General features: G+C 43.7%; 1 protein-coding gene and 1 non-coding gene across 2 annotated transcripts; one reads left to right on the top strand and one right to left on the bottom strand.

Moving 5' to 3' along the window:
- Nucleotides 1-19,933: 19,933 nt before the first annotated feature.
- Nucleotides 19,934-20,039, bottom strand: LOC118677864. Its single transcript, XR_004974587.1, has one exon. It is a non-coding gene; the product is annotated as a U6 spliceosomal RNA (small nuclear RNA).
- Nucleotides 20,040-74,302: 54,263 nt separating this feature from the next.
- DRD3 (dopamine receptor D3) lies at nt 74,303-116,927 on the top strand. Its single transcript, XM_036351051.1, has 7 exons — nt 74,303-74,408; nt 81,479-81,782; nt 96,359-96,471; nt 104,256-104,398; nt 111,660-111,856; nt 115,280-115,562; nt 116,720-116,927. The coding sequence occupies exons 1-7, from the start codon at nt 74,329-74,331 to the stop codon at nt 116,914-116,916; spliced, it is 1,317 nt and encodes a 438-aa protein (XP_036206944.1). The 5' UTR covers nt 74,303-74,328; the 3' UTR covers nt 116,917-116,927.
- Nucleotides 116,928-132,277: the final 15,350 nt, after the last annotated feature.

Here is a 132,277-nt window from a genome sequence, read left to right as displayed (position 1 = left end):
TGGGTGCGAGCGGCAGCTGCTGCCCCAATTGCCCCTCAGGAGCAGGGGGACATGGAGAAGCCTTCAGGGGCAATTGGGGCCTGTGCCAGGCACCAGCAGCAGGTGCGAGCAGCAGGTGGGAGCAAAGAATTTTCAGTAACCACCAAAGGCTGGCCCTGATGACAGTGATCAGCACCCCACCTTGGTCTAGCACCCCCACTCACCTGCTCCACCATCCCGCCACGGGGGATGCCTGTCATGTTCCGCATGCACCCCCTGGTGGTCAGCGCACATCATAGCAACAGGTTGTTCGGTTGTTCCCCCTTTCAGTCTATTTGCACATTAGGGTTTTATATATAGATAGATAACATAATCACACAGAGAAGATAATCATTTCAACTGAATTTAAAACTTACATCTTTTATTTTTTGGTGGGATATATTTTAGGATAAGAAATATATTTTATTCATTCAATGGTATTATTATTTTGAAATACCAAAACAACAAATAAGTAACAACATTAAAGTTGTTTAAAACCAAGCTCTTCAGACTAAGAGAAAAATAGAAGTATAAATTAAAATAAGTAAAACCTTGTAATGCTAAATTTGAATTATCAATGCAGAACCATGATTTAATAGAATATACATATTGTCTAGCTAAGCCCATTGAAAGAACTGAAAAACAACAATCCTCCAGGAGCCTGAACACAGTTGAGAAACCAGAGTTTCTGAGGGAAATGGCTGACTCCAGGTTTGGGGCAAGGAATATACAAGGCAAGTGTGGGGTATCTCATTCTCGTAGGAAATAAATATCTTTCAAAGATTAATGGGATCATGTCAGAAAGACCAGACTAATTTGTAGGGGCCACAATTGGGCCAGAGTTGGGCCAATTAAACTGTGAAAAAGAAAAATAGCTATAAGAATATATTAAAGGCCATAAATCTATAAGTGACACTCTCAAGACAGAAAACTCCCCCCAAAAAAACCAAGCCTCATTTGTCACTATTGGAGATAGTTGCTACATCAACTGCTTGTTCTGAAAATTGGTAATTAAAGTTAAAAGCATTTATTTTGTCTTTCCGTTTGGAACTGTATATAAGGGTAATTAAATAGTCCCAGTTGCTGAGGGAAACGGCTCCTTTGCACAATAATTCCAGCTAATAAATGTAGAATAAATTTGGTAAACGGGAATGGAATAGTTGATTTAGTTACCAATCACCAATAGAAACCAAAACCATTACATGAAATGTGATGGCAATGCTGATGTTTTCAAGGTGCCAAGGCTACACTCAGGGATCGCCTGCTGCCACAAAGCGGCCATGTAACTGCTCAAAAGAAGGATCAAGCTGTCCCCACTCTATCCAGGGACTAAACCTAAACATCACTTAAATTGCTATGTATGTATATATTTAAGTTCATTTCAGAGAGGAAGTGTGGGGGAGAAAGAGATAGAAACATCAATAATGAGAGAGAATAATTGATCAGCTGCCTCCTACACGTCCCCTGCTGGGGATCCAGCCTACAACTTGGGCATATGGCCTGGCTTAGAATCAAATCATGACCTCCTGGTTCTTAAATCAATATACAACCACTGAGCCACACTGGCTGGCCAAACATCACTTGTATTTGAACAACCAGACACACTATGTTGTGCAATGGGACCCAATATGAAGTGCACAATATTATCTATGAAATCTTCTAGCCTAAAATGTATAACCTGAATCTAATCAGGCCTTGAGGCCTAATTTCTAGTTAATAGGAAACCCCATACAACACATAGGTAAACAAGTTAAATTATTCCACTACAAAGCAGAGAAAAATGCAAAATGTGGGGTAATTGCTTCAACAAGACAATGTGGGGGGAAAAAGAGGGGAGGAAGAGTGTTTTAGATCAGTGGTTCTCAACCTGTGGGTCGAGACCCCTTTAACGGTCGAACGACCCTTTCACAGGGGTCGCCTAAGACCATCCTGCATATCAGATATTTACATTATGATTCATAACAGTAGCAACATTACAGTTATGAGTAGCAACGAAAATAATTTTATGGTTGGGTCACAACATGAGGAACTGTATTTAAAGGGCCAGAAGGTTGAGAACCACTGTTTTAGATTAACATAAATTTAGGAGATATAACAGCCAAATGCAGTTCATGGTCCTTGATTGACCTTTGGTTTAAACCAGTGGTTCTCAACCTTGGCTGCACATTAGAATCACCTGGGAATCTTTTTAAAATCCTGATTTCTGGGCCTCATCCTCCAGAAAGTGTTTTTTTGTTATGGGGTGAGGCCACAACATTAGTGACAAAGAAACAGAATTTCTGGAGGATGAGGCCCAGAAATCAGGATTTTAAAAAGATTCCCAGGTGATTCTAATGTGCAGCCAAGGTTGAGAACCACTGGTTTAAACAAAGACGTTTTGGGAACAGCTGTAAGAAATCAAACATGAATTGAGCATGAGTTATATGAATAAACTATTACTAGTTTGGTGAAGTGTGTGTTATGAACTGAATTGTGTACCTCCCCTCCCCAAACTCACATGTTGAAGTTCTAATTCCTAGTACCTCAGAATGTAACTGTAATTACAGATAAGATCTTTGAAGGGATGATTAAGTTAAAAATGAGATCTTTACCGTGGGTCCTAATCCAGTATGATTGCTGTCCTTATAAAAAGAGGAAATTTGGACAGAGATATTGGCATATGGGCAGAGGGACAAGCAAGGAAGAGACCGTGAGAAGGTGGCCATCTGCAAGCCAAGGAGAGAGGCCTCAGAAGCAGTCAACCCTGCTGACACCTTGATCTGATTTCCAGCCTCCACAGAAACAATAAAGTTGCTATTGAAGCCACCCAGCGTGTGGTATTTTGTTATGGCAGCCCTAGAAAACTTATACAGGGGGAAAATCATAATTTGTGTAGTAAAAAATGTTTTAGAGATTTCTACTGAAATTTTTAAGTGTAAAATGTCATAACGTCTATAATTTTTAAGTCCTTAAAAAAAATAGTGAGGAAAAGGTGGCAACATGATTGGTAAATTTGGGCGATGGGAATGTGGGTATTAATTATCTTTCTACCTCAAAATTCAAAGAAAAAGTTAAAGTTAAAAGAAAGGAAATGTTCAAATGCAGCTGGGAGAAGGAAGGCACCAGGCAGGATGGGGGAGCAGGAGGACAGAAAACCAAGGGGAAACCCCTGCCTGTTGCAGGACTGAACTCAGCACCCCCATCTTTCAACACATCTCAGCTGACAGAGGGAGATTAGAGTGAAAGTGCACATTGCACCTGAGAAATTGCCAGCAGCAAGGCTGTGAGAAGGGAACAATTAAAAATGAATTTCGTTTGGCTGTAAAACATTACTAATTTCAGTCGCTTACATGAACTACTAAACATTTAAGTATAAATACTGTTTAGTGTAATAATAATTATGCATGCAACTGAAAAATACAGTTGGAAGTATATAATTAATTTAAATGTCATCATAATTAATGGAGCTTTTCAGTACGTAGCCAGCTTCCTCGTATCGGACAGGCACTTCTAGTCTGAGCTCAGGCTGCTTGATTCTCTGTCATAACAAGCCTAGCAGCTGACACATTTCTCCATGTCAGTCAGTCAACAAATATTGAGCACTTAACGTTGCAAAACTGCTGTGCGAGGCACCAGGGTCGAGATGAAGAAGAGAAAGTTTACTCAAGGGGTTTACAATCTAATTAGGAAGTTTAATACCCAAACAAAAATGTTGTAAAATGTAGAGTAAGGTCTCAGCGCCAATGACTGGTAGAGACGAGCAGAGGACGGCTTATAGGAGAGTTACTTACTCCAGGTAAAAGGTGAGAGAGGTAGCTGTGTGGATGAAGCAAGGATGTCTAATCTCGGAGCAAGGAGATGACGCCCGAATAACACAAGGTCCCATGTGGGAGCAGCAACCTGCAGTGCAGCCAGGGCCCCGCCAGAGCCGCGGGGCGGTGTTAACCCACCCGCGCAGGCCCCCGGCTCCCGGGCGACAGCTCAGAGGCAGGACGGGACCCGCGGGCAGCTCACGCTGGATGCTTGCAAGCCTGTATTATGAAGCACAAGGCATATGATGGCTGCGGATGGTTGTGGCTCCAGGGAAGGTGTGAACAAAGTCTCAGGGAAAAGGGGTGACTGATTCCTAAGGCCGCTGGTCTCACGGGGGTTCCCGGGCATTGGGAGCTCCTTTGGTCAAGCAGGTCCAGTGCTAACAAGTGCTCGGTGCTCCTCTGAAAGCAGCGGGGGGTCCATGCCTCCTGGGGCGGCAGGGCCCGTGGAAGGGACAGATGGTGCCCACAGTCATCCCGGCTCAGCCTTAAGGAATTGAAGCTGCCCTTCAGGAGTCTGAGGAAAAACTTCAAAAGAGCTGAGACGTGACCCGAGGTCTGACTAGCATCTGCCAGGGGGGGGAAAGGGTCAAAACTGAGCTGCAGCCTTCCGACCTCTGTGTGGGTCTCAGTAAGGCCTTGCACCCTGGCCCACCCGCCAGCCAAACCACCCCCGCGCCCCCGCTGCAATCTGCAGTGAAGAGCTCTGCCAAGGGAAGGTTTCATGCAGGGCTAAGCCCCGCGTGGCTTAGCTTCCTCCACGTCAACCAGCTTCAGAATCCAAGCCTCCAAGGTCAGCGCTGGCCACTGGGTTCCTCTTCCTTTCAGGCCTGCTCTGGGGGAGGGAGGGATGGAGTGGGGCGGGAACGTGGGCCCCAAGGTCTCCTAAGGTCCGTGAAATCATTCTGTCTGGCCCTGCCAAGGGGTGAGTTAATTAAATGTTTGACCAAATATAGCAGGCTAATTTTTAAGTTCAGAATTTTGAATGGCCCTCAACTGATGTTACAAATATCCAAATGGAGACGGACATGCCTCAATGTGAGGTTGGGGGGAACAAGAAGAGATAAACCAAAGAACTTATATACTTATATGCATAGTCCACGGACATAGGCAGTAGGGTAGTGAAGACCTGGGGTGGGGTCGGTAGGGGTTGGGAGGAGGGGAGAAAGAGGGAGGATATGGGAGATATCTGTAATACTATCAACAATAACAAAATATGTAATGGCTCTTGGCAGAAAAAGAGCCCCCCACCCCTGCTTCTGACCCAGTTTCCCACCCTTACTGCCCCCCCCCCCCACTCCAAACTCTCCCATTCTGCCCTTGATTCTCATCAGCAATATTGTCTTTTTTAAATCACTGGTTTTCAAAGGGTGCACCTGGCTAGGAGCATCACATTATTTAAAAACTTAGGAAAAAATGCCAATTCCCAGGCCCCCTCCCTGGAGAGGGGACAGGGGACAGGGGACAGGAGACAGTGGGGGGGTGGAGGATCGGGGTGGGGAGAGGTTGGGGGAGGGGATAGGAGGGTCAGAAGTCTACACTGTAAGGAGCCCTCCAGGTGATGGGTCAGTTGCTGAAGTCCATCTCCCTCCAGGTCTTGAGGAGCAGCCTGGCACTGCCTCAGCCACCGCAGTGGCCCACCTCCCTTCCTGCATAATAATTGAAGTATCCCAGGCCCTGGCCAGTGTGGCTCAGTTGGGTGGGTGTCTCCCGTTCAAAAGAGGTCGCCAGTTAGATTCTGGGTAAAGGCACAAATAATTTTCGGGAGGCAGCCAATCATGTTTCCCTCTCACATCAGTGTTTCTTCCTCTCTCCCTCTCTCTCTCTAAAAAAAAAAAGGTAATAACTATCCTAAAAAAAAAACTAAAAAAAAAACCAAAAAACTATTCTTTAAATAATATATCCCAGCCTGAATCAGCAATGAAGCCTCCTTTTTACCTTTATCCTCACCTCTAACTTCTAATGTCACTGCCCCACCCCCATCCACACACACTGCTCCTGATTCATCCCATCTGGATTTCTTAGCAATAGTTATCTTTTCTTTTACCCTAAGAACGGTGGTCTCCACATTTTCTCCTTTTTATTTCATACACCATCATCTAAAAAGAATTTAAGCAGCGACCTCCCAAGTGTGTATATTTATATAAAGTATGCACACCGATGGCTGTAGTTATATTTTGCACATTATAAAACTCAAACTGAGAATCGGAAAAATTAGAGATTAGGTAAAATATTTAAACAACAAGTGTGAGGTCTTCATGACTCACCCCAGTGACTCATCGTGTGCAGATTACTTCAGCGATATCAGCTTCGAAGAAATCGAGACGTTCATTGCACGGACCCCGATTCCACTGCAGGTTTCCACACCAGAGCCACGTGGGCCCGCTGACCAGGAGCACATGTTAGATTTTTGCAGCTGTGTGACAGTCAATGGTTAACGACAGATCTCAGAGAAGAAGAAAAAAGTGCCAGGTTTGTAGCCTTTGTCAATGTCAGTGGCGGAAATATTCCCACCGTGGTGATTTCAAGCTACCAACATGACCGTGAAGTTGGGGGATGCACGATGGTCTGGAGCAAGCCAGCTCCGGCCAGCTCCGGCTCTGGGTTTTGTGCCCAAAGCTTCTTGTCAGGTCTATTTTTCAGGTAATTCCCTTTCTTCTAGGGCAGTGGTCGGCAAACTGAGGCTCCAGAGCTACATGCGGCTCTTTGGCCCCTTGAGTGTGGCCACAAAGTTTCAATCGCACTGTATGTGCACGCCCACACGTGGTATTTTGTGGAAGAGCCACACTCAAGGGGCCACAGTTTGCCGACCACTGTTCCAGGGAACTGGTTTCCTAATTAAGCTTGTTCTAATTAACTTGCTCCCTTTCAATGTCTCAAAGCCCCTGCTACAGTTGGGATAATTCTTTTTTTAAAAAAAATATATTTTATTGATTTTTTACAGAGAGGAAGGGAGAGGAATAGAAAGCTAGAAACATTGATGAGAGAGAAACATCGATCAGCTGCCTCCTGCACACCCCCTACTGGGGATGTGCCCGCAACCAAGGTACATGCCCTTGACCGGAATCAAACCTTCAGTCCGCAGGCTGACACTCTATCCACAGAGCCAAACCGGTTAGGGCAAGTTGGGGTAATTCTTTAGTCCTTCTGGCTTCAGTGGGGGCCTGCAGGTCTGATACAGGAGCCAGAGGATCACCTGGGATTTGTCCACTTGGGAGAGAGAGTAGAGGGAGAGAGAAACAGGGACAGCCGGGCCTTGGAAGTTCCTACCACCAGGCTCTATGTTGAAGATGTGGGTTTAGCCTGGCCAGTGTGCCCCAGTGGTTGAGCATCAACCTATGAACCAGAAGGTCACGGTTCGATTCCTGGTCAGGGCACATGCCTGGGTTGCAGGCTCAATCCCCAGTACGGGGCGTGCAGGAGGCAGCCAATCAAGGATTCTCTCTCATCATGGATGTTTCTATCTCTTTCTCCCTTTCCCTTCCTTTCTGAATTCAGTAAAAATATATTTTAAATAAAAATGTGGGTTTATGCAAATTCACCACCTATATAGGGTGACGCTGGGAATCAGACCCCTTATATAGGGGACGCTGGGATTTAGACCTCTCCAAGATCCATGCTCCTTAACTCCAATAGCTTTTGCCGCCTGCTGCCCCTTCCCCACATGAAAACCCCAAACCTGACATTTGAACTTTTAGAGTCAAACGAAAGTAAAAAGTGTTTATTAATGTGAGTATCATTAATGCGGATGGAGGATGTACTAGGTGCCAGGCACAGTTGCAACCGCTTTCTATGGTAGGTACTGGTAGTAGTCCCATCTTGCAGATCAGGAAACAGGTTTGGGGAGGTTAGACAACTGCCCAAGGTCACACAAATAATAAGAAGTAAGACTTGGATTTGAACCCACTCAGGCTGTCCTGCTTACAGTGACTCACGCTCTCCTGCTGACCTCTGCGGTCCGACGTCCTCGAGGTGGCTGGCGGGGGGTAGAAAACCCAGAGAAGTATGGCCCTGTCCTCAAGATGCATTCGGAAAGCTCACAGGCTCCTCAGGAAAGCAAGACTAAGGAAAGTGAAGTAATTAGACCATCTTAGCAGACAGCCTGTAATTAGCTGTAATGTAGTATCCCCCACGGCGTGGAAAAGTGCTGCCTGGTGGAGGTGGAGACCTAACCTCTGCCCCCGGAGCTATAATCACTCTTTTAAAAACCCAGAATCTAGGTCAGACGGGCCCTCAGCCTGCAGTCGGGTACTGCATTCTCTCCCCCAAGGAATCCCACCTGACCAAACGACATAGCCATAAAGCTACATAAAGCTGCATTGTGTGCACAGTTTTCCCAGTTTTCTCAGACTAATGAGAAAATATTTTTAAACCTCTTTTTAAAAGGTCTTGGTTCTCATTAGCCACAAAACTCCTAAGTCAGCTCTGGCCCTTCACCAGCCTCTCCCTCTGCTCGTATCAATTCTCCAAAGTCACCCACAGGGCTCCATCCTAGATGGACAAGGTGGATAGAAAATTAGATACACCTAGAGAGAGAGGAACGTTAGAAGTCCAGGCTTGTTCCTGTTCCCATTGCTGTGGAACAAACTACCCCCAAACTCAGTGACTTAGAACAGCAGCCATTTCTTACCTTCACAATGTCTTGGCTGGGTGAGTGTGTTAGTGTGCTACGGCTGCCATAACAAAGGACCACAGACTGGGTGGTTTAAACAACAGAAATCTACATTGTCCCACAGTTTTGGAAGCTAGAAGTCTAAGACCAAGGTGTTAGCAGGAAGAGTTGATCTCTTCTGAGGCCCAAGACGAAGCCGCTCATGCTAAGACCCACATCAGCAAACCAAATCTCATTTCAGTTTCTGTGCTCATCTCTCCCAGAAAAGGAAGCCCTGGGTCAACTCATCAGGCCTTGGCTGCTTAGTACAGGTTGCCTGGCCTGGCTCTCCTCCAAATAAGCAAAGTAACCCAACCAGGAAATGCCCAGTATAACGTCTGTGTCCTCCTCTTTAAAATCCCTCTTGCTTTGTACAATTCTTTGGAGCCCCTTTCTATCTGCTAGATTGGATGCTGCCTGATTCATGTATCATTAAATAAAAACCTACCAGATCAGTAAATGGCCCGGGGAAGTTTTTCTTTAACAGGCTTGTATATATTCTCCACATATCTTCACACGGTCTTCCCTCTGTGTGTCTATGTCCTCATCTCTTCCTGTAAGGACACCAGTCACATTGGTGTAAGGCCCCCCTCTATAACCTCATTTTACCTGAATCACCTCTCTACACGCTCCATCTCCAAATGCACTCACATTCTGTGGTACTGGGAGTGTGGGGTGGGGGTGTTACAATTTCAACATGTGCATTTGAGGGGATATAATTTAGGCTATAACAGTAAGGTTTTTTGTTCCTTGTGCAAGTACTGCTGCCACTGAGTGGGACTCAGTTGGCAGATGGGCTGATCGGGAGCCTCCAGAATGGCTTCAGTCACAAGTCTGGTGCCACGGGAAGGGTGCTGGGAAGCTGGGCCCGGCTGTGCCGGTTCACAGCGGAGCCTGCACACGGCCTCTCCGTCTGGCTGTCTTTGGATAATCAGATATTCTACCTTTAAAAATCTAGCCTCAAAAGTCACATGGCACCACCTCTGTCATGCTCTATTGGTCAGATCAATCACAAATCTGCCCTGATTTGAGGGGAGATAACATGGGCCATTCACATGGACCCCTCACCTCTCAATGGGAGGAGTCTCAAATAATTTGGGGCCATTGTTTTAAACTGCACGATTGTTTACAGTTCAGGCACATTATCCACAAAACTTCATCTTGTCCCAGATGAAAGGAGTTTAATAAACACCACAGTTATTCTCCACCCTCTGGGTTCCTCTCTGCTTCTCGAGGAATGGTGGGGGTGGCTCAGGGTTATAAGAACCAACGGTCCGTCTCCGGTCCTGATCTGCCATATGACCTCATTAATCCTTCAGACGCTTTTCTAATGGTCCAAACCCTAGGACCTGGGGGTCCTTCTTCACTAACTTGGCTGCTATGCCGTCTCCATCTCACCCCATCTCTTCTTTGTGACCCCTTCATTGTCCTTTGTGAGCTATTTTCTGGGCTCAGATCTCTCACTCCTGCACCTCAGAGCTACCGTTTAGTATCTTGCATTCCACTTGCTCTCTTTCCGTCTTTTTGTTATAAAAATTGGAATTCGGGTATGTCTGACCCAGACAGGACAGGCCTGCAAGAAAACTACTTTCTGAAGAGACTGGAAATCCCAGGGGGAAGCTTCCCTAAGAGAACACAGTGGGCGGGCGCTGGCAGACTGACTGAGGAGCAGTGCCTCGGTTCTCAGAACCTCTGTCGTCAGAGCCTGTCAGACCCTGAATGACAGCGTCTCTCGGATACATCCCAGCTCGCATCGCTTAGACACAATCTGAACCCTGGATCCTGGTGAGACACGGGGCTTGAAATAAAAACTGGAAGGTCTGTTCCCCTCCCTGATTTAAGACTCCTTGTAACCGAGGGTATCACTGAGAAAGGGGCTATTCTTCCCTGTTTCTGGGGAAGAGGGGTTCCCAGGCACCCTGTGAGATGCCTGTTTTCAGGGGCATAAAGACTCCACCAAAGAGTGAACCAAATGGGGGGATTCCAAGAAGTCACCAGAAGAGAATGTTCCAGGGGCAGGGAGCCCACACCAATGGTTAGGGGCACCAGGGAGTGACACACATTTGTTTCTACAGCGGAAGCCTGGGAAACTCAAGTAGAGAAAAATCACCACTCTGCTCCTTCTTCTGCCCTGGCTCCCTTTTCCGTACCCTGGTGGCCAGTGTGTCCTGGCCCGGTGGTCTCCCTCACATTCTACCAGCAAGCTCCTTCCATGAAGCAAGCCAGTTCTACCTCTTGAAACCTCATGCACTGGGAGTTGTCTGAACTCTGTTTCTGTAAATTGTGAGTTACACCACCTGCACATTAACTTCACAGGGCTGCTTTAAGAAGCAACATTTTTAAAATGAATCACTGTGTAAATATAAGCATCCTAACTAACCTGTCTTTGAACATCTCCTTTGTGACTTCAAAGGGCAAAGAACAATTTTAACAGCAACTTGTAGACTTCACCTTCACCTATGTATATCACTCTTTCCCCGCCACAGTGTAGACCAGTGATGGCAAACCTATGACACGTGTGTCAGAGGTGACACGCGAACTCATTTTTTTGGTTGATTTTTCTTTGTTAAATGGCATTTAAATATATAAAATAAATATCAAAAATATAAGTCTTTGTTTTACTATGGTTGCAAATATAAAAAAATTTCTATATGTGACACGGCACCAGAGTTAAGTTAGGGTTTTTCAAAATGCCAACATGCCAAGCTCAAAAGGTTTGCCATCACTGGTGTAGACCTTTTGAATGCAGCGACGAGGTTTTATGTATCTTCATATTCCCTCATGCACCAACTGCAGAGCTTAGCAAACCACTTGGACTTAACAAATCATTAATAACTAACTTAATTTTAAAGCCAACCCACCCTGTTCTTCCTCAGCATGAGGCATCTCTTTAATTCATAGCCAACCACCTTTATCTCTTTTCTGGATTAAGGCATAGCATTAATGACCAATGATTAAGTTTCGCTATCACCTCTGTGGGACCATGGGGCTGCAATCGTTTCTTTCCCTAGTGACTGATCGTTCTGATTCTTCTGATCAGAGGCTGTGAGTGTGAATCACACACTCCCTGCTCCTGCGCACAGAGCAGTTTCTGCGGGGCCTGGGAGCGGCACGCCGGAGCTGCTCACTTGACGTCAGCGCATCCGCAGATCTGGCTGCTGCTGGCGGCCTCTGCAGAGGCCTCTCAGTCCACGGGGACTAAGGCTGGCTGGGTCTTCAGAGAAAGGCACATGGTCAGGTCTGCTTCTGGCTGTCTTCCCAGGGGGTGATAGCAGTGGGGGCTTAGGAAGTGAGCACGGGGCCGAGTGCTGCCATTTTCCTTCATAGGCAAACATTCCCTTCTTCCTTCAACACAACTAAAACGAAAGTCCTCTCCAGCTCTCATTTTAGATGTCTACCATCGCAGCAGTGACTCATTCTTCCCCTCTCCTGGCAGATGTCTGAGGGGTATTTTCGGTGGGAGGGTGGGGGGTGGGGAGGTAATGTGGGGGAGGAGTTGTCGGGGTGCTCCCATTTGAATGGTCTTAAAAAAAAATTCTTACTTCTGTTCAAAGATCTTGAGTTAAAACAGGAGCTACCTGAGAGTTTAATTTAATCTAATTAAATGTACTACATAGACACTGGGCACCCAGGTCTTAAAAAAAACCTGGCGGGGGAGGGGGAAGGGGGAGGGGGGCGGGCATGCAGGAGGCAGCTGATCAGTGATTCTTTCTCATCATTGATGTTTCTATCTTTCTCTCTCCCTTCCACTCTGAAATCAATAAAAAATATTTTTTAAAAATCCTGGGCTCCTCCTTAGGTGTGTAGTACCATGGAAAGAAAATGACAGCAAGGCCCTGGTTGAACTTGAACAGGATAACTCTGCTCCAGTTATAACCACGCACCCCAGACTCATTTGCATAGATGAGTCATTATGGGTGAGTCTGGACCATGTACCCCCGGCTCATTTGCATAGGACAAGGAGTCCCGGGTTGTCAGTGACATGCTAATTGGGTACTAATCTACTTTTTCCACGCAGACAGATCCCTTCGGGCCTGTACAATTGATGATGTGGGGGAGATTCTCTATGTGGGTGACCCACAGGCACTTCAAACTCACCATGTTCAAAGCTGAACTCAGCATTTCCACCCCAAACCTGCTCATTCCCTTGTGCTTTCTATTTCAGTTGGTGGCACCCCATCTACACAGTCATCCAAGTTAGAAACCTGGAAGTCGTTCTTAATGCCTAGTTTTTCTCCGCCACTGCACTGAACATCCAATTGCCAAGTTCTTAAACTTTTGGAACCTTTCCCACTTCCACATCCCCAAAGCCCCCGCCCAGATGCAAGCTCTCATCATCTCTCACTTGGAATACTGCCATTGCCTCCCCAGGAGTCCTTGGAATGATCCACCTAAAACTCACATCTGTACCTGTTGTTATTTCCTTAAGTCATGTCTGTAGTTCCCCTAAATTTATAAAGGAGAGTCCGAAGATTTTTAACAGTGGTGCTTCATCTGGCACTCAAGATCCTCCACCTGCATAGGGCCTGCCTACATCTTCAGTCATGTGTCTCTTCATTCACTTTTGTACTTTATGCATCTGCCACCGCAAATTGATCATTGTTTTTCCTTTGGTACTTGGCTGGAGTATACCTGGTATTATCTAAATTAAGATTTTCTATTCTACTTAGGATACTCTTTTCCTGGTCTTTCACTAGAGAGAGAAGAATTGGGGGAGGTGGGTTTTCTTGGTCTTTGCCTCTGGGGGTTTCCAGGTTGATGGTGTCTCCACCACCCTGCAATTTGGGACACAGGAAAAAGGAAAACCCAGGGAACTCACCATGGTGTTGTTCGCCAAGTCCTGAGGTTCAAGGCAGTACACCTTTGTCCTCCCACCTTTCAGCATCTTCCTGTGTTTGTTGTGTTACATCTGGGAAGTTCTTCATTATAAGAGAAGGGCTACTGAGAAATGCAGCTATTCTATCTTGGCCGGGACAAAAGTCCACCAATTAAGCTATAATGAATAAATCAAAGGGGCTGCTTGAGAAAGTTATAGCCCAGCTGGGTAGTTTGAAGGATGTATTATCCTCTATTTTGGAGAATATTGAAGAGAAAAGCCCTGCTCTGGGGTTTTGGGATATACTCTGAATATGATGAAGAGTTATTCTCTAGCAAATTCCAGAGAGGAGTTTATCGGAGAAAAACCTATAAAACTGAACACTGTTTTATGAAGAGTCTGGGAAGAGAGAGTGGGCTGGGATTAATCAGACTGTCTTCATAAGGGTAACCAGAGACCCTCACCACAGTCCTATCTCTACTGGAGGTCAAAAAAAAAAACCTCTAAGGCAGCGGTTCTCAACCTGTGGGTCGCGACCCCTTTGGGGGTCTAACGACCCTTTCACAAGGGTGGCCTAAATACATCCTGCATATCAGATATTTACATTACAATTCATAACAGTAGCAAAATTACAGTTATGAAGTAGCAACGAAAATAATTTTATGGTTGGGGGTTACCACAACATGAGGAACTTGGCATTAGGAAGGTTGAGAACCACTGCTCTAAGGCATCCCCAGATGAGCTTCATTAACTCCCCTTGTGGAAGGGAGGCCGAAAATCTACATAGGGACAGTTTAAGTTCTCATATAGTAACAGCCACACATGTCCAGCCACTAATAAAAGAGACTTCAAGTTGACAACTTTGGGCAACAGTATGCAGCAGCCTTTAAGTGGACAAGAAAACAAGAAGCTATGGGCAAGGACTGTGTAGTCCAGAAGGAAGGCATAGTTTGGGAAGTCCCCTACTTAGACTCTAGTATGGACTGAATTCAGGATCCCTCCTTCTTCCCCTCTGCCCATGTCCTGTGGCTAGGAATGGCTTGTTAGGAAGGATAGAAGAGGGAGAAGTTAGTGACTTCTTAGAGGTGACATGATCACCCCTGTCCAGGCACTGAAAGAGTGCCAAGACTGCACCCCACTCTTTGGCAAGGACTTTGAGAGTTTTGAAGTAGGGAATCCTGAAATATATTGAATTAAAATGGAACACAGTGGTCCATCTGATATTTTCCCCCTTTAAATCCCAAATTGGAGTTACAAATGTAATTATGATTCTATGAATTAATGAATTCTGCACTGAAAGCATTTTCTCTTTCATATTCCCTTCCCACCTGGAAACTTATTATTGGTTCACTCTTGGACTTATATGTCCCATATCCTACTGTCTCACTGCAGACTTAGCCTAAAAGTGGTAAAAGGCAAGTTCATAGATCTGGATAATCTGATCTACTCCCTCATTTTCCAGGTAACGAAACTGAAGTATAAGGTGAATTTCTCAAGGTTGTTTAACAAGTCAGTCCTATCTCAAAACTAGGCCGCCCTACTTTGAATTACCAAACCCTCCTAGCCCAAGAAACAGTGAAACTTTCTCTTTCCTATTCATGAATCTTCTTAGTGGCATATTACACAGGGAGACTTTGACATATCCTAACAACCTCTGAAGCATCTGCTGTTGGCCTGGTGATGGGAAACATGCCAGGAAATAAACGTTTATTTATTTGTATATGAATAATTGAGGAGTCGGGCAATCTGTCAGCAAATGGTAGACAAGTAGAACAGACAAAAAGCACATGGGAACCCTCCAGTCAGAAAGAATATTTCCTGAGAAATACGGAAACTCACTCTCCCCACCGCAGCCACCATGGGGAGGGGCTTCAGAGCCCACTGGGCATCGGAGAGACAGGTGTTAGCTCACCGCCGCAGCGCCAGGGCCCAAAGGCAACTCCCACAAGCAGAAAAGGAGGAACTGGTCCTAAAACTGAGGCAGAAGCAGTGATTTGCTTTTGTGTTCAGAGTGAAGGGCTCTCATGAGGCAGAGGCAGAGCTGTCCCACACAAAGGGAAGAAGTGTTTGGGGGTGGGGGGGTGTTGTTTGTTGTTCATTAGCCTTTATATTTTTTGAAGCAGTAAGTGGTGGTGAAAGACCTCTACATAGGCAGGTCATTCTCATCTTTGGGCCACACTTCTCTTAGTCAAAGGGTATAAAACACCTTTTTCTGACGTATAAGAATAATCAAATTAGACATGTGCTTGCTCATGGACCACACGCAAGGCACATGCAAGTGTTTCTCATTCTGGGAAATAAAGATGAATTCAACAGGAGCTTAGCATCTGGAGAGGGTCAAGCTGCACACACCATTAGCCTTATCTCCAGGCAGGAGGTGAAAAGTGATGCTATGAGATAAAGGATGAAGGACAGGAGAAATTCAAAGGAGAGTTCACTCCTAACATGGACAATGAAGGAGCATCCACGTTTTCCGAGGAAATGACATTTCTTGGACATTTAGAGAAGGAATAAAACATCCCAGGTAGGGGCAGGCATGCTGAGCCTGGGAAGGGAAGATACTGCAAGAGATTCATTCCACAGGGGAAAGAAAGAAACTGAGTTTAAAAAAAAAAAAAAAGTTTCTAGAATCTGGCTCGTGCCACAGGGCTTGGGGAGATTTAGTTGTTTATTTGTTTCCTTTTGCTTTAAATAAGCTCCCATTGGTCCCCTCTTCCCTGGAGCCTGGGATGGATGGGGCCGGGGCGGGGGGGGGGGAGCGGGCAATCAAAAGACCACCAGCACTTAAAGCTGTTTGAACTCACCTCTAAAAATATTTCGGGACAGAAAGTGTGCCAGCATTGAAATTCATCCACCATGTCCGTCTCTTTAAAAGTCACTATTTTGATTTCCATTTTCTTGCCTGCATGCCATGGGACCCTGTTGCTAAGAGCCCAGGGCCCATCAGTTTTTTCAGTTTCCCTTCCACTATCTCCTTCCAGAGCATTTAAAGGGCCAGCTGCACAGACTTGCTGTGGTGGAAGGAGTGGGGCTTGCTGCATGGAAAATACCTGTGCGATGTGACTGGGGCGAGGAATGGCTGCCCACTGGGCAGTTGGGTGAAGGGGTTGGCAGCAGCAGGAACAAAGTGTCTGAGCAGGACCAGGTGCCACCTACTTCTCTGCCATTTTCCAGACCTGCCCCTGGCCCCTCGCCTCCCCTCCTCTCAACCAGCACCAGTGAAAAGGGAGAGAGGGGTGTGGCTCCACAATAGGGCCCTGGATGTGCTCACTCTGGGAGTTCCTCTTCCTCCTCCTCATCTGTGCTTCACCCAGATTCATGGTAGACGGATCCCATGCTGAGGGAGGATCTCTCTGAGCGTGTGTGTGGGATAAATTTGGAGAAGGCTCTAGGCCTGTCAGCTCAGATGAACCCAGGAAGGGCCCACTGCTAAGTGGGAGAGACATCCAAAGGCACCCAGCCATGCTCAGGGGCCTCCGGGGGAAATGGCCTGCTCCAGGTCTCCTCAGTGACAGAGCTGGGATTCTTCGCTGCTGTACAGTGGGAAACATGGACCAGATTCTAAGACATAGAGATGGAAATACTTTGTTTCTACCAACTGGCAACAGAACAGATCTAGAAAATAAAATGCACACTGAAGCACAGAGCTCACCAGTTAACCAGATTGAAACACCTCCGAAAAGAGGAGGGGACCACAGAGAAGTGGAGGTGATAGAGCAGCTGTGGTTCCAAGAAGCTGAATTTCCTGTGTGACCCTGTGGCTTGTAGACAGAAAGACCTTCACCTCTCTCAGGGCTTCTGCAGGGAGAGCCCCACAGGGCTTGTGGAAGCAGCCTGGATTTCACGGTGGATATCCTACACAAGGTGCTCTTCAAAACTGAGCAAACCAGCCTTTGGAAAAGTTAAAAATAAAAGGAGTAATATTAATATAAATATTATACCCTATATAATAACAGCCTAGATGGCATCACGTGACATCATCATAAGATGGCCACCACAAGATGGCCGCCCTCATGTCATCACAAGATGGCCATCAGGGGAGGGCATTTGTGGGTGATCAGGCTGGCAGGGGAGGGCAGTTGGGGGCAATTGGGCTGGCAGGGGAGGGCAGTTGGGGGGGACCAGGCCTGCAGGGGAGGGCAGTTGGGGATGAGATCAGGCCTGCAGGGGAGCACAGTTAGGGGTAATCAGGCTGGCATGGGAGCGCAGTTAGGGGTACTCAGACAGACAGGCAGGAGAGTGGTTAGGAGCCAGCTGTCCCGGATTATGAGAGGGATGTCCGACTGCTGGTTTAGGCCCAATCCCACAGGGATCCCAGATAGGAGAGGGTGCAAGCTGGGCTGAGGGGCACCACCCCCCTCCTTGCATGAATTTCATGCACCAGGCCTCTAGTATTGTTTATAAATAAAAACACGTTTTTATATATACACTAGGGCAGGGCCGATGGGGAGGTTATGGCTCTACCCCGTCACACACAGAGCAGGGCCCGGGGGGGGGAGGGGTGGTGGTTGAGGCGCTGCACCCTGTCACACACAGAGCCGCAGGGCAACCAGGGGGTTGGGGAGCTCCCCCCTATCAGGCACAGAATAGGGCTGATCAGGGGGTTGGGGCACCTTCCCCTGTCCCGAACAGAGCAGGGCAGATAGGGAGGTTGTGGCCCCGCCCCCTGTCACACACAGAGCCGCAGAATGATCAGCGGGTTTGGGCGCTGCCCCCTGTCATACTGATCCCGGTGCCAGGAGGCCTCGCGGCTCCGCTGATCCCGGTGCTGGGAGGCATATTACCCTTTTACTATATAGGATAGAGGCCTGGTGCACAGGTGGGGGCCGCCTGGTTTGCCCTGAAGGATATCCTGGATCAGCGTGGGGGTCCCCACTGGGGTGCCTGGCCAGCCTGGGTGAGGGAATGATGGCTGTTTGCAGCTGGTCACACACCCTTCAGGGTGGGGGTCCCGCTTGGGTGCCTGGCCAGTCTGGGTGAGGGGCTGAGGGCTGTTTTCAGGCTGGCGGGTGACTGAAGCTCCCAACCGCTCCTTTTTTTCTTTTTCTTTTTTTTATTCTGGGCCAGCTTTAGCTCTGAGGCTTGGCTCCAGCTCTTAGGCCTTGGCTTCTGAGAGCAGGTATCTGGTTTGTTTGGGTTCTATAATCGAAACATTGTATCAACTCCAGCTCTGCGATCCCGGCTGGCTGAAGCAGGTTTCTGGGCTTTTGTTTAGCTTCTATATTTGTAACAATGTTTCAAACTGCAAGCTCAGAGGCTGGCAGCGGCAGGCGGGGAACGTTGGAGTCCTCCGTCACTGAAGCAAGCAAGCCTCATGTTTGCTTCAAGCTGCCTGGCTGCCGGCCGCCATCTTGGCTGGCAGTTAATTTGCATATCGCCCTGATTAGCTAATGGGAAGGGTAGCAGACATATGGCTAATTACCATGTTTCTCTTTTATTAGATAGAATATCTAAATACAAATATAGCAAATGTATAAAATATTCAAGAAATGATAAATATCAAGTTTACCTCTAGTAAAAAACATAGTTACTTCCAGTGGTGGCATAAGGTTAATTGAATCAAGAAGAAATACACAAGAGGTTTCCATGACATCTGTAGGATTTTCTTTATTAAACAGCATGGTAAGTATATGGGTGCTCATTATATTATTGTGTATACTGGAGGCCCGATGCATGAAATTCATGCAAGAACAGGCCTTCCTTCTGCTGGCTGCTTGCACCGGCTTCCCTCTGGCACCCGAGACCTGGGCTTCCCTCCCAGCTCTGGCTTCATCTGGAAGGTCGTCCAGAAGGATGTCCAATCTAATTAGCATGTTATGCTTTCATTATTATAGATGTTTGAAATGAAATGTTTTTAGAACATTTGAATATGGTTCATTTAAAATAATTTGAGGTATAGTTCTCATACTAAAATTCAGCCATTTAAAGTGTATAATTTAATGGTTTTTAGTATATTCACAGAGCTGTACAACCATCACCACAATCTAATTTTATAACAGATTTCTCACCACCAGAAGAAACACCATACCCACTAGCAGTGAATCACCATGCCTTCCTCCCAACCACCACCCTACTTCCTGTCTCTATAAATGTACCTATTCTAGATAACTCATATAGATTCATCCATATTGTAGCAAGTATCAATATGTCACTCCAGGTGGCTGAATAATATTATACTGTACAGATTAACCACATTCTGCTTATCCTTTTATCAATTGATATATATTTGGGTTGTTTCCTCTTTTCCTATTAGGAATCATGCTGTTATAAACACTCATGTACAGATTTTTGTGTGGACATAATTTCAAATTTCTTTTGGGTAGCTACCTAGGAGTAAAATTTTTGAGCCCTACGATAACCCTATGTTTAAATTTTTGAGGCACTACCAGATTGCTTCTGAAAATGGCTGTATCATTGTACATTCCCGCCAGCAATGAGGTTTCCAGTTTCTCCACATTCTTACCAATACTTGTTATTGTCTTTTCAATTTTAGTCATTTCACTGGGTGTGAAGCGATATCTCATTGTGGGTTTGATTTTCACTTCCCGAATGGCTAATAACATTGAGCACCTTTTCATGTGCCATTGGCCATTTGTATGTCCTTTATGTAGAAATATCTATTCAAATTCTTTGCCTATTTTAATTGGGCTTTTTGTCTTCTTTTTTTTTTTTTCCACGAATTTGCGTGTCATCCTTGCACAGGGACATGCTAATCTTCTCTGTATCATTCCAATTTTAGTATATGTGCTGCCGAAGGGAGCAACAGGGCGTTTTGACTTTTGAGTACTGAGTTGTAAGACTTATTTATATATTCTGGATACAAATCCTTTTTCAAATATATAATTTACAAATATTTTCCCTATTCCATAGGTTGTCTTTTCACTTTATCAGTGGTGTTCTTTGAAGCACAAAACTTTGTAATTTTAGTGAAGCCAAATTTATTTATTTGTTTTTGCTGCTCATGCTCTTACTGCCATGTCTAAAAAATGATTACCTAACCCAATATCACAGAAATTTACTCCTATGTTTTCCACTGAGTTTTATAGATTTATCTCTTACATTTGGGTCTATGGCCCATTTTGAGTTAATTTTTCGTGTCTAGTGTAAGGTAAGACTCCACCTATCTTTTGCATGTGGATTTGGTTAACCCAGCACCATTTGTTGAAAATATTATTTTTAATATTATTTATTCCCAGCATAATTATTCTTTTTAATGAAAGAAGCTTTCATTGTTTTTCTAAAACTTGTTTATAAGGACACAGTCGTACTAGAGTAGGGCCCACCTTAATGACCTCATTTTAACTTGATCTTCTTCTGAGACAATATTCCCAAATACAGTCATAGTCACAGGAACTGGAGGTTAGGACTTCAACAGGAAGAGCAAAGACTGGTGGAGGACCCAGCACTCAGAGAGTCAATGGCCATCAATCCTCTTCTTCCCACTGCTTCCCAGAACCTTCAAATTGGCCTCTCCTTCTCTAGTCCCCAGACCCCCTCTTCACGTTCATAACCAGCTCTGGCTTGGGCAAGGGAGGGCAGTGGTCAGGTCCTGCTCAAACTGCTGTCACCATCCTCCACATGATGGTCTCCCCTCCTCACCGGGTCCAGGGGGTCTTGGCACAGCTGGGCCCTTAGTTCTGGAAGATTCTGCAACGTAAGTTGTGAGCCTTCTGATTATCCGACCAGAGCACCCTCAGGCTGCTGAACAATGGTCCAGTCTGTGGAGAAGCTGTTCACTCATCCTCTTTCCTGGACTCTGGCTGTTTGCTGTTGTGAAGGAGAATGCTGTAGAAAAGGAGAAGAGGGGAGGGGAGAGGAGGGGAGGGGAGGGGAGGGAAAAAGAATTCATGCACAGCTTCTTTCACACTTTACTGAAAGCCAAGCCTATGGAAATTTGAATGCATTTCTCTATTTGGAGACATCTGAAGTACAAGGGCCTTGTCCCTTTATTGGCATATCTGTCACTTCTGTCTAGTGGCAGGAGAGTTTGGCAATTGAGGGCAGAGTTATTGAAAGCACTCACTCTTTGTTTCAAAACATTGTCTCTAATCTTGGGGAACATAGTCTTTGTGAGAAATATACAGGTTTAAGTCATGAAATACTTGAAACTTGTAAGAAATTTGAATATTAAAAATACTGCCAAATGCGATTATTGTATATTTAGGCGCTAAAGATCCACATATGAATGGCACATTCTACCTGCATCATTTAAGACTAAGGCTTTAATTTTTTTTTAATCTTTCCTCATGTGGTTTTGAACACTCAGCACTCACTTTTTTTCGTGTTCACTTTGATATACTTGTTTCTTTTGATTCGTTTTCCTCGGGACGTTGGGATGATTGTGTAGCTGTGTGGCTTTCCCAGGTGAGCCTTAATTCTTTTCTCGGTGGTTTCTCAGCTTATTTAGTCCTCTATAGAGGGGCTTCTCCAACCCATGCCAGCAGTCACCTGAAAGTTTAACCAGAGCTAAAATAAACTAAATAAGATACAGCTACCTTAGACTAATGAAAAACTCAGGACGTTTTTTAAATTTAAAAAAAATGAACATAATATATTAACATGTAAAAATGTTTTATATTTGAAATATTAATCCAAGTTCTAGAAATCTAGTTCAGAGAAATTGTCTAACAAATATGCAGAGAGGTATGTATACAAAAAATAATCACTGGAAACTGAAAACAAAATTTCGATCAACAAGCAAATAAATTATGGCACATCTGTTCTATGAAATACTATGAAGCAATAAGGCATCTCTGTATGCACTGAGGTTAAGACACCTCCCAGATATGGTGTTGGTAAAGAGCAAGTTGAATGTAATAAACCTAGATCTGGAAAGATGAACATAGCATTGTCAACAGCAGCTCTCTGTGGGGACTGGGATGGACCAGGACTGTAGGGAACTTCCAATTTTTACCTTATATGCTTCAGTATTGTTTGCATTTTTTTAATAAAGAGCATGCATTATTTTGACAATAATTGTTTCAAACCATTTAATTAAAATGGCATCTTGGAATAAAAGTGACTCCTATTATTTCTTAAAAAGCATGAATTTTACAGGATTTTTAAAGTCCTGGTGTTACTATGTCATCCCCAACTGCCCTCCCCTGCAGGCCTGGTCCCCCCCCCCCCCAGCTGCCCTGGTCACCCCTAACTGCCCTCCCCTGTAGGCCTGGGTCCCCCCCCCAACTGCCCTCCCTTACAGGCCTGGTCCCTACCAACTGCCCTCCCCTGCTGTCCATCTTGTGTCCACATGGGGGCAGCCATCTTGTGTGTTGGAGTGATGGTCAATTTGCATATTACCTCTTTATTATATAGGATGTATTTTGTGATTTTTATTTATGAGCTAATGTTAATTGAAGTTATATCTATGGGAATTCTTGGAGGCCTAAAATCAAGGTGCATGCCTTCAGAGAAAATTTATGTGTCCTCCTACCAGGCACCTGGAGGCACTACCCAACTCAGACTATTTTGAATTCTCAACTTGGGATTTTTCAGCTCATATTAGTAATGAGAATTCCAGTCTTAAGTCCTATGACAGTGACTCATGGTTATGAATTTCTCAGGAGAAATTTATTCTTCCTAGTATCCCAGGGCTAAGATAGGCAGTTGGACTTACTGGGCTTTCTTTGATAGGCACTTTTTTTCCTATTCTCTCTTTTCACGAGGATGCCATCTTTGGGGAGCACTAGCTTTAAGCAAGAGTCTTTGATCCTTCTTTCCACCTTGCTCACACCTTGAGATTTGTCTTCTTTCTCCCAAATGTCACTTTCTTTAACTTGTGCTTTCTCGTCATTTTTGTCCTCTAGGAATTTTCCTTTCTTGCCAATGCAACTATGCATTTTTCTAAGTATATAATTTTTCCAACTTTACATTCTTTTTTAGGTGCATGGCATCAGAAGGATTTTTTAAATATATAGTATTCCATATTGTCAGAAACAGAACTTGTATTTTTCATTTAGTTTCCTATATCAGGTTTCCCAAGCCTTCAGAATTTACCAAAGAGTAAGATAGGCTTGCAAACTTTTCATTGTATAAAACAACATTTTAAAACAATAAACAAGCAAATAAAAACTTAACTACCTCCTACTAACACTATCATTTCATAGTAGAATGTTGGAAAGACAATTATAACTTAAATTCACTTTATTTTGTATTTTTCTGAAATTGGTGACAACTTTGTTGTACACCATCATTGGTCCATGGAATAGCATTTGGAAAGCGCTAAGCTATGTAACATGTCATGAAGATTAGTCTACTTGTGCTCACTGTAAAATTATTAGCCAGAAATTTCAACTACCAACATCAAGTCAACTTCCGACTGGGCAAATGCCATTAAGTTATGTTTACAATTGAGCAAATAACGCCCAATTTATACAAGAAAGAAAGCATGAGGTATCAAGTCAAAATCTTGAGTCCCACCTCTATTATCCTCTTAGCCTCAGTTTCTTCCTCTGTGACAACACCAGATACATTAATCTTATGGGTACCTTGAGGACTAGTAGGAGGAGGCTTCACTGGGGTTATTAACTTCTCTATTATTCCCCTCCCTTACAAAATACAAACTGAATTCTCCCCAAAAGGAGTAAGCGCCAAACTTCAAACAATAGGACTTTCTTTTCAATATGGATCTAGAACAGGCAATGTGTCCCATTGGTTCTTTTTATTCCTATCAAAGGAAGAAGTTAGGGCCAACTCAGACTTCCAGGAGAATAAAATTTGCTGGCAAGAGAGATTAGCCTGTCAAAATTTAAGCTCCACAGAAGCTGGGACTTTGTTCATGGCTGTATCCCAGTACCTGTAACAGTGCTTGGCACATGATAAATGTTCAGTAACTGAATGAATAATAAAACAAATCAGAGCCCTGCAACAAAATGAGCCAAAACAAAATGACTATCAAAATCACCCAACAGGACAGAAATCTTGTGTTCTACTTCTCAGTCAGATCGATCCTTATCCCCCGCTCTGCTCCCCATCCTCCCACCATGCAGTGCTTCTCCAACAAGTTCTGACAGTCCCAGAGGCAGAACCTGGCTTTGAGAGAAAACAGGCAAAATTAAAATCAACATGTTGAACCACCTATTCAGAGTCCTTGCAATCTGTGCAAGAGTCTGGCATACAGAGACTGCCTGTACTATGCTCGGTGCTGGCTCTGAAGGCCCCCATGAGCATCCATCAGTGACGTAGAGGATGGCCAGCTAAACACAATGAAAAATAATGCTAGTTAACATTCATTTAGCATTTTCATTATGCCAGACTCTATACTAATGGGCTTACATGGATTATCTCACGTAATTGTCAGAGCAGCCCACCCAGTTAGGTATTATTTTTATTCCCATTTTATAGAAGCTTAGGAAGGTGAAATAGCTGGTCAGGGGTAACATAGCTCATACTCTTATCTGCAAAAGCTATGCTCTTATGGCACTATGCCTGATACAGATTTTATATCACTTCAAAGTCTTTGGCATGGGCCATATGTAAGCATATCCATATTGTGATGTGACTTTGTTTAAATGAATCTATTCCCTTTGATTTTCTTATCCTCAGATAGAAGTTGAAAAGATAAATAAGGGAAAAGAAAGCCAAGTTTAAAAGTGAAAATAGAGTTTGAAGTGACTTGGAGTAGAGAGAAAAGAACAAAACTGGTCTCCTTTCTCATCTTGTCTTTGTCCGCCTCTAAATATCTTTGTCCTGTCCCTTTCTCTTCTTTACCCCTAACCCCACCCTCTGTCTGACTTATTGTTTCTTACCTCCACCACTGCTGCAAAGGTTTCTCAACTGCTCTCCCTATATCTACTTTGTCCCTCCCCATCCTAGTGATCCTTCAAGAAAGAAATAAATCATGGAGTGTTTTTAAAATTGTAGAGCAATTTTTTAAAAAATATGTTTTTATTGATTTTACAGAGAGAGAGGAAGGGAGAGAGAGAGAGAGATAGAAACATTGATGAGAGAAACTTCGATCTGAGAAACATTCATTGGCTGCCTCCTACACACACCCCTTCCAGGAGATCGAGCCCACAACCTGGGCATGTGCCCTGGCCAGGAATCACACCTGCCACTTCTTGGTGCATGGGATGACACTCAACCAATTGAGCCACACCAGCCAGGCTGTAGAGCAACTTTCAAATGCTGATCTGATCCTGTTCATTCTCCCACTTAAAACCCTTTTCAATGGCTTCCCTTTTCCCTTAGGAAAAAGCAAAAATCCCTAATGGGGCCCTTAGGGCCCTGCTTGTTCTGCCCTTACCCATCCCCCAGCCATGCTGCCTCTGGATTCTTCCACTTCAGCTACAGTGCTCCGCACTTTCCGTTCACTCGCCTGATTCGCTCTTCCACAACTTCTCTAAGGGAGTCTGACTCATATTTCAGACTGCTCACCTTGTGTCACTACGCAGGGCACACAGGTGTCTGCTGCACATGGAGATGTGGTTGAGTGAGTGAGTAAAGGCATGAATCCATGGTGGTCCACATACCAGGCCTGTCAGCATCTGGTTTTCATTTTGAATCCTCCTAAATGAGAGGCTGGAGTTCTTTCACCTCCTGCCTCTGCCATGATTGGCTCCAGTCTGGATCAGACTGGGCCTGCAGGTGGGTCTCATGGCTTAGGTTTGTATGACTTCAGCAGCTAGGAGTATTCTTGGAAGCTCATCCTAGAGCCAGTTCAAATAATTTTGTAGCCACTTAGTATCTGGTAATATTTCTGCTTACCCTCATCAGAGTGGTTTCTGTTATGTGAAGCTTTATCCACCAATATGAGGCTCAAGGAGTAAACTGTAAGCCTCTGGGGCACTGGGCATAGACTTGTTCAGTCTACCTGGAGGCCTTGTTCCAGGCCCGGGCCAATTCACATCTGTGAGAATTTGCAGCACCTTTAAGACACAGCAAACCCATGTCCAGCCTTTAGGGACACCAGACTAAAGGATCATCCCCAAGAATTATCACCCAGAGGCTAGTCCTTAAATTGATTCCTCTATTGTCTTTTTTGCTATCCCTTGTCTGTCCCATGAGTCAGTTCATGGACTTTCCTAAAGAACTCATTACCTCTACTTCTTAGGCCATAAAAAAAAGGGGGGGCTGGTGCTACTTCTATCAATCACTTCAAGTGTAAATAGCTACCCCTCTTATATGCCTCATACACTCTGTGTACTATACTTCAATATAGTTTCCCACATTGTATTAGACTTACCTGTTTACTTTTCCATAATTCCCACTAGACTGTATCTACATCAGAGTGAGGTCAGAGAGAGCCTATTTTGTGGAGTATTGACTCCTGGTGCTTAACACCATGCTTGGCATGTAGCAGATGCTCAACAAATAGTTCTATAATTTGTTAATGAATACTTAAATGTCTGATGTAAATGTGGTGTTTCTTTCTAAATCCCAGGGACTTTGCCCAACTCCTTTGACTAAACTGAACAAAACACTGCTAGAGGGGGAGAGAGAATTGCTAAAAGTCCACTGCTTGAATAAATAGACTCTTCTAGATTTTGTCACTCATATAAAAATTGCATAATTTTACACTTCCTTCAGGGAATGTAAAAATTCTATAAAGGTAAGTTATTGTGTAGCCTCTGCAAAGCCTTTTATTCAGGTTATGGTTTTCTTTGGGTTGGAATTGAATATATCTCAATATTGTCTATTAAGGTATAATCGTGATGAGAATTCTGAAATGCAAAATAAAATTCTTTGACCACATCACAGTCCTCCTTGGCAGCTCCTTGTCTTAAAGATTGGCATTCACAGATCTTCTGTTATACTCATGTTTCTGCTCTAGCAAGCAACACACAAATGAAGAGCAAATGGTGTAAAAAAAAAAAAAAATCTCAAACACCTGTGTGTGTGTGTGTGTTTGCTTTTGGCATTTCATTCAACTGCTAGCTATAAATTAATTCTCCGAGTCCAAATTAATTTCTCCTTCTTCCTGCCCAATACTACTTCCTGTATTCTGCAATAATAGCACCTAACACCTTTTCTCATGTATTGCAGAATCAAGTTCCCCAGTATACTTGCTTAGGAACCGCTACACCATTTATTCAAAGACTGGAGGAGAACAACCAACTACCATTAAAATGAGTGTCCTTGATGGTTAATTAGCTTCGCTCACTAGCCACATGACTGGTTCTCACACACCAGGCTCAAAGCACTTGCATTCACATTAATACTACAGCAGTATTATAAATGATATTCATTACATTCATATAAGGTATAAGTCTACTCAATGAGTGTGTCTCTGACCACTGGAATCAGAATTGCCCATTGTTATGATTTAGGTTGTAATGAATTAATACACACTGGTTCTCGGGCTCCATGGTAGAGCTACTGAACAAGAGATCCCACCTGGAAGAGAGGACTCAACAACATAAAGTGCTGCCAGGACCCCATCGATTTGGTATCCCACTATTCTTCCAGTCCTAGGCCTGCACATCATAGGTGCTCAATTGAGTGTTGTTACCGCTGCTGCTTTTAAATTATTCTGCCCACTGAAGTTTAGCTATATAACACATTACAATAGAAGAAATAAGTATAGATAATAAAATCAGATAATAAATTAAATATTAGTGAAATAAAAAATAAAATAAGAGAGATAAGTATGAACAAAATATTAGCACCAAGGTAGAGATAATCAATTCTGCACAGAAGGCTCTAGAACAGTGGTTCTCTACCTTCCTAATGCCACGACTCTTTAATACACTTCCTTATGCTGTGGTGACCCCCAACCATAAAATTATTTTCATTGCTACTTCATAACTGTAATTTTGCTACTGTTATGAATCGTAATGTAAATATCTGATATGCAGGATGTATTTTCATTGTTACAAATTGAACATAATTAAAGCATAGTGATTAATCACAAAAACAATATGTAATTATATATGTGTTTTCCGATGGTCTTAGGCAACCCCTGTGAAAGGGTCGTTCGATCCCCAAAGGGGTCGCAACCCACAGTTTGAAAACCGCTGCTCTAGAAAGACATAGAGCAGATTTTCTTTGAACTGGGTCACTCAGAAAGCACTGGAAATATCCAATCAGAGAAGCAACACAAAAACTCTATAAATGGGCAAGCTTGAGCTGGTTTGGAGAGCCAAACAGGTCTTGTGTGGCAGAAATGGGCGAGTCTATCATGATAGCTAAGAGGGATGGGGCAGAGAGCAGAGATGGGGCCAGGGAAATTGGTAGACGTGAAACTGGATGTAGTGTCTGGGGCCAGACTGTGCGACCCCTAGGCCATATGTGCTTCCCCTGTATTCTCAGAGCTGTGAGCGATCTCAAAAGGCAAACTGGCATAGCTGCGGCCTAACCTAGTAAGAGAATGGGTTGCCCTCAGACATGGAGCTTCCACACGCTCCATTGATTTGAAGTGTGTACTTGTTCGTCGATGGCCCCCAGGTGACCATTTCCAGTTACTTAGAGGCCTTTCTGTTACATTAACCAGTCAAGTCAAAGAGCCAAGCACACTGGACTTGTCTGGCTTATGATTTATCTGAAAATAAATCCTAAATGGGGCCATGAGTTGTTTTCAGCAACCACAGCTTTCGAGCCCAGCAGTAAATTGGTCAGAACCCAGTTCCTGGTGTTCACTGCGGGCAGGACCCAGCTCCTGATGTCTGATCATTTGTTCAAGCTTCAGAATGAGGGAAGTTGGGGAAAGACTGGGTGGCAGGTTCAGCCTGACCTGATTTGCTCAGGGGATTGCAGATCTTAGAGAAGAGGTTCCCTTGTCCCTGCCTCTCAGGGGAGTAGGGTGAGGGCAGGCTTTCTACTGAAACATCCAGACTTCACTCCCAGATAATAAGGCAAGAGTGAGCCCGGCAGGAGGGAGGAAAGCCTTGCTGGACCACAAGAAAGGTGGGCAGGAACCCAAACCAAAGGGTTATTCTGTACCTTTCCCTGTGGTTCTACTGAGAGAGGAAAAGCACCCTGGGCGAGGTCCCACCACTACTCTACTCTCATCATATCGACCTGTTTCTGCCTCCAGCCAGGTCCTGTCCCTCCAGGGTCTGATGAAGACAGCCAGCATCAGCCCGTACTCCTTTGCTCAGCATCAGCCTGTACCCCTGAGCTTGATCTTCGCTGTAAGGAGGCCACACTCAACAGCAATGACCAATGCCTCCCAAATCCTGACCACATCCTTTACATAAAGGGTCTCACTTATCCTCCCAGCACCTCATGGAGTATGTACTGTTACTATCTCCACGTTTTCTTGTTTTGTTTTGTTTTGTTTTTAAATTTTTATTGTTGAAAGTATTACATATATTCCCCTTTCCCCCCATTAACTCCTCCTAGTCCGCCCCTGTCCCCCACCCCAGGCCTTCACCACCCTATGGTCTGCATCAATGGGTTATACATTTATGCATACAAGGTCTTTGGTTGATTACCTCCCACCCACCCCCACTCTGTCCTATGCTTCTATGTCTCTGGCTCTATCTTGGAAATAGTAGCACAGAGAGGTGAAGCGGCACCTACCGCAGAGCATCAGGCTGGGATATGGACCCAGACAGTCCAGCTCCAGGCCATAGGCTTGGCCTCGACTCCACCCTGCTTCTCCAGCAGAAATGACGCTTGATCAGAGAAGCAACACAGGTCCATTCTAGGAAATTTGAAAAAAATATAAGAAAGCCACAAAAAGGAAAAAGGAAATCACCTAATCCCACCACTTTCACCTTTTGGGAAAAGGTAAAAATAAAGGAAAACTGAAAATCCCTTCTTATTTCTAACGTTAGCTCTCAAAGGTATCCACTGTCCTTCCAGACTTTTTTCCTTTCATGTTTACACAAAGATGGGTAGGCATATAATGTCTGTTGGCACATTGCACAATAAGATTACTTGTGTATGCCTTGCTTTTTCACTTAATATGACATCTATTTTAATGATTGCATAGTTACCCACTATCTTCTGGACCACAATTTACTCGACCAGAGTTATAATAAATATCTTTGTCCACATATCTTTATGTACTCATGCTAGTAATTCCAAAAGATACATTTCAACAACTCGCAGCGCATGTGCATTTTTCATTTTGCCAATTGTTAAATAACCCAGTGGATTTTAACTCTTTATGATGTGATGGCAAAACTGGGGTTGTTGATAATGAATCTGCATTATGTAATGAAAATCACACATAACTTATTTAAGCATAATTATATACAGCACTGAATAAGTGATATAAAAGGGGTTTCTCTTGCACATTTCACTTTCTCCCTAGATAACTGGAGAAATACCTTCGTTTGTTGTGGGTAAGAAACTGTGTCTCCTGTTGGCCCTGCAAAACTTTTCCTAATCTTGCCCCCATATAAGTCCACATTGGGGTGTAACTTTCTTGTATATGTGACTTCATTTATGATTTTCTGAAAATGTTCATTCTCGATACCTTTACTAGTTCAAAATGAGGGTTTTTTTCCATTCACACATTTTATATGTTTATTCTTAGCAACAGTGAAAGAGTCTTAATTTACTAGAAACAAGCAACACTGAGCACAATTTTTTACTCTTCTTGAAATAGATCCTTGTACTTTATTAAAGAACACTACTCAGAATGGAGTTCAAATACCAGATCTTCACCGATAACTCTCCTCAAATGGCTGCACCCTCCAACACCCTCCACAGAATGCTTGCTGTGGATTTTTCTGTCTGATTGCCTGGCCTGCTCCTCTGTTCCAGAGCTGGTGACCCTGAGGGCTCCGTGTACTCTGGTCATCGAGGGGAGGGCAATGGCATTGTTTTGTTTTCACAAAGAGTAACTTGCAGATTGAGTTGAATCTGGTCATAATCTTCATCTTCCCTCCTGTCAGCTCCCCCCACCATTGCTCCTCTCAGCCAGCTTCCACTCACTGCCCTTCCAGCCAAATGCTCATCTCCTTAGGGACCCTCTGCTGTCAGCCAAGCCCAGGACGCCCACTTTCGGATCAGCACAAACCCCTCTCCTTGACCCACACCTCCTTGCATTAGTTACTCTCCCTGCCTGAGAGACAGTGTAGCCAAATGCAGAGCTCATGGGGCTTTGGAATCAGAAACTTGGGGATGGGAATCCTGACTCTGAACCCTGTGGGCTGTGTGATCTTAGGCAAGGCATTGAGCCTCTCTGTACCGCAATTTCTTCAACTATAAAATGGGGTCAGGAAAACAGGAAACTCACAGAACTGCTGAAAGAAACTGGCACACTCACAGACGTAATAATTTATAACTATTCCTGATACTACTCCACAGTCAAACTTCTCAAATGAGGCGTTAGTGGTCATGTCACATAAAATTTTAGAATTGTTTCAAATTTGGGGATTTTATCAAGTTTCTTTCATGCAAGCTCTGGAAGAGGCTCTGGCTCTTCAGCTTCATTAGCCTTCGTGTCAACCCCCCCCTGCTGGTGGCATGTGAGGGAATGGGACATTTACACTCGGTCCTTTCAGAGAGGGTCAGGTCCCCAAGGAGGGGCCAGTCGGGATCTGCAATCCTTAAACACTTATTCACGTATGAGAGCTCTCTCTGCCAGCCTCCTCCATTCAAGACTGGCATCAGGCAGTGACCCATCTGAGCCAGGTGGCTGGCCGGCTGGCTGATAGGCAGGCAGTTTTACGAAGGACATTCCAGACATGTTGCCCCTCATGCAGTGAGGAGGTTCAGAAATGTGTGGGATCTTTCTGGTTATTGCAGCACCTGTGAGATGTGAGGCTCTACTGACATTGAGTGGGCAGAGGCCCCAGGGGCCATATATCCTGCATTGCTTGAGACAACCCCACCCAGTGCAGAATGGTCCCTCCCAAAATGCCAACAGCGCTCCTTCTGAGAATCATCTGTGGGGCTTAGACCTCAACACGTTATTATTGTTGTTTCCCATCCTGGTGAACTGCTTGGAGCATGAGGTGAGCTGTCGGGCTCCCGTCACCCCTCTGCATGGAGGCTGGGTTATAATTATGGATGCCCCACCCCATGCCTCCTTCCCCGAGCCCACATCGGAGCTCACTCAGCTGCCAGCACAGAAGGGGCAGGAGGCAAATGCATATTGCCTGATCAATAAAGCTTTGACTTCAACCCTCTAGGGCAGTGATGACGAACCTATGACACGCGTGTCAGAGGTGACACGCGAACTCATTTTTTTGGTTGATTTTTCTTTGTTAAATGGCATTTAAATATATAAAATAAATATCAAAAAAATAAGTCTTTGTTTTACTATGGTTGCAAATATCAAAAAATTTCTTTATGTGACACGGCACCAGAGTTAAGTTAGGGTTTTTCAAAATGCTGACACGCCGAGCTCAAAAGGTTCGCCATCACTGCCCTAGGTAGTACCCTTGCTGGTAAACTCTCTTTTGGCTTATTCCCAATGAAAAGGCAACTCAAGGTAAAAACCATTCCCCTGAACCCTGGGCCTCCCAAGGGGAACACAACCCACTAGCCCCATAATGGCACTGATCTCCGCCAACTCGACTCCCGTCCTCAGTGCTGGGAGTGTGCCAAATATGGGCAGCCTCTACATCTCATCAAAAGAACCCAAGGAAATAATAATTAATGATCAACACTTTCTAAGGGCTTGCTATGTGCTGGCTCTGTGCCAAGCACTTTATATACATTATCTCACTTAATACCAAATGACATAAAATAAAGCTCACATGAGAAAAAGGCAATGCCACTCATTCATGCTAATCCAGTTCCTCGGCCTCTGTGGGTGACTCGCTCTTGGACGGAAGCTGTGTTCTGGGGCCTGCTGCACTCCCAGAATCCCTAAGTGTCTCAGCGGCTCAGGGTGCGCAGCTGGGGCCCACATGGGGAGGATTTATCGCTCATAGGCCTTCTGTCATTAACAGAGATAAATCCAGGTATTGTCATTACGGTAATGGCCTCTGTGACTAAGAGGAGTTAAGTAGAAAGTCAGCGAATGTCAGATTATCTTGAAAAATCTATTCGCCATGAAGTCACCTTCTAATGTGTTTGGTGGAAACAATAACATCCATTTTCACTCCAGATACTGCTCTCTGTGGTAAATAATGTCACGAGGTGCCTCTATCCTGTAAGTCCCCAGAAACTGTTTCTAATTATTGTCAGAGGCATGTCAATTACCAACAGAGCCTCCAGGCAGCCCTCGATGTGGCTCTGATTAGAAACATGTTTTACTTCCATTTCTTCAGTCAAGCCCCTCAGCCCCTACATATTAATTGCTCTCTCTTGGCTGTGGGCCTGTTTCCCTCACCCTCCTCTGAACCGCATCTCTCATGGCTAAGTCCATATCTTTGTCTGGTCTCGGCCCTGCACCTCACCCTCTTTGACAAGCAACTCAGGACCTGTCAATGGGCTCAATCTGTTTCTTCAAAAATACTGGGGCTCTGGTAATCCAGAGAGCTGATAAACCTGCTTCAATTAAAAAAAAAAAAAGAAAAAAAAAAAAGCGGGGCCAGGTACTATAATAAGCATAGGGCACCACTGTATCTCATTGAGTCTTCCAGAAAGACCCTGAGAGGGAGGTACAATTATTGTCTCCATTTTACATTTAGGAAAACTGAGGCATAGGGAGGTTAAATAATTCTCCCAGCGTCACATAACTAGCAAACAGAGAACCTACAACTGCCCAAATGGAGCCTGTCTTCACTTCCACTTCTTCTTGAACCCCTGACCCAGGGATAAGTTAGTTGGGCTTTCTCTTCATTCTCCGTCCCCTTTCTTATCATGACCTCTGTGTTCCTCCCACTCATTCCTTGAAGATTTTGGGTTAGCTGGACTCTTTCCAAACCTCACACGGGCCCTCTACTGGCATTACAACTATTGATTCTTTCAACGTCTAACTAGACTTCATGGAGTTGGGCTCTAGGGGCACCAATCTTGTCAACTACAACAGAAAGGGTGGTCCTGGAACTTTGTGCTGGCCCCCAATTATTTCACCTCCTCTCTTCTGTTCTACCCTACCTCAGCATGCCCTCCCCATGACGGTGCCCCTGCCTAGACATCACCAACAACTACAATGGCAGCTGCACCGTTTCAATGTCTCCCGCTCCGACCATTGCCTCCTCTCTTTGCAGCTCTCCTTTTCTACTCTTCCAGCTCCAACCATCCTTGGGCCGTCCCAGGACCTTCAAACGATTGTACTTGGCACCTTTCTATTGTCCCTCACCCTTGCCTTGCCTCCTACTCTCCTTACCCAACTGAGACTTGTGGGCCATCATTGTATTACCCCCTCTGTATGCCTTCAGCTGACTCAGCCTACTCTCCTTTCATTATACTAAGCTGGCAAAACCCTACACCTACTTCAAACCAGCACTTCCCTTAACTACATGCCTGCAGCTGAGCAGTTAAGCAAGACTGAAGAAAACAGCCATGCTGACTAGTCTCAATTCTGTGTTACCACAAACCTCACACGTGCCCTCAGTGCTGCCTGGTAGCCTATGGCATTTCCCTAGTCCACACACTTGCCCAAGACTATGTCTCCTGTTCCTCTCTCTCTTCAAGCCTCCAACTCTTAGCTGAGAACTTCGCTTCCCATTTGACTGAGAAAATTGGAGCAAGTTTCTACCATCACACCTACCATCTTCCTGCATTTCTGTCTGTCTGTGTACTTTACCTTCCCTCCTGTTGCTGTGGATGAACTGTCTGTCTTCTAGCCAAAGCCAACCTTGCCGGTTTGCACAAAATCTCATCCCCTCATGCTTTAGTATCAGTTTTCCTCCTCTACTGAATCAGTACACAAACATGATGTTATTTCTCCAGTCAGAAACACAGCTTCCTATGACCCCACATCTAAATCAAACTCCTATTCTATTTCTGTCCCCTTTAAAATAACACTCCTTAGAATGGTTGCTTTTACTCACATCAGTTTTTCTCATCTGTCTTTTCTTGAACACATCCAAGGAGACTTTTGTTCCCTCCACTATGAAACATCTCTTATTAAAACCACCAATGATCTCCCATTGCTAAATACAGTGGTAAATTCTGAGTCTAACTTGAATTGCCAGTACTATTTGACTCAGGTGCTCAGCCCTTCCTTCTTAAAATATTTTCTTCCCTTCTGGGTCACCACTTTCTCACCAGGTGATCAACTCCATTTCCTCTACTTGTTCCTCCTCATCTCCCTCAAGATTTATATGTCGGAATCCCCTAAGGTTTTAGTCTTCAGATTTTTCTCTTCTCTAGCTGTAGTCATTCCTTGGGTGACAGCTCCAGCCTAGACTTCTCCTTTGGCATCCAGATGCATGTAGTCAACCGGCCTCCTTGCTGTTCCTGGGACCTGCTCCTGCCACGCTGGCTTTGTGCCTGCTTCTCTCTCTTTGATTCTTCCCCCAAAATAGTTTGTTCCATTCAGTCTTCACTAAACTATCACCTCAAAAATAAGCTCGTCACTGCCAGATTGATGAAAGATTAAAAAACTGTTATCTTCACCACCCTTTCTCCCTATCCCCACCCAACGTGTTTTTCCCATTGTGTCTATCTCTATCTGGAATATTATAAATGTAGTTGTTTATTTATTTGTATTTGTCTCCCTTCAGTGGAACCTAAATCACATGAGAGCTTGAACTGCTCCTTCCTCAACGTCTAGAATAGTGTTGGGTTTACAGTGGGCACTCCTTTTAAATGTACTTTGAATAAATGAATTTGTTATTTGAACCCATGCAGTGTGACTCCAATGGCCTTGAGTCAGAGCAGTGGAAGAGGGACATCCCTGTCATGGGGGACTCCAAGAACTATTTGAGAATTTGAAGAATTGGAGGCCCCACCTAGTAAGGGCAGAGTCAGAAAAACAACAGTTGTTTATCATAACCTTATTTTTGTCTCCTCTCTAGTGGGCTGAGAAACCCAATTTGCACATCTGTGTTACTAAGAGATGCAAAGCACCCTGTGTCCTGAGAACATGTGATCTGACCTGGCATGTAACTGCATCCACAGACCACTAAGGGTTTTGTGTGAGGTGTTTTGTGTGTGTTTTTTAACTCACCAATTTCTATATTAACTGCCATGTTTTTGCCCCATCTCCTACCTTTTCCCTGTGGGATTTTCCCTATCCAAGCACACCTGTGCCCGGGCACGGGTAAATCTGTGCCCATGCAGACAGTGCCATCTTGCCCTGCTTAGTTGAGAAACATGTCCGTAGCACTATAACCACAGCTGCCATCTGAGCAGAGCTGAGTGGAATCAGCCCTCACAGGTCTACTGAAGTATGGATGGGCTTTCAGCCCTGCTCTCTCTGTTTAAAAAAAAAAAAAAAAAAAAAAAAGATAACTTTTTTTTTTTTTGCATTCACCTAGATATTGGTGCCAGGACTTGCATGAGAAAAACACTTCTTTCTGACCCCTGTAGTGAGCAACTGATGCCTTGAAGCAGGAAATTTGATTGCCCTCGTCTCAGGCTGCGTCTCTGTTTTACCAATCACACAATGACTCAACTCCTTTTCAAAAGCCAGCTGTGACCATGGACCCTGTGACCTCCTGTGGTGGTGAATTCGGGTTAAAAAATAACAATGATAAAATAACCAAGGTTATCGATGCTATTAATGCTTCAATTATCAACTTGTTGGCTGCTGGAGAAAATAAAGCAGGTTGGCTGGTCCGGAGAAGTTGGTGATACACATTTCCCTCCTGGAGAAGCATCTAAGGGGTCCCACCCCAGCAGTGACCTCCCAGGACGGCTTTCTCCCTACTATTCCCATCAGCAAGAGCATGCTGACACAGGCTGATGAGCAGCAAGAAACTCATCGAGTGTGTCCTTCCTGCTTCCAGCCTCAGAGCCTGCCCTCCCCTGCTGTCACAGGGCGCTTGCTCATTCACTCACCGCTCACACTGATCTAGGAGATCAAAGAAAACTCCACCGACTCACCCCTGTCTACACCAGTGCGGGGGCTGGTCCAGGGTGTTCGTTAAATATTACTAGATTCGCATCTATTCTTCTCACCCAGCTCGCTGACTCGCTCGCACGCTGTCTTTTCCTTGCTCTCGTTTTTCAAAATATAAATAAATGGATTCTGGGTTGGCTGAGATTTCAGCAGTGTGACTGCTGTGCAGATGGATCCTGCTGGAGCTGGTGCTGGCTCTCTAGGGAGCAGCATGAAATGCTGGTTTTCAAAACCTGAGCAGCGTGTAAATGGCAGCTGAAAAGGAAATGCAGATCGGCGCTGAGTGTTAATTGTCTCTTCCTCTCTTCTTCACGCACTTCAGAGCGGGTGGCGGCGCCGACAGGAAAGCAGGCCTGCCCCCTCCTCCTGAGGTGGGCTTTCTTTCCTTCAAGCTGGACTGAGAGAATAACACCTAGCGTCCAAGTCAAAACATGGAACAGGATTTTGTTTTCCTTCTCTCTCTCTCTCTCTCTTTTTTTTTTTTTTCAAGTTCTCATCTGATGAAAGTCAGAGAGGTGGCACCGAGCTTGTAATGAAAGTAAGATTCTGCTGAGAATGAGTCGATGAGATGTGACACATAAAGGGGAAGCAGGATGTCTTTGTTTTGAAATGACAGGCGATAAGCTACAGGGGGTGCCTGGTGAGATTTTAGTCCATAACTAGGTAGCAACCTGTCAAATACAGGCCCCTTAAATGCATCACAAGAATTCTCACTTGAGATGATTTCAATTCCAGCTCTGCCTGGGTGAGGGTATGAGTGTGGGAATGCATGCATAGCAAACAATCAAATGCCCAAGAAACACCGCCATGTCCTGTTACAGGTGCAACAGTAATCACACAGGGACGAGGGCTCGAATGCCCTTCATTGCCTCCCTTGCTTAGGCAGTGATAGGTCTTATGACCACACCCCAGGCTCTGAGCCATTTATTCTCTTCCCTGAAGACTCGTGTTAGCTTTCTCCCAAGACGGTCATCAAGCAGAATCTTGATGGACTGTCTTTTCTCTTTATGTGTTTTGTCTGAATGAAGTGGGGTTATTTGAATTTGTGCAGATTTGAATAAAATGGGGGCGATAGAGAAGCAACGGATACAATTGACTATCAGTTGGCAAGGAGAAAAGAAGAATCTAGAACTTTTTTTTAATCATAAAATCCTGGCTCCCTGGACCTGTGGGTGCCCCGTTTCTCCACACATCTATGAAAAGGCTGACTCCCTGCTGCTGTTGCCAAGTGACGACTCCGTTCTAGCTTGCCAGTTTGGAGGCAAAGATGAGCAATCACAAATGACAACAGCTATTGTCTGGATCCATTCTCTCCTCCATGACCCGGAAATGTGCAGGCGAACTGGTCCCCAACCTGCACTTCACCGACATGACCAAGAAGAGTTTGTGGGGACACTTTCCAAAGAAATGGTTCCCTCCCGCGGCTGCTCCAGCTCAGCTGGGTGGTGTGCTCCTCGCTGCAGCCTCTCCTTGCGCCTCCCCTGACCACAGCAGAAAGTGAGCTCAGCTGAGGATGGGAAAACCATCCACTGACCTTCCTGCTAATACAAAGTGGACTCACTCAAGCTGTGTGTGTGAAGTAAGAAGCGGACAGACAAGGAATGTCCTTTGAAGGCATTGGAAAGAAGGTAGCTGTGGGAGTGGGCGGGGGCTCATCTTGGCTGGCCCACCCCTGAAAGAGCCTCCCTGGCTCTAATGGGGCCCAGGCACGGGAGAGTATACTGGGCTGCCAGGCCTCTCTCATTAGAAGCACCTCCTGAATCTGAGTCCAGTCACTTACCTGCCACCTTCTGGTTACAGTCTGATTTCCCAAATCTATTTTCCTCCCCAAAAGAGAATGGCCCCCACTTGCAGGTCACCTAGACAGAATGAGCACAGAGTCACCACCGGCTGTGAAGTGTGACTTAGTCCTCCCAGCCCTGTGTGCACGGGGAGAGTCTGTCCCTCGAGAGAGACCCCAGAGCAGATGTCTGTGAGCTCATAACCCACTCTCTGCAGAGGTGGGATAGAATGGGGCTGACGTTTTGTCTCACCATTAACTTAATTCCAGTGGTATGTTATGTGTAAGCCAACAAGAGCCTCAGGCAAAGTCTTAAAGCTGCTTAAATGTCACTTGCTGCTTAGTGAATGCAGAAGGGAGCTGTTGTCAGAGACACCACCTCTCTTTAGTCACATAAGCTGGCAGACCTTGCAAAGTGGCTCACCTGTAGCCTGGTTTCAAGTTGACCCTGGCAACCAAAAGAGATGACACAGTCACTGCTGCCAGTCCAGCCCTTCCCACAGGTGATACGGTGGAGCCTTGACTTATGAGTGTCCCGACTAACGAGTTTTGCGAGATACGAGCCATCTCTCGGATGATTTTTTGCTTTGAATTGAGTTGCGAGCTAAAATTCGGGTTACGAGCCAGCTTCAGATACCCCATCGCTAGTTGGCGCAGCGAACGTCACAGTGAACACCACATCAGCCCAGCATCACATGTCTCACTGGTTCACTTTATGATTTGACATACGAGTGATTTGAGTTACGAGCTCCGCCACGGAACGAATTAAACTCATAAGTCAAGGCCCCACTGTATTTTAAAATATCTTTGGGAAAAATTGCATTGGCTTATAACCCAGTAAGCCTTGATAAGATTTAGCTTGTAAGTGAGTAGAAATTGCCAAGTGGTTGCTTTGTGCAGAGCATGGAACTGTGTGCTCTGTTTTTGATGTGGAATTTTTAAAAAAATAAATTTAAAAAAATAAAATATCTTTGCCTAGCATCTAAGCCAATTTGAGGTTCTTACCAAAAGAGCAGTAAACATGGTGTTAGTTATAAGTTGTTGTATAACAAATTACCCCCCAAATTAGCAACTTAAAACAGTAAACAGATCACAGTTTTTGTGGATTGAGAATTGGTACAGCTCACCCAGAAGCCTGTATCTCAAGGTCTCTCACAGGCTGCAATCAAGGTGTTGGCTAGGGCTGCAGCCTCATCCAAAGGCTTGACTGAGGGAGTATCCACTTCTAGGTTTTTACATAGTTGTTGGCAGAAATCAATTCCTCACTGTCTTCTGGACTGAAGGCCTCACGTCCTCGCTGGCTGCTGGCCAGAGGCCTCCCTCAGTTTTTTGCCACATTTTTCCCCCTCAGTTTTCTTCACCACATAGGTCACAACATGGCAACTGGCTTCCCTCAAGCCAGAGGATAAAAAAGAGCAAACAAGATGGAAGTCGCATTTTTTTGCAACCTAATCTCAGACGTGGCATCCCATCTCTTTTGCTGCATTCTATTTATTATAAACGCGTCGTTGACATTAGCCCACACTCAAGGGAGAGGATTATATAAAGGTGTGAATACCCTGAGCAAGGCATCACAGACACTTCCCACCACACATGGGCTCAAATTATGGCTCTGCCACTTATTGCAGGACCTCAAGCAAGTGACCCAACCTCTCCCAGGCTTGGTGTTCTCCTCAGTGAAGTTAGGGTAATAATGCCTAATTTGCAGGGTTGTGATGGAGATGAAAAATAATGAATGTGACTCCTATACCTCAAAACAAAAGGACAGCAACGCAATTAAAAAATGGGCAAAGCACTTGAATAGGCATTTCTCCGAGGAAGATATACAGTGGACAATAAACACATAAAAAAGATGCTTACTATTATTAGGCATTAGGGAAATGCAAATCAAAACCAAAATGAGATGCCACTTCATACTTAGTAATATGGCTATCATTTAAGAAAAATGAGGAAGCAAGTGTTGGTAAGGATATGGAGTTATTGGAACCTTTATATGTTGCTTGTAGGAATGTAAATGGTACAATGGCTGTAGAGTTTTACTGTTCCTCAAAAGTTTAAACAGAATTATCATAAGACCAAGCAATTCTACCCCTAGATAAACATTCAAAAGAATTGAAAAAATGGGACTCAAACAAATATTTGTATGCAATGTTCATAACAGCATTATTCACAATAGTCGAAGGTAGAAATAACCCAAGTGTCCATCAACAGATGAACAGATAAACAAATTGTGATACACATACAATGCTCTTCATATATATACATACACAGAGTAGAATCATGGAATATTTTTCAATCATAAAAAAGAGCAAGGTTCTGAAATATGCTATAAAATGGGTGAACCTTGAAAATAATGTAAGTGAAGTGATCCAGACACAAAAAGACAAATATTGTATGCAATATCCACTTATATGCAATATCTAAAATAGTCAAATTAGCTGGTTGGTGTGGTTCAGTGTCGACCTATGAACCAGGAGGTCAAGGTTTGATTCCTGGTCTGGGCATATGCCCAGGTTGTGGGCTCGATCCCCAATAGGAGGCAGTGGAATAATGATTCTCTCTCATCATTGTTTCTATCTCTCTCTCCTTCTCCCTTCCTCTCTGAAATAAATAAAAATATATTTAAAAATAAAATAATATAGGCAAATTCATAGAGACAGAAAGCATATTAGAGATTACCAGGGACTGGGGAAAGGGAGAAATGGGGAATTATTGCTTAAGGGGTACAGAGTTTCTCTATAGGATGATGAAAGGGTTTTGGAAACAGAATAGTTATATTCATCATTATGAATGTAATTGATGCAATTGAATTGTGTACCTAAAAATAATCTAGGCCCAGCCGGTGTGCCTCAGCAGTTGAGCATTGACCCAGGAACCAAGAGGTTGCATGGTTAGATTCCCAGTCAGGGCACATGCCTGCGTTGTGGGCTCAATTCCCAGTAGAGGATGTGCTGGAGGCAGCCGATAGATGATGTTTTTCCCTCATCAATGTTTCTATTCCCCTATCTTCCTCTCTCTGTAAGAATCAATAAAAACATATTAAAATGTATAATAATAATAATAATAATAATAATTTGAATGGCGAATTTTATGTGACATATATTTGACCACACCTTTATTAAAGATAATGAATATAGTATAGTAGCTGCTCAACAAATTGTAGACTTAAGTACTTAACCATCAGCAGAGATCACGCAGGCAACAGCTTTGAATGCTTGGACTATGGCCCTGCCAAATCTGGGATGTAAAAGAGGTTGTGGAGAAGGGAGTGGGGGACGAATATGCTTCCACCAACAGCTGCTTCCTTGGTTGTCTTTTCTGGGCGCTGCACATTTTTCAGAAATTCTAAACTCTAGTAATCTGAGAGGAATGAGGGGAGAGATTACTATATTCCCTGTGAAAGTCTGGGGGACAGACAAATGCTCATGGTCTCAGGTAAAACTTAAACAAAAGCAAATTTGCCTTTATTAGATCGTCCTCTTTTTACCTCCATTCCCCTCAGGACTTGAAGTGATTTCACGAAGTGCTCTAGCGTGGCCCAGCTGTCCTTCTGTAATGGCTGCTTTCCCAGGGCAACCTGGACCAGGGGTTAAGGGCTCAGGCTTGAAGCCAAGTGTCCTGGGGTTTGAATCCCAACTCTGCCACTCTTGAAAGAGTGATCGTGAGCTGGCTACCCAATCTCTCTACTGCTTCAGTCTCTTCCTCTGTAAAATGGTGATAGCAATGCCTAGCTTGGAAGGTATTATAAAGCGTAAATGAAATAATGCATATAAATAATTCAGAAGGGAGCCTGGCACAAATCACAGTCAAAGTGGCAATAAGTGGCAGCCAATGTTACTTTAGAGCACTGTTACTTTCCCACTGAAGCTTATAAACATCTGTCTGTGCAACTTTGAGTGAGGAAAGGGTTATTTACCTAGCTTCCAGGTATCTGATGAATAAATAGACCATTGATTTCTCCATTCAATTATTTAGTGGACATTTATTATGTGAATGGTATTCTATTGTACCTTGTTATGCAATCTTGCTTCACTCAATGAAGATGTGGGAGCCAGGAAGGGAGGTGTAAATTGGATAATAGTCATGGAAGTAGTCACTGTAGGAATTAGATGAAATACCTAGAGCAATTACTATCTTCCAGGTAGATTCTAGTGTCCAGATCACCTGTGTTACGAATGGTTTTGAAAAGTCAATGTGACTGTGCAGACTGCTTCCTGAGTATGGCTACTTATGAAGAACAAGTCTATCCTAACCCTCCCTAGTAGGAAATAAGACTCATTTTTGGTACTGCTTATGATGATTACTTGATAGATAGAGCAGAAGGCAAAGGAACACTTGTCTGAGTTCAAATTGTGTAACACTCCATCAGACAGCTTTCCCTTTAAGAACATCTATAATAATAATAAAAGCGCAATATGCTAATGAGACCAGATGTCCTTCCAGATGTCCTTCCTTTCGGACAAAGCTGAAGCGGGTGGGGGCTGAGGCAGAAACGGTAGAGGCACCTGGCCACAGTGTTGGCAGGTGGGGGCCAGGACCAAGGCCCTTGCTACTAAATAAAAAACAAGAGAAAGATGCAGCATTGAACCTATGAACCTTTCCGGGTACTAGGGGCATGTCATGAACCATCCTATTCTGGTTTAAATTTCTCCTCCAGGATATTTTTATATTATTTTAAAACAGGTATTATAGTAGCCAATTTCATATGCTGATTGTTCTGTATAACTGATTGTAATCAAATGAAACAGACTGACATATCTCAGAGGGTATAGGAAGAGATTAACCAAAGAACTCATGCTTGGTACTGCTTATACATATATGTATAACCAATGGACACAGACAATAGTATCGTGAAGGCCTGGGGTGGGGCAGGGGTAGAGAGAAGAGGTAAAGGGAGGGGGGAGTTGGGGGACATTTGTAATACTGTAAACAATAAAATAAAATTTAATTTTAAAAAAATAATTGATTTTATTTTCAAATATTTTTATACCCTATCCATGCCTCCTTACATCAAAATATTTTAAATTAAACATATTAGACAATTTTACCCTAGTCTTCAATTCCTGCTCTTCACATACTGAGCTGAGTATAGGTGAGGCTTAGCTCCAACGTAACATCTGGCATAGGTTGCCCTGCCAGGCAAAAATTAGAGACACTGCCCAGGCTATTCCATACCAAATACAGAAAAGATATCCTTTGGCACAGAGAAAAAAATTGTCTACAGAGTTTTCTTCTTGCTCCAGCTACTTCTTCACTCCCTCAAGCCTTCAGCATCTCTACACTAGTAACACAGACTTATAAAATACGTAAACATTCACTTTATACTTTTTCCTTCATTTTCAACTTGGAAGTTGAGAAACTAACCACCTTAATCTCTTTAAAGAACCCATTTTAACTAGTATTTTACAGTAAGTTAATAATTGTTGAGCATAACTTGACTTCCTAAAGATGAGTAAGCAGAAGAAAATTATTGGATCTTTATAAAGGTTCTGGGATTCAAAAGAAAAAAAATTTGGTTCCTATTCCGGTATGGCAAAGTGAGATCCAACTAGACTGATTCTCCTACATGTAAACAGCTATAAACTTTGCACAAACTACAAAAGGTCATCTGAAGGCACTGAAGAATGAACAAAACCAGGTAGATTCTAGAGGAGTATTGGAACTTGTAAAAGTGAATGAGCACATGGTGAGTTTCCGTGTTTTATTATGGTGCTTATCTTGAAGGAAGGCTGCAGTCAGTAACTACTCAGAGCAGCTAAAACTCCACTAAAAATTGGAACCAACCTGGTTGGAAAAAGCATAAGACAGAGTTGGAGGAACCACAGCCACTGGAAATTGAGAGGTGAATTCCAGAGGAGAAGGAACCCCAGTGGATGAACCCTAAATTCTGTGTATAAATTCTGTGTAAACCTCTGGTTAAGTCCTGAATCACACATCTGTGGGGAAAACTCCAACTAAAAGACAAAGTCTACATTTTGAATGCAATCAAGTCAATTATCTAATAAAACAACAAAAGCAAAACAAATCATTGGAAGAATATGGCAGAATCCATACCTACCATTCACAATGTCAGGATAAGATGAAAAACTACTCACCATACAGAGAACCAGGAAAATATGACACTTCAGGAGAAAAAGAAATTAATGGAGAATAACTCCAAGATGATCCAAATGTTGGATTAGCAACTATTGTAACTATAATTGATGCGTTAAAGAAAATTATGCTTTTAGTGAATTAAATGTTAGGAAATCTCAGCAGAAGAGTATAAACTATATTTTTTAAATGTTAATTCAAGAACTAAAAAATTACACACTTTTAAAAATTACTGCATGGACATACAATGTGTTGGAGATGGTAAAGGAAAGATCAGTTATTTTAAAGATAAGTCAATAGAAATTATCCAATTTGCAGAAGAGAAAAATAATTAGAAGAAAAAAATGGAGCTTTCAGAGACCAATGGGAGCATATCAAAAGATCAAACATTTATATAATTAGTCTCTGAAGGAGAAAAGTGTGAAAAGGGGCTATAAAAATATTTGAAAAAAACAGCCAAACTTTTCCTCATTTTGGTGAAAACCATAAATTTACAGACTTAATTACAGGCAAAATAAATACTAAAAAGCATCATAGTCAAATAGTTACAGAATAATTAGCAGCAGCAGAGTCAAACTGCTGATTATCAAAAATAAAGAGAAAATCACTTTAATGTACTGAAAGAAAAAAGACAATTCTGGATTTTATATATAGAAAAAAATATTTCTCAAAAATGAAGGCATAATAAAGAAAATGAAAGAATTTATTATCAGTAGATATGCAATATCAGAAGTTATAAAGGAAGTTCTTCAAGCTAAAGGAAAATGAAGCCAAATGGAAATGAAATCTTCAGCAAGTAATGAAGAGCACCAGGGGGTAGGGAGTGGCCAAAGGAGGAAGAGGGCATAGAGGGGATAAATGGTGATAGAAAAATCAAATAAGGAATGAAGAGCATCAGAAATGGTTAAATACCTGTTAAATACAGGGTGTCCCCCCAAAAATGAATACATACTTTAACAGCTCATAGCTCGATTTTGAAAATGTATTTTAGTAAACACTGCCTTTATAATTATTTAAAGTGTGTATATACATTTTTGGTACACCCTATATATAGAACTACTTATTCTGTTAATTTTCATAAAATACACACAATTGTCTAAAGTAAAAACAATAATATTACCTTTTTAGAGTTTATAATGTATGTAGATGAAATACATACAACCACTATAGCATAGAAGAGAGGTAGAGGTAAATGGACCTTATGGTTGGAAGATGTCTACGTTTCATGTGAAGTGGGGCAATATGAGCTATAAGAAGAATCTGAAACGTTAAAATGCACATTATAAACCCTATAGCAACCAATAAAATGTAATATAAATAGGCATAGCTAAAAAAAAATAAACAAATTAAAATGTAATTAAAATATATGTATAAATAATCCCAAAGAAAAGGATCACTCTATCACAGGCAAAAATGTCTTCTTCAGGGGAGAAGTTTCTCCGCAATACTCTTGCTTCTTTCATAATTCTCAAGAAAGAACATTTTTCTATATGAAGCTAGAACCAATAATTAAAGAGAAAGCAATATAGAAGAAAGACTTCATGAAGAATTAAAACAAGCAGATCATTGTGATAATTGAAAATACTCATAAAACAAATAAATAGCAGATTGAATATTGAAGAGAAAAAACACCAAAACCTAAAGAACAAAATTAAAAACATTGCAATTAGAGGAGACAGGAATGGAGTGGCATTTTGGGGAGAAGTATAAGAGTGCAGGTCTAGGAAATCCCACCTGGGAACAATAAGTGCTATAGAGAGCAAGAGTGGACAGACGGATAAGTTGAACTGTGTTGTGTCTCCATTTCTGCTTCCAATGGAAGACTGCCTATAATAACTTATAATGAAAAATAATTTCTATTCACTGTTTTAATAATAATAACAACAATAATAATAATAATAATAATAATAATGCCAAGTATAATTCTCTAGTCAGAAAGATGATGAATAATCTAAAAGATAATAATAAAAATAATCTGGATAGAACATCTCCAATTTTTTTAATAAAATCTGGGACTTGGGAGAAGAGACAGGAAAGAAGTAAATGAGTAATAATGTTTTTACCCATCCCAGAGATTATCAATATACATTTCTTTCCTATTTAAATTAAAGCTATGAGATGTCATTTTATATAAATACTAGAGGTCTGGTGCACAACATTTGTGCACTGGGGGGGGGGGGTGTTCCTTAGCCTGGCCTGCTCCCTTTTGTAGTCCAGGAGCCCTTGGGGGATGTCCTACTGACTGCTTAGGCCACGGAGCAGGCCTAAGCCACAGTTGGACATCCTTGGACATCCTTACCGCTGCTGGGGAGGCAGGCTGCTGTGCTCACATGCCAGCCGTCCACCCGGTTTCTGGCTAGCAGCGCTCCCCCTGTGGGAGCACACTGACCACCAGGGGGCAGCTCCTGTGTAGAGTGTCTGCCCCCTGACGGTCAGTGCGCATCACAGCGACCGGTTGTCTCCCCCCGACCATTTGGTCTATTTGCATATTACCCTTTTATTATATAGGATGACAGGAAAAAGAAAGTAAAAGGAAACCTTAGCATCACTGAACTTCAGATATTTATTTATTCAAAACAAGAAATATTCTATCCAAAAGTTTTTCTTTGAGGTTAAAAGAAAAAATTAAGAAAATAACATTAAGAGGGTTAAATGGGTGTGTACGTTTTTCAATGTTTCCTTAAACATCAGTTTAAGTTTCTAAAGAAGATGTTCATAAACTATCCTTTAAGCATCTGAAGATACCACCAAGGCTAAATGAAAAGAAAAAAAATGTTTTTTAATGTAAAAAAAAAGTTTGAAACTTTGGAGAAAATTAATACGAACAAGCTGCTCTGAAAGGAAAAATAACCTATAAAAAAGACAAATTAGTTTCAAGAGGGGAAAACTAAATACATCACAGGAATATGATTAAATCTAGTGATTATGACAAGCCCAAAGAAACTACACATGAATACAAAATAGTTGGTCCTCTCCATCTTCCTGAAATATCTAAAATTTCACTTCATTATTTCATAAAATGTTGCTTTTTCATTTCCATCAATTGCTCAAAACAGAATAATTTACTTCGGTTTTATAATGTGACTTTCTCACATGCACTTAGTTTTCCCTGAATTTCTAATTGTATTTCTTTGTTGTTGCTGCTGCTGTGACTTTTCGTTCATAGAGATATTTTTTTACCTTCCTCTTATCAGTAACATACTTCATACCTCCAGGTTCTTAATGATCAATTCATAATATTAATTCCTCTCTTTGGAGACATTTTTCATGGATCTTCTGATTTTATATTATAATTTGGACTGTTTAATTTTGGCCTGCTAATCAGTTGCTAAACTAAAAAATTTTTAAATTTCATTTTGAGGTTAGTTTCAATAGTTATTAACTCCTCATAATGGGGGCAGGGAAATCAATCAAAAATAACCTACAACTGATATAGGCATTAGATTTAGCAGATAAGGACATTAAAACAATTATGACAACTGCATTCTTCATATTCAAAAATTTAAGAAGAGGCATGCAAAAAAGAACCAATTGAATTTCTAGACACAAAAGCTACTATATGGGAGATAAAATATTTGTTGGATGGAATTAATGTCAGGTTAGACATCGCAGAAGAAAAGATTAATGAAGCTGGCATAAAACAGAAACTATCAAAAATGAAACAGTAAGAATTTTTAAATATAAGAGGCAGAGAGAAATAAAAGTCAGCCAAATTAGACAGAAATAAAACTGTCATTTTTCAAGTGACATGATCATCTATGTATAAAATTCAGAAGAACCTAAAAAACAGCTACTAGAATTAATAAGTGTAAATAAATACTAGAATTAATAAATACAAGATTGTAGGATACCACATAAATATATAAAAAGCAATTGAATTTTAACATACTAGCAACAAACAATTGGAAATTAAAATTATAGAATAATATTATTTACAATAGCATTAAGAATATGCCTTGGAGATATATCTGACAGAGTGAAAGAACTGTACACTAAAAACTACAAAATATTGCTGGGAAAGAAACTAAAGAAGACCTAAATAAATGAAGAACTATACTTTTGTTCACGTGTTAAAAGATTCAATATTGACTTATAAGGCCCACCCTAACTTGAGCTATAGAATAAATACAATCCCCACCAAAATCCCTGCAGACTTTTTGGGTAGAAAGTAATAAGCTAATTTTAAAGTTCCCATGAAAATGTAAACATATCCACACAAAGATTTTTAGGTGCATGGTTATAGATGCTTTATTTGTAGTAATCAACAACTGGAAATGGATAAATAATGGAATACTACGCAACATTAAAAAGAAATGAAATTATTCACACACACACACACACACACAAATACCAAATAACTATGCCAAGTGAAAGGCAGAAAAGAGTACATTTTGTATAATTCTATTTAAATGAAATTCTTAACAATGCAAACTAATTTATAGTGACGGCAAGCAGAACAGTGGTTGCCTGGAGATGGATTGGATACAGAAAGAGATAGCTTGGAGAGGTCACAAATGGGCACAGGGGAATTTTGGGGGGGCGATGAATACCCTCACTATCTTGACCATAGTGAAGTTTTCAAGGGTGTCAAACTTATGTTAAAATTTATCAAGTTCCGTACTTTAAATACAGGCATGCCTCATTTTATTGTGCTTTGCTATAGTGTGCTTCACAGATGCTGCGTTTTGTACAATGTGAAGGCAAGACCCTCCACCAGCAAAAAGATTAAAACTTGCCTCTTCATGATACATTATTGAGATGGCCTGGAAAAGCACCCACAATATCTTCGAGGTATGCCTCTATGTGAAGCTTGTCGATTATGCTCCAGTTTTAATGAAAACTTTAGGGGTGCTTCTGAAGCATAGTTTACATAAGAGACACTGCATCGGACCTCCATCGTGGGTACCAATCCCTCCAGTAACAGTCATCCTGCTCAAAATGTGCCCTCGGTCCACACCGACCTTCCAAGGACCTGGAGCTTTGGCAGCACTGAGGGAATACTCCCTTCCTGGTTTGTAAACTTTTGTTTATAAAGCCTACGGTTGCACAGTTTTGACGTTTTGTGAATGTTTCCTTTCTTTTCATCAGACTGGTAAATATTTTTTAAACTTATAATGCAATCAACCATTTCCCCAACAGTCTTAGTCCCATAAGTACAAGTGAGTCAGATCTCTCTATCCTCTACTTACATCATGGTTATTTTATATGCAGTGAATATATTTTTATCATTTTAAACTGTCATGCTAAAATCTTTTATAATATTAAAAATACGAATGCTCTCTATTTAATCCTTTTGGATCCTAATTGCACTAACATTGTAATATATTAGCTACCCCTCCCCCACTTTGCATTAACTTCAAACTGGAAAGTAAAATAATCTGGGTTTTTGGCCACAAGGCCAAAACTTTTAAGAGTCATTCCATTCTTAACTGTCTCTCTTTGCCAGTCTCTGTTACTACTAGTAATAAAGACTGCTGTGGAACTTAGTTATTGTGCTTAGTTAACTTGTGAATAATTGAAATATTTGTATAATGTTTATTGACTGTGATTGCTGGCATTTAACCTGGCCTCATTTAGATGCTCACACTTTTGCTAGGGTGTGTCACCATCCTTGGGCGTGCCTGGTGAGCCAGCACCATGTCAGCTTGCATCTCCTAACCGACCAAGGCTGCACATACTTGGTCTTCATTTCACAGAGCTTTCTGAAAGTATTTCCCAGTTACTGCAAATAAGAAAAAAATGAACTAAAGTTACTTACATGAAATAAAATTCTCCCTTTAGAATTCAGGGTCTTCCTCTAGACAAGGTTTAGCTGGTATTTAGTAGCAGATTCATAAGCTCCCCCAGATCTCCCCTTCTTCACCCACCCTCCTCGTCTCTCCCCAGCTCCCCACAAGGCCAAAAGCACTTGACAAGCTTCTGGCTCAGCCTCCAGTGGTTCCTTTTGAAAGAAAATCATTGATGAGTACATGAGGGTTGATTGGAGATACCTGCCTGGGGGAATTGCCTAAGAATTGAGCACAGACAAGCTTTCTCCTGTCTTGGGAAAATTGTCCCTCCTTCACTGTAGATGACTAGAGAAGCAGGTTTTGCTCTAAACATTAGTGACAAATGATTTGAAAGCAAGAGGAGACTTTGTTTTACTTGAGTGATTTCAAAAGAAAAAAAAAAATCTTTGCAGTATGATCCAAGACTATGTCAGCCTTTCCTGTGGAGGAAGGTAAGGTAGGAAGTGACTTTTGTGAGACATGACAGCATGTCAAAGGAACAGAGAAAAGTGGGGAGGAAGTCCAAGTTCATCACATGGGAAACTGCAGGCAGGATGCACCATGGTTTTGCAAAATCAGAAACACTAGCATTCCCGACACATCTTTAAAGATCATGGAGGACAGAAAGTATGACGGATTCAGGACTCAGGTGTGCCTTCTGAAACACAACTAGACAGGAAGGCCTTCATCTGGATGGAAACAGAACAAGGAGACTGAGTTGGTGCCCTGGCTGAGCAGCTGGGTTAAAGCATCTTCCCAATACACCAAGGTTGCAGGTTTGATCCCCAGTCAGGACAGACACAAAAAACAACTTGTGAATACATTAAGTGGAACAACAAATTGATGTTTTTCTCTCTCTCAAATCAATAAATAAAATAAGAAAAAACACTAACTTGAAGGAAGACAAAAGTCACGTTGGCTGTGTCATTTTGAGATATCCTTTAGCAGTGGTTCTCAACCTCTGGCCCTTTAAATACAGTTCCTCATGTTGTGATCCAACCATAAAATTATTTTTGTTGCTACTTCATAACTGTAATGTTGCTACTGTAATGAATCATAATGTAAATATCTGATATGCAGGATGGTCTTAGGCGACCCCTGTGAAAGGGTCGTTCGACCGCCAAAGGGGTCACGACCCACAGGTTGAGAGCCGCTGCTTTAGAGTGAGCTATCCCACTCACTACGGTGAAAGAGAATAGACGCTGATTGACACCTTGACCATATTTTATGAATCAAAAATCAGAACACATGACCTGTCAGCTATGAATTTACTGTTAGGACAGAATATTTTAAATTAAAATTGACCAGGAGACTCTCCAAATGTATGTTGGCAAAGGGATAGGGCAATAAGACAACCTAATTTGTGTCTACTCATAGAACTCCTCAAACGAGCTAACTGAAATGGGCTTACACAATCAGACTATACGTGCGTATTTATTTATACCCAGAAAAAACTGAATAAATAACATTTAAGATGCTTAAGATTTTCTTTTCTAGACTTTGATATTGTACCCCTCTGTGTCTTTAATGAAGGAAGCCAAGATTTAGATACACATAAGCCCCAATAAGGGGAGGTGAGAGTGTTTGAGAAAAGTTCCAGTTAGGATACAAGGAAGGTGTGCTCCTCAGCTCCCTCCTCCTCACCCCACTTCTGCCCATCAAACCAAAAAAGGCTCTCATATGCAACAGAGATGTTCTGGGTCAGCAAACCTTGTGAAATAAAAGCCTGGAGTAGACTCTACTGACTAGGGAAACCCTCTGAGAGGCAGGCAGAGGGGGCCTTTCAGGCTAGGTAAGCAGACCTTCTTCAGTCCAGTCAGACACAGGTCTCTGACCACACACATAAGCGCTACTTGTTATTCTCTTACTTCCTCTTCTCATCATAGTTATTCAAGTGCTAACCACTGTAAAGAATCTAGCCTAGTTCTTCTCAAACTATCTATAATAATAAAAGCATAATATGCTAATTAGACCAAACATCCGAACGTCCTTCTGGATGAAGCTGCAGTAGCAGGGGCTGAAGCAGAGGGGGTTAGGGGCGATCAGGAAGGCAGAGGTGTTAGGGGCGATCAGGCAGGCAGACAGAGGTGGGTAGGGGCAATAAGGCAGGCAGGAGAGCAATTAGGAGCAATCAGGTAGGCAGAGGTGGTTAGTGGCGATCAGGCAGGCAGGTGAGCAGTTAGGGGCAATCAGGCAGGCAGGCGAGTGGTTAGGGGTGATCAGGCAGGCAAGCAGTTAAGGGTGATCAGGCTGGCAGGCAGAGGTGGTTAGGGGTGATCAGGCAGGCAGGCACGCAGTTAGAGGCAATCAGGCAGCCAGGCGAGTGGTTAAGGGCAATCAGGCAGGCAGGCGAGCAGTTAGGGGCATCAGGCAGGCAGGCAAAGTGGTTAGGGGCAATGAGACCGGCGAGTGGTTAGGAGCCAGTGGTCCTGGATTGTGAGAGGGATGTCCAACTGCCAGTGCGGGATCGGGCCTAAATCGGCAGCAGACATTCCCCGATGGGTCCTGGATTTCAAGAGGGTACAGGCCGGGCTGAGGGACGCCCTCTCCCCCCCCCCCCCCGCACCCCGCATCAATTTCATGCACTGGGCCTCTAGTCTGTTATAAAAGTCCAGGCTTTTTTTCTTTTAATTTACAATCCACACATTTAATTGATGAAATGGGGAGGGAGGGAAGCACAGAAGCCTAACATTTAAATATTAAGTTCAACAGATATAAAATTATTTAGTCAAATTATTATAAATGTTTCTGAATGCTTACTCTCAATTTCTGTATTTATTCTGTCTCCAACCAGTAACCTTTGCCTGCCAGCACCATTTGGGAAACCACACTTTAAACTCTAGAGCAGTCGTGGGCAAACTACGGCCCGTGGGCCGGATCCGGCCCGTTTGAAATGAATAAAACTATTGAAAAAAAAGACCGTACCCTTTTATGTAATGATGTTTACTTTGAATTTATATTAGTTCACACAAACACTCCATCCATGCTTTTGTTCCGGCCCTCCGGTCCAGTTTAAGAACCCATTGTGGCCCTCGAGACAAAAAGTTTGCCCACCCCTGCTCTAGAGGATATTCTTTTGACCATTGGAATAGGTGAACATTAGGTGAACAAGTATCATTAGGGCCCTGGCCAGGTGGCTCAGTTAGTTGAAACATCATCCCGTACAAGAAAAGATTTTGGGTTCAATCCCTGGTCGGGGAGCATATGGGAGGCAACCAATCAAGGTTTCTTTCTCACATTGATGTTTTCCTCTCTCTCTCTTTCTCCCTTCCCTTCTCTCTAAAAATCAATGAAAACATGTACTCAGGTGAGGATTAATTTAAAAAATAACCCCCCAAAAAATGTCACTAGATAACCCCAGATCTTAGGATTGGAAGCTCAACTAATATCTGTCATAAAATAATCACCCAGTGTCAGAAGGATAGTAGGCTTATCAGGGTGATCATTTCATAAGGTATATAAATGTCTAAACACTATGTTGTACACCTGAAACTAATATAATATTGTATGTCAATTGTAATTGAAAATTTTTCAATTATTAAATAAATAAATAAGTCACCTGAGAACGGTGAGCGCTGTATGAATTACTGAAGGACAGTCTAGTTTCCAATGGAAAACTGAGGTATACACAGGGAACAATGAAGACATGAGGAGATATAAAACTTGCAGGAGCTTGAAGAAATACATAGAAATTTATAACCTGCTTTGAAATAAAAACAAGTATATCAAGACATTGAGAGACTGAAAACACAATCATAAGGTGGCCAGGCCAGACCATATATAAAAATAGAACTTAGTCCCACAATATACCGCAACCTGCCCTAGAATCCAACCCCTTATCTGCAAACAAACAACCCAGGCAGCCAGTTTCGTCCAAGTCAGACTTTCAAAAGCAAAGATTGCTGTCTCTCGTGACAATCAGGAAGCTAAAAAACAGCTTATGTAATATCGGCCCCAAATAACCAGGGCTTGATTAATAACTGACAGCTTCCCTAATTTTTGTCCCCACTTCCAACTCAGGGCCAATCAAAGAAAGCCAGACAAGTACCCTTAACCATCACATATTTGCCCCACTTCAAGGGGCACATCTACAGTTCCCCATGCCAACTCCCATTGGGCCATGCCTAAAGCCTCTTTTTGCCACCATAGGCTGCCCGCTCTTGAACCTCTGCCTAACTCTAAGGCTCTGCCAAAAACCAAGAGACAGAAGCTGACTCCTCTGATACAGCAAGCTCCTTCGGTTTTCTTATTGCGTCGTTCTTCACTTATTTCCACAACGTGCTTATTTTTGTTTGGCGAGCTCAGTGCTGTGATGAAGGTTCCATAAGCATTTCAGAGAAACCAGCGCATTCTCAATAAATGAGTCCATTTCTGTCACTGTTTTAGCAACTCCATTTTCCTCATGCCCATATCTAATCTACTGGTAAGTCCTATCAACTCAATATCTAAAATGTAATCCAAACGTAGCCACTTCTCCCCCACCTCCAGCACCACCACTAGATTCCAGAGAATCATGTGCTCCTCGTTTGCCACAGTGGCCTCTGTACTGGTCGCTGCTTCCTCTCTCACTCCTGTTGTGGCCCATTCTCCTGCAGCAGCCAGAGGAACCTGCATATCAGACATAGCATTTCTCTTCTTAAGCCTCAAAATGCTTCCATCCCACTTAGAATAAAATACAAACTCCTACGCCACCTGGCATATTGCCTCCACAGCCTCACCTTGTTGCACCCCTCACGTCATCCACTACATTCCAACGACACTGGCCTTCTCAAATGTGCCAAACATGTTCCCGTCCCGGGGAACATGCACCAGCTGTTCCCTCTGCGGGGAATGCTCTTCCCTGACCTTTGCATGCTTGGCTGCTTTTTGCTGTTCAGATATGAGCTTAGCCATCACCTCTTCAGAAAAGCAAAGAAAGCATCTACCCTACTGTTGAAACCCAATCACTGTCACATCACCCAATTCTACCTCCCTGCAGAATGCTCACCACCACCTGAGACTTTCCTTTGTTAGTTGGTTTTATCCTCCACCTCTTTCTATCAGAGCGGAGATCTGTGTGCCATGATTATGCACTGTGTCCTAGGGCCTACAACAGGCCTGGAATAGAATCAATGCTCAATGACTTCGTTGAATGAACAGGACGAATGGATGAATGAAGGAATGAAGTGTTTGAGGCTTTGGACTCTGGTAGGTGAACTGGTCTCCCTTACCACACCCTAGCTCAGGCCTCGCTCCTATGCACTGTAGGCCCCAAATCAATTCCCAGCTTCTCTGGAAAGTCTTCCTGTTCCACTCGAATGCTGTGCCTTTACCTTCTCCCCACACACAGCTCTGTCTGAAGGTTCATTTGTGTTTGATCATATCTGACCTTGAAGCTATTCTCTTGCAGCCTGCTGCCCAGTCCTGTTAAACTCTTCCTTGCTTCCTAGTTTAGCACAGGTGCATTTTCTACTCACCCAAACACACTTCTTTGTCCCTTCCATAAAACAGTGCAGTAAACATGGTGGGCACTCAATAACTAGTTGCTGAATAATTTTTGAATGTATGTCAGGTAAAATTAAGGTAGCATAAAAGTTGTGCGGGATAGAGCCCACATGAAATGAGGTCAAAACTGAAAACTCAGAGCACTTCCCCATGGAGTCCCTGCTGTTATAAATGGCCCAGGTTTCCCACGGCCCATTCATTGGTTTGCTCTGTACAAAGCCTAGTTCATCTCTTTTTTTCCTCTCCAGGATACATTCTGTGCTGCAACAGTGATGCTCTGCATGGACTGGGGTAGCATTTACTGAGGACAGGCTTATATGCCCAGTGGGCAGCCAGCCAGGAATTGCAGCTTGGATGACATTTTTTTATTGTTTGGCAAAGAGAGAGTTGCTTCACCACCCCAGAGCTTAAGCACCAGTTCACCTGGTTTGATGAAGGCTCCTTGCTAATTTATTGAAGTTACACTCCTAACAACTCGGTACTCACTCCCCTAGAGTCTGGTTTGTGATACTGGCTCTTTCTAAAGTACGTAAAAAAGCTAAAATAATGTTTTCAGGAGTGAATTTTCAAAAAGGATCAGCAATTCCACAGGTTATTCCCGACTTTTCTCCCCATCTGCTGTGACAGCAGGTGTGATTTCACAAGCCCACTCCCATCAATCATCCTCTCCAACCTGTCTCTGGTGCCTGACAAGGTGTTTATGTGCATAACAGGGAAAGCATCGCTGGATCTTGCGAAGGACTGAGGCTGCCTTTCACAATGCTCTGAAAGAAGACTTCCATGGAAACCTGGGTGCTGTGTTCAGGTGAGTGATTCATTTCATTGTCACAGTCTCATCTCTTCCAGAGAATGCAAACTCAAAGCCCTTCAGGGGCAAAATAGATACTAGGAAAGGGTAAAGGAAACTAGTGAAGAACAACAAAAACTGGAGAAAACTGTGGCCAAAATGGATAGTGCATGCTCCATCGAAAATGTACTTGCGTTCACTTTACATTAAATGTGCTGGCTAAACCCAAGGTTTCTACCACCAGTTTTCAATCTCTGGGCCTCCGTTAAGTATTCTAGCCTGAGGCCCAAGCACTTAGGCTGTTCAAAGGATCTTAGAATTCATAAAATTATGGACAATTGGAGCTGTAAATGATCTTGAAGTTTTATTCTAACTTTATCTTTTCCAAGTAAGGAAACTGAGGCCCAAGAGATTGATAAACTAGTGAAGGGTACACAGCAAGCATGTAGCATGGTTAACAAAACTCTAGTCTCCAACTCCAAGTCTAATGATTTTTCAGCTCCTTGCTATCATTTTTCCTGTTAGTTAATATAAATATCCCCTTTAAAGGTTTATTGCAGTGATATTAATAATAAGAAAAGACCCCTCCAAAATTTCAATAGTGCTGAGACTTAGAAACCTTGGTTTAGCAGGGGTGGGGAACATCCAGTCCCTGGGCCGTATAAGGCCTGACCTGCAAAATCATTTGCTCTGGACCTGCCAGAATATTATGAGTGAGTTACTTAAATGTTTGACCATCCTATCTAATAAAAGAGAAACATGGTAATTAGCCATATGTCCGCTACCCTTCCCATTGGCTAATCAGGGTGATATGCAAATTAACTTCCAGCCGAGATGGCGGCTGGCAGCCAGGCAGCTTGAAGCAAACATGAGGCTTGCTTGCTTCAGTGACGGAGGACTCCAACGTTCCCCAACTGCCACTGCCAGCCTCTGAGCTTGCATTTTGAAACATTGTTACAAATATAGAAGCTAAACAAAACCCCCAGAAACCTGCTTTCAGCCCTCCGGGATCTCAGAGCTGGAGTTGATACAGTGTTTCGATTATAGAACCCAAACAAACCAGATACCTACTTTTAGCAGCAGAGGCCTCAGAGCTGGAGCCAAAGCTGAAGCTGGCCCAGAATAAAAAAAAAGAAAAAAAGGAGCAGTTGGGAGCTTCAGTCACCCGCCAGCCTGAAAACAGCCCTCAGCCCCTCACCCAGACTGGCCAGGCACCCCAGTGGGGACCCCCACCCTGAAGGGTGTGTGACCAGCTGCAAACAGCCATCATCCCCTCACCCAGGCTGGCCAGGCACCCCAGTGGGGACCCCCACCCTGATCCAGGACACCCTTCAGGGCAAACCAGCCAGCCCCCACCTGTGCACCAGGCCTCAATCCTATATAGTAAAAGGGTAATATGCCTCCCAGCACCGGGATCAGTGGAGCCGCGAGGCCTTCTGGCACCAGGATCAGCATGACAGGGGGCAGCGCCCAAACCCCCTGATCGACCTGCGGCTCTGTGTGTGACAGGGGGCAGGGCCACAACCTCCCTATCTGCCCTGCTCTGTTCGGGACAGGGGAAGGCGCCCCAACCCCCTGATCAGCCCTGCTCTGTGCCTGATAAGGGGGAGCTCCCCAACCCCCTGATCGCCCTGCAACTCTGTGTGTGACAGGGTGTGGCGCCCCAACGCCCCCCCCCCCCACAGGCCCTGCTCTGTGTGTGACAGGGTGCAGCGCCCCAACCCCCTGATCAGCCCTGATCTGAGTGTAACAGGGTGCGGCAGCCCTACCCCCAGCACCATGGGCCCTGCTCTGTGTGTGATGGGGTAGAGCCATAACCTCCCCATCGGCCCTGCCCTGAGTGTGACAGTGGCGGCGCCCCAACTCCCCTATTGGCCCTACTCTGTGAGTGGCAGGGGGGAGCTCCTCAACCCCCTGATGGGCCCTGCTCTGTGCATGACAGGGTATGGAGCCCCAACCCCCCTGATGGGCCCTGCTCTGTGCATGACAAGGGGCGGCGCCCCAACTCCCCAATCGGCCCTGCTCTGAGCTCGACCAGGGGCTGCACCTAGGGATTGGGCCTGCCCTCTGCCACCCGGGAGCAGGCCTAAGCCAGCAGGTCGTTATCTCCTGAGGGGTCCCAGACTGCAAGAGGGCACAGGCCGGTCTGAGGGACCCCCCTCTCCCCCCCGAGTGCACAAATTTTTGTGCACTGGGCCTCTAGTCTATATAATAAAAGCCCAGTGACCGAACGGGGAAACGATGGGTCAACCAGTTACTATGATGCACACTGACCACCAGGGGGCAGACGCTCAACACAGGAGCTGCCCCCTGGTGGTCAGTGCACTCTCACAGTGGGAGCACTGCTAGGCTGACTAGGATGAGGGGTACTCCCACAGTGGGCAATCCCCACAGGCCACACCCCCCACCAATGCACGAATCTGTGCATGGGGCCTCTAGTGTACATATATGCATAAGCCATGGACACGGGCAATAGGATAGTGAAGACCCTGGCATGGGGGGGAGGGGAGACAGGGCTGGGAAGAAGGGGGAAAATGGTGGGGAGGGGGAAATAGGAGATATCTGTAATGCTATCAACAATAAAGAGTACATTTAAAAAAGTGATGAACTTATTTACATACCTTTATATTGCTGTTCGAAATTTAAAAATAATAAAAATTAAAAATAAATGTTTGACCAATACAGCAGACTAATTTTTAAATTGATATTTTGTATGGCCCACGAATTATGTTATAAATATCAAAATGGCCCTTGGCAGAAAAAAGGTTCCCCACCCCTAGTTTAGAGGGTACCCAATAGTCCTTTACTAATTTTATTTCTCTTACCAAGATTAAAAATAACAATTAATACCCTGGGAGGAAAAAAAGAAGAGATTCAAATGATAGAGAATGGATTAAAATGTTATATCAATTCAATAAAAGAGAATTTGATTATTAAAGATGAAGACAATAATGTAAAATGTGTCCAAATATTATTCACAATTATTTTACACTAGAGGCCCAGTGCATGAAAATTCATGCACTGCAGGGGCAGGGGATCCCTCAGCCCGACCTGCCCCCTCTCACAGTCTGGGAGCCCTCCGGGGATGTCCTACTGATGGCCACAGTCTGGCCTCCCTCTGTGGGAGGCAACCAGGATGTTCAGGGGAAGGCGCCGCCCCCATCACCCTGCTGCTGCTGCCACTGCCGGCCACGGCGGCTGTGAGGCCTGAGCCCCGGGCCTCCCAGCCACAAGGGCACACAGCTGCCTGAGCCTCGGGCCTCGCAGCCACTGGGGCTTTGTCCAGATGAACGTTCAGATGGACATCTGGAAGATGTCCACCCTAATTAGCATATTACCCTTTTATTAGTATAGATGATAAACATACACTGAGACATTAAGATTTCAACTGTGTAAAAGTGCATGTGAGCAAAGACTAGAGTAAAGTTTGTAAAATGAAACTAATTCAAAAGGCAGGATTGTTGTTATTCTTTTTTTATCATTTTAATACTGTTATAATATTTTTATAGGATTTTAGAAGATTCTCTATAACATGAGGGTTCGTTTTAATGTCAGGGCCTGCTCTTTGCCACTTCCTACCTTTTTCCTTACCAGCAAAACCCTGTGTTTTGTTCAATTATCCAGACTTTTCCCTGGAGACTTCAGAATGTCCTTCTGTCAACAGCAATGTTCCCATTTCCTTGGTTCAAGTATGGACACATGATGTCAATTTAGCAAATAAAATATAAAGAGAACTTGCTAAGGAGCTACTTGGGTAATTTAATATTTTTAAAAGCAGGTTTTTTTCTCCACCTCCAGATGTTGCGGTGAGAATACAAAGACCTGGAGCTGCAGCAGCTATCTTCTGACTCAGAGGCAAGCCAGCCTATGCTGAGACTGGCAGAGCAGAAAGGTAGAAATGATCCCTAATGGATTAGTATGAAGTCACCTACCTCTGGACTTCTTAGGTGAGAAAAGCACCTCCTCATCATTTAATTCAGTTGAGAATGGCATTTTCTGCTGTTTGCAAAAGCCAAAACAGCAAATGTGGTTCTCCCCCTTGTATTTTGGAACCCACACTTGAATTATCTTTATGGAGAGGGCAGTACCCCTTCATATTTTCTTCTTCTTTCCTCTTCCTAAGGCATAGACAGCATGACTGCATTTCAATACTCAAGCGTCTGGTTTCAGGGGTGTGGCCAGGATGGGTATAAGCATCATTCATTTGCCTGAGCTACCAGTTTCGGTTCTACTGCATTCTCAGATATGACCACAACCTGATGACCATCCGCACTTGTATATGGCATCTTTAAAACAAGAGATTTGGAACCAGTTTGACAGAGAATTCATCTCTTAGGAGAAAGTAAGATAAAAGAGGAAACAGACATTTCTAGGAAGAAAGATATCATCCCAATAAATCTGAGTTTTTAACTCCCCCAGGAGTTCTAGTGGCACCAAATGACCTTGTTTGGATGCTTAAATTCATCCTTTCTCAAACCAGCTACTTTGTAATAGTCTGTCACTTTTCTGTGCTCAGTAAGTGACCATATTTGAGTCATGGCAGTGCAGTAGGATATCTGGACAATAATGAGAAGTTTACAATGAGGCTATAGAGGAAACAAAAGCTACCACTGAATGCAAGATTATTGTCATTAACATGCAAGTTCTGCAAGTCCTATCTGCCGGGAAGAACTGAACTCTTGAGGATTAGAAAAGTATAACCTGTAGAGAATGACCGCAGTTAAACTTTATATATAATGAGTATCTTGAAAAATCAGATATGACGTTAAAGGGGTTCCTTTGTGCTCTAGGGCAGGGATCAAACCATGACAAAGGCACTTACCCAAGAGAGGCATGTTGTGTGCACACTCAAACCCCAGCTTATGGCAACAATAATAACAGTCTATTTTTAATCTTAGAGAACATTTCCTCCCGGGAAATCCTAAACGTCTTTAAAACTATTTTACAAAATAAACGTACACATTTTCATATATACATAGGCATTTGAAACAAAAACACCGCCTATGTTGTCAGCTATGAAAAAATTAAAGTATCTCTACTATTCCTCTACCTTATTCCCCATAATGTCCTTGGCCCACTAGAGTAAAACAGTTGAAATATGCCTCTCTCAGTCTAGAATCTCCAGGCCCCTTTTGGACTCCTCACTTTCCCAGCCATTTCTGTTTCTAGCATAACACTTCTTTTCCATCTCCCTCATCTCCAACCCCACACATACAGCCTCCTGATTCCCAGGGGGCCAACAAAAGCAAATGGAAAACAAACAATAAATTCTTTGTCTAGTGTCTATAGCTGCATCTGCGTGACAGATTTGTTCCTTACACCAGTGTTTCTTACACTCTAATAACAACCCTGGGCATCTTGTTAAGATGCAGATTCTGAATTCAGTAAGTCTTGGGTAGGGCCCTAGAGTCTCCATTTCTAACAACGCCAAAAGTGAAGCTGGCATGACTTTGTCCTGGTCTATGGCCCATACGTTGAGTAACAAGATTTTATAAAATTTGTAAGATAAACAGCACCTGAGATTCAAACAAAACATACTAAATAATTAAAGGGCAATTGCTTTAAAATATGATCAAATTTGATAGAATTTGATATGTGCTCTTCTTAATACTAACTATGACAAGTTCTAGAAAAACTGAGCTTCTGTGTATCTATTATTACCACTACACAACAAAATTCTTGGTTTAAAACTATACATTTGTTTTTCTCATGAATCTAAAATTTGGGCAGAGCTTTCAAGAGATAGCTTGTCTCTGCTGTCCACGGCATCAATTGGAGACCGCTCAATTGGAGATTGGAGAAGCCACCTTCAAAATGACTTGCTGGTTTGTTTGTTTTTTAATTATTGAATTTATTAAGGTAAGTTTGGTTAATAAAATTATATAGGTTTCAAGTGTACAATTCTATTATATGTCATCTGTATATTGTATTATGTGTTCACCACCCTAAGTCGTTTCTTTCGGTCAGCATTTACCTTCCTCTACTTCCCCATCCCCCTTTTCCTCTTGCAATCATCATTCTGTTGTCTGTGTCCATGGGTTTGTTTGTTTTTTGCTTAATCTCTTCACTTTTTCACCCAGCTCCCCAATTCCCCTCTGACAGCTATCAGTCTGTTCTCTGCCTCTATAAGTCTGCTTCTATTTTGTTTGTTCATTAGATTCCACGTATAAGTGAAATCATATGGTATTTGTCTTTCTCTAACTGGCTAATTTTACTTAGCATAATAGTCTCCAGGTCCATCCATGCTGTCACAAAAGGTAAGATTTGCTTTTTTTATGACTAAGTAGTATTCCAATGTGTACATGTACCACAGCTTTTTATCCACTCATCTGCTGGTGAGCACTTGGGCTGCTTCCAAATCTTGGCTATTATAAATAACTCTGCAATAAACATAGGTGTGCATATATTCTTTGAATTAGTGTTTCAATTTCTTTGGATATATTCTCAAAAAGTGGAATCTCAGGGTCATAACGCATTTCCATTTTTAATTTTTTGAGGAAACACCATGCTGTTTTCCAAAGTGGCTGCACCAGTCTGCATTTGCATCAGCAGTGCACAAGGGTTTCCTTTTCTTCACATCTGTACCAACACTTGCTATAAGTTGATGTATTGATGATAGCCATTCTGATAGGTGTGAGATGATTATTACCTTGTAGTTTTAACTTACATTTCTCTAATGATTAATGATGTTGAGTATCTTTTCGTATGTCTATGATCTGTCTGTATGTCCTCTTTAGAGAAGTGTCTATTAGGGTCCTTTACCCATTTTTAAATTGGATTTTTTGTTTGTTTGTTTGGTGTAGAGTTATGTAAGTTCTGTATAAATTTTGAATATTAACTCCTTATCAGATGTATTATTGGTTAATATGTTCTCTCATACAGTGGGTTGCCTTTTCATTTTGTTCATGGTTTCCTTTGCTGTGAAAAAATATTTTAGTTTGATATAGTCCCGTTTGTTTATTTTTTCTTTTGTTTCCCTTGCCAGAGGAGATATATCAGAAAAAAATATTGCTATGAGAAATGTTTGAAATTTTACTGCCTATGTTTTCTTTTATGGTTTTGAGTCCTATATTTAAGTCTCAAATAAGTTCATTTTGAATTCATTCTTGTGCATGGTGTAAGAAGGTGGTCTAGTTTCAACTTTTTCATGTATCTGCCCAATTTTCCCAGCACAATTTACTGAATTGATTGATTACTCCACTGTATGATCTTGCTTCCTTTGTCAAATATTAATTGACCCTAAGTATGTTGGTTCTCTATTCTATTTCATTGATCTATAAGTCTGTTTTTATGCCAGTACCATGATGTTTTGATTACTATGGCCTTGTAGTATAGTTTGATATCAGGTAGCGTGATTCCTCCAACTTTGTTCTTTCTCAAGATTGCTGTTGCTATTTGGGGTCTTTGGTGGTTCCATATAGATTTTTGAAGTATTTGTTCTAATTCTGTGAAATATGCCATTGGTATCTCTTTATTTATTTACTTATCTTTATTGTTGAAAGTATTACAGATGTCCCCTATCTTAATAGGAATTGTGTTGAATCTATAGATTTCTTTTGGGTAGTATAGGCATTTTAATGATGTTAATTCTTTCTTAATAGGACATGCTTTCACTTATTTGTATCTCCTTCAATTTCTTTCTTCTTATAATTTTCTGAGTACAGGTCTTTTACATCCTTGGTTAAAAATATTCCTCGGTCTGTTTTTTAATGAAGTTGTAAATTGGATTGTTTCCTTAGTCTCCCATTCTTTTTCTAAAAATAATTTTTATTGTTGAAAGTAATACATATGTCCCCTTTTTCCCCCCACTGACTCCCTTCAGCTGCCCCCCCCCCAGCCCCCCGCGCTCCTCCCAGGACCTTAGCATCCCATTGTCTGTGTCCATAGGCCATGCATATATGCATACAAGGTCCTTGGTTGATTACCTCCTACCCACCCACCCTCCCCCGCCTTCCCTCCCAGATTCCACACTCTGTTCCATGCTTCCATGTCTCTGGATCCATTTCATTCATCAATTTATTTTGTTACTTAGATTCCACATATGAGTGAGATCATGTGATGCTTGTCTTTCTCTGACTGACTTATTTCACTTAGCATGATACTCTCTAGGTTCCTCCATTCTGATAGTTCATTATAGGTGTATAAAAATGCAACTAATTCCTACATATTTATTTTGTATCCTTCTTTTTTACTGAAGTCATTCATTAATTATAGTAGTTTTGGCGGAATCTTTAGGGTTCTCTATGTATAGTATCGTGTCATCTATAAATAGTCACAGTTTTACTTCTTCCTTTCTAATTCAGATGCCTTTTACTTCTTATTCTTGTCTGATTGCTGTGGCTAGGCCTTCCAGTTCCTTTCTTGTTCCTGATCTTAAGGAAAACACTTGTAGTTTTTGCCCATTGAATATGATGTTGACTGTGGGTTTGTCATATATGGCCTTTATTATGTTGAGGTATTTTCCCTCTATGACCACTTTACTGAGCGTTTTTATCGTAAATTAATGCTGGATTTTATCAAATGCTTTTTGTGCATATATTGATATGATCATGTCATTTTTTTTCTTTATTGTTGAAAGTATTGCAGATGTCTCCTTTTCCCCTCTGTGCCGTCCTCTACCCGATTGCCAGCTGAAAGAGCCTCTGGTAGTAAGTGAGTTACATGAATAGGTTCTCAGTAAGTCACAAGGTAGGGGCAATTGGTGTTCACAGATTCAAACTCAAAGCCAGTGCTGGGCCTGAGACCACTCAGCAAAAGTCTCAATTCACATGAAGGCCAGCCACCACTTGCCTGGGACCTGCGGACTTTTGTACTGCAGCAGGGTCTCAGGGACTCATCAGGGTGAGGCCAGCAGAGTTTATCAGAGTGAAACAGATTAAGATTTGTCCATGTGGAGGGAGGGCTCTGCACAGAAACGGTGGTGCTGGTCAGGCATGTGAGGGAAAAATAGCCCTCACCCCAGAGACACAAAACTCAGTCTCATCCTCCTGTCAGTCTCTGCCACTGCCTGAGTCTGCCCAGCACTTCTCCAGAGCCTTCCAATAAAGTCTGAACTAAGGGCCCAGGCTTTCCAAAGCCAGGTGACTCCTCCATAGGGAGTGAGCTTGGCAGGGCAGGGTCATAGGCAGTTGGAAGGTTGGGGCTAGTGCATTCCCCCAGGCTGATGCCAATGGAGTGGAATGTTCACCCCAGGAAAGATGGCATCTGCGGGCGGTGCAGGAGGTGGGCTCAGTACAGGGACCTTGTTAGCTGTCCCTCCAGCCCTCTCCTTTTATGGCTCCAGTCTGCTCCAAGACACTGTCTTTCTGCCAGAGCACTGGTGAGTGCACACAAATGAGATTTTGTGCAGTAGCCCTTTAAAAGGGCACCCGGTTTTCTACCAAACCCCACCCACACATCCACATCTCTCCTTGGCAGATGGAATCACCAATTTTCATAGCCAGATGTTACATGAGTGCCTCTTCCTGGCTCTGGTGCCTGGGAATCTGCTGCGGCCTCTGCTTCATCACTTTGTCTCCATGGCTGGTCGCCACCAGACCAGAAGCCTGCAGTCTGATGGTGACAGTGCTCCCTCCCCAGTGTTTACAGTGTGTGTGTCCCCATCGGGGGGGTGGGGCATCTCTGACATGTACTGTCATAGGCATTGCCTCTCCTTGGAAGTGCATGGGTTGTTCCTTTAGAAAACACCGAATTTCAAGAGTGTAATGCAGCACAGATGTTACACCTTCCTCTGGCCTTGGGTTGTGAGGAATGCTTTCCAACTTGTGGCGTGTCTTTCCAGATTTTTGCATTTTTCTTGTTTTTGTTTTGGGCAAAGGAAGAGCCAGCCATTGCCTGACTGACTTCTGGCCCTGGGGTCACACTTAGCATGGTGGTCTCTACCCTGAGATTATGCACATACATACTAAAAGGGCTTCTTTTTCTATATCTGCTCTCTAATCCACTTGGGATTTCCCTTTCAAATAACCAAAATGTGATTTCAGATAAAAACAAACAAAAATATATGAACAGGCCCTAGCCAGTTTGGCTCAGTGGATAGAGCGTCAGCCTGCGGACTGAAGGGTCCCAGGTTTGAGTCCGGTCAAGGGCACATGCCCAGGTTGCGGGCTTAATCCCATTGTGGGGTGTGCAGGAGGCAGCGGATCAGTGAGTCTCTCCCATCATTGATGTTTCTATCTCTCTCTCCCTCTCCCTTCCTCTCTGAAATCAACAAAAATTTTTTTTAAAAAAAGCAAAGCTTAAAAAATATATATGTGAACAGACACAAAAGGCACCTACTGTAAGATTCCATTTATAGGAAACATCCAGAGTAGGTAAAGGAACAGAGACAGAAAGCCAGGGAAGGAGGAGTGGAGAGTGAGTGCTTTTGGTGTAAGGTTTACTTTTGGCATGATGCAACATTCTGCAACTAGATAGTGGTGATGGTTGCACAGCATCATGAATGTAATTCATGCTCAGGAATGGAACAACTTATAATATAAATAATTTTTATTTTTAATTTAAAATAAATCATACCATAAAGAGCATAAAAAGAAAACATTAAAATTAACAAATAAAAAAAGGTTAAAGGAGGGGGGTGTGGAGACAAATTCTAGTGGGAGTGGGAGAGCAGGTTGAACAAATGACTCTAGAGCTGCTCTGAGGCATTTTTTAGAGCCAACTCCTTGTCTCTGGCAGGAGCCAGGGCAGGTTCCGGGCAGGGTTCTTCAGGCAGGGATGGTGAGGCCTCAGTTAAGTCAGGAGATGTTGCCCAGGCCGGCCCCAGCTCCAGAGCTGCAGCTGGAGTGGCTGCAAGAGGTGGCACAGCCACTGTGGGTGGACATTCCTCCATGTCAGGAGTGGCCTCCAGGTCTGCCCCTGCATCTGGCTAGCATCTGGCTCCTCAAGATGTATGACAGGTGTTGGAGAAGGAGCAGCTCTGCCTCCCTGGCTGGCCTTGGAGTTGCAAGAGGAGAAAAGATCCCCCACCTTTTTTTTGCCTTTCTTTCCATGTGCCCTCCTCACAAAGGCAGGACACAGCCAGAACCTTCCAGAGAGCCACAGCCCAGGAGCCACCACAGGATGTCCTCCTTGCTGGCAGGCGGGTAGTCTGAGGCCAGTCTTAGCTCTGTGTCCTTAGCAAGACACAGCCTCTGGGGCTCTTTCATATATGTCTGGAACCAACCCCTCCCCATAAGCTCACATGTACCTCCATCCCTCATTCCACTTCCATCTCCCCCACCCTCTTAGCATTGGGCTTTGCCTCCAGGGGTTCCAGGTCCTCTGGATCAGTGGATTGAACACAGCCACAAGCTCAAGGTTGGAGTCAGAAATAATGATCTGCCTGTGGAGCTTGGGAAGTTTAGGGGGAGGAGGCCTTCTCCAGCCATTCCTTGGCTTTGGTTCCCCAGAGTCCCGCCCCTATAGGTGGCCACACTCACTATGAGCCTGCTCTGGCCCTCAGTGGTGGGGCATACCTGCCCCTCACTGGTGGAAAGCTGCTCCCTGATGTCCCCAGTTGAGCTCTGCAATGACAGTGACCAACAGCCAGCCTGGAGGCCTCAAGCCATGCCCAGCCCTAGTTGCTGCTGCTTCTACCCATTGGACCTTCTGCTCTCTGAATTAGGCCTAATCCTGTGTCTACATAGACCTTCACACAGGGGAAATGAGGTTCACTTCCAGGCCTCAGGATAAACCTTGGGCAGACGGTGCTGCCAAGAATTTCTCAACAGAAATACTTCAGGCCAGAAGGGATTGGCATGAAATATTCGAAGTGATAAAAAGCAGGAACTTGCAATCAAGGCTACTCAGCAAGGCTATCCTTTAAAATGGAAGGAGAAATAAAGAGCTTACCAGATAAGAAAAAGGCTAAAGGAGTTCATTACTACCCAACCAGTCTTGAAGAAGGGGGAGGAGGAGGAGGACGAGAGGTAGGAAGGAAGGAAGGAAGGAAGGAAGGAAGGAAGGAAGGGAGGGAGGGAGGAGGGAGGAAGGGAGGGAGGAAGGAAGGAAGGAAGGAAGGAAGGAAGGAAGGAGGAGGAAGGAGGGAGGGAGGGAAGGGAGAATGGAGAGAAGGAGAAGGGGAGGAAGAGGAGAAGGGAGGAGGAAGAGGAGGAGGATGGGAAGGAGAAATAAATCAGAGGAACATAGTTATAAACAATAAAATGACAACAAATGCATACCTATCAATAAACACTTTAAAGGTAAATGGCTTAAATGTTCCAATTAAAAGACATAGAGTAGCTGGATAGTTAAGAAAATCAGACCCATATATATTCTGTCTGCAAAAGACCCACCTTAGAACAAGACACACATAGCCTGAAAGTATAGGGATGGGAAAAGGTGTTTCATGAAAAGAAATGAAAAATTTAAAAAAGCTGGGATAGCAATACTTATACCAGACAAAAAGATTTTAAAACAAAAGCTGTAATAAGAGACAGACAGGGACATTACATAATAATAAACAAGAAGATATAACCCTTATAAACATTCATGCACCCAACATAGGAGCACCTAAATATATAAAGCAAATCTTACTGGACATTGAGGAAGAGAATGACGGTAATACAGTCACAGTAGGGGATTTTAACACCCCACTGATATCAATGGGTAGATCTTTCAGACAGAAAGTCAACAAGGACACAGTGGTCTTAAAAGACACCCTAGACAGAACCTAGACACAGAACCTACACAGAACCTAGAGACAGAAGAACTTCGCTGGAGAGAACATGGCAAAAGATCCTGGACAGAAACTGGAGACAGAACCTAGAGACAGAACCTAGCGAGAGAACATGGCAAAAGATCCTGACAGAACTCCACTGAGACAGAACCTGGCTACAGAACCTGGATAGAACATGGCAAGAGAACCTGACTAGAACCTGGTGACTGAACCTGGCTGGAGAACCTGGACAGAACCTGGCTGGAGAACCTAGCAAGGGAACATGGCTACAGAACCTGGCTGGAGAACATGGAGAGCCTGGCTGGAGAAACTAGCAAGAGAACCTGGACACAGAACCTGGCTGGAGATCCTAACCAGAACTTCGCTGGAGATCCTGACCAGAACTTGGCTAGAGATCCTGGCTAGGCTGCTGATCAACTGAACGCTGTCTCTGTGTCATTCCTTCTTCGCCGACTCCGTCCACACCTTTGGGGACCCCTGGACCTGCTGGGGTTGGACCCCAGCACATCGTGGTAAAGGAGAAACTTGGAGAGCTTTTGTCAGAGACCTAGGTACCAACACCTGAACCTGCATCACGACCCATTAGCTTTCTGACTTAAGTAAGTTCCAATGTTTCTCCTGACTTTAGTTTCTAATTTGCAAGGATGTTGTGAGAAATAAATGTGATATCATATAAAAAAAAAAAAAAAAGCACCCTAGACCAGATGGATTTCATTGACATTTTCTCTCTCTTATAGTTACCAGTTGATGCTGGCTTTCAGCTAGAAGTTCAGCCAGAGCTTGTGCAGCCATCTTGATTTTTCTCCACGTGGGCCCACCCAGGGGCTGCTTAAGCTTCTTCATGGCACGATGAGTGAGTTCCAAGTGTAAGTGTCTCAAGATAAAGAAATGGAAGTCAATGCAGGGCATTTTAATGTTCCGGCCTCAGAAATTACATAACATCACTTCTGCCGTACTCTATTAGCTGAGGCAAAGTCCTACCAGGTTCAAGAGGAGAGATGTGAGACTGTACCTCTTGATGGTGAAGTGGCAAGGTTCTGGAAGAGCATGAGGATGGGAAATATAGTTGTGGTCATCTTTGGAAAATACGATCTGCCATACTCATGAAGCCAAAACCGTTTTTTAAACAAGCGATAAATTAAGATAAAACTTTTCTAATTCTACCCCCTAGTTTATATTTCAGGAAATATAGACTAGATCGGAAGAAATTGAGAAAAGTAGAAGAATATAAGATTATCTGATGGTGAGTAGATAATAGGTGAAAAATGAAGAAGGAAATGTTAAAAAGAAAGATGCAAGCACACAGAAAAGTAGATGTAAATGTGAAGACAAATATCATTTGTTTACTTCCTTCCCTACTCTTACTCTGCTACTAGTGAAAGAGTGGAGTGGGTACCAATGTGATTGGTTGGGAAGCTTCCTCTGTTATTTGTTGCCATTCTCTGGTAGAAGAGAGGCAAGAGTGGAGCCCAGTGCTGGATAATAATAAATGAATTTAGCTATTCTTTTCTTTCAATACATTTTTTTACAGCAGCAGAGTGAGTTTACACACAAAGCCTAGGGCTCTCTCAGACAGCTCTCATTTATGGCAAAATCATTGTGTCATTTGAGAGGAATGGGGGCAGGTGTTGGGAGGAAGCAACAATATTGCCTGGTCCACTTACTGCTTTTTTCAAATTACATTTACACTCTACAACTGAAGTTCTGATTCCAGTGAAAAATACACCGAGGGGCTCTTCTTTAGAGTAGATACAGGTATCCATGCAATTTAAGATCATCAATCTCAAACTACCAGTTTACAGTGAGAAATGCTGGTTTGGGGAAGATGTGGAACCAAAGGCCCTTCTGTTGTACAGGACCCTGCAAATTGGCTCCCCACACTTCCTCCTTTGGTCTCCACACTGTCCTGCTGAGTGGGAGCTCTGGGGAGCTTTAGAGTGGTGTGAGAACGTCATGTTACAGTTCATGTTTGATGCTAAAGGCAAGATTCCTGTGATGAAATCAAAGAATTGCTACCCTGGAGCAGCATTACAAAGGCCAGAAAGGAATGTTTTCACCAGAAGCTCCCACTAATTCCCTTTAAAACAAAACCACTGAGCATGCCTATGAATCAGACACCCAATACCTCTTAGCTGTACCTTTAAACCTTCCGCTTCAGGTTCAAAAATAATGCCTTCCCTGAAGAAGCCCTGTCGTCTAGGACATGAGAATGTTCCAGCCATGCCATTGATATGGGTTCCTGAAAGGAAGATAAGGAAAAGAATCTGTATTTTTCTTGATTTCTGCCCAAGCATGTCTGTTCTGCATCTCGGAGTTCTTCCCAGAAGGAAATCTCAACATCTTCAGTGGCAATCCTGAATAAGAGTTCCATTTACTTAAAAGAATGAAACTTCTTCAGTGTTGTACAAATAAAATATGCCAGTAAAAATTGTTGATCTTCACCTAAACTTCACCTGAAAGAAAGGACCACTTCACTCACCACTCACCTTCCGGTCTTAGGGCATGTTCAATATAGCTAACAATGCATTTATGTCTTATAAATAATGAGCAACCTTCAATATGGCACCTAAACTCTCTAGGCCTCTATTAGTTTGCTATGGCTGACAAAACAAAGTACCACAGATTGGGTGGGTTAAGCAACATAAATTAATTTTCTCACCGTTTTGGAGTCTAGAAGTTCAAGATCAACAGGTCAGCAGATTTGATTTCTCCTGAGACCTCTCTCCTTGGCTTGTAGATGGTTCCCTTCTTGCTATGTCCCCACAAGTGTCTCCCTGGTACCTTTTTCCTCCCTTAAGGACACCAGCCAGATTAGATGAGGGCAGACCATAATGTCTTCATTTTAACTTAATCACTTCTTTAAAGATCTTATCTCCAGATATAGTCACATTCTGAGGCTGAGGCTTCAATATATAATTGGTGTGGGGGGAGGGATATAATTCAATCCATAACAGCCCCTGTAAAATTGGGCATCCTGAAGATTTATGTAAGATGCAATCAAGAACATTAATTAGAAAATGCTTTATAAATTATGTCATCATACAAATATTGTATCATTGATATCATCACCTTTGTCACTATAATTATCTCTATGATATGTTGTCAGTCTCTTGGGAAGTATAAATTTTCCACCTTTTGAAGAATTATTGCATAGCAGTTAAGAGAACATGCTCTATTGTTGGCCGTGTGGCTTGGTTGGTTGGAGCATTGTCCCATGCACCAAAAGGTTGTGGGTTCAATCACAGTCAGGGCATGTACAGGAGACAACTAATTGATGTTTCTCTCTCTCTATCTCTAAAATCAATAAAAACATATCCTCTGGTGTGAATTTTTTAAAAAGAGAGAAAACATGCCCCAGAATTAAGATGTCTAGATTCAAATCTGGGCTAGCTGTGACCTTCAAAGTTTATTTTAACCTCTCTAAGCTCAGTTTTCCTATCTATAAACTAGTGGTGTAAAAACAGTACCTACCTTTGAGGGTTACTGAAACTATTAAAAGAGAGAATGCATTAAAATGACTAGCTAATAGCACATGCTCAATAAGTGATGGTTGTTAGTGGCAGCATTTAGAGCTCATTGTTGCTGCCTCTTTCTCAGCCAGCAGAGGTCCCCATCACAGTCACACTGAGACTGGCTTCCCCATGACAGTCTATACTGCAGCTGCCAAGCACATCCCCTGTCGTCAGAGAAAGCAGTGAAAGAATTAACACTCTGTCTGAAGGAAGAAGAAATCAAAACAAGAGAACAGGGAATAATTAAGGTTCCATGGTAAATGTTATGTGAACAGGTGACTGACCATGAGTTAAGACTGCCTAAGTTCTAGTGTTGCTTCAGAAACAGACTTTCATCAGTATCATCCTTAGTTGCATCTCACTTTAGCCAATTCCAAAGTTGAGTTAATAAACATTACTCACATATACCCCAGAAGAGCAGTAAGAATGAATTGCAAATATTTTTGTTAAGTTCTATGAAAAAAAAAAAGTGCTGCTAAATGAACATTTAACATTTCTCACAGTATTAAGCTTATTTCATCTCTAGCACATTATATTCCACGCCTCGGTTTTTCTTCCACTGTAATATATTTTCTTTAACCTCCTTTTCCCACACAGGCTTACACCTCCAAGTTCAATTATTCTGTCAGTTGTGTTTTAAATTGTACTGATTTCTGTTAACCACTTGTGGTATAAATTTGTTGATCTGTTCCTTCTGCTGAACCAATCATCTTCACACCCACCAAAAGCTGGAACGGCAATTAAACTAAAGAAGATGAAGACATTAAAGCATAGAAGGAAAGACAGTGGGAAAGTGGGATTAAGAACAGCCCTGAGGGGAAAACACACATGTGCTGAAAAGCATAGCACGGAGCGGATAGGAGCATAGAAGGAAGAGTAGAGCAAGGTAGAAAAAGGATCGCTCATCTACCTACTACCCCTCTTTCAGCACCAAGGACAGAGGCTCTGAGGGCTGCCCCAAGCAACACTCAGTTAGGGTCCCTCCCAAATCTTCCACAGAAAACGGATGCACTCAAAAGCAGCTATGACACATGCAGTAAGGTCTATTAGGGAAGCTGGAAAAGCAGCACGCAAGTGATGTCACCGTAGAGGCAAAAATGGGTGATTTTCTTTCTGTTCATGTCCACAGTCTCTGTGTCTTGGGAAAGGCAAAGTTTGCTTTGCTTGGGCATGTCTGCTGTCAGTAAATGGCTAAAGGAGCTAAGGTGCCTAAACTTCACAGTCGTCAGAAATCAAAAGAAATCTTCAGGGTAAGTAGTTTTTCTTTTTATTCCTACTTTAATACGCAGTGTTTTTCTGGAAGGTTACTTAATCAGTTTGGGGTTCTGTGGTTCTCTAAGAATATGCATTGAAACTCTGTACTCTCTCTTAAAAATCTAAAATCCTGAGGAAACTGATTGTATTTTTTTCTCATTTGGGGGGCAGTAGAAATCTGTTCTCTTCCCCCCCAAAAAAAAAAAATAGATCCTCATGGGTTCTAGTAGCTAAACCAAGGCAGAATTAAAAGATGGGGCGGGGGGAACTGTTACTATTCCTGGGGTTTGTATGAAAGTTGATTGTATTCCTCTTAATAGTGTTACTTAATTATAAGGGTCTGTTATTTTCAACTCCCCCAATTCAGCACCCTGGTAATCCAGGACTGAGGGTTTGGAGAGGCACTGTTTTCAATGGTCTATTTAAAGCACGGCTCTTTCCAAGTCAGAATTCAATTATTCCCAACAGAGATATGCAGTACTTGAGATGATGATTGTGTATGTTTTCTGTAATAACGGCATATAATTTTGAGGGTATTGTTGTTGTTTAATTGTGGGACTTTCATTACTTACTGTAGCTTATTGGGTCAATGGAAGTTGTTGCAATTAGGCATTTGTTCCAGTTCATGCATTTAGTTTAATCAAACACTATTAAAATGTATGCACAAATAATAGTGCTGCAATAGCAAAGTGGAACTTGGATTTTAAACGTATTCTGCATACCAGTTTGTACTTTATAGGTGAAGTTCTTTGTTTACTAATAGTAAAAGATCAGTAGGATGTCCATCCCTGGATAAAAGTAAAGAATTGCTGCTTGACATAGCATTGGTTGAATCTCTTGTAGCCAAGGAGAAGCAGATTCAATATGAGAGTCTTACTCAGACACTTGTTTATTTATAGACCATTTTCAAGGGTCTGTATGGTTAACAGTGAGCAGGGATGTTGAGCAGAGAAAATACTGACAGTATCCAAATGAATATCTGATATTAAAGCATCTATACAAAAGGCTGCTATGATGAAATATGAATTAGAGCAAATACTGAACAGATTTTACTCAATATTAAATTCAATTTCTAATGCATTGAAGTTTGTCATCAATTAATATTTGCTCATTGATTGACTGATACATTGATTTCCCCATTTTATCTCTAATTAGAATGATAGGGTGCTCAGTCCTTAATGGTTGTGATGAAAAGTGAGGATGCCCTTTGCTTTCCTGAGCAGGTTTAATTAGGGGGAAAGCATATTACCTTAGCTCTGAGATCTCAGTAACCAGCTATGGTTTTTCTCTGTACATTTGCCAATAATGTAAATGTGCTCACATATGTAAATATGCTATGTATTTCAATACACTTGTGAATATTCATTAGGAAAATAAACTAGGCTATAATTTCCAAGAATAAAATGCCATACAAATGCTAAAGACTACATTTAGTAATAATGACAATGTAACTCCCACTGTTGCTATGTGCAGTGTGCACCTGCATTGATTTCACTGAGCTGGATCAGGTTATGTGCACAAGAGACTCTTAAAGGGGGAGGTTTTAAATTAGTCCCCATTTCATTGTCTCTCTCACCCCAACAGTGGGTAGTGAAGAACATAAACTCTGGAAGCAGACAGCTCTTAAGTTGAATCAGCTCCATCATTTACTGATGTACAACTGCAGGAAGATACGTAACCTTTCTGTTACTTTCTCCATCTGTAAAAATGGGGATAGTAATAGCACCTACTTCCTTTATCGGGTTGTTGTGAGGTTTAAATATGATAATGCTTATAAATATTAGCTATAATTATTAACTTTTAAGACAATATGGCAAGTCCACATTGAAGCCCAGAACCAAAAATATCTCTGGAGACTAGAGGTCAGAATGTAACTGAGACCCTGGCTGGTAGCTCAGTTTGTTGGAGCTTCACCCAGATGCAGCAAGGTTGAGGGTTTGATCCCTGGTCACAGCACATACAAGAATCAACCAATGAATGCATAAGTGGGTAGAACAACAAATTGTTTCTCTCTCTCTCTCTCTCTCTCTCTCTCTCTCTCTCTCTCTCTCTCTCTCTTATAAAACTAATAAATAAATTAAAATTTTTAAGAATGTAACTGAGTAAAAGATTAGAGACAGCAAAGAGATCCATGATACAGTGATTTGGCCATGGAACCTGCCATCTAGGTGTTTTGTTCCAGGTTTAGGAAAACCATTTCTACCTGGAAATGACTGCCACATCAATTTCACTTCCAGCATAGACATTAAATAAGTCATGAGTTTTAGATTTAAGGAAACCAGAGATCAAAGCTGGGCTCAACATAGGCCTCCACACATTGTGTAATCTTGAAAAAGTTACTGAACCTCTATCTCTCAGTGTTTTAATCTATAAAAGGAAGATATCAATATCTATCTTCAGGGCGGCTATACGCATTAAAATGAGATAATATGTGGAAAGTACTAATGTTTGGCACACAGTAGCAGCCATAAGTGGCAGTGACTATTGTCTTCAGGAGGAGGTTGAGAACTAAAGGTGTTTGGTTTGGGTTTTTTAACTCAATAGCCGTAAGGAAAGAAAAAATATTATAATCCTGAACATCTTAGTAAGCATCTTCCTAACAAATTCAACAGGAGCCTGGTATGGAACCAGGTGCCAAGAGGCACCCCACAAGTGTCTCAGGCAGACTGTAGCTCAAAACTGAGGTATTGAATATCAGCAAAGCAGGACATATAGCAGAGCTGATGGGGGCATGACCACTCTCTGTCCCTCTGCTTTTTAAAGATTATGCTCTCACTCTAAAAGATGTTAAAGTAAACTATAAAGACCAAGGTTAGTCAATACTTTGTAAGAAATTCAAAGGCTTATTAAAATTTGTAAGTGGTGTTATATATAATGAATCCAAAAGAGTAAAGCCAGCAGTAATCTTCTAGTCCTTGCCTTCTCCACTTTCTCACCTCCCATCCACTCTTCACTGCTCACACTCTTTGCTGAGGTCATCAGTAATCTAATTTCCAAGTCCATTAGATACTATGCAATTGTACTTTATTTGATGACCCCTTTACTTAGTCCCACTTTTCCTTTAACAATAATAGCTGCAAAATTTCAAATGTTATGTGCCAGACATTATGCCAGCGCCTTGATTCTCAATGGGGAGAGCAATTTTACCCCAGAAGGGACAATTGAGAATGTCCGGAGACATTTTTGGTTGTCACAATTTAAGGGAAGGGAAGTGCTCCTGTCATCCAGTGGGTAGATGTCAGGAAAGCCGCCAATCATTCTAGGACAGATGCTCAGGCCAATCCCTCTCAACAAACTCAATAGTTACAAGCCTTTGCATCTATCATTTTATTTGATTATCATAATAACCCTGTGGAGTGGATATGATTATTCTCATTTCGTTGATGAGGAAACCAGGCTATCATTAGGAATTACTTAGAGATTGATTATTAAGTTAATGAATTCTCTAGGCTCTTTGCTTCTCCTACCTGAGACCAGTTTACTATCTGTTAGCATATCTATCAGAGGGAGAAAGAAAGGAGAAAGCCCAGCCAAGCTCTGTGTTATATAAGCTATGCTGGTTAAAAAAAAAAAAAAAATCTAAGGAGAGAGGAAGTTGAAACAATTAGCTGAGAAATGGGGAGTAATCTAGCATCTCACTCATTTTCTGCTTTCATCTCCCACACCCGCAACTCATCAGGAGCTGCTGGACAACCTGCTGCTATAAAGAATCAAAGACCGAAGACCGTACAATGCAAAATAAATAAATAAATCCGAAATCTTTGCAGTTGTGGTTCCAACATCAGGCTCAGAATTGATTTTCAGAGTTGAAGGTTTCCCTTTGCATAATTAGTCATTGACATTCAGCTGTACTATTTTTAATTGGCTGCCAAACCTCGGCGGAGTAAAATGTCCAGCAAGGTGGTAACAAATAGCCCCAGGTTTCCTCGTCCCTCTTACCTGACAAGTGAGAAGAGGCAAAGACATTAGCCAACCGCAGACCCCAGGAAAGAGTGATTTCTGGCCACTGCTTTCCAAGGTGGCCCCACTGCAGACGGAAAGACTTTCTGGGCCTTAGCCTACCTCAAAGGTGAAAATATCCTTAACAATCAGAAAGCATTGTATTTTTCCAAAAGCTCTTGGCAGCAGCAGTGCTATCTCCAGGATAACAGCTGCCCTTCTCCGAATAATGAGAAAATTATAATTATTATCAAAAATTATTATTATGCTTTAAAATATATCAAGTGCAAACAGTGTGCCAAAATAAAGAACAATTACTTTGAACAAGTCTCTGAATTTGATCCAAGTCGGCCTCCCCTTATAATCATTTATTCATTTTAACACTTACACATTCCAGACTGAAATATGAGGTAGGAAATGAAAACCATGATTAGGCCAATCTCCTAATCAAAGCAGAGCTGCGGATATCAGGAGTGGTATCCGCCAGCCCCTACCTCTCCAGGGTCTGGAACAGAAGTTCCCATGGAGGCCCATATGCTCCATGTCTAATATTTTAGCCATAACCAACAAACCATTGAATAAAATGTTTCATCCTTCTGCCTTGACATATATGGCTTCCTAATCTGAAAGAACGAGTTTGAATTTAGCATTCCTGGGCCCTTAAGAGTTCCATAAAAAATGTGAGAGGGCAAGAAAAGCTGTTCCCCTCACCCATCCTGTCCCAGGGACTCTGTCCTCTTCTCTCTCCACCTCAGGCTACACCCAAGCTATTCATCTGAGCTCCCAAAGAGCTACCACATGAGCCCAGGGCCCCCACATATACCTGGAACCATCTACGCTCAGGGCGACAGATCCAGAAAATACCGGTGCTGGCCTAAAAACAGGCTCCAAGCAGCTTGGGCTGAGAATTCTGTGATCTTAGTATGCAGAATGTTCTAAAAGGGGAGTGTGGAACCGGCTGGTGTGGCTCCATGATTGAGCATCAACCTATGAGCCAGGAGGTCATGATTTGATTCCTGGTTCAGGTTGCAAGCTCGATCCCCAGTGTGGGGCATGCAAGAGGCAGTTGATCAATGATCCTCTCTCATCATTGATGTTTCTATCTCTCTCTCTCCCTTTTCCTTCCTCTATGAAATCAAGAAAAATATATTTAAAAAATAAAAGGGGAGTGTGGGCTCTTGGTGGACCTGCTTTTTGGTGCTATGGGAGGGTGTGGTCTCATCCGGTGGGGAGGATGTGACCAGATGGGGTCCAGAGTAGGGGCCTCTAAAGCACAAAGCCTGGGGCCAGAACCGCTCTTGCCCAGGTCTCAGGGCCATGCTATAGGCTGAAGCCTTCCCCCAGCACATGGTTGTAATGCTCTGCTACTCTTGGCACACAGGCATTCCCATAGTTTTCTTCAGGACATGGTGACTCTTGATCCCCACAGACACACAAATTTGGCTCTACTTGCCCAGGGGGCCCCCGCAGGCTGGTGTCAAGAGGGCAGCTGATGGGCTCTGATGCCCTTCCCACTCTAAGTCCAAAGTCCCCACAGTTTGAGGACTGGCTTTTCCCAGTGGGATAGTAACATGACAGTTGTTATGGCTTTCCAATGCCAAGGACAGCATTGGGAGAATTAAAAGGCCTGTGTGCTAGTTCTACCACTAATAAACTGTGTCACTTAAGACATGTCATTCATCTCTATGGGTCTCAATTTCCCTGTTTGAAGAATGAGAGCATTGGACTAGGTCAGAGGGTGAATTGGGGGTGGTGCATGGGTCACTGGCCCACGGATGTGGGATTCGTGGTGGATTAGGGTGGGGGGGGCACTTCATAGGGCTTAAACACTCCTCTAATTGGAAACCAATCTTTAAAATTAGGTTTCAAATGAAATTCCACACATGGAGCCTCTAGACTCCACTACTCTTGAGGTTTTCTCTCCCAGCCCTCCTAGCCCTATGTGAGATACCAGAGAGAGACTGGGAGATTGAAGGAAGTTGAGGGAGACAGAGGGAGGCAGAGGAAATGGCAAATGGGAGCAATAGAGAATGGGAGGGAGGAAACAAGGACAGGGGGTAGGAAGCTAAGAGAAACAGACCAGTAAAAGAAAAAGAGCTAACACCTATACCACTTTCTACATGTCAGATTTGGTTTTCAATGTCTTACATATAAAATAGCTCCTTTAATCCTCACAAAAACCCTATGGGATGGGTTCCATCATGTCCCCCATTTTAGAGGAGGAACATGAAGCTCAGAGAGGTAAAGTAACAGAGTTAGGAAGTGGTAGGACTGGGATTCTAATTCTGCACCAGCTCCCCATCTTACTCAGCCCTGCACAACCTCTCAACCTCATGCCCTTCCAAATGCCCCTGGCTCACTTGCTTCAGCCACACTGGCCTCCCTGCTGTCCCTCCCATATGCCAGTGTCTTGTCTTTTTACCTGCTGCTCCTTCTGCCTGGACAGCTCTTCCCCCAGAACTCTGCACAGTCGGCTTCCTTGGGTACCCAGGTCTTGACTGAATTGTCGCCTCCTCTGTGAGGGCTTAATTACACTGATTAGAAATTGCCCTCAGATACCCTACTCACACACACTCCTCTCCCTCTCCTTACCCCCTTCCCTGATTTACTGTTCTCCAAAATACACACTACATCTCTTATTTATCCTGGTTATTATCTTTTCCTCCTGAATGGAAGCTTCAAGATGGCAGGAATTTTTTTTTTAATCCTAACCTGAGGATATGTTTTTATTGATTTGTTTGTTTTTATTGATTTTTAAAGAGAGAGGAAGAGAGGGAGTGAAAGATAAAAAGAGAGACATGTAAGGGAGAAACATCAATCAGTTGCCTCCTATACATGCCCCCACTGGGGGGATCAAACCTACAATCTAGATATGCCCTGACTGGGTATCAAACCCACAACATTTTGGTGTATAAGACAACACTTCCAACAAGCTGAGCCACCCAGCCAGGACAAGAGGGCAGGTATTTTATTTTGCTCATTTCTGTATTTCCAGTGCTTAGAACAGTGCTTGTCATATAGAAAGTGCTCAGTAAATATTTGTTGAAACAATAATCAGATTATGTATGCAAGCAGCCCAGCTCCAAAAAGTCTGATTTTACCAACATTGTTTTCTGTCTCCTCCCAGGATACCATTGAGGTCACTGCTCTCCCTCTGGGCTATGGCGCCACTGAGTCAGCTGAGTGGTTACATCAACTCCACCTGTGGGACAGACAACTTCACGGGGGCCAACCAGACTCGCCCACATGCCTACTATGCCCTGTCCTACTGTTCGCTCATCCTTGCCATTGTCTTTGGCAATGGTCTGGTGTGTGTGGCTGTGCTGAGGGAACGGGCCCTGCAGACCACCACCAACTACCTGGTAGTGAGCCTGGCTGTAGCAGACTTGCTGGTAGCCACCTTGGTGATGCCCTGGGTGGTGTACCTGGAGGTGAGTGAGCTCAGGTTCCAGCTGCCCATGTGACTGTGTTTGTCCTTGTCTTCCTTGATCTCCTGGCCTTCTGGGCTCAAAATGCTCCCTTCTGGGACCTGTGGTCTGGGGAAGGAAGGAGAGCTCCTGACCTCCCTTTCATGAGGGAGCTGAAGATTTTGAGAACAGTCATTATCCAGCATCACTTGCATACATCAGAACCAGGGAGCTGGGAGTGAGTCTATTCCCAGGTCTCCAGTATCCAGGTAACCAAACTTGAGTGATGGGACTCATCTTTAAAATGCATGAAGTTGACTCTCCAAACCAGGCATGTCTCAAAGACATGAGGGGTTGGGGAAGACAGTCAAAAGACACCTTCATCAGTACATAGGAGTGAGACTGTACAGGAGGGATTCAGGGGAAGGTGGGAGGAGGACAAACGGAATAGAAAAAAATGAATGAATGAGGAGAAAAAGTCTGCAAATAGATCAGACTTCTTTAGATGGGTCATCTGCCCTCAGACTTAGTTCTTCCTTCCTGGGTATCAGCTCTCCACAGACTGCTGCTGAAGGAACAGACCAAACCTTCCAAGTTGTGTATATACATATATATTTAAATACTAGAGGCCGGGTGCACAAAATTCGTGCAGAGGGGGATGGGTCCCTCAGGCCGATCTGCACCCTCTCCAATCCGGGAGCCCTCAGGGGATGTCCTACTGGCCTCCAGTCTGCCCTCCCTCTGCAAGAGGCAACTGGGCTGACCAGGGGAAGGTGTCACCCCCATCAACCCACTGCTGCTGCCACTGCCGTCTGCCACAGCCACCAAGGTGTTTTCATCAACACAGACTCCAGTCCCTTCACCAAGAAAAAATGACAACTTTCTTTAGGCATTTTCAAGATGTCTCTTTTATAGGATATGACATTGCTTTCTTTCTTTCTTTTTTTTTATCCTCACCTGAGGATATTTTTTCATTGATTTTTAGAGAGTGTGGAAGAGAGAGGAAAACATCAATGTGAGAGGGACACTTTGGTGCCACCTGCATGAGCCCTGACCTGAGCCCCGGCCAGGGAGGAGCCTGCAACCAAGGTACATGCCCTTGACCAGAATCAAACTCGGACCCTGCAGTTGGCAGGCCGAGGCTCTATCCACTGAGCCAAACCAGCTAGGGCAGGATATGACATTTCTTAGCCCCTGCAGCAGCGGACCTTCGTTTTTTTCCTCCAGGAGTGTGGTGGAAAAACCCTAGATCACCTTCTTGGATTCTTATTACACAAGTTACCAAGAACACTGAGAGTGGCGTACCAGGAGCTTAGCCAATGAGTGGTAAGAAAAGGTGTTTCCTCTGTAACTCATGCACAGAGGTGGGACTGCCAGCGTGCCCTGGCTGGCAGGCCCTGTTCTCTGTGGGAGGGCCTTCTCTACGCCACAGCGCTCACAGGCAGACCTTGCTCTCTGTGGGCAGGCCCTGCTCCCTGCTCTCTGTGGGCCTGCACCATCCATGGCTTGCTTCACTGTGCATCAGTCCCTTCCCCCCCACCTGTGCGCACAGCCTCCTCCTGAGTGGTCGTGACTGTTATGGTGTCCTGGCTAATTTGCATATTACCTCTTTATGTTTTTATTGATTTTAGAGAGAGAGGAAGGGAGAAGGGGAGAGAGAGACATCAATGTGAAAGAGAAACATCCGTTGGCTTCCTCCTGCGTGCCCCCTACTGGACATTGAGCCTGCAATCCAGACATGTGCCCTGACTGGGAATCAAACTAGTACATGGGAAGACGCCTAACCAACTGAGCTACACCAGCCAGGCCTAAATTTATATGAGAGAAGTATTTCTTAAATTTGAAAGTATTTTCATTCAAAAGTGTAAAGTAGAGTCAGGAGGTGATCAAGAGAAAACATCCATTTGCTAACAAAGAAATCAGGGTGCCTACAACTGTTCAAGAAATAGATATTCTTACCGAGAAAACATGCAATTTACTAAAGAGTTTTCTTAAAGACATCTTAATATACTATTCATATTTCTCCTCTGCACTGTGTATCATTCTAAAGAGGTATCCAATGAAGGATCAAAATGATGCTATGATTAAGAGAAATTAAAATTCATCAAATTAATATCTCAGTTAATATTAATAGTGAAGATGACAGTTAATTAAGTATGACATATCACGGGAGAGCAAAAACCTCCAACATAGACTGCCTAGGCTGGTTTTTGTATTAAAGAATGACTGGGAACTAAAATTAGACTTATGATCTCAGCAGGAAGGTATTAAAAAAAAGAAAGTAAGAAAGAAAAGGAAAAGGAGAAAAACAACTAGGATGATTACGAATAGGTTTAACGGCTCAAGCAGCAATTTTTAACCATTTTCATCTCATGGTATGCATAGACTAATTACTAAAATTCTGCAGCACACCAAAAAAAATATGTTATTTTTTTTTTTTTTTTGCTGATCTGACCAAAAAAATAGGTATAATTTTTATTGATTTACCAAAAAAATAATAATAGTAATAGTAAATACCTACACTTATTGCTCCAAAGTGTCTTTTTTAAAAATCAGGTGCCTACATAAAGATTGCTGGTACCAAGAATTATCAATCAGATGCAACTTTATTAGGCAACATTGCTGGGGTCCAGCCCCAGCAGGTCCAGGGGTCCCCAAAGGTGTGGACGGAGTCGGCGAAGAAGGAATGGCACGGAGACAGTGTTCAGTTGATCAGCAGCCTAGCCAGGATCTCTAGCCAGGATCTCCAGCCAAGTTCTGTTCAGGCTCTCCAGCGAAGTTCTGGTTAGTATCTCCAGCCAGGTTCTGTGTCCATGTTCTCTTGCTAGGTTCTCCAGCCAGGTTCTCTAGCCATGTTCCCTCACTAGGTTCTCCAGCCAGGTTCAGTCACCAGGTTCTAGTCAGGTTCTCTTGCCATGTTCTATCCAGGTTCTATAGCCAGGTTCTGTCTCTAGGTTCTGTGGCCAGTTTCTGTCCAGGATCTTTTGCCATGTTCTCTCGCTAGGTTCTGTCTCTAGGTTCTGTCTCCAGTTTCTGTCCAGGATCTTTTGCCATGTTCTCTCCAGCGAAATTCTCTGTCTCTAGGTTCTGTGTAGGTTCTGTGTTTAGGTTCTGTGTCTCTTGGTTCTATCTTCTAAGTTCTGTCTCCTGTTGTCTTGTTACATCTGTATTTATACCAGTTGATTCAATCCTATCAATCTCTATTCCAAAGGTTAGGGCGTTTCTTATCTCCATTCCAGGGAGTAAAGATTATGTAGCTTAAGCATGATTGTTCATAGTTAAAGTGATTAATTACCCGCCTGGCACTTAGTTAAGGGGTTTTTTTTTGTTTTTTTTTTATTGATTTTTTTTTTACAGAGAGGAAGGGAGAGAGATAGAGAGTTAGAAACATCGATGAGAGAGAAACATCGATCGGCTGCCTCCTGCACACCCCCCACTGGGGATATGCCCGCAACCAAGGTACATGCCCTTGACCGGAATCGAACCTGGGACCTTTCAGTCCGCAGGCCGACGCTCTATCCACCGAGCCAAACCGGCTAGGGCGTTAAGGGGTTTTATTCCCTCCCTAACTTCAGGGGAAAATCCCTACCTGGGGAAACAACCTTTCTCAGAGAGGTGACCTTGGTTAAAACACATAGTGCCAAGAAGGTGAGCAAACATATTAAGAACAGTATGCCATATATGCCAGGTCCCTTGAAACAGCAAGCATGGACCGGCTCCCGGCACAACATGACCACTAAGATGCAACTCTATTTTATGACATGTATTTATGGTTTGAGACAGGGCATTCACACCAGACGGCTATTGCTCTGTTGGTTGTTGTCATTTTTTTATTTGACAACCTAAGGGAAAAGAGGTCAGTGACCCTGACTCAATATTCAGGTATTGCATGTTTTAAAAATTCTTGCGGTACACTGGTTGAAAATCGCTGGGCTAAGAGAATACTCGGAGGGAAAAATATGCATTTATTCTTCCCAGTTAGGATAATCCTGATGGCAAAGGGTCTTGTAATTATCTTGACTTTTCTGTCAACCCAATTAGTCTGAGACAGTCTTAAAGTCAGAGGCTATGTGTTCTTTTTTCCTATAGTCCAAACACACTGGTACATCATATGTGCTAAATAAATATTTGAGACATGAATGATTAAATGAATCTTTTCTGCAATGTCTGCATTACATGGTCAATTCCTGCTTATATCAGTTGCTGCTGTGCCTATTATAACCATGAACTATTTTTTTAACATTCAATAATAATGAGGCTGAAAAGGAGTTAAAAGCATGTGATATCTCTGTCGAAAAGTGGGGCACACTCTAGGTGCTATAACCGAGTGTGGATTAGTAATAATTCAGCACACCACCATCCACCCACCAACATGTTTCTGTCCATCCCTATACCTTACAAGGATTCTTAAGTCTTTCGGAAAGATGAACGTCAGAAACAAATGCAGGAAGAGGACTTTCAGTCTAATAAGCATTTTAATTGCCTCTGACCAGGGTTTTCGTGTCTGTGACAAGGTCACTCAGGTGTACGCTTTGGCTGTCCATTTGTGATTGCTTCCAGGACTCTGATGAACCATATTAGAAATTCTCTGTAGATATTGGTGTAGGAAAGGCATAGTGTGACTTTTCCACACAGATACTAAGGCAGCCCCTCTAGCCACACCTGCTAAAAAAGATAATGCCCCCTTCTGCTGAGCATGAAGGACAACTGAGTCTGCAGAGGGCAGGCGTGAGATCTTGCCAAAGGCTCAGTGAACCCCCTGCAGGTTGGATCTATGTGTTTTCTCCTAAGAAAAGAATTCTGGTGGAGCCCTTGGTCTCCCCTCATGAAAACCAATATGCCCTCTGGTGTAAGCGTTCAGTCATCAAGAACATGGACCAGCCGTAACCGGTTTGGCTCAGTGGATAGAGCGGCGGCCTGCGGACTGAAGGGTCCCAGGTTCGATTCTGGTCAAGGGCATGTACCTTGGTTGCGGGCACATCTCCGGTAGGGAGTGTGCAGGAGGCAGCTGATCGATGTTTCTAACTCTCTATCTCAATCCTTTCCTCTCTGCAAAAAAATCAATAAAATATATTTTTTAAAAAAGGGCATGGGCCAATATGCCTACAATAATAGAAAGAACATCTGAGGCAGCAGAGACATCTCTCCGTTGAGAAATGGGCTTTAGCACCTGCATGTGGTCCTTCTCACTTGCTCCTAGGCTCTCGTCAGTGCACCTGAATGTCTGCGTCAGTCCCTCCAGCAGTCAACTCAGGGTAGGTGGGGGCTGCAGAGGGAAAAAATAGCCATTCGCCCTGGCTGGTTTGGCTCAGTGGATAGAGGGTCGGCCTGTGGACTGAAGGGTCCTGGGTTTGATTCCGATCAAGGGCACATGGCCAGGTTGCGGGTTCGATCCCTAGTAGGGGCATGCAGGAGGCAGCCAATCAATGATTCTCTCTCATCATTGATGTTTCTATGTCTCTCTCCCTCTCCCTTCCTCTCTGAAATCAATAAAAATGTATTTTTTTAAAAAAAATAGCCATTTCCCTAGAGGGGCTCGAAACTTCTCACTAAAGGACTTCACGTAAGTCTAATTGGCCAGAAATGGATCATAAAGCCACTTTTGGCTGAAATGGACAATAGAAAAAAAAGTGAAAATGTGGATTTCATTGAAAAAGATGTCTACCGAAACCGGTTTAGCTCAGTGGATAGAGCGTCGGCCTGCAGACTGAAGGGTCCCGGGTTCGATTCCGGTCAAGGGCATGTACCTCAGTTGCATGTACCTCAGTGGGAGATGTGCAGGAGGTGGCTGATCGATGTTTCTCTCCCATCGATGTTTCTCTCTTTCTCTCTCTCCCTTCCTCTCTGTAAAAAATTAATAAAAATATATTTTTAAAAAAAAAAAAAGAAAGAAAGAAAAAGATGTGAAGCCCTGGCCGGTTGCTCAATGGTTAGAGCACCGACCCTTGCACCAAAGAGTCTTGGATTGGATTCTCTCTTGTGATATTTAATGCACTTATGTAAGAACAGGAAGGCAACCTAAGCAGCCAGGGCAACATCTGGAATATTAAACTCAAAGTGCTTGGGTCACAGTGTGGACAACTTGGGTTGCAGGTTTGATCCCCAGCCCTCTCACATGGATGTTTCTTTCTTTCTCTCTCTCTCTCTCTCTCTCTTTCACTCTTTCTTAAAATCAATGGGAAAAATATCCTTGGGTGAGGATTAACAAAACAAAAAAAATGTGGAGGCGAGGAATTGCTGTGAGGTAGGCAATGAAATGTCACATATCACATAACATCATGCTTCTGATGGAATTCACTGGGATGAATGTCATTCTAACACAGACTCATGCTATGAGAAAGACTCAGAAATTGGAGTCAGAAGATGTGGGAATTAAGTGTTTAAAACGGAGGTGACAATTATTCTTATCTCACAGGATATGTGTTAGGCTCAACTGTCATTCAATGAGGAAGTGTTTTGGTAACTAAAAAGTGCAATCTCTAAATATCTCAGTTAAGACATGTTTAGTTGTAAGTAAAAGGAAATTTACCTCCAATGGACTTAAACAGTAAACAGAATGCATTGGCTCTCACGCCAGGCACTTTAAAAGTCTGGTGATAAGTGGGCTGCAGGCACAGCTGGAACAGGGGTCCATCTCCACTTCTCTATGATTCTCTCAGCTCTGTCTTTTTCCATGCATTGCCTTTATCCATCGGCAGAGGGTAAGCTATAAGCCTCACATGTGCACAACACAAGCAAGAGGGGAAGTCTATGTCCCCGAATTTCTAGTAGATGCGTCAAGATGTGCTTTGATGGAGCTGGCTTGTGGCACATGATTTTCTCTAAAAGAATCACTGAATAGAAGAGTGGGTTTCGCAAAGAAGAGTTCCTTCCGTGGAGCACATCAACTGCTCAGGAACCCCAGGGATTCCCAGTGGAACCTAAGGCCTGTTGGAAAGAGGGAAGGGGCTAGTCAGCAAGTGGGCACCACGTGGCTTTCACTGTTATTCTCGTCACTGAGGCATACAGGAGAGTGGGCTTGGGCAGTGTATAAAGGTGAACGCTGGCCCTCTGCAGTTTTCTCTGTCCCCAGGCCTAGCAGAGAAGTTTATGAGAAAAGCCACACAGGTGACCTCAGCATAGTTATATTCTAGAGGGCTCTGGCCTGGCTGTCTCTTTAATTCAGTTTGCAGTATTTTCTCAGAAACTCTTTTCTGTGCCACACCCAATAGCTCTATCTTAGGTTCCCTCCCAAGCTTTTAATTTCCAGCTTTAGAAGCTATCAGCTGTTGGGAGCTTTCCTCTCCAAGCACAACCGTCCCATTTTGTGCCACTCAGTTAAGCACCTTTTGTGATATTTAATGCACTTATATCAGAACAGAAAGGCAACCTAAGCAGCCAGGGCAACATCTGGAATACTAAAGTCAGAGTGCTTGGGTCACCGTGTGGACGGCAGAAAAGACTCAGGCATTCAGTAATGTAGACAAGAGAAAAAGAGCAGGGTGGGTTCAGGCAGGGAGACTCGCCACAGAGAGAGTGATAAGGATCAGAGAGTGATGACAGGAAAGAGCAGCTCTGTTTGGGGAGAGGGGAGCCTTGGGGCCTTTAATGACGATTATTAGAAATAAAGGGAGAGTCTGCATTTCAAATGGGCTCCTCCGTGATTTTGATGCACTCCCAATACTGACTGTTGGGTTTACCCACATCTACCAAACTGGAATTTCCAGGGGTGGCCTTGGAAGTGTATAGTAATTATAACCAGGCCCCCAGCCCCAGCCCCACTCCCAAGGGATTTGTGCAGCCAGCCACCATCTGCTGCAACTGACATTTAGGAACTACTAATCTGAAAAACAAAAACACCCATTTCACAGATGAAGATATTAGAATTCAGAGAAGTAAACTTCCCATCTTGCCCCACAGCAATCCCCTCTTGCAAAAAAAAAAAAAAAAAAAAAAAAAAAAAAAAAATCCAAATGTGGCAAACAAAAATAAAATGAAAGAGGCTAATCTGAGAAGTAATTCTATCTTTTGCCCTTTGCTGTCCCCTCAAAGCAACTAAAAATCCATCCCTTAGAGCAAGAATTCTTAATCTGGGGTGTCCATCAACTTGGTTGTAAATAAAATTACTTCCTTATTTTCACTAAACTGAAATTTAGCACATCCATCAATTGTGAATGTAGGCATCAACCCACAGCAGAGGAAATCCTTAATATCACCTGTAGAAATCACAGATATTTACACTTTAATCACATTTACACTTTAGGATCGCATTGCAGTTGTTACACCTCGAAGTACCATTTAATTCGTCAGTACTTTGAAATTATAGGAATTTTGGCCCTGCCACTAGCTCTTGTCATTTAATGCATTATTGAAGAAGCACATAAACTTAAAATACTTTGGTAACTGTATTTCAATGTAATTGGTATCCTTGGTGATCCATTGTGTTTTATTATATGCACGTAACAACATTCTTCTCAGGAGGGAACGATGAGGCCAAAGATTCCCGTAGAACAAAGAGTGCTGAAGGAGCCCGCTTTGGGACAACCATTTCTGAAGATAGTGCACACACACACACACACACCACACACACACACACACACACTCCACACACACCACACACACACACACTCCACACACACACACACACACACACACACACACACCACACACACACACACACACACACCACACACACACACCACACACACACACACACCACACACACACACACACCACACACCACACACACCACACACACACACACACACACCACACACACCACACACACCACACACACACCACACACACACCACACACACACCACACACACACACACCACACACCACACACCACACACCACACACCACACACACCACACACACCACACACACCACACACCACACACACACACACACACACCACACACACACACACACACCACACACACACACACACACCACACACACACACACACACACCACACACACACACACACCACACACACACACACACCACACACACACACACACCACACACACACACCACACACACCACACACACACACCACACACCACACACCACACACACACACACCACACACACCACACCACACACACACACACCACACACACACACACCACACACCACACACCCACACACACACACCACACACACCACACACACACACCACACACCACACACACACACACACACCACACACACACCACACCACACACACACACACCACACACACCACACACACCACACACACCACACACACCACACACACACACACACACACACACACACACACACACACACACACACACACACCACACACCACACACCACACACACACCACACACACACCCCACACACACACACCACACACACACCACACACACCACACACCACACCACACACACACCACACCCACACACACACACACCACACCACACACACCACACACACCACACACCACACACACCACCCACACCACAACACACCACACACCCACACACACAAACACACACACCACACACACACCCACACACACACCACACACACACACACACACACACCACACACACACACAACACACACACACCACACACACACACCACACACACACACCCACACACACACACACCACCACACACACACACCACACACCCCACACACACACACACCCACACACACACCACACCACACACAACACACCACACACACACACACCACCACCACCACACACACACACCACCACACCACACACACACACCACACACACACAAAACACACACCACACACCACACACACACCACACACACACACACCACACACACCACACACACATCACACACCACACACACAACACACACACACCACACACACACACACACACCACACACCACACACCACACACCACACACACACACACCACACACACACACACACACACACACACCACACACACACACACACACACACACACACCACACACCACACACACCACACACACACACCACACACACACACACACACACACCACACACCCACACACACCACACACACCACACCACACACAACCACACACACCACACACACACACCACACACACCACACACACCACACACACACACACACACCACACACCACACAACACACACACCACAACACACACACACACCACACACCACACACACACACCACACACCACACACACACACACACACACCACACACACACACCACACACCACAAACACACACACACACACCACACACACACACCACACACACCACCACACCACACACCACACACACACCACACACACACACACACACACCACACCACACACACAACACACACACACACACACACACCACACACACACACACACCACACACCCACACAGACACCCACACACCCACACAACGCGCACACACCCACACACCAAACAACCACACACGCGCACACACACACCACCACACCAAACAACACACCACACACACACAACACACACACCACACACACACCACACACACACCACACACACACCACCCCACAGCACCACCACACCCACACCACACCACACAACCACACACACACCACACACACCACACACACACACACATACCACACACCACACACCACACACACACCACCACCACAAACACACACACCACCATCACCACCAACCACCACACACACACCCACACACCACACCACCACACACACACACACCTACACAACACACCACACCAACCACACACCACACAGTACACACACACACACACCACACACACCACACCACACACACCAAACCACACCACACCACACACACCAACACCACCACACACACACCACACCACCAACACACCACACCACACACACCACAACACACCACACACCACCACCCACACACACCACAACCACACACACACACCACACACGCGCACACACACCACACACACCACACACACACACCACACACACCACACACACACACACACACACACCACACACCACACACACACACACACACACACACACCACACACCACACACCACACACCACACCACACACACCACACACCACACACACACACCACACACCACCACACACACACCACACACCACACACACACACCACACACCACACACACACACCACACACACACCACACACACCACACACACACACACACCACACACCACACACACACACCACACACACCCACACACACACACACCAACACACACACCACACACCACAAAAACACACACACACACCACACACACACCACCACACCACACACACACACACCACACACACACACACACACACCACACACCACACACCACACAACACCACACACACCACACTACAACACACACCACACACACACACCACACACACACCACACACCACAACACACACACACCACACACACACACACACACCACACACACCACACACACACACACCACACACACACACCACACACACACCACACACACACACACACACCACACCACACACACACCACACACACCACACACACACACACACACACACACACACACCACACACACCACACACACACACACACACCACACACACACACACACACACCACACACACACACCACACACACACCACACACGCACACACACACACACCACACACACACACACACCACACACGCACACACACACACCACACACACACACCACACACACACACACACACACCACACACACACCACACACACACACACACACACACTTCATACACACCCTCCAGACCAGCTTCCCAACTTGCCAGGCAATAGGAAGCACTCCAGGGACTTAGTATTCTGAGTGGGGCCTGAGAATCATTTTGTTTAGCAAGAGCCTCAGGTGCTTTGGGAAATGCTGCCTTATAATCAGTAAATTGGGGAATGCTGCCGCAGGCTGTGTCTGTTGAAAAAAAAAAAAGAAGAAGAAAATCAACAGCCAACTTCTGTACCTGAAGACACTTTGTTGCTTACTCCCACTTTCTGTATTGCCAAAGGGAGCTAGTTATGTTCATTAGCAAGTGAGAGTAACACCACCTGGCTGCTCGATTATTCTGAAGTGAGTTATTTATTAGAATTTAGGGGAAAGGTAGAATCATGTCTCTAAAGAGGCTTAAATCAATCAGACTTTTTTTTGCTATAATTTCAAAAATCACTTTACCTTTCAAGTTCTCCCAACACTTTCTACTTAACCTCACTGTCAGCACTTATCACTTTGTATTATAGTTATTTTCTTAGTGTCTATCTCCTGGGCCCTCAAATCACCCACACCCATTCACACATTTCTCCCCCTAACATGCACACACTATATTCTGAGGCCCTGGGGACAAAAAAAAAATGTTTAATTCATTTGAGTGCACCTACCCAAGCAAAGTATCAGGCACATAATGGGCACTCAATAAACATTGGATGTATAGGTGGATGAATGAGCAAACGTCAGCTCTTCTTCCTCCTATGTTATCAGGATGAAGTTAAATTGTACGTCTCCCAGAAGCGGAGTGTTAAGGTGCCGACCTTTGAGAGGCAAAATAGAGTTCTGGTTAATATTAAGGGTTTGAAATGCCAGCTCCTTTACTAGCAATGTGTTCTTAGGCAAATTGTCCAACTTCTCTCAGTCACCATTTTGTTATCTATAAATTGTAAATAATGTTTACCTCATTGGGTTATTATGACTATATATATCCTTTGTAAAAAGTTTTTCAGGGTAGGAGGAGGTGGAAGAGCTTATAGGGGGGATAAATGGTGATAGAGGGAAAAACAAAATAAAATAAAGAGAAAATAAAGTTTTTCATTCTCAGAATTCCTATAAATTCATATTTGGCCTTTATTTATATAGATCCAAATGGTTGAACTAAAAGACAGAAAGTAGCCCCGCTGGCGCTAGCTTAGTGGTTGAGCATCAGCCCATGAATCAAGAGGTCACTGGTTCAATTCCTGGTCAAGGCACATGCCAGGTTGTGGGCTTGATCACCAGTCGGGGGCCTGCAGGAGGCAGCTGATTGATGTTTCTCTCTCATCTATGTTTCTATCTCTCTCTCCCCCTCCCTTCCTTTCTCTCTAAAATATAAATAAATAAATAAATAAATAAATAAATAAATAAATAAAACATATTTTTAAAAATAAAAGAGAGAAAGTAAATCCGCAGCCAAATGAGCAAAAATGATGACTTCAGAGCTAGTTTGGACTTCTCACTGATGCTTTTAAACAAGGTATCTTTGATCAGAGCATGTCAAAATAGGGTCTGCAGATTACCAAATATAGTGATAAAATCAAATGCTACAGCACCATCTTTAAGCACTATCATTTCAACAATGTCTCCTTTTTTCGTGAGAAGCTACTTCAGAGGCAACTGGACCTATTTTTTACTCCCACTTCCTCTTAATTAGCCATTGGGCCTGCCCAGCAAGGACGCCCAGCTACAGCCAGGGACACAAAGCTTCACGGGTTTGTCCTTGAGAACTATGATCCCCAAGAATGGCAGCCCTACAGATAGGAAGCTGGCAAAGGAACAAAAGCTTGGCCCCTAGAATGGCATTTGTGGACATTCTGAAAGTGGCAGTCTCCCTGACAGATCTCTCTCGTACAATAAGGTTATATAATTTTTTAATAAAATAGAAATGTGCTAAAATATAAATTAAATTGTCTGTTTTCCTGGCTGTTTACAAGTATTGCAGGAAGTTCTGGAGCTTGAAACGTATGGGCAAATGCGTGAGGTCAGAGTCATCCTCACTGATTCTGCGAGTGGTAGAGAGGTTCGGGGACCCTTTTGAATGCCCTAGACCCCTGCCTTTCTCCCCACTTCTTGGTGGATGGGACCCGGTGTTGAAGGCAAGCACATTGGCACAGACTTATCTTACATAGGTTTTTAGAGATGTTGCTCCAAGATGCTTTCAAGCTTTAGAACCAGAAGCCAGATAGAATTTCATTTTGGAGTTAAGTTTTATGAAAAGCATGTTCGCTGCTTATTTCCTGGGTCTAGGGTGAGCTCTCCACCGGTCGGAGGGCTTCAGAGAGGCAGCTTTGGCACAGTGCCCACCTCTGGCAGTACCCCACACTCATTTACTACCAGCTATGCATCTATGGGCCTATCACTCAACCACATGAGCTTTCGTGGCTTCCTGAGTTTGAACTCAATCAGTGATTCTCAAATTTTGGTGTGATTGGGCGGGGGGGGGGGGGGGGGGAGGGGAGTATTGATTTTAAAATGAAGACCCATGGGCCCCAGCTCCAAAGTCTAACTCAGAAGGTCTAGGGAAGGGTTCAGAAATCTTCATCTCTAAAGAGTTCCCCACTGTAGGCCACAGTTGAGAAACGCTGAACTAATTGATTTGGAGGACCCCTTCCAGCTCTAACCTTCTAACATTCTGTGATGTCGCCCTTTCTTGTGTGGGACCAATCTTGGGCAGCCTGTCACTCCCTTGCTGTCAGCCTGCCCTAGGTAATGACGATGTACCAACAGGGAGGGCATGTCAGCGTCTGTAGGGGGCAGCCTCGGGAAGACATCTAGTTGATTGGGTTGTGTCCCTTCGCTGGGGGAGGAGCACTAACATCTTTGTCTGATGCCAGGTGACAGGTGGAGTCTGGAATTTCAGCCGCCTTTGCTGTGATGTTTTCGTCACCCTGGATGTGATGATGTGTACAGCCAGCATCCTGAACCTCTGTGCCATCAGCATTGACAGGTAGGGCTGGGGTTCCCGCCCTGGCTTAGGAGAGGGGTGGGCTGGACCTGGTGGGGAGGCTGCTCTTGCTGTACTGGAGACACAGGCTTGGCATCTGAGGGCACTGGGTCACTGCCAAGGAGAACTTCCCACTGGGACATACTTTCCTCTTTTTCTTTTAAACACTGGCTGTGGGTGAAAAGAAACCCCTGTGACAGGAGAGGAATGGTTGTTCTGTCAGCTTTTGTAGCCTTGCCTTTCCCCCAGGTCACTAAAGAAGAGTCTGCTTTTGCTTTCCACCATCTTTGGGGTTTTGTGATTCCTAATGGGAGAAGGGAGGGGGGGACAGGATGAAAGGTGAGCTGATTTGGGTGGGGAAGACAATTTCCTGTTACTATTTTGTTTGGTTTGGGTAAAAGGAGGGCAGAAAGGAGTCTTTTGTGTGATTTCTGGACATTTATTACATAAATGTGATATTTACAGAAGTAACAGCCAGCCTCCGGTTTGCTGTATCATCCATCACCTCCGCCACTAAACTCTTATACTGCTCCCTGCTGTGTCTATGACAGGGCCTTGGACAAAGAATAGTAAACTGAATTCAGTGGCCCCTGCCTGGGCATAGCCAATGCTTATGTCGCAAACAGACATCTTCAGAAAGGACGGGAGAGAGTGGGAGAAGGTGAGCCTCGGAACGGGAGGGAAGAGCTGCAGAAAGAGAGCTTCTGAGAGGCCTGGGACAGCCCCTCCCAGCCTCCTACTTCCTGACCTTACTGTCCACCCGCTTGAGAATGCGCCTGTGCACTCCATCCTCACACACTCACACGCGGCTGGTGGGTGAGGCTGTGCAGGTTGTGCCTTGCGCACGGGTGTGGGGACCGAATTCGGCCAGCGCTTCACTTGCCAAGCCTGGAGTCCGCCAGGAGAGGGTGTCTGTTCTCATTTGCACGAGAGCACCCTTTGCCCGCAGCAGCCACGCTTAACAAACACTTTTGTTTTCACCACTGAAGACACAACCAACAACAATAAGCCTTGAACCGGATTCTGTCCCGAGCAGGAAAACTCCCAGAATGCATAGCACTCGCCTACCTAAAACCTGAAGCCGCTTACACCTTGGACCCCAGTGGAGGAGGATGCGCCTTTCCCGGCTTCAGTTTCTATATGACCAAATCCTCGCCAAACCTCCAACTGGGGCCTCCTTTCTAGTCTAGGAATGAAAACCTGTCTTGGAGAAACCGTCTCCATTCTCCTCCACCGCGGTTTGCGGTGCACCGTGTTAATTTCTGTTCGTGTGTCGCCAAAGAACTGGCCAATTCATTAAAAATGCAGTCCTAAAGGTCTCCACACAATGCTAGTCACCAGTCTGACACACTGACCCAATGGATTCAGCATTTTTGGTCATGAAGCCCTGGTCTGTAATGACAGGGGAGCAGGAGATAGGAAAGAAAGGGAAATGTTGAAAGCGTTTTTGAAAGCAAGGAATACTATTGTCATTAGGTCCTTAGGCATAGCTCTGATGCCTAAGAATTGGATTAAAGCCGCCTTTTCTTCTCAACAAAGCAGAGTGGGTGAGCACAAGGCCCCACCCCCTTGGCTCCTTGCCTCCCCAGGGGCCACATCCTAGGTCGGAACAAACTTGGGGAAGGGGCTGAGAAAGTGTCAGAGGAGAAGGACACGATGTGAGCGGGGAGAATGCCAGTCCCCCTCGAGAAGCCCGGGAATAATGCAACCAAATGCATTCACGGGGAGTCCTTTAAGTGGCTCTCAAATGGCGCCCATCACACAGGCAGCCTCTGCGTCCTTGTGGGAGCACAATAGGTACCAGATGGGTCACAGGCACCTTGGAGCTTTAGTTTGCATCTAAATAAGCACTTTATATCTGCAAAGAGCTTTCCAATCATTTGCAAGAAGCGTTTTTTCTTCAACAATTCCATGAGGGGAGTCCACAGAACTAAAGATTTATTGAGCCCCCTGTCTGAAGAAATAAAAGGGGGTGAAAAGCAGCCCTCACAGAGCTCTGGGGCTCATTAAACCCAGGCTCTCCACCAGCCTGGCCTCCCACCTCCCCCACCGCCAGCTTCCTCAAGAGGCACCATCATCGGTTCCCCCACGCACACCTCCACCCTGGGACAAGGCTTTATTTTAGGCGGAGGTTGAATTCTGGGAGGATCTTGAGACCTTCAGAGTGACAAGCCCACAAACCCCAGTCACAGAATTGGGACTCAGAAAAGGCATAAGTTTAGTTCATTTGTGCAGAACTGCTACATGCTTGCACCGAGTCCTACAGCCTTTTGCTCAGGTCTGGGGCTAGAACCTGAGTGCCCCTTTCCCTGCCAGCACCTTTCCTTGGTGGAGGTGGGGAAGGGGCATCCTGGGAGGGGCCTCTGGCTACACCAGCAGCCCAGCTCTATCAGTGCTATTTCCCTGGAGTAAACAGGCAGGGTTCCCATGTCTTTAATGCCCCGGCTACCTCTGTGCTCATCCTAACTTGCCTGATGATAAAAGCAACAATAAAAATAGCTACTATTTATTTAGCATATACTATGTGCCAGGCACGACAAGCTTTTCATCACGGCTAACCCTCACCACACCCTGGCCAGGTAGGTGTATAATCCCCAGTTTCCAAACAAAGATGCTGCAGCTAGACTGTGTAGATAAGCTTGCCCAGGTCACACAGCTGGCAGACACAGGACTAGGGATCCCATCAGCCTCTTGCTCCTCTGCACTTGAGCAGACGTGCTTAGCCACACTGTGGGGCCCTGGCTCAGGGGCCACCCTGCCTGCCTGCAAATCCTGGCCCTACCACTTAACAGCAATCCGACCTTGGGCAAGTCAATTAACCTCTCTGGGCCTCAGTTTGCTTATCTGTTTAGCATAATAGCAAAATGTTGATATGGGGATTGAATGAGTTAATATCTGTAAAGTACTTCATACAGTTGCCTAGCACCTAGAAAGTGCTATAATGCTTGCTTGATAAATAAATAAAATGTTCCCTAAAAATCAAGAATAAGGGGCAGACACCAATAAATTAACTGATATGAACATTCACAGGTCCCTTGGGCTTGCACAATAATGACAATTACAGTACGTGCTACAATACTGGCTTTTGAATATTTAATATGTACCAGGCATTGTGCTAAAAAGCAAACAAACAACAACAACAACAACAACAACAAAAAACCTTCAGATTCACTATGCATAAGAGCCCTATGAAGCGAATCATTCTCCCCATTGTACAGATGAGGAAGATAAGTCTTAGAGACTCACAGTTAAGTAGAAGAACTGAAATTTAGGCGCTAGTCAATCTGTTTCCGACGCTCACGGACTTAACCACCTTGCACACTGCCCGTGTTCAGGCCACGCCAGAAAGAGTCCAAAGAATTAGGAGCTCAAACACCAGGGGAGAGGGCCTGGCGAGGGAGCGGCAGGGACAATGCAGCATCTGGGGAGCAGGCTGGGCCGGGAACCCCCGCGGTGAGCGCAGCGGACCAGCGTTCAGAGGCGGCCCTGGGCTGGCCTCCTGCTGCATCCAAGTCCAGCCCTGCCCTGCCCGTGCCTGTGGTCGGTCATCTGCGATCGATTTAGGAGGAGATCAGAAGCTGAGCAGCCTGTTAGGTGGGAATTCAGGGCCCCTGCAGGGCTCTAGGAACCAGGGGGCTGAGCTCTGCCTCCCTCCCACTGGGCCTAGAGAGGCCCCAGGTGAGCAATGAACTTCTCACCCGGCGGAGCTGGCGGAGTTCTTGCTGCATTATGGTGCCCTCCGATGGCGGATTCCGGAACAGCCTCTGTGTCTCAGTCCCTATGGGAAACCCTGGAGGCAAGTTTGGGGGCCTCATTTATTCTAAATGTTTAATCATGTTTAAAAAATAATTAGAAAGGAGTGTAATGTAACCATGGTAAATGTAGTCTCATCTCTCACTTCTTACCCAAGTTAGCCAGAAGTTAACAAGGTATTTTCCCTAGTGCAGACTTTCTCAAACTTGTCTAATCATCAGGTGCACTTCCTTGCTTGTTAAAAATACACATACCTGGGTGCCACTCCAGAAACAATCAAAATACCCAGGGATGTGTCCTGAGAATAAGCATTTTAACAGAACCCCCCAGGCAAGTGATAGAATCCAGTTCACTGGGCAAACTCCGCTCTGGGCATAAGTACAAGCCACCCTTCAAGCCACCTGAGGACACCCTTGACTCCACAAGGCCTCAGAGTTGGGAGATCTGGCTCTGCCACGACCAGTTGTGGGACCGCAGGTTCATCATGTAGCCTCTCTGTGTCTCTGACTCCAACGTTAAAATGGAGCTAGTGTTCCCTACACTTGCTGGCTTATTAAAAATTAACAGGAGCCTGCATGGAGTTACTAAACATTAAAGCATGTTTAGGAACGTACGCCACTCTCAGTGGTGTGCTTGGAGCCGGCTGGTGATGGCTAGCAGAAGCGAATGGGCAAAATTTTAAGAATTTTTTGAGCCGGTTATTGAACCTTTGGTGTATCTTTAAACAAGTAAGGTGGGAGATTTGTACCATGGAAATTGACAAATGGTACAAACTAGGGCTTTCTTTACCCAGAGAGCCAGTTGTGGGCCATTGAACGGCACACCACTGAATGTATGGGATAATCAAAGGACATTGTGTAAATGGAAGGCCTGGGCCTAACCGCTGGTCTGGACAAGAGGAAGTGGATCATATATTTCCTTCCCAGCCCTGACAGCTGCTTCCCTATAACAGCTGCAGGACTCAAGGCTCCGTCTTCTCCAAGGTGCCTCAGCAATCAGTGCTAAGGGCCAGACTGGGGTAGACATATTTGACTTGAAGGCTCAGCTCACTGCCCCAGCAGGGTCTGAAGTCCTGAGAGGGTAAAAGGCCTGGAGGAATGCCTGGTGCTACTTGCCCTGCTCCTTCATCACCAAGTTAGGAACTCAAGGGAAGATTCGCAATGTATGTGCATCAGAAGAGACCTGGGTTGTCATGGGCCTCCCTTAGGGTTAGTGGTGGGATCTTAATTTAATCTTATTAAACAAGGGCCTCTATTTCTACCTCTTGAGAAAGAAGCCACTTCTGTCACAGACCATGGTGGCACCATGGTGCCAAGATCAAGTCCTGCAGAGTCTGACTCCATCTCAGTCCTCAGAGCTGACTCTCAAGCTGCTTTTGGGGAAATACAAATGTTGACACATGAAGGCCAGATACACAAAGCAGCTGATTCAGGAACATATAGGAGGAGCATCAGGGAGCATTATTCCAGCCCCTCCAGCCAGAGGTCTGTCCTTCCCTTCCTCAGCCAAAAGCCTGGGGTGCACAGAGGCTTAGCACCTCTGAGCACTTCCTGTCTGCATCTGGTCTCCAGGTTCCCTGGAAGCTGAGAAAACAAAGGAAAAATGAGCATAAGTAGACCCAGCTATATCCATTAGATCCCTTGGGCCTGGCTAAGATTAGAATTGTTCTCTTATAGGGAAGGAGGCCTTCAGGATCCATGAGGAAATCAATCAATAGCTTTTTGCTACTTGCTTCAGGCAAGGACCTATGGGGAATAGCAAGGCTATAAGATGATTTGAGCCATCAAGTAACTTAAATCATATGGGAACTACCTTCACCAAGAGGCAAGTTCAATAATAAGGCAAGACAACTGCATGCAGAAGAGCTACATGATTGATTGGCATAGGAGTGCAATGTGTTCAGAGTTAGAGGTCTCTGTAAGATGAAGAGGCCTGGGAATTTTGGAGCGCTGATCAAGAAGGAGCTCCCCAGGGAAGAAGGGATAATGATTGGACTAAGACACCAGTCTCTTCTGTTGCTCTGAAACAAATTGTCACAAATGCACTGGCTTAAATTATGCCCATTTTTTAATCTCACAGTTTCTGTATGTCAGAAGTCTGTGCATAGTGCAGGTAAGTGTCCTGCTCAGGATGTTACAAGGCTGACACCAAGGTGAGGGCTGGATTGTGTTCTCATCTGGAGCTTGGGGTCCCCTCATTCAGGTTGTCAGCAGAACTCAGCTTCCTTGCAGTTGTAGCTCAGAGGTCCCCACTTTCTTGTGGTTGTCACCCAAGAGCTGTTCTCAGCTCCTGGAGGCCTTTTGCTATTCCCTGACAAATGATCTTTCCCAAACTTGACAGTTTGCTCCTTTACAGACAGCTGGGTAATTTCTGGTGCTTTTTTAAAGCTCTGTATTCAGGAAGGGCCCCATTCTTTTTAAAGACTTATCTGGTCAGGTCAGGCCCACTGCGGATAATCTCCCTTTTGATTACTTCAGTCTCTTGATCAGTAATCGAATCACGGGGGCAACATTATACTATATTCACATGTTCAATCTACATTCAATGGGAGAAGGTTCTACAGGGATATCATAATGGGTAAACTTACAGGACTTTTTTCCTTCTGTTTAAAATGTCCTTCCCTTATCTTACCACACGGCCAGGTCCCTCTTACACCTCTCATTTCCCTGCCTGGTCTATGTTGGTTTTCCCCTTCTTTACAGCCACCATCATTCTCAAACATGTCACCCAGCTTATTTCTTTCATGATACTCTTCATTGTATACTCACAATTTTTTGGTCCATCTCTCCACTCACTTCCAAGTTCCATAAGGACAGGGACAATGTCCCATTTGCACATCTCTATATTTCCAGAATAGGGCCTGGCGTATGGTGGGGACTCAAAAAACACTGAATGAAAGGTTAAATGAATGAGTGAGAAAATTATATGTAGGGGCCAAGGGAGAGGCAAAAGGCCTGAGTATTGGGTATAAATGTCTTGAAGAAAAGCAGGAAGTAGGACCAGATTAAGAAATGTCGGGAGGTAGGCAAATCTATTTTAGATAACTTGAGTTTGAGATGCCTGTGGAACAAGTGCCCAAGTAATAAGTCCAACAAGCAGCTGGAAATGTGTGTGAGGAGTTGCCATAGGAAAGACAACAATGTCCCACACGAATAAAGAATGGTACTTTGACCATGTAAAAGTATGTGCTGTAGACTGAAGATTTGTGTTCCAAAAGTGACGGTATTAGGAGGTGGGGTCTTTGAGTGGTGATTAAGTCATGAGGGTAGAGACCTCATGAATGATATTAGTGTCCTTGTAAAAGAGACCCCATTGAGCTCCCTCACCCCTTCCACCATGTGAGGACACAGTGAGAAGACAGCCATCCATGAATTAGGAAGTGGGTCCTCACCAGACATTGAATCTTCCAGTGCCGTGATCTTGGACTACCTAGCCTTCTGAACTGAAAAAAAAAAAAAAAAAATGCATTTGTTGTTTAAGCTTCCCAGTATATGGTATTTCTTATCTAGCAGCCCAAACAGCATGAAAACTGGATTTTACTGCATTGGATAGTGTTCCTCTCTATTTTCAATATCTCTGTTATTTGGAATAGTTGTCCCTGAGAGAGTTAGGATTTATACTAGAATACAAGCAGGGATAAACATCTACTTGGGCACAGTTCTGTCACTGTCTGAGAACTGTGGGATACAGTAAAGCACACACCAGCACCCAGGGTGTTCAGGGCTCAGGGTGGTGAGTCCAGGGCTCAGATCTGCTGGGCCATCAGTCAGGACTAAATGAAGAAGCTCTCCAGCACCCCACTGCTGCTATGCTAACTGTTCATTCTTTCTCCCTTTCTCTGATCGCCCCACTTCAATGAGTTCTTCATCTATCTTATCTCAACATTTCTACTATTTCACCTTTTCTCTCTTTCTCCATCAAAATTATTTTTCTCTTGCACATTTACCAACCTGATTATTTTTCTAGAACCTCCTTCAGCTTGTCTCCCCTGTCCCTTCTCACCAAGTCTATCTTATCCTTCCTACCTTTCACAGGTACACTGCAGTGGTCATGCCAGTTCACTACCAACACGGCACGGGACAAAGCTCCTGTCGGCGTGTGGCCCTCATGATTACGGCCGTCTGGGTACTGGCCTTTGCTGTGTCCTGCCCGCTCCTCTTCGGCTTTAACACCACAGGTAACAATTATGGCCCCACTTCCAAAACCCATGTGACTCATAGCACATGTGAGTGGCTACAAGCGGTGCTTAGCCCTGAAATTACTGACCTTTGGTCAGTGTACTTTGTAATCAAATGAAGATGCTGTAGACTGCAAAGCTTTGACCTACTTTGTTGGTTATAATAAAAATATAAAGCAAACTTCATCAATTATTGGCACAGGGATAAAATTCTGCCCCTATTAATGAAAAACCTGGCTTATTCCTATTTTGAAAGAAATGTCATTGTATTCATTTGAAGAAATGCACCAGTTAAAAAACGAAGCCATATTAATAATTTAGGTGAGGTTTGCTAATGAAAATATTACAATTCATAATTGACTTACAGTGCAAAGTAACACGTAAAAGCCCTCAAGTAGGACATACATTTCTAATTTTTGCTCAGTAAGAATCATTTCTAGAATTTTGGAACTAGTACAGATCCCTAAGTTGTTGATGGTTATATTTCTTATATTTTAATATACAAAAAAATTCTAGCCACGATGGTTGGCACATGGTACAACTTCTTCTGGAAGGATGGATGGGTGGATGGAAGGATGGATGGACAGATGGATAAACAATGTGTATATCTGAGATATTTGAGATTTTAGACATGACACCAGTCCAAATTTACACCTCATATGGATCAGTGCCCTCTTGTATATTCCATGTCCATCTTTTGGCCTCAGAAATTTCATGTGTTGAACAAAAACTATTTTCATATAGGAAAGCTATAGGTATTGGTGATAAATACTGAGTCTTTACTAAGAGAGAACTGATTGACTCTTTTTCTAATGTTAATTTGGATTTCTTATTTTGTCCATTTGAATTGGTTCATTCAATTCCTACTGCGTTCCAGGTTCGTGCTTTCTAGTATATGTGTACAAGTCACATAGCTAGCTGTGTGTTTAGGTGTTATGCAGACATTCTATGTAACACATTACATATAAATACAGGAAAATTCTAACCTATAAATAGTCTTCAAAGAGCCATTTTCTGGACAATGATTTAGAAGTCAAAACACATTTAGAAAGACAGACAGAGACTCGAGTCAAAACAACTAGATTCAAACTCCAATTCTACTACTTACCAGCTGTGTCTCCTTGAACAAGTCACCTAACTTTTCTAAGTGTCCTTATTGATCAGTTTGGAATAATAGTGTAGTGGAGCATAAACTTGAACAAATTCAAATGTGTAGACTCAGTCTGTATATTCAGTTAGGAAGATTTCAATGTTTGCTGTTATATATGACTTCCTACAAATAAGCCCGGCAACTTCATCTCTAAAATTACACGGTGCGTTTGAACTCTTTAGAATGTATCATTCATTTTACTTATTACTGTTCAGAGCTGTAATCAAATCATGTATCTTTATATGTGATTCAGGGGATTTTTCTAAGCAAATTTCAACTCTATAATTTTTACTTTACTCATTCATTGACTTTAGAATTTAACCCTACATATGATATAATTCCACTTTACCTCCTTCATAGACTTTTTTACAATTAAATGAGGATTAAATTGGGATAACATAGATAGACGTGCCAGTACATACCAACTGTTCAAGGTCAGGCTTGTTTCTCTGCCACATTAAAGGTTAAATAGCCAAATTATTCAACAAATATTTGCCTGGTTAACTCAGGATGTTCCTAAAATACGATGTTATTATCTTTGCATTACTCTTTACCATGAGTTATTTTGTTATTTTCACTGAATGACACTTTATACACACAAGTATATATGTACACACATACACACACCCCAAAGTAACATTCCCCAACATGATGATAGAGACTGACTGGCACTAAAGTACCAGTTTTGATGAGTGTTAAGTATGCTTTCTTGGTAAGTCTGATAACTAAACCACCTTATATATCTTTGTTTCAATACAAAAAATGCATTCTAAGTTGGTATTTTTAGCAGGGGGCACTCACTACCACTGTTAGACCAAGGCACTGCTTAACCGTCCCCTCACCCCCTCCCCGGTCAGCAGCAAATCCCCACCAGCGTTTGCAGGACTAGGTAGGTCCTCTTACTTATTCTTGGAGACTGGTGGAGGGGTCTTATTCATTCTCATACACACAGGCACACACACCCTGGTAAGAGTTAAAACAGTCTCAAAATCTGGCATTAGAGGTCTCAGTTAATGTCAACATCTAAAGTGAAGAAGAATGATGAGCTCATTGCAGTGTTGTTGCCACCAAGGAGATCATTATTTTTCCAGAAACAAAACTCAGAAAAAAATCCTTCCAAAAGGATTTTCAAATATAGAATTGAGATGGTAGAGAATGTCCATGACTTAGTGTGTACACTCTCACTTCTCTCCTAATCTCTCACTCTCTCTTACCTTTAAGATTACTAATAAGGCTATGGTAAGCCCTCCACTTATTCATATCTTATGTCAAAGTGTTGGGTCCAGCATAAGACCACATTAGACATTAGCTAATGGTGGTGTTGTTGTTGTTGTTGTTACGTATTAGGAATGATTTCTGTGCCTCAAAATTTAACTATGTACCTGTTCCAAGGAAAAATCTGAACAGTTGTAATTCTGGTAGTTATAGAGGAGACCAGTTGTCTCATCCAAAAACTCGGTTCAGGGATTAGTGAGCAGAACTCAAGGCGAGAGTCCCAGCATCCTTCTCGGCCTCAGTCTGTCCTTCACAGAACGGCATCATTATTTTGATAGATGTGGGTTCCTCCAGCACCTCTTCCATCTATAAGGAAGTTCCCAAGGCCATTCAAAAGCCCAATATAAATGACTTCTCTCAGCTATGTTTTTCTACTCTCTCTGTGAAAAGCAGAGGAGAAAGGGGCAGGATACTGCAATAACACCTGGTATTGGAAGTAAATAAGCTTTCACTAACAAGTGAAACACAAAAGGACATTCTGACAGAGTTCTTTCTTTTTATGAAATGGGCTGCCATGCGGGATTGTGAATTGTCAGAGAACAGAAGGGAACGAAAAGTTGAACTTCAGTTTCTTTCAACTTGGAGTTGCTACTATTGACTGAGGAAAGGTCAATATGTATTTCTGGATGTACATTTAAGGCAGGGTCTTGAGTCATAGAGAGTTTCAAGGCTGTGGGACCTGGCTGCCCAGCGTTGCCCCTGATCCCAGCAGAGGCCCCGAAGTCTAGCCCAATATCACACCATCAACAGCCCCCAACAGCAGTGGAGCATGGAGTGTTGGTGCTAGAGAAAAGCATAAAGATCCCTGAGTGAGCAGCCCACTTCTCTCATTTCATAGACAAGAAAAATAACTAGTATTTAAATTTTTGCTAAATCAGATAACTATTGTGTTATAAAAAAATTCTAGAGTGAATAAGCAATAGCTGGTAATGAGGGTGTAAGAAATCTTCAAGGGAGAAAAAACTTAAAGCTGAGAAAATCCTATCAGGTAGCTTAACTTTTCTGCGAAACAACGACATGGAGGAGTGCAATTATTCGGTTTTAGCAATATACGCCTCACCTGACCTTCAGAGCACTGGAGCTGGGAGGAGTTTGGTTGAGAAGCACAAAGTTAAAAGAATAGTAGGCTCATTCTAAAATCAGACTCATCAGGATCTCCTGCCTTTGCAAACAAGTAGAGGATAGACCTTTCGATGAACTTCAAGTCCATTATCTCTCAGGTCAACCTGCTTCTGGCCTTGCTGCTCACATCACTGTGGGACCAAGTTGCCAGGCTAGCCCACAAAAGCCTTTTAGACTCATTCGCAAAGCTACTGAGCGTTTTATCACCCCACACAGTGCCTTGAACACAGTAGGTGCTCCATAAAATTATGTTGAATGACATAATTCCTCCTTCTTATCATTTCTTCCTTAAATGTTGAGATGAGGTGGGCTAAACATCTCAGTCTCAGAGAATGAGGAGTAACGCCCGGCCTCCCCTTTATCCTCCAGTCAGTGACTCTATGTGTTTCTGTAAAGTGCTCATCTACTTTGCGCACTTGTTCATCATTCATGTATTCATTCAATAACTATTGGGGTGACCGCACAGTACTGTGTTGTTTTTTAATTCTTTATTGTTGAAAGTTTTACATATGTCTCCTTTTTCCCCCATTGACCTCTCCCCACCCACTCCCACCCCCAGCACATGCCCCCACCCCCATATTGTCTTTGAGCATAGTGCTGTTTTAATTAAATAATTAAAACAAGGTACCTCCTGGGGCATCTCCTGGAGAAGCCACAGCTCCTGTGAAGGCCTCACTGCCCTCGCCTCCTCGGGACTCAGCAGAAAGAAGCTTCCAAAATTGCTGGTGTGGGGCCTTACTCTACCCTGCAAATAGGACCTACACCCAGGTCAGACCTGGTGGGGACTGGAGTAGGGTCCCACTCGCTGGCCACTTGCCTCCTATGTCACTCTGCCTGCTGACAGTCCTCCCAGGATTCGGGGAGAGGCTGCCAAACATGGTGTGAGGGCAGGCAGCAGGGGAGGAAGGATGGGATGACAATGTAGGATCAGTGATTATACATCAGGGCCTTCATTGATTAGAGACCCTGAAATCACTACATGCTCTCTTCACTCTGTTTCTTATATATATGCTTTCACTATTTTTACTGCAAAAATAAATATCTGCACATGATAAAAGATAAGGTGTAATGGGAGACATATGCATACTTATAGGGATCTCTCCCTTCTACCCCAATTGCTAATTCCTTCATCTCCCTCTCTAGGAGCAAACACAAGTACATACACTCGGGCATGTGCACATGCACATACATGTTTGTGTGTATGTGTGTGTATCCATTTTTACACAAACAGAAGCACAATATACCTACTTTTGCTCCTGACTTTTTAAAAGTAGTCATTAATATATAGAATTTAGAGGTCAGCCTCCCAGAACCAGAGGAGGGTGGAGAAGGGTAGAAGGTATACCTAGAGGGACAAATGGAGACTATCTAGCACACCAAGGAGGCAACAAGGTGAATAGCAGGGACGTAGCCCTGCTACCCCTCTAGCCCACTTCTTACTAGCAAAATGTGCTGAGGTGCCTCTCATCATAAATCATGGTCAGACGCTGATGACAGGAGAGCTCATGGCTGTTTAAAAGTTCAGAAGACCACCTGCTGCCACCCTATTCCTACCTCTGACCCCAGCCCCCTCAGGCCAGAAGATGCCAATCTGTGGCCACTGCTCAAAGCTTCATGAGCCATTTCCTGAAGTTCACTGACACCGGCTTTGGTAGGATGGTACTAATATGACCTAAATTTCATCCCCTCCCCAGGAGAATCGGAGAATTGGCGAGTAGCTCATGAAGATTCTGGTGGCGGCGCTGTAGTTAAAATCCTCACTAAGCTCTGAGCACTCTTTTTGGTTGTTTGTTTTAATTCTTAGCTGTTACTTCCTCCCCGCCTCCACCCCCCAAACATTGTTCCCTATAAGTCTCGCTCCAAATTTCTATTCCAAGTGATCCCATCCCTTTTCAGTTTAAAAAGCTCGGAGGAGGTAAAACTTAAATAATAATAGTAAAGACTAAATAATAGTTGCCATTTATTTTCATTTCCTCTATATGATGCAATATCTTTTAGAGATACTGAAACTGAGGCTTGGCTAGTTAAGTAATTTCTCTAAGATCACACAGTTAATAAATGGCATACCTGGGTCTCACACCTTGGCTGCCTGCCCTCTGCTACCTCAGAGACCAAGAAGCAGAATGAGGGGCCATGTGGCCGCAGCCTTCTTCCTGCCAACTCACACCTGAGTCTATATCTTCTGAGACCAGATTTGGGTTGGAGAATGCCCAGCTCTTTATGAAGATTGGCCAGGTGTACCAACAGCTGTTGCTGACAGCGCTGAACAAAGCACAAATATGCCATACCCCACTGGTTAGAGGGAGGTGGAGTGTCCAAATCACAGAAAGAAGATTGGTTTGGGGGTCAGAGTGGCCTGAGGAATGTATCCTAGCTCCACCCTTTTCAAGCTGTGTGATGTTGGGTCACTTACTAAACCTCTCTGAGCCCTAGTCTGCTCATCTGAGAATGAAGTCAGTAAGAGCACCTGTGTCACATAATGTTTCCATAATGATTAGGTAAGATAATGTGGATAAAGCCGTTGGCATATCACCTGCCAGGTGTTAGTTTGCTTTCCATTTCTCTTTCAAGAGGGGCAAGCTCCAGGCCCTCTTCTGGGCATTGGAAGAATCACAACATCTGCTAGTGATGAAGGCAAAGCTACAAGGCCCTCCCAGGAGGAGTGGCAGGTGGCAGGAGCATTCCCGAACATAGAACAGAGACAAGGACCCTCCTCAATTCACATTGTCCACAATGACCATATCCTTACTGGTCCTCTTCCCATCTCACTGCTGGCCGTGGCTAGAATTCCTTGAAAAATCAAATGCCTGTCTCATATTCAGCCACCACCTGCCCCATATCCTGGATTCAAAATGGAGACCTGGCATTCTCAGCAAAGAAGGCTTCCTCCATTCAGTGCCTTCAGCAAGCCTTTCAGGCCTCCACTCCACAAGCCCCTTCCTGGGGCTGCACCCCTCCCCCAAGCTTCTGGCTCGTGGCTCGGTGACACTCGCCCCAGCCTCCCAGGCTGCATTCCTCCATGGCACTTAGCACAGCATATGGAAGGGATCATCTGTCTGTCTAGACCCGTGGTTAGCAAACTGCAGCTCTCGAGCCACATGCGGCTCTTTGGCCCCTTGAGTGTAGCTCTTCCTAAGCCTTAGGAGCACCCTAATTAAGTTAATAACAATGTACCTACCTATATAGTTTAAGTTTAAAAAATTTGGCTCTCAAAAGAAATTTCAATCGTTGTACTGTTGATATTTGGCTCTGTTGACTAATGAGTTTGCCGACCACTGGCTGTGAGCTCCTTCGGGGGCAGACACAGTGTCATGCCCCTTCACAGTCCCAGTGTCTGGCATGTAATCATTGATTTTTTTAAGTGAACTGTGAGCAACACAAAGCTACATGAGACCTCCTACCCTCAGTGAGCTGACAACATAGCAATCAGGACCTGTGTGCTAACTACACAAAACAGGCAAAAGTAAAGAGTTGTGAGGCACAAAGGAAGACAGAGTTGCTTCTGAATAACAAACTCAAGTAATCCTCCTAGATGAGGCAGCATGTGAACTGGGGCACCTTGAGGGTGTAGGTGGGACCGGGAATCCCTGTTCCTCCAAGCTCCGTGTGGATCAAAGGGTGCAGATACCACATGTGGTTTGGGGCCATATTTTGTGCTCCCCATTGAGGTCTCATATTTGGCAAACTGCTTTGCTTTCTCCTTTTCTGTCACAGGAGACCCCAGTGTCTGCTCCATCTCCAACCCTGATTTTGTCATCTACTCTTCAGTGGTGTCCTTCTATCTGCCCTTCGGAGTGACTGTCCTCGTCTATGCGAGGATCTATGTGGTACTGAGACAGAGGAGACGGAAGCGGATTCTCACTCGACAGAACAGTCAGTGCATCAGTGTCAGGCCCAGCTTCCCCCAACACGTAAGCATGTGGGTGGGGCAGAGGGAGGACAGCACCTGACTCCGTGGCCTCCCAGCCTTGTGTCCAGCAGTGAATGTTTTTGCCTGAACTGCCACTTTGGAGACACACATCTGACCCCCACCTTCTAATCTGCTGGTATTGGCTCTGCTTTAGAGATAGTAAATTCAATCCAAAAAGTTCATTGATAGTCTTTCCTAGAGCACATCTTACTTGGGAAGATGTTAGGATAGTTTCTAAACATGTTCTGCTTCCCTTCAAAGTCTTTCATTGTCCCCAAATGGCCAGAAGTTCGGATGTCACACAGGGTTCAAAGTTTTAGTGTGACAATTGCATCATGCGCTTCTAGAAGGTTCCTGAGATGGACTTTCCGGCAAGATCACTCATTCCAAAAATTATTGGGGTCCATCAAAGTCTCCTTTCTTTACTATGTCAGTCCCTGTATCCAGGCATTGACAAGCTGGTAGACTGGGATGCTGATGATGCATTTTTGGGGTCTTGTTAGGCTCTGACAAGGAAGATTGTTGCCTCAACACTTCCAATTTCTGGGGTTTTAAGTTCTGCTTATCCCAGTGCCCAGTGTCAGAGTAGTTTACCCACAATGTACCTAAAGCATGAATGGAGACATACCAAACACTTGAAATCTTACAGGGAAGGGACGGCAGGAACATTATACAGCCTCTGCCTTCATGGAGCTTGGACTCTAAACAAGCAAATAAGCACACCTCCACCCAAAGTTAATGAGCAGCCCAAAAATGAGTGAGATGTTTGCCAAATGTTAAGTGAAGACAACTGAGCCCTCAAATATTGAATGCCTTTGAAGTTATGAGAAGAAAGAGATCAATATGCTCAGGAAAGAGGTTTAGAGACAGAGTAAGAACTGAATTTGATCTTTAAGACATTTGGATGTCTAGATCAATCTGAGTGGAAGTCGAACTTTCAAAGTTGAAGTCCCAAGGCTTGAGTAGAACAAGAATATTGGTCCTCATGAAATAGGAGGTCAGCATTGGAGGATGAGGATATGAACATACTGTATTTAAACCATTGTCATCTATATGGTTCAACTGTGTAGAGCTTAACCTACAACTATTTCTCCTTCAACCTACCCTAGTCTTCCTGTCTTCGGCTGCACCCCATTCGGCAATTTTCACTAAGGGCCAGATTTCCATCAGATGCCACAGGAAAAATGGTAAGTAAACCACACCTTTAATTACAGGAAAAGAATAAGAGATATTTTCTCAAAGATCCTGGCTTGACTTGATTCCATGTCCATTCCAAAATAGAATCTAGCCCAATCCCACACTTGTATCTACAATATAGAACAGATCTGAGATCCTGCCTGATTTGAGCTTCGGAATAAGAATCAGCAAATGACACTCAAAAAGCATATGGCTATTGGGTGAGATCCCAATGACTGGAGTCAAAGACTCTTGGAAAGAAAATAGGATTCCACCGAGTCTCCTATCTACCTACTCCAGGACTTCTGTGAGGATCAAATGAGATGAGGCACTGGAAAACGCTTCACAGACATTTGGTTAAAGTGTAAAATGTTTGCACCTGGCTATAACGCAAGTTGTGTTCCTGGGCTGAAGAAACTTCAAGGAGGCTAGTAGTCGCTAGGGAGAGGAAGCCGGGCATTGCTACATGACGTCACCATTTCCAGGCTGGGCTGGGCTGTGCGCTGCATTTTGCCCCATGGGGTTTCAGCAGCATCGGCTGTGATTTGGTAGGGTGTCGCTCCAGCATGATTGCAGGGCCTGTGTCCCACTTTAGCAAAGCCCAGCGTTGCTTTGTGGGTGACAGGTCCGTTTATTGTTAAATAGCCTGTTGCTAGGGAGAGGAAGCCGGGCATTACTATGTGACGTCATTACCTGGTGCCCACAGCCACTGTTTCCAGGCTGGGCTCATGGCCAATCTTATTTCATCTATACCCCCACTTACATTCACATAAACTCATTGGATTGTTAAGAAGCATTTCAAAATACTTTGTAAGACTCTCTAAAAATATTTTGTAAAAAAAAAAAAAAATTTGCGCCATGGGGTCTCGGCAGTGTCAACTGCGATTTGGTGGGCTGTCACTCTAGGGTGGTGGCTGGCGGGGCCTGTGTCCCACTTGGGGGAAGCCGAGTGTTGCTTTGTCAGCATCAGGTCTGTGGTGCCGTTTCTCTGTACATGGCTAGTACATGTCACGGCAGCTCCTACGTTGAGCGTCTGTCCCTTGGTGGCCAGTGCACATCATGGAGACAGGTTGGACAGTCGGACACTTAGCATATTTATATATATAGGTATCCAATATGCAAATTTTTCTCAATTGTCTCATAAATTTTTTATAGTTGATTTATTTGAATCAAAATTCAAGTAAGATCCATATTTTGCAACTGGTAAATGTTACTGTTGTCATCATTGCCATTTATTTGTTGAAGAAACTGAGGAGTTTGTTCAGATTTTGTTGCTTACATCTCAGTGGTGTCAGTTAACATGTTCCTCTGTGTATCCTAGCCATTCTAACGTAAAAAGGCCAGGCTATAATCCTGTGCTCTCCCCCTCCAGGGATGACTGTGATTCTCACACGTTGTACATGTGGCAGGTACTTTTAAGTGTAGAGTCAGAAGCAGATTTCACTTACCTTAACTTTCCATGGTCCAATCATTCTCAGATGCGCCCTCTGCAGGTTTTGTGTGTGTGTGTGTGTGTGTGTGTGTGTGTGTGTGTGTGTTCCAATAAATTTTTATTCACCAAAACAAGTAGCGGGCCAAATTTGACCTGCAGGCTATATAGCCTGTCAATGCCTGGCCTTTATAAATCAAAGGGAAAAAAAATTATTGCACTATTATTGATCAGATCATTAAAATGTGTGGGGAAAAGATATATTAGCAATATTTGCATCATAAATTGATTATCTGACGATAACACATTTTTTCTTTTTTTATTTTTCTTTAGCAATTAAAGTATTACATATATGTCCTTATCCCCCCATTGCTCCCCATGCCCCCCCAGTCATGCCCTCACACCCATAATGCTCTCCAGTTCCATGCATGCCATTACAACAGTATGGATGGAACTGGAGAGCATTATGCTAAATGAAACAAGCCAGTCAGAGAAAGATAAATATCACATGATCTCACTCATTTGTGGAATATAATGAACAACATACACTAATGAACAAAAACAGATCCAGAGACAGAGAAGCATCTATCAGACCATCAAACCTCAGAGGGAAGGCAGGGGAAGTGGGGGTGGGGGGAGCCGGTAAGGAGGAGAGATCAACCAAAGGACTTGTATGCATGCATATAAGCCTAACCTCTGCAGGTTTTACACAATGATGGATTCCCCTTCCTTCGTTGCCTCCTCTTTTTCTTTCAGGGGCATTCAGAAGATAAGCAATATCCCCAGAAATGTCAAGACCCTCTCTTGTCACACCTGCAGCCCCTCTCCCCTGGCCAGGCACACATGGGGCTGAGGCGTTACTATAGCATCTGCCAAGATACAGCCTTCGGGCCACCAGGCTTCCAAGAAGGAGAAGGAGAGTTGAAAAAGGACGCGAGCACTCGGAACTCCCTCAGCCCCACCATGGCACCCAAGCTCAGCTTAGAGGTTCGAAAACTCAGTAACGGCAGGTTGTCAACATCCCTGAAACTGGGGCCCTTGCAACCTCGGGGAGTGCCACTTCGGGAGAAGAAGGCAACCCAGATGTTGGTCATTGTGCTTGGTGAGTTTGGATCAGGTTGAGCTGAGCTGAGTTAGGCTGAGTTGGGTTAGGCTGAGTTTAGTGCAGCTGGCAGAGGGTTAAGGTCACCACATTTGACAGAATTGGAAATCCAATGACGGCTATATTTATAAATGTTTATCATATGACTGAAAAGGGTTTGTGTATAAATGTTAACTGGTGGAAATTGCAAGACCTAGGCCAAAATTTATGAAATATGAAACTTAGCAGGACACCTTATCAGGCTGCTCTTATCCATTGTGTTTGTTGTCTATCACATGGACTTACAATAATGGATAAATTAAATAATAAGTAAGATAATGACTAAGTAAAAGTGTGTGGTATTTACCAGATATTTAACAAATGCTTACTCTAAAATATTAAGTAAAAACAATAGGGATGCAAAAAACGATGGTTGTGTGGTATGATAAAATCTAGATTATATGAAATACAGAGAGAAAAAACCCTTAAAATTAATTCACCAAGATGTCAAAAGTGATTGACTTTGCGTGGTGGGTATTTTTCTCCTTTCTACTTTTCTGCATTTACCAAATTTTCCATAATGTATAAAATCAGAGCTAGTTTTTATAGTAAAAAAATAACTTATTAAATAAATATTTATTTATTTAAATTTAAAAAATTGAGAAATCACAGGTACCATATAGAGTGGAGGTCATTCATCCTCTTATCACTGACAAACCACGCCTCCTCATACCTCAGGGACTGAATGAGAACCCCTAGAAGTAATCTCCTCAACGGCAGGAATTGTGTCAATTGTGTCTTTAGGGTCTTCTTTCCTGTCAGTGCCTAACATCAAGTCTTGATGGATAGATATTAAGTAAATATTTGGTTTAAATTAACAAGTAGAAAAAAACTAGTAAAGAACTACCTAAAAATCAAACTAGAAAATTGATTTAGGAACAAAGACCTAAGATAAATCAAAGATATTTTGATGTTTTCTCATCAAAAAAAAAAAAAAGAACAAAAGAAAAAGTGGCTAATCACACCTACTTCACAGGGTTGGTTTAAAAATTAAATGGGTATGTAAAACTTCCTGCATGGTAACTGGCATAAAGGAAACAAGCATGAGTCATTTTCATGTTATAACAAAACAAGTACGAAAACCTGTGACCCAGTTTTTCTCTCCCTTTGCGACCTAGGGACCTTCATTGTCTGCTGGCTGCCCTTCTTTTTGACCCACGTCCTTAATACCCACTGCCCAGGATGCCACGTGTCTCCGGGGCTTTACAGAGCCACAACGTGGCTGGGCTACGTGAACAGCGCCCTCAACCCTGTGATCTATACCACCTTCAACACGGAGTTCCGTAAAGCCTTCCTCAAGATCCTGTCTTGTTGAAGGAGAGGAGAGAACACCTCCTATGTCTACCTTCAGCTGCCATGCCATTGGGCCACTGGCCAGGGCCTGCTCCTAAAGACTCTGCCATGACCTCTGGCATGTAATAGGAAGAAGATTGCTGGAGCCAGGATGTCTCTGAGTGGCACATGCAATCAACTGCTTCCTGCAAAACAGAATGGTCTACCTCCCCAGCTAAAATCTGACTTCGTCTTGGTAATCTTCAAATGGTTGGAAGGCCCCTGAGTGATAAGCAATAATTCAGAAAGATGCTGATAAAACGTGACTCTACGCATACACATAATTATCATCAGAGGCATGATCCATTACAGTGAAGGAAAAATGAACAGATCTCATAATTCTCAACTTGCCAGGAGTCCTTGAAATGTCAGCCAGTGAGCCATCTTGCAGAACAGACAGCCTTTCTTCCTTCAAACCTCTAATTCACTGTCAGGCTAACCTTGTACTGATATGAGCCCACTCCTTTTTGGTTATTCCTTTCATTCATTGTATCCTGAAATATAATGGCAAGGCCAATGCTGCTACCTCTTTATGGGATCTGTAGAGACATCACTCACCCTGAAGGAGATATTGTCCCACATTGGGACCTAAGCTTCATTTCAAACCTCGCTGCCCCTGTATTTTAGCTCTAGCTATGAGATCCTTTGATTCCATCCACTTACACTCAAAGAGTCTCAACACCAGAGTAATTCAAGATGGGGGTGTTAAGTGAAAAAGGAATGACAATCCCACTGTAGTATTGTTCTTGAACCTTGTGGTTCAGAACATGCCTTAGATATGCTTTTCATAATGCTACAAGGTTTTCCTCCCCAGGCATCTCCATCTCCTGTGTAACAGAGACCCAGTACTTTCAGACTCTAAAACTCATTAAGTATTAAGTGTCTGCAAAGTGCCTGTTACCTCCCAGGTTCTGCATATATGACAATGAATAATACAGATCCTGTCCTCAAGGAGTTTGCCACCTGCTCCTGTGTTTGCCCATTTACTTGTAGAAGAGGCTAGGGACTCACCTAAACCACAGAGAACCTCGGAACTGAGACACCAGGCAGGGAAGCTGTCCAAAACCATCACATGGACAGTCTTTGTAAAGCCCTAGCACAGATCCTAAACATCACCATTCCAACAACTAAGATTAAAGGTATCCTATATAATAAAAGGCTAATACGCAAATCAACTGAATGGCAGAATGACCAGTCACTCTGATGTGCATTGACCACCAGGGAGCAGATGCTCAGCGCAGGAGCTGCCCCCTGGTGGTCAGTCTGCTCCCACAGGGGGAGCACTGCTCAGCCAGAAACTGGGCTCACAACTGGCGAGCGCAACGGCAGTGGCAGGAGCCTCTCCTGCCTCTGTGGCAGCGCTAAGGATGTCTGACTTCCCACAGGGAGCGGGCCTAAGCCATCAGTTGGACATCCTCTGAGGGCTCCCAGACTGCGAGAGGGTGCAGGCCAGACTGAGGGAACGCCCCCTCCCCCCAAGTGCACAAATTTCGTGCACCAGGCCTCTAGTATAGAAAATAATGTGTAAATGTCATTCAAATTGCATTTAGAAGGAACTTGAATATTCTCATCATTTACCTTTTCACCTTCAGAAGCTATTATTGATTACAGAATTAACATATAATTTGTAGATAATTTATGAAATGTTATCATCCAAACCTCAAAAAATTTACTGTTAGTATTAGTGCATAGGCATGACATACCTGCTGCAATGCTGTTAAACTTTAAAGTGCACCAGAAATTTACAAGGTCTCCAAGGCGTCCCTTTCCCCTTTCCTCTAGCCCTTAAGTGTACAATTCAGCAGAAGGAAATATTTGGTGAGTCAGTTACCTGTTACTCCTAAATGCTTTTAATGCCAGCATTTTTAAATTTTATTCTCTATAACAATGTGTATATTGTAACTCAGTTAGCAATTCTGACTTGTGCTAGTTCTTGTACCTTGTGCCATTTAACTCTGGTTTATGGTGCAAGCAGAACTGGGGACTGAAACAATTAAATATCTGAAGAAATAAAAGTACATGATTCCTAAGTTTTTCCACATAAAATCAACAGCAAACAGGTTGGACAATGGAGTAGAAGATCACAGAATTCCATGTCAAAATCAGAGTTCTAGGATAGAAACATAAACAGCATTAATATTAATAGATTTGTGAGGAATTATAGCAATTATTTATATCCTCTTTCTGCATCAAGTCATACCCTAGTGATAACCTTAGCAAGATAAACTCCATCTGCAGACTGAGGCAGAGGAAATTTAAGAAATTCACCCCAAGTCACACACAGCAAGTGACAGAGCTGGGATTCAAATATATTTCTATCCAATTCCTGAGCCCATACAATTAAGCACTTCCTCCCACCATAGAGATAAAGGCATGGGAAGAAACAGGTGGGAAGAAAAAGATGGAACAAGATCCCTGGGAGAGCCTCGCTTTATTCCATCTGCCTCCACCTCTAGGCTTTCCTGAGAACACAGCCCAAAGGTTTACTCTCCCTTTCATGCCAAGTTCTGAAACAGTCAATGGGGAAATCCATAATCTCTTTTAAAAAATATGTTTTTATTGACTTCCTAGGGAGAGGGAGAGAAACATCAATGATGAGAGAGAATCACTGATCAGCTGCCTTCTGCATGCCCCTTACTGGGGATCGAGCCTGAAACCCAGGCCTCTGCCCTGACTGGAAATCGAACCCTGACCTCCTGGTTCATAGGTCAATGCTCAACCACTGAGCCATGCCAGCTGGGCCATAATCCAGTTTTATAAAATCATGGGACAGTCCTTAGAGAACATTTGGTTTCACCCTGTCCTTCATTTACAGAAAAGGAAATTGAGGCCTAAAACTGTTGTCCCATGTTGGTTAGTGGAAAACACTCAAATCTGCTGAATCCTAGTTAAGTGGTCTTCCCCAGGAGCCCTATCAAAACTATGAATGCCATACAGGTAGAAGAAGAAAGTCATATTGTCACCTCCACTGTAAACTGAGAGGAACATTTTCCCTAGACAGTGGCAATTAGGAGACAACATTGCCTCCCTAGAATTTCCTTCTCATCTAGGAAGAGCCTCCTGGGGAATCCTAAGCACTCACTTCAACCTCTTCATTCTAGGATTCTGCATTCTACCTCCTCTACTGCTACAGTTCCTACATGATCCAGCAAACTTAACCTCAGAGCTCACTGCTTTCAGAGCCAACAAGGCCAAAAATCCCAGGAGAGATGTTGGCCTGATGAAGCAGAGCAGAGTTCTTGGGGCAAACCAAGTTTGAGGCCAAATATAGCCTCATATCTGCCTATACCACTTGGGTGAAATGCAAATAGTATGTAAATCCAAATAGATTACAACCAACAATCAATTTGAGACCTTAAGTAAATATTTCCTTCTTCCAAGACACCATGCTCCAAAACTCCAGTCCTTAATTCATTTATTAAATCAATCACAAATGTGGATTGATTGCCTTCTGTGTCCCTGGTACAAAACTTGGTGCTCAGAAACATGATTGAAGAAGAAATAGTCCTGCCAGGCCGTCATGGCTCAGTGGTTGAGCATTGACCTATGAACCCAGAGGTCATGGTTTGATTCCCAGTCAGGGTACATGCTTGGGTTGTGGGCTCAATTCCCCATTTGGGGGCATGCAAGAGGCAGCCAATCAATGATTCTCATCATTGATGTTTCTATCTCTCTCTCCCTCTCCCTTCCTCTCTGAAATCAATAAAAATATCCTATATAATAAAAGCCTAATATGCAAATTGTCCCCTCTACTGGGAGTTCAACCCAGAGTTCAACCACTCACTATGATGTGTGCTGACCACCAGGGGGCGGCATGAAACATGGTGAGCGTCAGCAATGGGGTGCTGGCAGCAGGCGGCAGTGGAGGTGCTGCTGGCCCTAATGGGACTCTGATGGGACCACGGCAGGATGGTGGAGCAGGTGAGCAGGCAGTACTAGGCCAAGGCGGATGCAAGCAGGGCCAATTGCCCTACCGATTGCCCTGTAGGCGGCGACCAGCATCCATTACCGAGAAAGGGCAAATAGCAACATTAAAATATTTATTTTAGGAGAACCAAGATGGCGGCATAGGTTAACGCCGGAGTTTGCTGCTTTGAACAACTACTTCAAAAGTGAAACCAAAAAACGGAAGGGACATCACCCAGAACCACAGGAACGCTGCCTGAGTGGAAGTCCTACAACTAGGAGGAAAGAGAAACGCATACGGACACTCAGAGGAGGCGCAGTGCTGAAGTCAAATTCTGAGGTGCGGAGTGCGCGGAGCGGGCTGGCGGCGGAGGGCGCGGTTGGCGTTTTCAATCGGGAGGGAGTCGCAGACTCTGAGCTCCAGATCCGGGCGAGTCTTTAGGGACCCAGACTCAAACGGGAGAAGCGGGACTGTCTGGCTTCGGTCAGAGCGAGTGCAGCTTTCTCTCTGAGCTTTGCAGCGGGTGCTGGGACTCAGAGAGGCAAAGCCCCTGGGGACAGGACTGAGAGCCGCCATAACTGCTCTCTCCGGCCCACCCTGTTGATCCTGTGCGACCCGCCCCGCCCAAGCCCTGCACACAGGCATTTGCCGGATAGCCTCAGGCAAACGCCAGATTAGCACCTCCCTAGAGGACAGAAGTTCTCTCACTGCTGACACAGCTGATTCTCATAGCCACTTGGCCTGGAGGTCAAACCCTCCCTGGAATTAGCTACAACAATCAAGATTTAACTATAAGACTGTGAACAAAGACCACTAGGGGGTGCACCAAGGAAGCATAACAAAATGCGGAGACAAAGAAACAGGACAAAATTGTCAATGGAAGATATAGAGTTCAGAACCACACTTTTAAGGTCTCTCAAGAACTGTTTAGAAGCCGTCGATAAACTTAATGAGATCTACAAGAAAACTAATAAGACCCTCGATCTTATATTGGGGAACCAACTAGAAATTAAGCATACACGGACTGAAATAACGAATATTATACAGACTCCCGACAGCAGACCAGAGGAGCGCAAGAATCAAGTCAATGATTTGAAATGCGAGGAAGCAAAAAACACCCAACCGGAAAAGCAAAATGAAAAAAGAATCCAAAAATGCGAGGATAGTGTAAGGAGCCTCTGGGACAGCTTCAAGCGTACCAACATCAGAATTATAGGGGTGCCAGAAGATGAGAGAGAGCAAGATATTGAAAACCTATTTGAAGAAATAATGACAGAAAACTTCCCCCATCTGGTGAAAGAAATGGACTTACAGGTCCAAGAAGCGCGGAGAACCCCAAACAAAAGGAATCCAAAGAGGACCACACCAAGACACATCATAATTAAAATGCCAAGAGCAAAAGATAAAGAGAGAATCTTAAAAACAGCAAGAGAAAGAAACTCAGTTACCTACAAGGGAATACCCATACGACTGTCAGCTGATTTCTCAACAGAAACTTTGCAGGCCAGAAGGGAGTGGCAAGAAATATTCAAAGTGATGAATACCAAGAACCTACAACCAAGATTACTTTATCCAGCAAAGCTATCATTCAGAATTGAAGGTCAGATAAAGAGCTTCACAGATAAGGAAAAGCTAAAGGAGTTCATCACCACCAAACCAGGATTATATGAAATGCTGAAAGGTATCCTTTAAGAAGGGGAAGAGGAAGAAAAAGGTAAAGATACAAATTATGAACAACAAATATGCATCTATCAACAAGTGAATCTAAGAATCAAGTGAATAAATAATCTGATGAACAGAATGAACTGTTGATTATAATAGAATCAGGGACATAGAAAGGGAATGGACTGACTATTCCTGGGGGGGAAAGGGGTGTGGGAGATGCGGGAAGAGACTGGACAAAAATCGTGCACCTATGGATGAGGACAGTGGGTGGGGAGTGAGGGCGGAGGGTGGGGCGGGAACTGGGAGGAGGGGAGTTATGGGGGGGAAAAAAAGAGGAACAAATGTAATAATCTGAACAATAAAGATTTAATTAAAAAAAAAAAATAAAAAAATAAAATAAATAATCATTATTCAACAAAAAAAAAAAAAAAAAAAAAAAAAAAAAAAAAAAAAAAAATATTTATTTTAATTGTTTTCCTTTCAATGTGCATGAATCCGTGCACCAGGCCACAAATATATATATATCCTTGCCCCCAGAAGCTTGTAGTCCGGGAGGTAAGGTGTAGGGGGGGGCAGAATTCATGTGCATGGTGGTGACCCACTTGTTGTCTATAGTAAAAGGAATTGATGGTGTTTGGAAATCTCATACTCAGCCTTGAGATGGCTTCCCAGACAAGAATTGTTGGGATTGAGACATCATTAAAAGTAAGAGGGGTATTCCAGGCATAGGAAAACCTCTGACGAGCTAAAGATAAAAAAAGCAAGGAGCATGCAAGGAATCTCAAGCCCATCTGGCCACAGAGAAGGGATCCTGGGGACAGGACAGGAAAGGAAAAGGCCTCATCTTTGGAGCCCTCCTCCAGTTTTGCTCAGGTGTCAACTGAGCTGGTGGTGACACCTCTCACAAAAGACTTTCAGAACTTTCCTCCCACTTCCCTCCATGTGGGCAACATACATCATAGAACAACCATCACTGACGTACTTAACAGTGGTCTTTCTGAGCTACAGTGAATTTCAACAAATGCAGAATTCAACTTCAATTACTTCTTGTTTTCTCTACCAGAGGGGAAATGGCTACTTGAATGAATGTGGAATTATAGATGGTTAATTTTAAGGCAGTTCTGAGAGTTTGGATCTGAAATCAATAGAAGTCAAGCAAAGAGATTTGTTTTTCCTGAAAGTGTGGGTCAGAACTAAGCAGAGAGGTAAAAAGGTTAAAGGATTCGCTCAGAACTGGCTGTTTCCTGGAGGTCCTGACTCCCAGGCCTATGCTTTGGTCCTTTAGTCTCTGCTGACATCAGAAAACTGAAAAAGCTTAATTTGAATCAACACACAGAGAGCAGAGAGGGGATGACAGGCAATTAACTTGATGCCGCCTTTCTACCTAATTCTCTCCTGCTCAGGAAGGGAGTGAGTTTCCATGACTACCTCCTGACACAGAGACTCAGTTGAGGGTGATGCTGGTGTCAGCTCAGCTCTTTATCACACACTGGCAGAGGCAGAACCTGGGAGTCTGTCCAAGCACAAGATCTGGGACTTCTTGCTCCACCCACCCTCACCTCAATTAATCACCCGGTCACCTTAATTGTGCATCAAGTCCCTGCTCTGTGCAGAGACTGCTAGGTACTGGGAGGAGAGGAGAGCTGGGTGCAGGCCTCTGAGGCTGGATGTGCCCCCAGGAGGGTGCTGTCCTGAACCACCTTATAAAAAAGACAATGGACAGAAATAAGTCAAAGGCTAGAGTTCTAGTGTTAGCATGGACAAGTGACCTTGAGCAAGTGTTTTAACCTCTGTGAACTTCAACTTTCTCATTAGTAAAATGGGAGACCTGAAGGCCTGGCTTTCCTCACTAAACCATTTGCAATTTAGATGGCCCTGGCGGGCTAGAGTGTTGGCCTGTGCACCAGAGGGTTGTGGGTTCAATTCCCAGTCAAGGGCACATACCTCCTGGTCGGGTGGCATGTGGAAGGCAAACAATCAATGTGTCTCTTTCACAATGATGTTTCTCTCTTTCTCCTCTCTCTCTCTTCCTTCTCTCCCCTCCCTCTTCCCCCTCCCTTCCACTTTCTCTAAAAAAAAGTCAATGGAAAAACATATTCCTCCTTGGGTGAGGATTAAAAAAATAATAATAATAAAATTTAGATAAATCATGTAGTAGAAGTGCTATGTCAACCATCGAACTCTACTTACACATGTAAGAGATAATAATTATAGTTGATATTAGTATTAGCATTTGTATTATTTTCCCCCCAAGCAGCTGTTTCTATCATACCTATCTGGTTCACAGCCCACCTTTCTTTCTCTTTGCTAAATTTCTAATTGTCTCAAGTTATTAGGTGCAGTCTGTTCAGCCTCCCACATGAGATCTTATTTTTCTCTTATATTTTATTCCCTAAATGATACTTGGCTGAATGTGTAATCAAATTGTTAGGCAAATGGATAGTCCCAACAGGGCACCCTTTCCCTGTTCACACAGCCAAGTGTCCAAATATGTCCTGATCTCAAACCAGGACGATGCTGATACTCGATGCTTAAGGCAATTTTGGGGCCTCAATTCCTGTGCTGGCCAGGGAATGAGGAGTAGAGCACACCTATTCCTCAAGACTCTCCATCTTCGTTTCTCATGATGTCTGAGCCTAGCACCCTTTCCTCTTATTCCATCACTTCTTGCCCTAGAAAAGTCCATTGGGTATACTGCGCTAGTTTCCCAGGTCTGCTGTCACAGACTACCACCAACTGAGTGGCTTAAAACAATAGAAACTTCTCCTCTGTCATTTCGGGAAGCTAGGAGTGCAAAATCATGGTGTTGGCTTGGCCATGCTTCCTCTGAAGATTGTAGGCGAAATACTTCTTTGACTCTTTCTAGCTTCTGGAGGTTGCTGACAATCCTTGGTGTTCCTTAGCCTGTGCAGCATAAGTCCAGACTCCGCCTTCATCTTCACCTGTGTTCTCTCTGTGTGTCTGCATCCAAATTTCCATCCTATAAATCATTGCATGAAGTGTCACTTTAATTCAGCGGTTCTCAACCTGTGGGTCGCGACCCCTTTGGGGGTCAAACGACCCTTTCACAGGGGTCGCCTAAGACCATCAGAAAATACATATTGAATATATAATTACATATTGTTTTTGTGATTAATCACTATGCTTTAATTATGTTCAATTTGTAACAATGAAAATACATCCTGCATATCAGATATTTACATTACTATTCATAACAGCAGCAAAATTACAGTTATGAAGTAGCAATGAAAATAATTTTATGGTTGGGGGTCACCACAACATGAGAAACTGTATTAAAGGGTCGCGGCATTAGGAAGGTTGAGAACCACTGCTTTAATCCAATATGACCTCATCTTAACTTGATTACATCTGCATAGACTATTTCAAAATAAGGTCACATTTCAGGTTCCAGGGGTTAGGACTTGAACATATATTTTTGGGACACAAATCAATTGATAAAATGTGGTGAGAGTGGTCTGAAAGAAGAGAGCATGGAACTTGACAAATTAGGGAAATGTACAAAAGCTATGGCATTCGAATATGAGGTTAGATTTCAGCCTTGGCATATAGTCCCTCTAGTGGTCTGAGTCAAGTCTGTAAACTTCCTGGAGCTCAGCTTTCTTATGAGTGATGTCCGGATTCCTGAACTATGATAAGGCAAGCTAACAATAATTCTAGAGGATATAAATCATCTTCTGAGTCCTAAAAACCTACAAACGTGCTTTTAAAAGTCAAAACTGTAAAGGCAATCCTTAGTTGCTTCTCTGTGTCTTAAAAAGCGGCTGGGGATAGAATTCAACAGCAAACTAATTGGGGCTGAGGAAAGTTAAGAGGGAATATCATGAAGTTCTCCTACCCCGTGTAGCACCACTCCAGACTGACTAAGGTGGAAGACTGGTTTTCCCTTTGAGAAAAACTGATGTAATTGTCTTGCATTATGCTTTGAGCAGATTCCATATTAAAGACCTTTTAAAAAGCTTGCAGTTTATCACAACTTATAATCATGGGATTTGAGAGTTGAAAGAAATGTTAGCCGGGTCCCATAGTTATTGTAGAAATTCTCTCCAACATCTCTAACCCATGATCACCCAGCTGTATTAAGGAGTTGGCTCACTTCTTTGCAAGGCATGTGACATGTCTCCTTTAAAAAATTCCTCCCTCCTTTAAGCCAAAATCTGCTTTCTTATAAAATTCATCTTTTGGTCCTTATTCTTTCCTTTAGCACAGAAACCTCTATTCCATCTTCCCAACGACCACCTTTGTGGAATTAAAACAGTTCTCTGAGGTTTCAATTCTTGTGTCTCTACTTAAAGTAACATTTCCTCACACTCTCTATCTTGGTTGCTTTCTTATGGATGCTGCCATATTGTTAGTGTTTCTTTTCTAATATGAGAATACAATCTTCTTATATTTTGTTTAACCAGTTCAGAGTGCCATGGGCTCACTTTTCCATATGATTGGAATATTTGGTTTTTAATGACCCAACTCAATTTGCATAGACTCTTGGGGCTCATATTGAAACTCTAAGAAGGAGATTTAAATGCCTGATGTATAAGTTTAATGGAATATGCCCTAGGGATCAACACTTGTACATGAAGGAAGTAGGATTCAGCAGAGGGAGGAGTTGAACTGTGGCACAGTCACACGAAAAACTCAGCCCTCCAACTGGGAGTTCTGGAGGGAGCAGGGCCTTTATGGACCCAGCCAGTAATTGGATAAGAGGAAACCTCTGTGAAGGAGGTGTGACAAAGGCAAGGAGGCTCTCTTCAGTTGAAAGCTTTTAGCTGTCAGCATTCTTAAGCAACTGGGAGAACAAATTCCTCAATCCTGAAGGGGGACCTGAGTGGCACACCACAGAATATATGGAAGACCATTGTAGTTTACCCTCTATGCCATTCGGCTCCAATTTCTTCATAAATTAAAATTCTATAAAGAGCTTCATCAAGAATCTAGTTGACTTATTTTCCTCTGGAAGGTTGGTGGGATGGACTGTAATCTCAAGGCCAAAGTAATTGTCATCATTGTCCTCTATTTTCTATTCTAGATTCCTCTCCCTACTGATTAGCACTCTACTGGTATCGGTGGTTTATCTGGGACATGGCGACTTTCTCAGGTCATGGCTGCTGCATTTATCCATATACCATCAAAATTAAACAAGGGGATGAAAAGTGACGACTCAATTGGTTATCCCAGTACCAAATATATTCTTCCCTATCCCCACTCCATAACAACATACCTAACTTCTTCTGATGCAAAGGACACCATTTAGAAATAGATTGACTTGCAAAATATTTGCAAAAACACATTTCTGATAGAGGACGTGTATTCAGAATACACAAAGAACTCTTATCCTATCTAATAAAAGAGAAACATGGTAATTAGAGTATGACCGCTACCTTTCCCATTGGCTAATCAGGGCGATATGCAAATTAATTGCCAGCCAAGATGGCGGCCGGCAGCCAGGCAGCTTAAAACGAACATGAGGCTTGCTTGCTTCAGTGATGGAAGACTCCAACGTTCCCCGCCTGCTGCTGCCGGCCTCTGAGCTGCAACTCTAAGCAACTATGTTACAAATATAGAAGCTAAACAAAACCCCAGAAACCTACTTTATTCGCTGGGCTTCAGCCCAGCAGGATCGCAACATTGTTTCAAATACAGAAGGTAAACAAAGGCCAGAAACCTGCTTTCAGCAGCAGAGGCCTAAGAGCTGGAGCCTCAGAGCTAAAGCTGGCCCAGAATAAAAAGAAAAAAGAAAAAAAAAGAGCGGTTGGGAGCTTCAGTCACCGGCCAGCCTGAAAACAGCCCTCAGCCCCTCACCCAGACTGGCCAGGCAACCCAGCGGGACCCCCACCCTGAAGGGGGTGTGACCAGCTGCAAACAGCCATCATCCCCTCACCCAGGCTGGCCAGGCACCCCAGTGGGGACCCCCACCCTGATCCGGGACACCCTTCAGGGCAAACCAGCCGGCCCCCACCCGTGCACCAGGCCTCTAGCCTATATAGTAAAAGGGTACTATGTCTCCCAGCACCAGGATCAGCATGACAGGGGGCAGCACCCAAAACCCCTGATCGCCCTGCCGCTCTGTGTGTGACAGGGAGTGGGGCCACAACCTCCCTATCGGCCCTGCTCTGTTCATGACAGGGGAAGGCGCCCCAAACCCCTGATCAGCTCTGCTCTGTGCCTGATAGGGGGGAGCTCCCCAACCCCCTGATTGCCCTGCGGCTCTGTGTGTGACAGGCTGCGGTGCCCCAACCCCCTGATGGGCCCTGCTCTGTGCATGACAGGGTATGGAGCCCCAACCCCCCTGATTGGCCCTGCTCTGTGCAAGACAGGGGGTGGCGCCGCAACCTCCCCATCGACCCTGCCTTGAGTGTGACAGGGGGCGGTACTCCAACCCCCCAATCGTCCCTACCCTGAGCGTGACTGAGGGTGGCATTGCAACCTCCCAATTCGCCCTGCTCTGTGCATGACAGGGGGCGGCGCCCCAACTCCCCAATCGGCCCTGCTCTGAACCCGAGCAGGGGCTGCACCTAGGGATTGGGCCTGCCCTCTGCCACCCAGGAGCAGGCCTAAGCCAGCAGGTCGTTATCTCCCGAGGGGTCCCAGACTGCGAGAGGGCACAGGCCGGGCTGAGAAATGCCCCCTTCCCCCCGAGTGCACAAATTTTTGTGCACCGGGCCTCTAGTAACTCAATAATAAGACAGACAATCCTCCAAAATTGGCAGAGTATTTTAATAAACCTTTTATTTAAAAGATATAAAAATTACTTATAAACACATTCTTTAAGAATGTGCAACATCATTTGTCACTAGAGACTGACAATAACAAATGTAGAGAGGATGCACAGGAATGAGAATCCTCATACGTTGTTGATGGGAATGTAAAATGATTCCGTCACTTTGGAAAATGGTTTGGCAGTCTCAAAAAGTTAAATGTAAATGTACCATATCAGCCAGTGACCTGCTCCTGGGCATCTACCCAAGAGACATGAAAACAAATATCCAAACACTTGCACTCTAATATTCTTTGCAGTACTATTCATAATAGTGAAAAGTTGGGAATACTCCAAATATCTATCAATTGGTGAATGGATGGACACAATATGGTGTATCAATACAACAAAATACTATTTAACAATAAAAAGTAACAAACCAGTGATAGATGCTGTAACATGGACAAATGTTGGAAACATTGCACTAAGTGAAAGAAGCAAACCACAAGAGACTACATATTGTATGGTTCCAGTTAGATAAGATGTCCAGAAAAGGCAAATTTGTAGAGACAGAAAGTAGATTAGTGGTTTTCTGAGGCAGAGGGTGGGAAAGGAGACTAACTATAAATGGGAGTATGGATCTTATTGAGATGATACAAATGTTTTAAAACTGATTTGTTGTGATGGTTATACAACTTGGTAGGCTTACTAAAAATCATTGAATTATACATATGAAGTAGGTGAATTATATGCTATGTAAAGTATGCCTCAATAAAGTTATTTTTTAAAAAGAATAAGCACCTCTAAATCTGCAGAGTCTAGAATTGCAGGGACAAGAAGTATAAAATTCCTCAAGTGAGTCAGAGGCACTTCTACTTCCACTTATTGTTTCCCAGATTCATATATTCTACTGGTTGGGTCAGCAACGTATAATGGGCTTTGATTTAGAGTGTATACTGTGTCTAAAGGCTGGTACAGAATCATCAGAAGGTATCTCCGAGCTGGTGCCTCAATTGTGCATCCAACAAGCTGTTGCACATTCCATTAGGCTAGTAATATGTCATAGAAGCAGTGTATCTCATGGTCATGTGCACACAGCCATACCTCCATTGATATAAGCAATTACCCTGGTCTGATGCAATATTTGGCAGTATTCTATTCCAATGAATCAAACGCTACATAAGCACTGTCTGGCTGAAGTTGTATGAGTAGGAAAAGTAAGTCATGCTAGAATATATATCAATTCCAGTCAATTCCTATCAAGACAAATCACAAGATGGAAGGGCTCATTGTAATAAACTTGTACATTAAGAAGCTGATTGGTGTCTTCAAGAGTTGGAGCCAATAAAGAAGAATGAAATCTTACCATTTCTGACAGCATGGATGGACCTAGAGGGTATTATGTGAAGTGAAATAAATCAGAGAAAGACAAATACCATATGATTTCACTTATATGTGGAATCTAAGGAACAAAATAAACAAACAAACAAAATAGAAACAGGCTCATAGCTACAGAAAACAGACGGATGGTTGCCAGAGGGGAAGAGGGTTGGGGGACTGGGTGAAAAAGGTGAAGGGATTAAGAAGAACAAATTGGCAGTTACAAAATAGTCACAGGGATGCAAACAGCAGCACAGGGAATATAGTCAATAATGTTGTAATAACTATGTCTGGTGCCAGGTGAGTACTGGAAATATCACAGGGAACACTTTGTAAAGTATATGATTGTCTAACCACTATGCTGTACACCTGAAACTAATACAAAATAATATTGAACATAAACTGTAATTGAAAAATAAAATTTAAATTAAAAAATACAGCTAATACTTGCAATATTAAAACAAGAGTTGGAGCTCTATTGGGAGCTCAGTGCTGGTGTCTGCTGCTGGCAGGCTGGGTATTCAGCAGTGGCAGTGATTATATCAGACTTATCAAGTGGGAGCCCATGTTTTGGGGCCATGCATAGCCTCCATCCTTGCCACCCTTTCTCAGGCCATGGTTGCTGTGCTTGTCTGTTGCCATCAAAATCGGGCAAAGGAGTATTCTTTTCTGTCTCCATTACTCCAGGAGCAGAAAGCGACCTTCTCCGGAGGATCAAGGTCAATTAGCCCTGTGAGGATGGTGACTCCGTTTCCCATCTGCTCCTACATTAATGTGCCTGTTGTGCCAGCACTGATAGAAGTTGGCTGACATCAAACAGCTAAGACATTCTGTTTCCTATGTTCTGCAGAGTCTACTGGCCAAGTGATTCACTACTACCCACTAGTGATATATATATTCTTATGTCGAAGTACTTCTTTTGATGGGCATAGTGCCTGAGGCTTTGTCCATTAGGAAGAATTCCCCTCATTCCTATCTTTCAGAGGCACCCCTGAGTGGGGCTGCACCCATGAAACACAGCATTAGTCTATTTTTTGGCTTGCAATCTCATACTGATCTTACCTATCCATAAACCAACCTCAGCTTTTCCCCTTACTCCACGTGCCCATAAGTATGAGCTAAGTAAGGATGAGGTATCAGTTCAACAATGGTGGATGACACAGAAGTCTGGGTCACCTACTGTGCAGCTCGTTTGTGCTCTCTAGTTCTGCTCAGGCCTGATCCCAGATGTACAACTTTTTATCTTATGATTGTTGTTGGGGGTCTGACAAAACCGATGATGGGTCATTCTGGCTGCGTGGATATTTGGTATCTCATGGTCAGGCATTCTATTTCTACCAAGAACCAGGGACTATTTTTCACAAGGTATATAGCTCTCTGCTGCAGAATGGCCACCATTACACCCCCCAGCTGAGGGTATTATTGCTTAAGTTCTGAAGGAGGAATCTAAGAAGCAGACAATAGCATCCACTATCCATGCGCTAAAGCTCCCAGGTGTTTCCCATTAAAATTCTACTAAGCCAAGTGTCACCCACCTTGAACTTCTAGAGTAGATGTTTGGGGTCTGGGCTGGCTGGATCCCATATTTGTCACCTGTTTGACTTGTTGGTTTTATCTTAGCATTCCAGCCTGTGAAGTCATTTTGAATTTTAATTCTATCTTCTGTATTAGACTTTCCTG

The sequence above is a fragment of the Myotis myotis genome, unplaced genomic scaffold, assembly GCF_014108235.1.
Source record: "Myotis myotis isolate mMyoMyo1 unplaced genomic scaffold, mMyoMyo1.p scaffold_m19_p_2, whole genome shotgun sequence".
NCBI lineage: Eukaryota > Metazoa > Chordata > Mammalia > Chiroptera > Vespertilionidae > Myotis > Myotis myotis.
The sequence above is the reverse complement of the archived record's forward strand: the minus strand, read 5'-3'. Positions and strand labels throughout refer to the sequence as shown.

Coding starts and splice junctions, on each gene's coding strand:
- DRD3 (XM_036351051.1), top strand. CDS start 74,329: ATGTCTGCTGTCAGTAAATGGCTAAAGGAGCTAAGGTGCCTAAACTTC. Junction 74,409..81,478: donor AATCAAAAGAAATCTTCAGG/GTAAGTAGTTTT, acceptor GTCTCCTCCCAG/GATACCATTGAGGTCACTGC. Junction 81,783..96,358: donor CCTGGGTGGTGTACCTGGAG/GTGAGTGAGCTC, acceptor GTCTGATGCCAG/GTGACAGGTGGAGTCTGGAA.